Source organism: Heptranchias perlo, unplaced genomic scaffold, assembly GCF_035084215.1.
Source record: "Heptranchias perlo isolate sHepPer1 unplaced genomic scaffold, sHepPer1.hap1 HAP1_SCAFFOLD_272, whole genome shotgun sequence".
In the NCBI taxonomy this organism is placed as follows: domain Eukaryota; kingdom Metazoa; phylum Chordata; class Chondrichthyes; order Hexanchiformes; family Hexanchidae; genus Heptranchias; species Heptranchias perlo.
Window position 1 is genome coordinate 49,048 of NW_027139284.1, and position 143,712 is coordinate 192,759.

At 53.9% G+C, this 143,712-nt stretch overlaps 8 protein-coding genes, 1 long non-coding RNA gene and 1 pseudogene across 9 annotated transcripts; 1 reads left to right on the forward strand and 9 right to left on the reverse strand.

Annotated features, from left to right (window-relative positions):
- Positions 1–957: 957 nt before the first annotated feature.
- LOC137310710 (uncharacterized) lies at positions 958–17,813 on the reverse strand. The gene is made up of 3 exons (XR_010960143.1): positions 17,766–17,813; positions 15,275–15,375; positions 958–1,651 (listed from the first exon to the last, which is right to left on the reverse strand). It is a non-coding gene; the product is annotated as an uncharacterized lncRNA (long non-coding RNA).
- Positions 17,814–20,741: 2,928 nt separating this feature from the next.
- Positions 20,742–32,902, reverse strand: LOC137310700 (deleted in malignant brain tumors 1 protein-like). Its single transcript, XM_067978386.1, has 10 exons — positions 32,524–32,902; positions 31,894–32,208; positions 28,937–29,077; positions 28,187–28,492; positions 27,734–28,081; positions 27,164–27,478; positions 23,227–23,541; positions 22,482–22,796; positions 21,934–22,248; positions 20,742–20,791 (listed from the first exon to the last, which is right to left on the reverse strand). Exons 1-10 carry the CDS (start codon positions 32,900–32,902, stop codon positions 20,742–20,744), a joined length of 2,799 nt encoding a protein of 932 aa, XP_067834487.1.
- Positions 32,903–33,007: 105 nt separating this feature from the next.
- Positions 33,008–34,392, reverse strand: LOC137310701 (CD5 antigen-like). The gene is made up of 3 exons (XM_067978387.1): positions 34,014–34,392; positions 33,196–33,510; positions 33,008–33,057 (listed from the first exon to the last, which is right to left on the reverse strand). Exons 1-3 carry the CDS (start codon positions 34,390–34,392, stop codon positions 33,008–33,010), a joined length of 744 nt encoding a protein of 247 aa, XP_067834488.1.
- On the reverse strand, positions 34,389–38,286 carry LOC137310702 (deleted in malignant brain tumors 1 protein-like). The gene is made up of 5 exons (XM_067978388.1): positions 37,908–38,286; positions 37,265–37,579; positions 36,717–37,031; positions 34,540–34,876; positions 34,389–34,401 (listed from the first exon to the last, which is right to left on the reverse strand). The coding sequence occupies exons 1-5, from the start codon at positions 38,284–38,286 to the stop codon at positions 34,389–34,391; spliced, it is 1,359 nt and encodes a 452-aa protein (XP_067834489.1).
- Positions 38,287–38,318: 32 nt separating this feature from the next.
- On the reverse strand, positions 38,319–42,452 carry LOC137310703 (deleted in malignant brain tumors 1 protein-like). Its single transcript, XM_067978389.1, has 8 exons — positions 42,074–42,452; positions 41,533–41,847; positions 40,925–41,248; positions 40,298–40,612; positions 39,757–40,071; positions 39,231–39,545; positions 38,573–38,887; positions 38,319–38,368 (listed from the first exon to the last, which is right to left on the reverse strand). The coding sequence occupies exons 1-8, from the start codon at positions 42,450–42,452 to the stop codon at positions 38,319–38,321; spliced, it is 2,328 nt and encodes a 775-aa protein (XP_067834490.1).
- Positions 42,453–42,557: 105 nt separating this feature from the next.
- LOC137310705 (CD5 antigen-like) lies at positions 42,558–43,775 on the reverse strand. Its single transcript, XM_067978390.1, has 3 exons — positions 43,397–43,775; positions 42,724–43,038; positions 42,558–42,607 (listed from the first exon to the last, which is right to left on the reverse strand). The coding sequence occupies exons 1-3, from the start codon at positions 43,773–43,775 to the stop codon at positions 42,558–42,560; spliced, it is 744 nt and encodes a 247-aa protein (XP_067834491.1).
- LOC137310706 (soluble scavenger receptor cysteine-rich domain-containing protein SSC5D-like) lies at positions 43,772–45,822 on the reverse strand. Its single transcript, XM_067978391.1, has 4 exons — positions 45,444–45,822; positions 44,750–45,064; positions 43,901–44,237; positions 43,772–43,784 (listed from the first exon to the last, which is right to left on the reverse strand). Exons 1-4 carry the CDS (start codon positions 45,820–45,822, stop codon positions 43,772–43,774), a joined length of 1,044 nt encoding a protein of 347 aa, XP_067834492.1.
- A 105-nt stretch (positions 45,823–45,927) lies between these two features.
- On the reverse strand, positions 45,928–51,820 carry LOC137310707 (CD5 antigen-like). Its single transcript, XM_067978392.1, has 4 exons — positions 51,589–51,820; positions 46,892–47,206; positions 46,491–46,709; positions 45,928–45,977 (listed from the first exon to the last, which is right to left on the reverse strand). Exons 1-4 carry the CDS (start codon positions 51,818–51,820, stop codon positions 45,928–45,930), a joined length of 816 nt encoding a protein of 271 aa, XP_067834493.1.
- A 951-nt stretch (positions 51,821–52,771) lies between these two features.
- On the reverse strand, positions 52,772–85,368 carry LOC137310708 (deleted in malignant brain tumors 1 protein-like). The gene is made up of 9 exons (XM_067978393.1): positions 85,317–85,368; positions 78,526–78,840; positions 75,973–76,278; positions 71,531–71,742; positions 69,082–69,211; positions 68,678–68,992; positions 59,590–59,904; positions 55,585–55,899; positions 52,772–53,121 (listed from the first exon to the last, which is right to left on the reverse strand). Exons 1-9 carry the CDS (start codon positions 85,366–85,368, stop codon positions 52,772–52,774), a joined length of 2,310 nt encoding a protein of 769 aa, XP_067834494.1.
- Positions 85,369–85,737: 369 nt separating this feature from the next.
- LOC137310709 (PAX-interacting protein 1-like) lies at positions 85,738–95,798 on the forward strand (annotated as a pseudogene).
- The last annotated feature ends 47,914 nt before the right edge of the window (positions 95,799–143,712 follow it).

A 143,712-nucleotide genomic window follows, 5' to 3' on the forward strand; every position in this document is an offset into this window, starting at 1 on the left:
GACCCTTCATGATTTTGAACACCTCGATCAAATCTCCTCGCGACCGTCTCTGTTCCAAGGAGAACAACCCCAGCTTCTCCAGTCTGTCCTTTTTTTTTATTGCCCATCCCTAATTGCCCCTTGAGAAGGTGGTGGTGAGCCGCCTTCTTGAACCGCTGCAGTCCGTGTGGTGACGGTTCTCCCACAGTGCTGTTAGGAAGGGAGTTCCAGGATTTTGACCCAGCGACGATGAAGGAACGACGATATATTTCCAAGTCGGGATGGTGTGTGACTTGGAGGGGAACGTGCAGGTGGTCTTGTTCCCATGTGCCTGCTGCCCTTGTCCTTCTAGGTGGTAGAGGTCGCGGGTTTGGGAGGTGCTGTCGAAGAAGCCTTGGCGAGTTGCTGCAGTGCATCCTGTGGATGGTACTCACTGCAGCCACAGTGCGCCGGTGGTGAAGGGAGTGAATGTTTAGGGTGGTGGATGGGGTCCCAATCAAGCGGGCTGCTTTGTCCTGGATGGTGTCGAGCTTCTTGAGTGTTGTTGGAGCTGCACTCATCCAGGCAAGTGGAGAGTATTCCATCACACTCCTGACTTGTGCCTTGTCGATGGTGGAAAGGCTTTGGGGAGTCAGGAGGTGAGTCACTCGCCGCAGAATACCCAGCCTCTGACCTGCTCTTGCGGCCACAGTATTTATACACGTAACTGAAGTCCCTCATCCCTGGAATCATTCCGGTAAATCTTTGCACTCCCTCCCACAGAAAGCTCTCCGACTGCCTCGACTTCAAACTAAAAAAGATTTGCATTTCTACTGCCACTTGTGACCCCTCTGGACGCCCCCCCGAGTGTTTCACAGCCGATGAAGTACTTTTTGAAGTGTGGTAACTGTTGTAATGCTGGACATTAGGTTTCATGGCCTAAACTTGCTGGTCACTACATCTGTAATTAATAAAACAAAGCCAGCCTGTCTCGTGATTACACTTTTATTCCAACAGAGACTCACTTAACAGGCAAAAAGCAAAGAGTTAATATGAGGAGAACTCCATGGCAGTCCCATCCCAGCGTCCCATTGCTGACGTCCGAATTCATGGGGTCCCACGGCCCCCAGTACTCAAGCCCAGCGTGATGCAGCTTAAAGTCTCGCCTCCAGCACAGGCCCGGAGTTTGTGGGGTCCGTGTGGAGCGTCTCACGTCTGGTGCAAACCTCACGCGCGTCTCCCCGAAACCCCCCCCCCCGGTCTTTGAAAGGGCCGGCACAGGCTCTGTGGGCCGAGTGGCCTCCTCCCCGTGCTGTGCGGTTCTGTGATCCGACGTTGCGACGATGCAGAGGGCGGTGAGATCCTCTCACCTCCCGGGGACGGGGAAGGGGGAGGGGGAGGTTGGCAGATCCCAGCAGGATGGGCGGAGGGACAGAGAGAGTTACGCTAATTATTACATGCAGCCCCCCCTCCGGTGTACGGAGTCTGGTACGGAGGGGGGTGAATGAGTTCGCGCCCTGCCCCCACTCATTATCCAGTCCGTAAACGTGGCCAAGAATGGCCATGGACTGAATGAGTCTCCAGTCATTCAGTCCGCATCCTCCTCTTGTTCCAATTTCTGGCCTCTCCTTTTCCGACTCACTCCAACCTTCCTCACATGACTTCCTGGGATGGACGACAGGATTGAATTAATCTGCAGGGGAAGGAGGGGGAGAAAGAAATATTTAAATATTAATAACTGGGCTCTCGGGATAGCTCGGTCCCATTCCCCGTTCGCCTCCTCACACCGGGAGTGTGTCACGACCCAGGGATAGATTAATAACTCACCGTGTTCACCAAACACAATCCCGGGGGGGAAGAGACACCGGGAGTGTGTCACGACCCGGGGATCGATTAATAACACTCACCGTGTTCACCAAACACAATCCCGGTGGGAGAGAGAGACAGACACCAGGAGTGTGACACGACCCGGGGATAGATTAATAACACTCACCGTGTTCACCAAACACAATCCCGGGGGGAGAGACAGACACCGGGAGTGTGTCACGACCCGGGGATAGATTAATGACACTCACCGTGTTCACCAAACACAATCCCGGGGAGAGAGAGACAGACACCGGGAGTGTGTCACGACCCAGGGATAGATTAATAACTCACCGTGTTCACCAAACACAATCCCGGGGGAGAGAGAGACACCGGGAGTGTGTCACGACCCGGGGATAGATTAATGACACTCACCGTGTTCACCAAACACAATCCCGGGGAGAGAGACAGACACCGGGAGTGTGTCACGACCCGGGGATAGATTAATGACACTCACCGTGTTCACCAAACACAATCCCGGGGAGAGAGAGAGACACTGGGAGTGTGTCACGACCTGGGGATAGATTAATAACACTCACCGTGTTCACCAAACACAATCCCAGGGAGAGAGACAGACACCGGGAGTGTGTCACGACCCGGGGATAGATTAATAACACTCACCGTGTTCACCAAACACAAACCCGGGGAGAGAGAGAGACACCGGGAGTGTGTCACGACCCGGGGATAGATTAATAACACTCACCGTGTTCACCAAACACAATCCCGGGCAGAGAGACAGACACCGGGAGTGTGTCACGACCCAGGGATAGATTAATAACTCACCGTGTTCACCAAACACAATCCCGGGGAGAGAGACAGACACCGGGAGTGTGTCACGACCCGGGGATAGATTAATAACACTCACCGTGTTCACCAAACACAATCCCGGGGAGAGACAGACACCGGGAGTGTGACACGACCCAAGGATAGATTAATAACACTCACCGTGTTCACCAAACACAATCCTGGGGAGAGAGACAGACACCGGGAGTGTGTCACGACCCAGGGATAGATTAATAACACTCACCGTGTTCACCAAACACAATCCCGGGGAGAGAGAGACAGACACCGGGAGTGTGACACGACCCGGGGATAGATTAATAACACTGACCGTGTTCACCAAACACAATCCCGGGGAGAGAGACAGACACCGGGAGTGTGTCACGACCCGGGGATAGATTAATAACACTCACCGTGTTCACCAAACACAATCCCGGGGAGAGAGACAGACACCGGGAGTGTGTCACGACCCGGGGATAGATTAATAACACTCACCGTGTTCACCAAACACAATCCCCGGGGGGGAGACAGACACCGGGAGTGTGTCACGACCCGGGGATAGATTAATAACACTCACCGTGTTCACCAAACACAATCCCGGGGAGAGACAGACACCGGGAGTGTGTCACGACCCGGGGATAGATTAATAACACTCACCGTGTTCACCAAACACAATCCCGGGGAGAGAGACAGACACCGGGAGTGTGTCACGACCCGGGGATAGATTAATAACACTCACCGTGTTCACCAAACACAATCCCGGGGAGAGAGAGACAGACACCGGGAGTGTGTCACGACCTGGGGATAGATTAATAACACTCACCGTGTTCACCAAACACAATCCCGGGGAGAGAGACAGACACCGGGAGTGTGTCACGACCCAGGGATAGATTAATAACACTCACCGTGTTCACCAAACACAATCCCGGGGGGAGAGACAGACACCGGGAGTGTGTCACGACCCGGGGATAGATTAATAACACTGACCGTGTTCACCAAACACAATCCCAGGGGGAGAGAGACAGACACCGGGAGTGTGTCACGACCCGGGGATAGATTAATAACACTCACCGTGTTCACCAAACACAATCCCGGGGAGAGAGACAGACACCGGGAGTGTGTCACGACCCAGGGATAGATTAATAACACTCACCGTGTTCACCAAACACAATCCCGGGGGAGAGAGACAGACACCGGGAGTGTGTCACGACCCGGGGATAGATTAATAACACTCACCGTGTTCACCAAACACAATCCCGGGGAGAGAGAGACAGACACCGGGAGTGTGTCACGACCCGGGGATAGATTAATAACACTCACCGTGTTCACCAAACACAATCCCGGGGAGAGAGAGAGACACCGGGAGTGTGTCACGACCCAGGGATAGATTAATAACACTCACCGTGTTCACCAAACACAATCCCGGGGGGAGAGACAGACACCGGGAGTGTGTCACGACCCAGGGATAGATTAATAACACTCACCGTGTTCACCAAACACAATCCCGGGGGGGGAGAGACAGACACCGGGAGTGTGTCACGACCCGGGGATAGATTAATAACACTCACCGTGTTCACCAAACACAATCCCGGGGAGAGAGAGACAGACACCGGGAGTGTGTCACGACCCGGGGATAGATTAATAACACTCACCGTGTTCACCAAACACAATCCCCGGGGGAGAGAGAGAGACACCGGGAGTGTGACACGACCCGGGGATACATTAATAACTCACCGTGTTCACCAAACACAATCCCGGGGGGGGAGAGACACCGGGAGTGTGTCACGACCCGGGGATCGATTAATAACACTCACCGTGTTCACCAAACACAATCCCGGTGGGAGAGAGAGACAGACACCGGGAGTGTGACACGACGCGGGGATAGATTAATAACACTCACCGTGTTCACCAAACACAATCCCGGGGGGAGAGACAGACACCGGGAGTGTGTCACGACCCGGGGATAGATTAATGACACTCACCGTGTTCACCAAACACAATCCCGGGGAGAGAGAGACAGACACCGGGAGTGTGTCACGACCCAGGGATAGATTAATAACTCACCGTGTTCACCAAACACAATCCCGGGGGAGAGAGAGACACCGGGAGTGTGTCACGACCCGGGGATAGATTAATGACACTCACCGTGTTCACCAAACACAATCCCGGGGAGAGAGACAGACACCGGGAGTGTGTCACGACCCGGGGATAGATTAATGACACTCACCGTGTTCACCAAACACAATCCCGGGGAGAGAGAGAGACACTGGGAGTGTGTCACGACCTGGGGATAGATTAATAACACTCACCGTGTTCACCAAACACAATCCCAGGGAGAGAGACAGACACCGGGAGTGTGTCACGACCCGGGGATAGATTAATAACACTCACCGTGTTCACCAAACACAATCCCGGGGAGAGAGAGAGACACCGGGAGTGTGTCACGACCCGGGGATAGATTAATAACACTCACCGTGTTCACCAAACACAATCCCGGGGAGAGAGACAGACACCGGGAGTGTGTCACGACCCGGGGATAGATTAATAACACTCACCGTGTTCACCAAACACAATCCCGGGGAGAGAGACAGACACCGGGAGTGTGTCACGACCCGGGGATAGATTAATAACACTCACCGTGTTCACCAAACACAATCCCGGGGAGAGACAGACACCGGGAGTGTGACACGACCCAGGGATAGATTAATAACACTCACCGTGTTCACCAAACACAATCCCGGTGGGAGAGAGAGACACCGGGAGTGTGTCACGACCCGGGGATAGATTAATAACACTCACCGTGTTCACCAAACACAATCCCGGGGGGAGAGACAGACACCGGGAGTGTGTCACGACCCAGGGATAGATTAATAACACTCACCGTGTTCACCAAACACAATCCCGGGGAGAGAGAGACAGACACCGGGAGTGTGTCACGACCTGGGGATAGATTAATAACACTCACCGTGTTCACCAAACACAATCCCGGGGAGAGAGACAGACACCGGGAGTGTGTCACGACCCAGGGATAGATTAATAACACTCACCGTGTTCACCAAACACAATCCCGGGGGGAGAGACAGACACCGGGAGTGTGTCACGACCCGGGGATAGATTAATAACACTGACCGTGTTCACCAAACACAATCCCAGGGGGAGAGAGACAGACACCGGGAGTGTGTCACGACCCGGGGATAGATTAGTAACACTCACCGTGTTCACCAAACACAATCCCGGGGGGAGAGACACCGGGAGTGTGTCACGACCTGGGGATAGATTAATAACACTCACCGTGTTCACCAAACACAATCCCGGGGAGAGAGACAGACACCGGGAGTGTGTCACGACCCAGGGATAGATTAATAACACTCACCGTGTTCACCAAACACAATCCCGGGGGAGAGAGACAGACACCGGGAGTGTGTCACGACCCGGGGATAGATTAATAACACTCACCGTGTTCACCAAACACAATCCCGGGGAGAGAGAGACAGACACCGGGAGTGTGTCACGACCCGGGGAAAGATTAATAACACTCACCGTGTTCACCAAACACAATCCCGGGGAGAGAGAGAGACACCGGGAGTGTGTCACGACCCGGGGATAGATTAATAACACTCACCGTGTTCACCAAACACAATCCCGGGGAGAGAGACAGACACCGGGAGTGTGTCACGACCCGGGGATAGATTAATAACACTCACCGTGTTCACCAAACACAATCCCGGGGAGAGAGAGACACCGGGAGTGTGTCACGACCCGGGGATAGATTAATAACACTCACCGTGTTCACCAAACACAATCCCGTGGGGAGAGACAGACACCGGGAGTGTGTCACGACCCAGGTATAGATTAATAACACTCACCGTGTTCACCAAACACAATCCCGGGGGGGGAGAGACAGACACCGGGAGTGTGTCACGACCCGGGGATAGATTAATAACACTCACCGTGTTCACCAAACACAATCCCGGGGAGAGAGAGACAGACACCGGGAGTGTGTCACGACCCGGGGATAGATTAATAACACTCACCGTGTTCACCAAACACAATCCCCGGGGGAGAGAGAGAGACACCGGGAGTGTGACACGACCCGGGGATAGATTAATAACACTCACCGTGTTCACCAAACACAATCCCGGGGAGAGAGACAGACACCGGGAGTGTGTCACGACCCGGGGATAGATTAATAACACTCACCGTGTTCACCAAACACAATCCCGGGGAGAGAGACAGACACCGGGAGTGTGTCACGACCCGGGGATAGATTAATAACACTCACCGTGTTCACCAAACACAATCCCGGGGAGAGAGAGACACCGGGAGTGTGTCACGACCCGGGGATAGATTAATAACACTCACCGTGTTCACCAAACACAATCCCGGCGGGAGAGACAGACACCGGGAGTGTGTCACGACCCGGGGATAGATTAATAACACTCACCGTGTTCACCAAACACAATCCCGGGGAGAGAGAGACAGACACCGGGAGTGTGTCACGACCCGGGGATAGATTAATAACACTCACCGTGTTCACCAAACACAATCCCGGGGAGAGAGACAGACACCGGGAGTGTGACACGACCCGGGGATAGATTAATAACACTCACCGTGTTCACCAAACACAATCCCGGGGAGAGAGAGAGAGACACCGGGAGTGTGTCACGACCCGGGGATAGATTAATAACACTCACCGTGTTCACCAAACACAATCCCGGGGAGAGAGACAGACACCGGGAGTGTGTCACGACCCGGGGATAGATTAATAACACTCACCGTGTTCACCAAACACAATCCCGGGGAGAGAGAGACACCGGGAGTGTGTCACGACCCGGGGATAGATTAATAACACTCACCGTGTTCACCAAACACAATCCCGGGGGGAGAGACAGACACCGGGAGTGTGTCACGACCCGGGGATAGATTAATAACACTCACCGTGTTCACCAAACACAATCCCGGGGAGAGAGACAGACACCGGAAGTGTGACACGACCCGGGGATAGATTAATAACACTCACCGTGTTCACCAAACACAATCCCGGGGAGAGAGAGACAGACACCGGGAGTGTGTCACGACCCGGGGATAGATTAATAACACTCACCGTGTTCACCAAACACAATCCTGGGGAGAGAGACAGACACCGGGAGTGTGTCACGACCCGGGGATAGATTAATAACACTCACTGTGTTCACCAAACACAATCCCGGGGAGAGAGAGAGACACCGGGAGTGTGTCACGACCCGGGGATAGATTAATAACACTCACCGTGTTCACCAAACACAATCCCGGGGAGAGAGACAGACACCGGGAGTGTGTCACGACCCGGGGATAGATTAATAACACTCACCGTGTTCACCAAACACAATCCCGGGGAGAGAGACAGACACCGGGAGTGTGTCACGACCTGGGGGTAGATTAATAACACTCACCGTGTTCACCAAACACAATCCCGGGGAGAGAGACAGACACCGGGAGTGTGTCACGACCCGGGGATAGATTAATAACACTCACCGTGTTCACCAAACACAATCCCAGGGAGACAGACAGACACCGGGAGTGTGTCACGACCCGGGGATAGATTAATAACACTCACCGTGTTCACCAAATACAATCCCGGGGTGAGAGACAGACACCGGGAGTGTGTCACGACCCGGGGATATATTAATCACACTCACCGTGTTCACCAAACACAATCCCGGGGGGAGAGACAGACACCGGGAGTGTGACACGACCCGGGGATAGATTAATAACACTCACCGTGTTCACCAAACACAATCCCGGGGAGAGAGAGACAGACACCGGGAGTGTGTCACGACCCGGGGATAGATTAATAACACTCACCGTGTTCACCAAACACAATCCCGGGGGAGAGACAGACACCGGGAGTGTGTCACGACCCGGGGATAGATTAATAACACTCACCGTGTTCACCAAACACAATCCCGGGGAGAGAGACAGACACCGGGAGTGTGTCTCGACCCGGGGATAGATTAATAACACGCACCGTGTTCACCAAACACAATCCCGGGGAGAGAGAGACAGACACCCTGAGTGTGACACGACCCGGGGATAGATTAATAACACTCACCGTGTTCACCAAACACAATCCCGGGGAGAGAGACAGACACCGGGAGTGTGTCACGACCCGGGGATAGATTAATAACACTCACCGTGTTCACCAAACACAATCCCGGGGGAGAGACAGACACCGGGAGTGTGTCACGACCCGGGGATCGATTAATCACACTCACCGTGTTCACCAAACACAATCCCGGGGGAGAGACAGACACCGGGAGTGTGTCACGACCCGGGGATAGATTAATAACACTCACCGTGTTCACCAAACACAATCCCGGGGAGAGAGACAGACACCGGGAGTGTGTCACGACCCGGGGATAGATTAATAACACTCACCGTGTTCACCAAACACAATCCCGGGGAGAGAGAGACACCGGGAGTGTGTCACGACCCGGGGATAGATTAATAACACTCACCGTGTTCACCAAACACAATCCCGGGGGGAGAGACAGACACCGGGAGTGTGTCACGACCCAGGGATAGATTAATAACACTCACCGTGTTCACCAAACACAATCCCGGGGGGGGAGAGACAGACACCGGGAGTGTGTCACGACCCGGGGATAGATTAATAACACTCACCGTGTTCACCAAACACAATCCCGGGGAGAGAGAGACAGACACCGGGAGTGTGTCACGACCCGGGGATAGATTAATAACACTCACCGTGTTCACCAAACACAATCCCCGGGGGAGAGAGAGAGACACCGGGAGTGTGACACGACCCGGGGATAGATTAATAACACTCACCGTGTTCACCAAACACAATCCCGGGGAGAGAGACAGACACCGGGAGTGTGTCACGACCCGGGGATAGATTAATAACACTCACCGTGTTCACCAAACACAATCCCGGGGAGAGAGACAGACACCGGGAGTGTGTCACGACCCGGGGATAGATTAATAACACTCACCGTGTTCACCAAACACAATCCCGGGGAGAGAGAGACACCGGGAGTGTGTCACGACCCGGGGATAGATTAATAACACTCACCGTGTTCACCAAACACAATCCCGGGGGGAGAGACAGACACCGGGAGTGTGTCACGACCCGGGGATAGATTAATAACACTCACCGTGTTCACCAAACACAATCCCGGGGAGAGAGAGACAGACACCGGGAGTGTGTCACGACCCGGGGATAGATTAATAACACTCACCGTGTTCACCAAACACAATCCCGGGGAGAGAGACAGACACCGGGAGTGTGTCACGACCCGGGGATAGATTAATAACACTCACCGTGTTCACCAAACACAATCCCGGGGAGAGAGAGACAGACACCGGGAGTGTGTCACGACCCGGGGATAGATTAATAACACTCACCGTGTTCACCAAACACAATCCCGGGGAGAGAGACAGACACCGGGAGTGTGTCACGACCTGGGGGTAGATTAATAACACTCACCGTGTTCACCAAACACAATCCCGGGGAGAGAGACAGACACCGGGAGTGTGTCACGACCCGGGGATAGATTAATAACACTCACCGTGTTCACCAAACACAATCCCAGGGAGACAGACAGACACCGGGAGTGTGTCACGACCCGGGGATAGATTAATAACACTCACCGTGTTCACCAAATACAATCCCGGGGTGAGAGACAGACACCGGGAGTGTGTCACGACCCGGGGATATATTAATCACACTCACCGTGTTCACCAAACACAATCCCGGGGGGAGAGACAGACACCGGGAGTGTGACACGACCCGGGGATAGATTAATAACACTCACCGTGTTCACCAAACACAATCCCGGGGAGAGAGAGACAGACACCGGGAGTGTGTCACGACCCGGGGATAGATTAATAACACTCACCGTGTTCACCAAACACAATCCCGGGGGAGAGACAGACACCGGGAGTGTGTCACGACCCGGGGATAGATTAATAACACTCACCGTGTTCACCAAACACAATCCCGGGGAGAGAGACAGACACCGGGAGTGTGTCTCGACCCGGGGATAGATTAATAACACGCACCGTGTTCACCAAACACAATCCCGGGGAGAGAGAGACAGACACCCTGAGTGTGACACGACCCGGGGATAGATTAATAACACTCACCGTGTTCACCAAACACAATCCCGGGGAGAGAGACAGACACCGGGAGTGTGTCACGACCCGGGGATAGATTAATAACACTCACCGTGTTCACCAAACACAATCCCGGGGGAGAGACAGACACCGGGAGTGTGTCACGACCCGGGGATCGATTAATCACACTCACCGTGTTCACCAAACACAATCCCGGGGGAGAGACAGACACCGGGAGTGTGTCACGACCCGGGGATAGATTAATAACACTCACCGTGTTCACCAAACACAATCCCGGGGAGAGAGACAGACACCGGGAGTGTGTCACGACCCGGGGATAGATTAATAACACTCACCGTGTTCACCAAACACAATCCCGGGGAGAGAGACAGACACCGGGAGTGTGTCACGACCCGGGGATAGATTAATAACACTCACCGTGTTCACCAAACACAATCCCGGGGAGAGAGAGACACCGGGAGTGTGTCACGACCCGGGGATAGATTAATAACACTCACCGTGTTCACCAAACACAATCCCGGGGGGAGAGACAGACACCGGGAGTGTGTCACGACCCGGGGATAGATTAATAACACTCACCGTGTTCACCAAACACAATCCCGGGGAGAGAGAGACAGACACCGGGAGTGTGTCACGACCCGGGGATAGATTAATAACACTCACCGTGTTCACCAAACACAATCCCGGGGAGAGAGACAGACACCGGGAGTGTGTCACGACCCGGGGATAGATTAATAACACTCACCGTGTTCACCAAACACAATCCCGGGGAGAGAGAGACAGACACCGGGAGTGTGTCACGACCCGGGGATAGATTAATAACACTCACCGTGTTCACCAAACACAATCCCGGGGAGAGAGACAGACACCGGGAGTGTGTCACGACCTGGGGGTAGATTAATAACACTCACCGTGTTCACCAAACACAATCCCGGGGAGAGAGACAGACACCGGGAGTGTGTCACGACCCGGGGATAGATTAATAACACTCACCGTGTTCACCAAACACAATCCCAGGGAGACAGACAGACACCGGGAGTGTGTCACGACCCGGGGATAGATTAATAACACTCACCGTGTTCACCAAATACAATCCCGGGGTGAGAGACAGACACCGGGAGTGTGTCACGACCCGGGGATATATTAATCACACTCACCGTGTTCACCAAACACAATCCCGGGGGGAGAGACAGACACCGGGAGTGTGACACGACCCGGGGATAGATTAATAACACTCACCGTGTTCACCAAACACAATCCCGGGGAGAGAGAGACAGACACCGGGAGTGTGTCACGACCCGGGGATAGATTAATAACACTCACCGTGTTCACCAAACACAATCCCGGGGGAGAGACAGACACCGGGAGTGTGTCACGACCCGGGGATAGATTAATAACACTCACCGTGTTCACCAAACACAATCCCGGGGAGAGAGACAGACACCGGGAGTGTGTCTCGACCCGGGGATAGATTAATAACACGCACCGTGTTCACCAAACACAATCCCGGGGAGAGAGAGACAGACACCCTGAGTGTGACACGACCCGGGGATAGATTAATAACACTCACCGTGTTCACCAAACACAATCCCGGGGAGAGAGACAGACACCGGGAGTGTGTCACGACCCGGGGATAGATTAATAACACTCACCGTGTTCACCAAACACAATCCCGGGGGAGAGACAGACACCGGGAGTGTGTCACGACCCGGGGATCGATTAATCACACTCACCGTGTTCACCAAACACAATCCCGGGGGAGAGACAGACACCGGGAGTGTGTCACGACCCGGGGATAGATTAATAACACTCACCGTGTTCACCAAACACAATCCCGGGGAGAGAGACAGACACCGGGAGTGTGTCACGACCCGGGGATAGATTAATAACACTCACCGTGTTCACCAAACACAATCCCGGGGAGAGAGAGACACCGGGAGTGTGTCACGACCCGGGGATAGATTAATAACACTCACCGTGTTCACCAAACACAATCCCGGGGGGAGAGACAGACACCGGGAGTGTGTCACGACCCAGGGATAGATTAATAACACTCACCGTGTTCACCAAACACAATCCCGGGGGGGGAGAGACAGACACCGGGAGTGTGTCACGACCCGGGGATAGATTAATAACACTCACCGTGTTCACCAAACACAATCCCGGGGAGAGAGAGACAGACACCGGGAGTGTGTCACGACCCGGGGATAGATTAATAACACTCACCGTGTTCACCAAACACAATCCCCGGGGGAGAGAGAGAGACACCGGGAGTGTGACACGACCCGGGGATAGATTAATAACACTCACCGTGTTCACCAAACACAATCCCGGGGAGAGAGACAGACACCGGGAGTGTGTCACGACCCGGGGATAGATTAATAACACTCACCGTGTTCACCAAACACAATCCCGGGGAGAGAGACAGACACCGGGAGTGTGTCACGACCCGGGGATAGATTAATAACACTCACCGTGTTCACCAAACACAATCCCGGGGAGAGAGAGACACCGGGAGTGTGTCACGACCCGGGGATAGATTAATAACACTCACCGTGTTCACCAAACACAATCCCGGGGGGAGAGACAGACACCGGGAGTGTGTCACGACCCGGGGATAGATTAATAACACTCACCGTGTTCACCAAACACAATCCCGGGGAGAGAGAGACAGACACCGGGAGTGTGTCACGACCCGGGGATAGATTAATAACACTCACCGTGTTCACCAAACACAATCCCGGGGAGAGAGACAGACACCGGGAGTGTGACACGACCCGGGGATAGATTAATAACACTCACCGTGTTCACCAAACACAATCCCGGGGAGAGAGAGACAGACACCGGGAGTGTGTCACGACCCGGGGATAGATTAATAACACTCACCGTGTTCACCAAACACAATCCTGGGGAGAGAGACAGACACCGGGAGTGTGTCACGACCCGGGGATAGATTAATAACACTCACTGTGTTCACCAAACACAATCCCGGGGAGAGAGAGAGACACCGGGAGTGTGTCACGACCCGGGGATAGATTAATAACACTCACCGTGTTCACCAAACACAATCCCGGGGAGAGAGACAGACACCGGGAGTGTGTCACGACCCGGGGATAGATTAATAACACTCACCGTGTTCACCAAACACAATCCCGGGGAGAGAGAGACACCGGGAGTGTGTCACGACCCGGGGATAGATTAATAACACTCACCGTGTTCACCAAACACAATCCCGGGGGGAGAGACAGACACCGGGAGTGTGTCACGACCCGGGGATAGATTAATAACACTCACCGTGTTCACCAAACACAATCCCGGGGAGAGAGAGACAGACACCGGGAGTGTGTCACGACCCGGGGATAGATTAATAACACTCACTGTGTTCACCAAACACAATCCTGGGGAGAGAGAGAGACACCGGGAGTGTGTCACGACCCGGGGATAGATTAATAACACTCACCGTGTTCACCAAACACAATCCCGGGGAGAGAGACAGACACCGGGAGTGTGTCACGACCCGGGGATAGATTAATAACACTCACCGTGTTCACCAAACACAATCCCGGGGAGAGAGAGAGACACCGGGAGTGTGTCACGACCTGGGGGTAGATTAATAACACTCACCGTGTTCACCAAACACAATCCCGGGGAGAGAGACAGACACCGGGAGTGTGTCACGACCCGGGGATAGATTAATAACACTCACCGTGTTCACCAAACACAATCCCAGGGAGAGAGACAGACACCGGGAGTGTGTCACGACCCGGGGATAGATTAATAACACTCACCGTGTTCACCAAATACAATCCCGGGGTGAGAGACAGACACCGGGAGTGTGTCACGACCCGGGGATATATTAATCACACTCACCGTGTTCACCAAACACAATCCCGGGGGGAGAGACAGACACCGGGAGTGTGACACGACCCGGGGATAGATTAATAACACTCACCGTGTTCACCAAACACAATCCCGGGGAGAGAGAGACAGACACCGGGAGTGTGTCACGACCCGGGGATAGATTAATAACACTCACCGTGTTCACCAAACACAATCCCGGGGAGAGAGACAGACACCGGGAGTGTGTCACGACCCGGGGATCGATTAATCACACTCACCGTGTTCACCAAACACAATCCCGGGGGAGAGACAGACACCGGGAGTGTGTCACGACCCGGGGATAGATTAATAACACTCACCGTGTTCACCAAACACAATCCCGGGGAGAGAGAGAGACACCGGGAGTGTGTCACGACCCGGGGATAGATTAATAACACTCACCGTGTTCACCAAACACAATCCCGGGGGAGAGAGAGACAGACACCGGGAGTGTGACACGACCTGGGGATAGAATAATAACACTCACCGTGTTCACCAAACACAATCCCGGGGAGAGAGAGACAGACACCGGGAGTGTGTCACGACCTGGGGATAGAATAATAAAACTCACCGTGTTCACCAAACACAATCCCGGGGAGAGAGAGACAGACACCGGGAGTGTGACACGACCTGGGGATAGAATAATAACACTCACTGTTTCCTCCAGAGCCTCTGTGACCTCAGGATCGAACGGACACACTTCTTTGCCAGTCACTGAGAACTGAACGGTTCCACCAACACGTTTGTGATCGATATCTGCAGTAACGGGAAAAGATTCTTCGTGTGGACGTGACCAAGAGTTAAATAACCAGGTACAGAGCACACCAGCCTCGGGCTGGATCAAGCTGGACTGACCAGGAAGGGCTCAGCTTCCTTCCCTGATCCCAGGCGGGGCTGGCCGATGCTGGCGATCACAACTGGGCCTCAGTGCCCCGGGTTAGGGCGGAGAGGAAATCAGACGGAATTCCTGCTTCTGTTGGCCCAGATCTCCCCTCCCCTCCTCGTCTTCCAATAGTGGCCGTGGAACCTTTAACACCCACCTGTGAGGGCAGACGGGGCCTCGGTTTAACGTCTCATCCGAAAGACGGCACCTCCGACAGTGCAGCACTCCCTCAGTACTGGGACCGGGGAGTGTGGGCTTGGATTATGGGCTCGAGTCCTAGAGTATATCCATCTCCCTCCGACAGTGCAGCACTCCCTCAGTACTGGCACCGGGGAGTGTGGGCCTGGATTATGGGCTCGAGTCCTAGAGTATATCCATCTCCCTCCGACAGTGCAGCACTCCCTCAGTACTGGGACCGGGGAGTGTGGGCCTGGATTATGGGCTCAAGTCCTAGAGTATATCCATCTACCTCCGACAGTGCAGCACTCCCTCAGTACTGGGACCGGGGAGTGTGGGCCTGGATTATGGGGCTCGAGTCCTAGAGTATATCCATCTCCCTCCGACAGTGCAGCACTCCCTCAGTACTGGGACCGGGGAGTGTGGGCCTGGATTATGGACTCCACCCCACACCTCTAAACTCCATGTATGGTTTAGTCCATCATAAGAAGATGCGAAACAGGAGTAGGAGTAGGCCATTCGGCCCCTCGAGCCTGCTCCGCCATTCAATCAGATCATGGCTGATCTTTGACCTCAACTCCACTTTCCCGCCCGATCCCCATATCCCTTGATTCCCAGCCTGTTCAGTCGTTCCTGATAATCACACAGCACAGAAGGAGGCCACTCGACCCATCGTGGCCTGTGCCGGCTCTTTGAAAGATCTATCCAATTAATCCCACTCCCTCTTTCCCCCGTAACCCTGTGAATTTTTCCCCTTCGAGTATTTCTCCGATTCCCCTTTTGAAAGTTATTATTGAATCTGCTCCCACCGCCCTTTCAGGCAGTGAATTCCAGATCATCACAACTCGCTGTGTAAAATAATGTCTCCCCATCTCCCCCTCTGGCTCTTTTCCCGATAACCTTAAATCTGTGTCCTCTGGTTACTGACCCTCCTGCTACTGGAATCAGTTTCTCCTTATTTACTCTGTCAAAAACCCTTCGTGATTTTGAACCCCTCGATCAAATCTCCACTTAACCTTCTCTGGTCTAAAGGGAACAATCCCAGATTCTCCAGTCTCTCCACATAACTGAAGTCCCCCATCCCTGGTCCCACACTGGTCAATCTCCCCTTAACCTTCTCTGGTCTAAAGGAGAACAATCCCAGATTCTCCAGTCTCTCCACATAACTGAAGTTATAAGTTATAATCTCTCAGTTCTAGTAACATGCTTGTGAATGTTTTTTGCACCTTCTCCAGTGCCTCTATATCCTTTTTATAATATGGAGACCAGAACTGTGCACAGTGCTCCAAGTGTGGTCTAACCAAGGTATATGGAGACCAGAACTGTGCACAGTGCTCCAAGTGTGGTCTAACCAAGGTATATGGAGACCAGAACTGTGCACAGTGCTCCAAGTGTGGTCTAACCCAGGTATATGGGGACCAGAACTGTTCACAGTGCTCCAAGTGCGGTCTAACCAAGGTATATGGAGACCAGAACTGTGCACAGTGCTCCAAGTGCGGTCTAACCAAGGTATATGGAGACCAGAACTGTGCACAGTGCTCCAAGTGTGGTCTAACCAAGGTATATGGAGACCAGAACTGTGCACAGTGCTCCAAGTGTGGTCTAACCCAGGTATATGGAGACCAGAACTGTGCACAGTGCTCCAAGTGTGGTCTAACCAAGGTATATTGAGACCAGAACTGTGCACAGTGCTCCAAGTGTGGTCTAACCAAGGTTCTATACAAGTTTAACATAACTTCCCTGCTTTTCAATTCTATCCCTCCAGAAATGAGCCCCAGTGCTTGATTTGCCTTTTTATGGCCTTATTAACCTGCGTCGTTACTTTTAGTGATTTGTGTATCTGTACCCCCAGATCCCTCTGCTCCTCTCCCCCATTTAGACTCTTATTATCCCAGGAGGAGGTGACCTCCTTATTCCACCGATGGGAGCAGGTTCGGTGCGATGTTGGGACTCACTCCACTCCCAGCGAAAGCCAGTATTCGGAGGGAGGAGCACTGGTCTCCCGCTCGTCTCCCGGGGCTGCCCGGGGTTTGGGGGGACGCCCTGAGGGGGACGAGACGATTCATTTCACTGCTGTTCAACACACCTTCAGGGGCGAAGCACGTCTTCTGGGACCGAGACCTGATCGTTCCTGTAATAACGGGGAAAGAAAGAGGCGTTACAGAGTGTCCTTGGAGAATTGATGTTCAGTCAGCCACCGCCCCCGCCCGACACAGGGCAGGAAAGGCCCAGGATCCTTTCCCGGCCTGTGCAGAGTTTCCTGCTCTCCCACTCCTCGCCCCCAGGTTTGGTTCCGAGCCAGGGTTCCTGCTCCTAATGAGCTCTTACAAGCAGTGTGTTTATCTATGTGTGTGTGTGTCTCTCTCTCTGTACGTAACCCCCATAACCTTTGTACCCCATTGAAAATGGCCCCAATGTGAGGGACGGGGGTGTGGGGGGGAGAAGGGCTATCAGACTGTGGACCCATGATCACAGACTTGTGTCTTCTTCACAGAGAGACGGGCATGGAGTGGGGGGGGAGAGAAAGGAAAGAGGAACAGGAGGAGGCCCATTCAGCCCCTCGAGCCTGTTACTATAGGAACAGGAGGAGGCCCATTCAGCCCCTCGAGCCTGTTACTATAGGAACAGGAGGAGGCCCATTCAGCCCCTCGAGCCTGTTACTATAGGAACAGGAGGAGGCCCATTCAGCCCCTCGAGCCTGTTACTATAGGAACAGGAGGAGGCCCATTCAGCCCCCTCGAGCCTGTTACTATAGAAACAGGAGGAGGCCCATTCAGCCCCTCGAGCCTGTTACTATAGGAACAGGAGGAGGCCCATTCAGCCCCTCGAGCCTGTTACTATAGGAACAGGAGGAGGCCCATTCAGCCCCTCGAGCCTGTTACTATAGGAACAGGAGGAGGCCCATTCAGCCCCTCGAGCCTGTTACCATAGGAACAGGAGGAGGCCCATTCAGCCCCTCGAGCCTGTTACTATAGGAACAGGAGGAGGCCCATTCAGCCCCTCGAGCCTGTTACTATAGGAACAGGAGGAGGCCCATTCAGCCCCGCGAGCCTGTTACGATAGGAACAGGAGGAGGCCATTCAGCCCCTCGAGCCTGCTCCACCATTCAGTCAGATCATGGCTGATCTGTGTCCTATCTCCATTTACCCTCCTTGGTTCCATGTCCCTCGATACCCTTTACCCAACAAAAATCCATCGATCTCAGTCTTGAAAGCCCCAACTGACCCCCAGAATCCACAGCTTTTTGGGGGGAGAGAGTTCCAGATTCCCACTCCCCCTTTGTGTGAAGAAATGCTTCCTGACATCGCCCCTGAACGGGCCGAGCTCCAATTTTAAGATTCTGCCCCCTTGGTCTGGACTCCCCCCACCACCCAGAGGAAATAGTTTCTCTCTATCGACCCTGTAAAATCCTTTAATCATCTTAAACCCCTCGATTAGATCCCCCCTTAATCTTCGATACTCGAGGGAACACAAGTCTAGTCTGTGTGACCCGTCCTCGTAATTTAACCCTTTTAGAACGGGGATTAGAAGTGAGTTTTGTGGGGGCGGAGGGGGTGGGGACAGACACAGCAGGAAGGCCGATGGTTCTGTTAATGTGTCTCCTTTGTCAGCAGCTCTTTGTGACCAATGATTCACCCCCAGCCCAGGCCCGATGTCCCCAGTCTTTCTCAGGGAACCTCACAGGGCAAAACTGATACCAATTCCGGCCAGATTTGGAGGATGTGAAACACCAGCAACTCCCATTAATACAGTCCCTTTACCGCAGTGAAACATCCCCAGGGAGCTTCACAGGAGCGATTATCAAACAGAATTTAACACCGAGCCACGTGAGGAGATATTGGGACAGGTGACCAAAAGCTCGGTCAAAGAGGGAGGTTTTAAGGAGCGTCTTAAAGGAGGAGAGAGAGAGGGGGAGAGTTCTAGGGAGGGAATTCCAGAGCTTAGGGCCCAGGCAGCTGAAGGCACGGCCGCCAATGGTGGAGCGATTAAAATCGGGGGATGGACAAGAGGCCAGAATTGGAGGTGCGCAGAGATCTCGGAGGGTTGTAAGGGCTGGAGGAGATTATAGAGGTAGGGAGGGGGGCGAGGGCCATGGAGGGATTTGAACAGGAGGATGAGAATTGTCGAGGCTGGAGGAGGTTACAGAGATAGGGAGAGGGGTGAGGGCCATGGAGGGATTTGAACAGGAGGATGAGAATTGTAGGGGCTGGAGGAGGTTACAGAGATAGGGAGGGGGGCGAGGGCCATGGAGGGATTTGAACAGGAGGATGAGAATTGTCGAGGCTGGAGGAGGTTACAGAGATAGAGAGAGGGGTGAGGGCCATGGAGGGATTTGAACAGGAGGATGAGAATTGTAGGGGCTGGAGGAGGTTACAGAGATAGGGAGGGGGGCGAGGGCCATGGAGGGATTTGAACAGGAGGATGAGAATTTTAAAATCGAGGCGTTCCTGGGCTGAGAACCAGTGTAGGTCCAGTGTGTTACGACGCAGCTGCACAGCCATAGAATCGTATAATAATACAGCACAGAAAGAGGCCACTCGGCCCATCGAGACTGTGCCGATGAACTTACCATCCAATCAAAGACAGGGAGTTCCTTGCACTCCCATCAACCGAGCCACTCACCTGAGCAGGTAACTCCACTCACCTGAGCAGGTCACCCCACTCACCTGAGCAGGAAACTCCACTCACCTGAGCAGGTAACCCCACTCACCTGAGCAGGTAACTCCACTCACCTGAGCAGGTAACTCCAGCGTCCTGCCTGTGTCTGCAGTTATTCACCCCCCATGGGTTGGCAGGGCACTGATCGAGGGCAGGCTCTGTCCCGTTACACCTCACATCATCCAACCAGATGGGCCCAGTCCCCTCTCCATATTGGGCGGCTCTTGTTCCTATCCCACAGTTCAACAGTCTGCAGACGACTCTCGCTGCATTTATATCCCAGCCATCACCGCAGACGGTCCCCCAGACAGAGTTACGATAGACCTCAACTCTCCCGGAGCACATGTTCTTCCCGTTCACCAGACGCACGGGCACCGGACCTGGAATAGAGACGGGAACACGGTCAGACTGGTCTGGGATTACGGGGACTTTCACTGGGGTCATCGTCTGGACCTGGAATAGAGACGGGAACACGGTTAGACTGGTCTGGGATTACGGGGACTTTCACTGGGGTCATCGTCTGGACATTTGGGCCCAGGTGTCAGTCTCCCCCCAATATTCACACTCACCTGAGCAGGTAGCAAAGGGATGCAGACAGGTTAAGTGAGTGGGCAAGAAGGTGGCAGATGGAGTATAATGTGGGGAAATATGAGGTTATTCACTTTGGTCGGAAGAATAGAAAAACAGAATATTTTGTAAATGGTGAGAAACTATTAAATGTTGGTGTTCAGAGGGATTTGGGTGTCCTGGTACACGAAACACAGAAAGTTAACATGCAGGTACAGCAAGTAATTCGGAAAGCAAATGGTATGTTGGCCTTTATTGCAAGGAGTACAAGAGTAAGGATGTCTTACTACAATTGTACAGGGATTTGGTGAGACCTCACCTAGAGTACTGTGTACAGTTTTGCTCTCCTTATCTAAGGAAAGATATACTTGCATTCGAGGCGGTGCAACGAAGGTTCACTAGATTGATTCCTGGGATGAGAGGGTTGTCCCATGAGGAGAGATTGAGTAGAATGGGCCGATACTCTCTGGAGTTTAGAAGAATGAGAGGTGATCTCATTGAAACATATCAGATTCTGAGGGGGCTTCACAGGGTAGATGCTGAGAGGCTGTTTCCCCTGGCTGGAGAGTCTAGAACTCGGGGGCATAGTCTCAGGATAAAGGGTGGGACATTCAAGACTGAGATGAGGAGGGATTTCTTCACTCAGAGGGTTGTGAATCTTTGGAATTCTCAACCCCAGAGGGCTGTGGATGCTCAATCGTTGAGTATATTCAAGACTGAGATGGAGAGATTTTTGGACTTCAGGGAAATCGAAGGGATATGGGGATTGGGCGGGAAAGTGGAGTTGGTCGAAGATCGGCCATGATCTGATTGAATGGCGGAGCAGGCTCGAGGGGCCGAATGGCCCACTCCTGCTCCGATTTCTTATGTACACTTGAGCAGGTAACCCCACTCACCTGAGCAGGTAACTCCACTCACCTGAGCAGGTAACCCCACTCACCTGAGCAGGTAACCCCACTCACCTGAGCAGGTAACCCCACTCACCTGAGCAGGTAACTCCACTCACCTGAGCAGGTAACTCCACTCACCTGAGCAGGTAACTCCAGCGTCCTGCCTGTGTGTGCAGTTATTCACCCCCCATGGGTTGGCAGGGCACTGATCGAGGGCAGGCTCTGTCCCGTTACACCTCACATCATCCAACCAGATGGGCCCAGTCCCCTCTCCATAGTAGGCGGCTCTTGTTCCTGACAGGGCCGTCCCACAGTTCAACAGTCTGCAGACGACACTCGCTGCAATTATATTCCAGCCATTATCGCAGACGGTCCCCCAGACGGAGTTATGATTGACCTCAACTCTCCCAGAGCACATGTTGTTCCCGTTCACCAGACGCACGGGCACCGGACCTGGAATAGAGACGGGAACACGGTTAGACTGGTCTGGGATTACGGGGACTTTCACTGGGGTCATCGTCTGGACCTGGAATAGAGACAGGAACACGGTTAGACTGGTCTGGGATTACGGGGACTTTCACTGGGGTCATCGTCTGGACATTTGGGCCCAGGTGTCAGTCTCCTCCCAATATCCCCACTCACCTGAACAGGTAACTCCACTCACCTGATCAGTTAACCCCACTCACCTGAGCAGGTAACTCCAGCGTCCTGACTGTGTGTGCAGTTATTCACCCCCCATGGGTTGGCAGGGCACTGATCGAGGGCAGGCTCTGTCCCGTTACACCTCACATCATCCAACCAGATGGGCCCAGTCCCCTCTCCATATTGGGCGGCTCTTGTTGCTGACAGGACCGTCCCACAGTTCAACAGTCTGCAGACGACACTCGCTGCGTTTCTATCCCAGCCATTATCGCAGACACTCCCCCAGACGGAGTTACGATAGACCTCAACTCTCCCGGAGCACATGTTGTTCCCGTTCACCAGACGCACGGACACCGGACCTGGAATAGAGACGGGAACACGGTTAGACTGGTCTGGGATTACAGGGACTTTCACTGGGGTCATCGTCTGGACCTGGAATAGAGACGGGAACACGGTTAGACTGGTCTGGGATTACGGGGACTTTCACTGGGGTCATCGTCTGGACCTGGAATAGAGACGGGAACACGGTCAGACTGGTCTGGGATTACGGGGACTTTCACTGGGGTCATCGTCTGGACCTGGAATAGAGACGGGAACACGGTCAGACTGGTCTGGGATTACGGGGACTTTCACTGGGGTCATCGTCTGGACCTGGAATAGAGACGGGAACACGGTTAGACTGGTCTGGGATTACGGGGACTTTCACTGGGGTCATCATCTGGACATTTGGGCCCAGGTGTCAGTCTCCCCCCAATATCCCCACTCACCTGAGCAGGTAACCCCACTCACCTGAGCAGGTAACTCCAGCGTCCTGACTGTGTGTGCAGTTATTCACCCCCCATGGGTTGGCAGGGCACTGATCAAGGGCAGGCTCTGTCCCGTTACACCTCACATCATCCAACCAGATGGGCCCAGTCCCCTTTCCATAGTAGGCGGCTCTTGTTGCTGACAGGGCCGTCCCACAGTTCAACAGTCTGCAGACGACACCTGCTCCTTTAATGTCCCAGCCATTATCGCAGACGGTCCCCCAGACGGAGTTACGATAGACCTCAACTCTCCCGGAGCACATGTTGCTCCCGTTCACCAGACGCACGGGCACCGGACCTGGAATAGAGACGGGAATACGGTTAGACTGGTCTGGGATTACAGGGACTTTCACTGGGGACATCGTCTGGACATTTGGGCCCAGGTGTCAGTCTCCTCCCAATATCCCCACTCATCTGAACAGGTAACTCCACTCACCTGAGCAGGTAGCAAAGGGATATAGACAGGTTAAGTGAGTGGGCAAGAAGGTGGCAGATGGAGTATAATGTGGGGAAATGTGAGGTTATTCACTTTGGTAGGAAGAATAGAAAAACAGAATATTTTGTAAATGGTGAGAAACTATTAAATGTTGGTGTTCAGAGGGATTTGGGTGTCCTGGTACATGAAACACAGAAAGTTAACATGCAGGTACAGCAAGTGATTAGGAAAGCAAATAGTATGTTGGCCTTTATTGCAAGGAGGTTGGAGTACAAGAGTAAGAAAGTCTTACTGCAATTGTAAGGAATCTTACAACACCAGGTTATAGTCCAACAATTTTATTTTAAAATCACAAGCTATCGGAGACTATCTCCTTCGTCAGGTGAGTGAGTGAATGAGAGGTTCTCAAATCGCATATCTTATATTAGGCTGGGACACCATCACACCAATCAAAGGTGTCGTTGGTGTTCAGACAGGATAGCCACGGAAAACAGTAGGTCCCAGTATACTGAATACACATTGTGTCAAATTACACAGACAGAGAGAAAGAGACCCTAAAGGCAGAGAGAGAGAGAGAATTTCCAGTTGTATTAAAAACAGATAACTTTTTTTTCCCTGCTGGTGGGGTTACGTGTAGCGTGACATGGACCCAAGATCCCGGTTGAGGCCGTCCTCATGGGTGCGGAACATGGCTATCAATTTCTGCTCGGCAATTTTGCGTTGTCATGTGTCTCGAAGGCCGCCTTGGAGAACGCTTACCCGAAGATCGGTGGCTGAATGTCCTTGACTGCTAAAGTGTTCCCCGACTGCGAGGGAACCCTCCTGTCTGGCGATTGTTGCGCGGTGTCCGTTCATCCGTTGTCGCAGTGTCTGCATGGTCTCGCCAATGTACCATGCTCCGGGGCATCCTTTCCTGCCACGTATGAGGTAGACAACGTTGGCCGAGTCACAGGAGTATGAACCATATACCTGGTGGGTGGTGTCCTCTCGTGTGATGGTGGTATCTGTGTAGATGATCTGGCATGTCTTGCAGAGGTTACCGTGGCAGGGTTGTGTGGTGTCGTGGACGCTGTTCTCCTGAAAGCTGGGTAATTTGCTGCGAACGATGGTCTGTTTGAGGTTGGGTGGCTGTTTGAAGGCGAGTAGTGGAGGTGTGGGGATGGCCTTAGCGAGGTGTTTGTCGTCATCGATGACATGTTGAAGGCTGCGGAGAACATGGCGTAGTTTCTCCGCTCCGGGGAAGTACTGGACGACGAAGGGTACTCTGTTGGTTGCGTCCCGTGTTTGTCTTCTGAGGAGGTCTATGCGATTCTTCGCTGTGGCCCGTCGGAATTGTCGATCGACAAGTCGAGCGTCATATCCCGTTCTTACGAGGGCGTCTTTCAGCGTCTGAACACTTCTCACCACGATGGACGTCTCGGCACTATACACCAGTATCCCCCACGATGACGGCATCGCTGCAACAGCCTCAATACTCAACACCAACAGCAGCCAATCTCCAGACGCCATCCTACAACTCATCCGCTTCATCCTGGATCACAATGTCTTCACCTTCGACAACCAGTTCTTTACCCAAACACACGGAACAGCCATGGGGACAAAATTCGCACCCCAATACGCCAACATTTTCATGCACAAGTTCGAGCAGGACTTCTTCACTGCACAGGACCTCCAACCAACGCTATACACCAGATACATCGACGACATTTTCTTCCTATGGACCCATGGCGAAGAATCACTGAAGAGACTGGAGATTGGCTGCTGTTGGTGTTGAGTATTGAGGCTGTTGCAGCGATGCCGTCATCGTGGGGGATACTGGTGTATAGTGCCGAGACGTCCATCGTGGTGAGAAGTGTTCAGACGCTGAAAGACGCCCTCGTAAGAACGGGATATGAGGCTCGACAAACACCTCGCTAAGGCCATCCCCACACCTCCACTACACGCCTTCAAACAGCCACCCAACCTCAAACAGACCATCGTTCGCAGCAAATTACCCAGTTTTCAGGAGAACAGCGTCCACGACACCACACAACCCTGCCACGGCAACCTCTGCAAGACATGCCAGATCATCTACACAGATACCACCATCACACGAGAGGACACCACCCACCAGGTATATGGTTCATACTCCTGTGACTCGGCCAACGTTGTCTACCTCATACGTGGCAGGAAAGGATGCCCCGGAGCATGGTACATTGGCGAGACCATGCAGACACTGCGACAACGGATGAACGGACACCGCGCAACAATCGCCAGACAGGAGGGTTCCCTCGCAGTCGGGGAACACTTTAGCAGTCAAGGACATTCAGCCACCGATCTTCGGGTAAGCGTTCTCCAAGGCGGCCTTCGAGACACACGACAACGCAAAATCGTCGAGCAGAAATTGATAGCCAAGTTCCGCACCCATGAGGACGGCCTCAACCGGGATCTTGGGTCCATGTCACGCTACACGTAACCCCACCAGCAGGGAAAAAAAAGTTATCTGTTTTTAATACAACTGGAAATTCTCTCTCTCTCTCTCTGCCTTTCGGGTCTCTTTCTCTCTGTCTGTGTAATTTGACACAATGTGTATTCAGTATACTGGGACCTACTGTTTTCCGTGGCTAACCTGTCTGAACACCAACGACACCTTTGATTGGTGTGATGGTGTCCCAGCCTAATATAAGATATGCGATTTGAGAACCTCTCATTCACTCACTCACCTGACGAAGGAGATAATCTCCGAAAGCTTGTGATTTTAAAATAAAATTGTTGGACGAAAACCTGGTGTTGTAAGATTCCTTACAATTGTCCACCCCAGTCCATCACCGGCATCTCCACATCATGGTTACTACAATTGCACAGGGATTTGGTGAGACCTCACCTGGAGGACTGTGTGCAGTTTTGGTCTCCTTATCTAGGGAAGGATATACTTGCCTTCGAGGCGGTGCAACGAAGGTTCACCTGATTGATTCCTGGGATGAGAGGGTTGTCCTATGAGGAGAGATTGAGTAGAATGGGCCGATACTCTCTGGAGTTTAGAAGAATGAGAGGTGATCGCATTGAAACATATCAGATTCTGAGGTGGCTTCACAGGGTAGATGCTGAGAGGCTGTTTCCCCTGGCTGGAGAGTCTGGAACCAGGAGGCATAGTCTCAGGATAAGGGGTCGGCCATTCAAGACTGAGATGAGGAGGAATTTCTTCACTCAGAGGGTTGTGAATCTTTGGAATTCTCCACCCCAGGGGGCTGTGAATGCTCAGTCGTTGAGTATATTCAAGACTGAGATCGATAGATTTTTGGACTCGAGGGGAATCAAGGGATATGGGGATCGGGCGGGAAAGTGGAGTTGAGGTCGAAGATCGGCCATGATCTGATTGAATGGTGGAGCAGGCTCGAGGGGCCGAATGGCCCACTCCTGCTCCGATTTCTTATGTTCACTTGAGCAGGTATTCCACTCACCTGAGCAGGTAACCCCACTCACCTGAGCAGGTAACCCCACTCACCTGAGCAGGTAACTCCAGCGTCCTGACTGTGTGTGCAGTTATTCACCCCCCATGGGTTGGCAGGGCACTGATCGAGGGCAGGCTCTGTCCCGTTACACCTCACATCATCCAACCAGATGGGCCCAGTCCCCTCTCCATATTGGGCGGCTCTTGTTCCTGACAGGGCCGTCCCACAGTTCAACAGTCTGCAGACGACACTCGCTGCAATTATATCCCAGCCATTATCGCAGACGGTCCCCCAGACGGAGTTACGATAGACCTCAACTCTCCCGGAGCACATGTTGTTCCCGTTCACCAGACGCACGGGCACCGGACCTGGAATAGAGACGGGAACACGGTCAGACTGGTCTGGGATTACGGGGACTTTCACTGGGGTCATCGTCTGGACCTGGAATAGAGACGGGAACACGGTCAGACTGGTCTGGGATTACGGGGACTTTCACTGGGGTCATCGTCTGGACATTTGTGACCAAGTGTCAGTCTCCTCCCAATATCCCCACTCACCTCAGCTGGGAACTCCACTCACCTGAGCAGGTAACTCCACTCACCTGAGCAGGTAACTCCACTCACCTGAGCAGGTAACTCCAGCGTCCTGACTGTGTGTGCAGTTATTCACCCCCCCTGGGTTGGCAGGGCACTGATCGAGGGCAGGCTCTGTCCCGTTACACCTCACATCATCCAACCAGATGGGCCCAGTCCCCTCTCCATATTGGGCGGCTCTTGTTGCTGACAGGGCCGTCCCACAGTTCAACAGTCTGCAGACGACACTCGCTGCGTTTATATTCCAGCCATTGTCGCAGACGGTCCCCCAGACGGAGATACGATCGACCTCAACTCTCCCGGAGCACATGTTGTTCCCGTTCACCAGACGCACGGGCACCGGACCTGGAATAGAGACGGGAACACGGTTAGACTGGTCTGGGATTACGGGGACTTTCACTGGGGTCATCGTCTGGACATTTGGTCCCTGGTGTCAGTCTCCTCCCAATATCCCCACTCACCTGAGCAGGTAACTCCACTCACCTGAGCAGGTAACTCCAGCGTCCTGCCTGTGTGTGCAGTTATTCACCCCCCATGGGTTGGCAGGGCACTGATCGAGGGCAGGCTCTGTCCCGTTACACCTCACATCATCCAACCAGATGGGCCCAGTCCCCTCTCCATATTGGGCGGCTCTTGTTCCTATCCCACAGTTCAACAGTCTGCAGACGACTCTCGCTGCGTTTATATCCCAGCCATTGTCACAGACGGTCCCCCAGACAGAGTTACGATAGACCTCAACTCTCCCGGAGCACATGTTGTTCCCGTTCACCAGACGCACGGGCACCGGACCTGGAATAGAGACGGGAACACGGTCAGACTGGTCTGGGATTACGGGGACTTTCACTGGGGTCATCGTCTGGACATTTAGTCCCAGGTGTCAGTCTCCTCCCAATATACCCACTCACCTGAGCAGTTAACCCCACTCACCTGAGCAGGTAACTCCACTCACCTGAGCAGGTAACTCCACTCACCTGAGCAGGTAACTCCACTCACGTGAGCAGGTAACTCCACTCACCTGAGCAGGTAACTCCACTCACCTGAGCAGGTAACTCCACTCACCTGAGCAGGTAACTCCAGCGTCCTGACTGTGTGTGCAGTTATTCACCCCCCCTGGGTTGGCAGGGCACTGATCGAGGGCAGGCTCTGTCCCATTACACCTCACATCATCCAACCAGATGGGCCCAGTCCCCTCTCCATATTGGGCGGCTCTTGTTCCTGACAGGGCCGTCCCACAGTTCAACAGTCTGCAGACGACTCTCGCTGCGTTTATATCCCAGCCATTGTCGCAGACGGTCCCCCAGACGGAGTTACGATAGACCTCAACTCTCCCGGAGCACATGTTGTTCCCGTTCACCAGACGCACGGGCACTGGACCTGGAATAGAGACGGGAACACGGTCAGACTGGTCTGGGATTACGGGGACTTTCACTGGGGTCATCGTCTCGACATTTGGGCCCAGGTGTCAGTCTCCTCCCAATGAACCCACTCACCTGAGCAGGTAACCCCACTCACCTCGAATCATAGAACCAAAGAAAAGATACAGCAAAGGGGGCCACTCGGCCCATCGTGTCCATGCCGTCTCGAGGAACAACCAGGTGCCCATTCTAATCCCACCTTCCAGCACCCGGTCCGTAGCCCTGCAGCTTACAGCACTTTAGGTGCAGGTCCAGGTACTTTTTAAAAGAGTTGAGGGTCCCTGCCTCTACCACCAATTCGGGCAGCGAATTCTATACACCCACCACCCTCTGGGCAAAAAAGTTTTCCCTCATGTCCCCTCTAATCCTTCCATCAAACAGTGTAAATCTATGTCCTCTCGTTCTTGTCCTGTCTGCTGGGAACCTGAGCTGTTGATCCAAGTAACCCCACTCACCTTGGAACATCGGAACATTGGAACAGGAGTAGGCCATTCAGCCCCTCGTGCCTGCTCCGCCATTTGATAAGATCATGGCTGATCTGTGATCTAACTCCATATACCTGCCTTTGGCCCATATCCCTTAATAGCTTTGGTTGCCAAAAAGCTATCTATCTCAGATTTAAATTTAGCAATTGAGCTAGTATCAATTGCCGTTTGCGGAAGAGAGTTCCAAACTTCTACCACCCTTTGTGTATAGAAATGTTTTCTAATCTCGCTCCTGAAAGGTTTGGCTCTAATTTTTAGACTGTGCCCCCTACTCCTACAATCCCCAACCAGCGGAAATAGTTTCTCTCTATCCACCCTATCTGTTCCCCTTAATATCTTATAAACTTTGATCAGATCACCCCTTAACCTTCGAAACTCCAGAGAATACAACCCCAATTTGTGCAATCTCTCCTCGTAACTTAACCCTTGAAGTCCGGGTATCATTCTAGTAAACCTACGCTGCACTCCCTCCAAGGCCAGTATGTCCTTCCGAAGGTGCGGTGCCCAGAACTGCTCACAGTGCTCTAGGTGCGGTCTAACCAGGGTTTTGTATAGCTGCAGCATAACTTCTGCCCCCTTGTACTCCAGTCCTCGAGATATAAAGGCCAGGATTGCATGAGCTTTATTGATTATTTTCTGCACCTGTTCATGCCACTTCAATGATCTATGTACCTGAACCCCTAAGTCCCTTTGGACATCCACTGTTTTTAACTTTTTACCATTTAGAAAGTACCCTGTTCTATCCTTTTTTGATCCAAAGTGGATGACCTCACATTTGTCTGCATTGAATTCCATTTGCCACAGTTTTGCCCATTCACCTAATCTATCAATATCACTTTGTAATTTTATGTTTTCATCTACACTGCTTACAATGCCACCAATCTTTGTGTCATCGGCAAACTTAGATATGAGACTTTCTATGCCTTCATCTAAGTCGTTAATAAATATTGTGAATAATTGAGGCCCCAAGACAGATCCCTGCGGGACTCCACTAGTCACATCCTGCCAATGTGAGTACCTACCCATTATCCCTACTCTCTGTCGCCTTTCGCTCGTCCGACTTCCTAACCAAGTCCGTACTTTTCCCTCGATTCCATGGGCTTCTATCTTAGCTAACAGTCTCTTATGTGGGACCTTATCAAATGCCTTCTGGAAGTCCATATAAATAATACCCATTGACATTCCCCTGTCCACTACTTTAGTCACCTCTTCAAAAATTTCAATCAGGTTTGTCAGGCACGACCTACCTTTCACAAATCCATGCTGGCTCTCTCTGATTAATTCTCAAGGTGTTCAGTCACCCTATCCTTAATTATAGAGTCCAGCAATTTCCCCACAACAGATGTTAGGCTAACTGGTCTATAATTCCCTGATTTCCCTCTCTCTCCTTTCTTAAAAAGCGGAGTGCCATGTGCAATTTTCCAATCCAGAGGGACAGTTCATCAATCTAGAGAACTTTGAAAGATTATAGTTAGGGCATCTGCAATGTGCTCACCTACTTCCTTTAAAACCCTGGGATGGAAACCATCTGGTCCTGGGGATTTTTCACTCTTTAGTGCTATTATTTTCTTCATTACTGTTGCTTTACTTATGTTAATTTTATCGAGTCCCTGTTCAATATTAGTTTTCTTGGGATTTCCGGCATGCTATCCTCTTTTTCGACGGTAAATACTGTCGCAAAGTAATTGTTCAACATGTCCGCCATTTCCCCATTGTCAATGACAATATCCCCACTTCCAGTTTTTAAGGGGCCAACACTGCTCCTGACCACCTTCTTTTTCCTAATATAACTATAGAAGTTCTTCGTATTGGTTTTGGTATCCCTTGCAAGTTTCTTTTCATACTCTCTTTTTGTAGCTCTTACTATCTGTTTTGTGACCCTTTGTTGATCTTTGTATCTTTCCCATTCGCCAGGATCTGTGCCATTTTTTGCCTTTTTGTATGCCCTTTCCTTATGTCTTATACTGTCCCTTACCTCTTCAGTTGTCCATGGCTGTTTTTATTGGCAAGTAGAGTTCTTGCCCCTCAGGGGTATAAACTGATTCTGTATCACGTTAAATGTTTCTTTAAACATTTCCCACTGATCATCAGTCGTTTTACCCATTAACAGATTTGCCCAGTTTAATGTGGACAGTCTCTGTCTCATCCCATTGAAGTCGGCCTTGCACAAGTCTAGAATCTTAGCAACTGATTCACTTTTTTCCCTTTCAAACACGACATTGATCATGTTATGATCGCGATTGGATAGATGTTCGTCTACAGTTAAGCCTGAGCAGGTAACCCCACTCACCTGAGCAGGTAACTCCAGCGTCCTGACTGTGTGTGCAGTTATTCACCTCCCATGGGTTGGCAGGGCACTGATCGAGGGCAAGCTCTGTCCCGTTACACCTCACATCATCCAACCAGATGGGCCCAGTCCCCTCTCCATATTGGGCGGCTCTTGTTCCTGACAGGGCCGTCCCACAGTTCAACAGTCTGCAGATGACACTCGCTGCGTTTATATCCCAGCCATTATCGCAGACCGTCCCCCAGACGGAGTTACAATAGACCTCAACTCTCCCGGAGCACATGTTGTTCCCATTCACCAGACGCACGGGCACCGGACCTGGAATAGAGACGGGAACACGGTTAGACTGGTCTGGGATTACGGGGACTTTCACTGGGGTCATCGTCTGGATATTTGGGCCCAGGTGTCAGTCTCCCCCCAATATCCCCACTCACCTGAGCAGGTAACCCTCACTCACCTGAGCAGGTAACTCCACTCACCTGAGCAGGTAACTCCACTCACCTGAGCAGGTAACCCCACTCACCTGAGCAGGTAACTCCACTCACGTGAGCAGGTAACCCCACTCACCTGAGCAGGTAACTCCACTCACCTGAGCAGGTAACTCCACTCACCTGAGCAGGTAACTCCACTCACCTGAGCAGGTAACTCCAGCGTCCTGACTGTGTGTGCAGTTATTCACCCCCCATGGGTTGGCAGGGCACTGATCGAGGGCAGGCTCTGTCCCGTTACACCTCACATCATCCAACCAGATGGGCCCAGTCCCCTCTCCATATTGGGCGGCTCTTGTTGCTGACAGGGCCGTCCCACAGTTCAACAGTCTGCAGATGACACTCGCTGCGTTTATATCCCAGCCATTATCGCAGACGGTCCCCCAGACGGAGTGACGATAGACCTCAACTCTCCCGGAGCACATGTTGTTCCCGTTCACCAGACGCACGGGCACCGGACCTGGAATAGAGACGGGAACATGGTTAGACTGGTCTGGGATTACGGGAACTTTCACTGGAGTCATCGTCTGGACCTGGAATAGAGACGGGAACACGGTTAGACTGTTCTGGGATTACGGGGACTTTCACTGGGGTCATCGTCTGGACCCGGAATAGAGACGGAAACACGGTTAGACTGGTCTGGGATTACGGGGACTTTCACTGGGGTCATCGTCTGGTCCTGGAATAGAGACGGGAACACGGTTAGACTGGTCTGGGATTACAGGGACTTTCAATGGGGTCATCGTCTGGACATTTTGGCCAAGGTGTCAGTCTCCTCCCAATATCCCCACTCACCTGAGCAGGTAACCCCACTCACCTGAGCAGGTAACTCCAGCGTCCTGACTGTGTGTGCAGTTATTCACCCCCCATGGGTTGGCAGGGCACTGATCGAGGGCAGGCTCTGTCCCGTTACACCTCACATCATCCAACCAGATGGGCCCAGTCCCCTCTCCATATTGGGCGGCTGTTGTTGCTGACAGGGCTGTCCCACAGTTCAACAGTCTGCAGACGACACTCGCTGCGTTTAAATCCCAGCCATTATCGCAGACGGTCCCCCAGACGGAGTTACGATAGACCTCAACTCTCCCGGAGCACATGTTGTTCCCGTTCACCAGACGCACAGGCACCGGACCTGGAATAGAGACGGGAACACGGTTAGACTGGTCTGGGATTATGGGGACTTTCACTGGGGTCATCGTCTGGACCTGGAATAGAGACGGGAACACGGTTAGACTGGTCTGGGATTACGGGGACTTTCACTGGGCTCATCGTCTGGACCTGGAATAGAGACGGGAACACGGTTAGACTGGTCTGGGATTACGGGGACTTTCAATGGGGTCATCGTCTGGAACCGGAATAGAGACGGGAACACGGTTAGACTGGTCTGGGATTCGGGGGACTTTCACTGGGGTCATCGTCTGGACCTGGAATAGAGACGGGAACACGGTTAGACTGGTCTGGGATTACAGGGACTTTCACTGGGGTCATCGTCTGGACCTGGAATGGAGACGGGATCACGGTTAGACTGGTCTGGGATTACAGGGACTTTCACTGGGGTCATTGTCTGGACATTTGATCCCAAGTGTCAGTCTCCCCCCAATATCCCCACTCACCTGAGCAGGTAACCCCACTCACCTGAGCAGGTAACTCCAACGTCCTGACTGTGTGTGCAGTTATTCACCCCCCATGGGTTGGCAGGGCACTGATCGAGGGCAGGCTCTGTCCCATTACACCTCACATCATCCAACCAGATGGGCCCAGTCCCCTCTCCATATTGGGCGGCTGTTGTTGCTGACAGGGCTGTCCCACAGTTCAACAGTCTGCAGACGACACTCGCTGCGTTTAAATCCCAGCCATTATCGCAGACGGTCCCCCAGACGGAGTTACGATAGACCTCAACTCTCCCGGAGCACATGTTGTTCCCGTTCACAATACGCACGGGCACCGGACCTGGAACAGAGACGGGAACACGGTTAGACTGGTCTGGGATGACGGGGACTTTCACGGGGGTCATCGTCTGGACCTGGAATAGTGACGGGAACACGTTTAGACTGGTCTGGGATTACGGGGACTTTCACTGGAGTCATCGTCTGCAAATTTCGGCCAAGGTGTCAGTCTCCTCCCAATATCCCCACTCACCTGAGCAGGTAACTCCACTCACCTGAGCAGGTAACTCCACTCACCTGAGCAGGTAACTCCAGCGTCCTGACTGTGTGTGCAGTTATTCACCCCCCATAGGTTGGCAGGGCACTGATCGAGGGCAGGCTCTGTCCCGTTACACCTCACATCATCCAACCAGATGGGCCCAGTCCCCTCTCCATATTGGGCGGCTCTTGTTGCTGACAGGGCCGTCCCACAGTTCAACAGTCTGCAGACGACACTCGCTGCGTTTATATCCCAGCCATTATCGCAGACACTACCCCAGACGGAGTTACGATAGACCTCAACTCTCCCGGAGCACATGTTGTTCCCGTTCACCAGACGCACGGGCACCGGACCTGGAATAGAGACGGGAACACAGTTAGACTGGTCTGGGATTACGGGGACTTTCACTGGGGTCATCGTCTGGACCTGGAATAGAGACGGGAACACGGTTAGACTGGTCTGGGATTACGGGGACTTTCACTGGGCTTATCGTCTGGACCTGGAATAGAGACGGGAAGACGGTTGGACTGGTCTGGGATTTCGGGGACGTTCACTGGGGTCATCGTCTGGACATTTGGGCCCAGGTGTCAGTCTCCTCCCAATATCCCCACTCACCTGAGCAGGTAACTCCACTCACCCGAGCAGGTAACTCCACTCACCTGAGCAGGTAACTCCACTCACCTGAACAGGTAACTCCACTCACCTGAGCAGGTAACTCCAGCGTCCTGACTGTGTGTGCAGTTATTCACCCCCCATGGGTTGGCAGGGCACTGATCGAGGGCGGGCTCTGTCCCGTTACACCTCACATCATCCAACCAGATGGGCCCAGTCCCCTCTCCACATTGGGCGGCTCTTGTTCCTGACACGGCCGTCCCACAGTTCAACAGTCTGCAGACGACACTCGCTGCGTTTCTATCCCAGCCGTTGTCGCAGACGGTCCCCCAGACGGAGTTACGATAGACCTCAACTCTCCCGGAGCACATGTTGTTTCCGTTCACCAGACGCACGGGCACCGGACCTGGAATAGAGACGGGAACATGGTTAGACTGGTCTGGGATTACGGGAACTTTCACTGGAGTCATCGTCTGGACCTGGAATAGAGACGGGAACACGGTTAGACTGTTCTGGGATTACGGGGACTTTCACTGGGGTCATCGTCTGGACCCGGCATAGAGACGGAAACACGGTTAGACTGGTCTGGGATTACGGGGACTTTCACTGGGGTCATCGTCTGGTCCTGGAATAGAGACGGGAACACGGTTAGACTGGTCTGGGATTACAGGGACTTTCAATGGGGTCATCGTCTGGACATTTTGGCCAAGGTGTCAGTCTCCTCCCAATATCCCCACTCACCTGAGCAGGTAACCCCACTCACCTGAGCAGGTAACTCCAGCGTCCTGACTGTGTGTGCAGTTATTCACCCCCCATGGGTTGGCAGGGCACTGATCGAGGGCAGGCTCTGTCCCGTTACACCTCTCATCATCCAACCAGATGGGCCCAGTCCCCTCTCCATATTGGGCGGCTGTTGTTGCTGACAGGGCCGTCCCACAGTTCAACAGTCTGCAGACGACACTCGCTGCGTTTAAATCGCAGCCATTATCGCAGACGGTCCCCCAGACGGAGTTACGATAGACCTCAACTCTCCCGGAGCACATGTTGTTCCCGTTCACCAGACGCACGGGCACCGGACCTGGAATAGAGACGGGAACACGGTTAGACTGGTCTGGGATTATGGGGACTTTTACTGGGGTCATCGTCTGGACCTGGAATAGAGACGGGAACACGGTTAGACTGGTCTGGGATTACGGGGACTTTCACTGGGCTCATCGTCTGGACCTGGAATAGAGACGGGAACACGGTTAGACTGGTCTGGGATTACGGGGACTTTCAATGGGGTCATCGTCTGGAACCGGAATAGAGACGGGAACACGGTTAGACTGGTCTGGGATTCGGGGGACTTTCACTGGGGTCATCGTCTGGACCTGGAATAGAGACGGGAACACGGTTAGACTGGTCTGGGATTACAGGGACTTTCACTGGGGTCATCGTCTGGACCTGGAATGGAGACGGGATCACGGTTAGACTGGTCTGGGATTACAGGGACTTTCACTGGGGTCATTGTCTGGACATTTGATCCCAAGTGTCAGTCTCCCCCCAATATCCCCACTCACCTGAGCAGGTAACCCCACTCACCTGAGCAGGTAACTCCAACGTCCTGACTGTGTGTGCAGTTATTCACCCCCCATGGGTTGGCAGGGCACTGATCGAGGGCAGGCTCTGTCCCATTACACCTCACATCATCCAACCAGATGGGCCCAGTCCCCTCTCCATATTGGGCGGCTGTTGTTGCTGACAGGGCTGTCCCACAGTTCAACAGTCTGCAGACGACACTCGCTGCGTTTAAATCCCAGCCATTATCGCAGACGGTCCCCCAGACGGAGTTACAATAGACCTCAACTCTCCCGGAGCACATGTTGTTCCCGTTCACCAGACGCACGGGCACCGGACCTGGAACAGAGACGGGAACACGGTTAGACTGGTCTGGGATGACGGGGACTTTCACGGGGGTCATCGTCTGGACCTGGAATAGAGACGGGAACACGTTTAGACTGGTCTGGGATTACGGGGACTTTCACTGGAGTCATCGTCTGCAAATTTCGGCCAAGGTGTCAGTCTCCTCCCAATATCCCCACTCACCTGAGCAGGTAACTCCACTCACCTGAGCAGGTAACTCCACTCACCTGAGCAGGTAACTCCAGCGTCCTGACTGTGTGTGCAGTTATTCACCCCCCATAGGTTGGCAGGGCACTGATCGAGGGCAGGCTCTGTCCCGTTACACCTCACATCATCCAACCAGATGGGCCCAGTCCCCTCTCCATATTGGGCGGCTCTTGTTGCTGACAGGGCCGTCCCACAGTTCAACAGTCTGCAGACGACACTCGCTGCGTTTATATCCCAGCCATTATCGCAGACACTACCCCAGACGGAGTTACGATAGACCTCAACTCTCCCGGAGCACATGTTGTTCCCGTTCACCAGACGCACGGGCACCGGACCTGGAATAGAGACGGGAACACAGTTAGACTGGTCTGGGATTACGGGGACTTTCACTGGGGTCATCGTCTGGACCTGGAATAGAGACGGGAACACGGTTAGACTGGTCTGGGATTACGGGGACTTTCACTGGGCTTATCGTCTGGACCTGGAATAGAGACGGGAAGACGGTTGGACTGGTCTGGGATTTCGGGGACGTTCACCGGGGTCATCGTCTGGACATTTGGGCCCAGGTGTCAGTCTCCTCCCAATATCCCCACTCACCTGAGCAGGTAACTCCACTCACCCGAGCAGGTAACTCCACTCACCTGAGCAGGTAACTCCACTCACCTGAACAGGTAACTCCAATGTCCTGACTGTGTGTGCAGTTATTCACCCCCCATGGGTTGGCAGGGCACTGATCGAGGGCGGGCTCTGTCCCGTTACACCTCACATCATCCAACCAGATGGGCCCAGTCCCCTCTCCACATTGGGCGGCTCTTGTTCCTGACACGGCCGTCCCACAGTTCAACAGTCTGCAGACGACACTCGCTGCGTTTCTATCCCAGCCGTTGTCGCAGACGGTCCCCCAGACGGAGTTACGATAGACCTCAACTCTCCCGGAGCACATGTTGTTTCCGTTCACCAGACGCACGGGCACCGGACCTGGAATAGAGACGGGAACACGGTCAGACTGGTCTGGGATTACGGGGACTTTCACTGGGGTCATCGTCTGGACCTGGAATAGAGACGGGAACACGTTTAGACTGGTCTGGGATTACGGGGACTTTCACTGGGGTCATCGTCTGCACCTGGAACAGAGACGGGAACACGTTTAGACTGGTCTGGGATTACGGGGACTTTCACTGGGGTCATCGTCTGCAAATTTCGGCCAAGGTGTCAGTCTCCCCCCAATATCCCCACTCACCTGAGCAGGTAACCCCACTCATCTGAGCAGGTAACTCCACTCACCTGAGCAGGTAACTCCACTCACCTGAGCAGGTAACCCCACTCACCTGAGCAGGTAACTCCAGCGTCCTGACTGTGTGTGCAGTTATTCACCCACCCTGGGTTGGCAGGGCACTGATCGAGGGCAGGCTCTGTCCCATTGCACGTCACATCATCCAACCAGATGGGCCCAGTTCCCTCTCCATAGTAGGCGGCTCTTGTTCCTGACAGGGCCGTCCCACAGTTCAACAGTCTGCAGACGACACTCGCTGCGTTTATATCCCAGCCATTATCGCAGACGGTCCCCCAGACGGAGTTACGATAGACCTCAACTCTCCCGGAGCACATGTTGTTCCCGTTCACCAGACGCACGGGCACCGGACCTGGAATAGAGACGGGAACACGTTTAGACTGGTCTGGGATTACGGGGACTTTCACTGGGGTCATCGTCTGGTCCTGGAATAGAGACGGGAACACGGTCAGACTGGTCTGGGATTACGGGGACGTTCACTGGGGTCATCGTCTGGACATTTGGGCCCAGGTGTCAGTCTCCTCCCAATATCCCCACTCACCTGAGCAGGTATCTCCATTCGCCTGAACAGGTAATCCCACTCACCTTCGCAGGTAACCACACTCACCTGAGCAGGTAACCGCACTCACCTGAGCAGGTAACTCCACTCACCTCAACAGGGAACTCCACTCACCTGAGCGGATAACCCCACTCACCTGAGCAGGTAACTCCAGCGTCCTGACTGTGTGTGCAGTTATTCACCCCCCATGGGTTGGCAGGGCACTGATCGAGGGCAGGCTCTGTCCCGTTACACCTCACATCATCCAACCAGATGGGCCCAGTCCCCTCTCCATATTGGGCGCCTCTTGTTGCTGACAGGGCCGTCCCACAGTTCAACAGTCTGCAGACGACACTCGCTGCAATTATATCAAAGCCGTTGTCGCAGACGGTCCCCCAGACGGAGTTATGATAGACCTCAACTCTCCCGGAGCACATGTTGTTCCCGTTCACCAGACGCACGGGCACCGGACCTGGAATAGATACGGGAACACGGTTAGACTGGTCTGGGATTACGGGGACTTTCACTGGGGTCATCGTCTGGACCTGGAATAGAGACAGGAACATGGTTAGACTGGTCTGGGATTACGGGGACTTTCACTGGGGTCATCGTTTGCAAATTCCGGCCAATATGTCAGTCTCCTCCCAATATCCCCACTCACCTGAGCAGGTAACCCCACTCACCTGAGCAGGTAACTGCAGCGTCCTGACTGTGTGTGCAGTTATTCACCCCCCATGGGTTGGCAGGGCACTGATCGAGGGCAGGCTCTGTCCCGTTACACCTCACATCATCCAACCAGATGGGCCCAGTCCCCTCTCCATATTGGGCGGCTCTTGTTCCTGACAGGGCCGTGCCACAGTTCAACAGTCTGCAGACGAAACTCGCTGCGTTTATATCCCAGCCATTATCGCAGACGCTCCCCCAGATGGAGTTACGATAGACCTCAACTCTCCCAGAGCACATGTTGTTCCCGTTCACCAAACGCACGGGCACCGGACCTGGAAGAGAGACGGGAACACGGTTAGACTGGTCTGGGATTACGAGGATGTTCACTGGGGTCATTGTCTGGACATTTGGGCCCAGGTGTCAGTCTCCTCCCAATATCACCACTCACCTCAACAGGTAACTCCACTCACCTGAGCACGTAACCCCACTCACCTGAGCAGGTAACCGCACTCACCTGAGCAGGTCACTCCACTCACCTGAGCAGGTAACCCCACTCACCTGAGCAGGTAACTCCAACGTCCTGCCTGTGTGTGCAGTTATTCACCCCCCATGGGTTGGCAGGGCACTGATCAAGGGCAGGCTCTGTCCCGTTACACCTCACATCATCCAACCAGATGGGCCCAGTCCCCTCTCCATATTGGGCGGCTCTTGTTGCTGACAGGGCCGTCCCACAGTTCAACAGTCTGCAGACGACACTCGCTGCGTTTATATCCCAGCCATTATCGCAGACGGTCCCCCAGACAGAGTTATGATGGAACTCAACTCTCCCGGAGCACATGTTGTTCCCATTCACCAGACGCACGGGCACCGGACCTGGAATAGAGACGGGAACACGGTTAGACTGGTCTGGGATTAAGGCGACTTTCACTGGGGTCATCGTCTGGACCTGGAATAGAGACGGGAACACGGTCAGACTGGTCTGGGATTACGGGGACTTTCACTGGGGTATTGGTTTGCAAATTCCGGTCAAGATGTCAGGCTCCTCCCAATATCCCCACTCACCTGAGCAAGTAACTCCACTCACCTGAGCAGGTAACCCCACTCACCTGAGCAGGTAACCCCACTCACCTGAGCAGGTAACTCCACTCACCCGAGCAGGTAACTCCACTCAACTGAGCAGGTAACTCCACTCACCTGAGCAGGTAACTCCAGCGTCCTGACTGTGTGTGCAGTTATTCACCCCCCATGGGTTGGCAGGGCACTGATCGAGGGCAGGCTCTGTCCCGTTACACCTTACATCATCCAACCAGATGGGCCCAGTCCCCTCTCCATAGTCAGCGGCTCTTGTTCCTGACAGGGCCGTCCCACAGTTCAACAGTCTGCAGACGACTCTCGCTGCGTTTATATCCCAGCCGTTGTCGGAGACGGTCCCCCAGACGGAGTTACGATAGACCTCAACTCTCCCGGAGCACATGTTGTTCCCGTTCACCAGACGCACGGGCACCGGACCTGGAATAGAGACGGGAACACGGTTAGACTGGTCTGGGATTACGGGGACTTTCACTGGGGTTATCGTCTGGACCTGGAATAGAGACGGGAACACGTTTAGACTGGTCTGGGATTACGGGGACTTTCACTGGGGTCATCGTCTGGACCTGGAATAGAGACGGGAACAAGTTTTGACTGGTCTGGGATTACGGGGACTTTCACTGGGGTCATCGTCTGCAAATTTCGGCCAAGGTGTCAGTCTCCCCCCAATATCCCCACTCACCTGAGCAGGTAACCCCACTCACCTGAGCAGGTAACTCCAGCGTCCTGACTATGTGTGCAGTTATTCACCCCCCATGGGTTGGCAGGGCACTGATCAAGGGCAGGCTCTGTCCCGTTGCACGTCACATCATCCAACCAGATGGGCCCAGTTCCCTCTCCATAGTAGGCGGCTCTTGTTCCTGACAGGGCCATCCCACAGTTCAACAGTCTGCAGACGACACTCGCTGCGTTTATATCCCAGCCATTATCGCAGACAGTCCCCGAGACGGAGTTACGATAGACCTCAACTCTCCCGGAGCACATGTTGTTCCCGTTCACCAGACGCACGGGCACCGGACCTGGAATAGAGACGGGAACACGGTCAGACTGGTCTGGGATTCCGGGGACTTTCACTGGGGTCATCGTCTGGACATTTGGGCCCAGGTGTCAGTCTCCTCCCAATATCCCCACTCACCTGAACAGGTAACCCCACTCACCTGAGCACGTAACCCCACTCACCTCAACAGGTAACTCCACTCACCTTAGCAGGTAACCCCACTCACCTGAGCAGGTATCTCCACTCACCTGAGCAGGTAACTCCAGCATCCTGACTGTGTGTGCAGTTATTCACCCCCCATGGGTTGGCAGGGCACTGATCGAGGGCAGGCTCTGTCCCATTACACCTCACATCATCCAACCAGATGGGCCCAGTCCCCTCTCCATATTGGGCGGCTCTTGTTGCTGACAGGGCCGTCCCACAGTTCAACAGTCTGCAGACGACTCTCGCTGCGTTTATATCCCAGCCGTTGTCGGAGACGGTCCCCCAGACGGAGTTACGATAGACCTCAACTCTCCCGGAGCACATGTTGTTCCCGTTCACCAGACGCACGGGCACCGGACCTGGAATAGAGACGGGAACACGGTTAGATTGGTCTGGGATTACGGGTACTTTCAATGGGGTCATCGTCTGGACCGGGAATAGAGACGGGAACACGGTCAGACTGGTCTGGGATTACGGGGACTTTCACTGGGGTTATCGTCTGGACCTGGAATAGAGACGGGAACACGTTCAGACTAGTCTGGGATTACGGTGACTTTCACTGGGGTCATCGTCTGGACCTGGAATAGAGACGGGAACACGTTTAGACTGGTCTGGGATTACGGGGACTTTCACTTGGGTCATCGTCTGCAAATTTCGGCCAAGGTGTCAGTCTCCTCTCAATATCCCCACTCACCTGAGCAGGTAACTCCAGCGTCCTGACTGTGTGTGCAGTTATTCACCCCCCATGGGTTGGCAGGGCACTGATCGAGGGCAGGCTCTGTCCCGTTACACCTCACATCATCCAACCAGATGGGCCCAGTCCCCTCTCCATAGTCAGCGGCTCTTGTTCCTGACAGGGCCATCCCACAGTTCAACAGTCTGCAGACGACACTCGCTGCGTTTATGTCCCAGCCATTATCGCAGACAGTCCCCGAGACGGAGTTACGATAGACCTCAACTCTCCCGGAGCACATGTTGTTCCCGTTCACCAGACGCACGGGCACCGGACCTGGAATAGAGACGGGAACACGGTCAGACTGGTCTGGGATTACGGGGACGTTCACTCGGGTCATCGTCTGGACATTTGGGCCCAGTTGTCAGTCTCCTCCCAATATCCCCACTCACCTGAGCAGGTAACTCCATTCGCCTGAACAGGTAACCCCACTCACCTGAGCAGGTAACCACACTCACCTGAGCAGGTAACCGCACTCACCTGAGCAGGTAACTCCACTCACCTCAACAGGTAACTCCACTCACCTGAGCGGATAACCCCACTCACCCGAGCAGGTAACCCCACTCTCCTGAGCAGGTAACTCCACTCACCTAAACAGGTAACCCCACTCACCTGAGCAGGTAACCCCACTCACCTGAGCAGGTAACTCCAGCGTCCTGACTGTGTGTGCAGTTATTCACCCCCCATGGGTTGGCAGGGCACTGATCGAGGGCAGGCTCTGTCCCGTTACACCTCACATCATCCAACCAGATGGGCCCAGTCCCCTCTCCATATTGGGCGGCTCTTGTTGCTGACAGGGCCGTCCCACAGTTCAACAGTCTGCAGACGACACTCGCTGCAATTATATCAAAGCCGTTGTCGCAGACGGTCCCCCAGACGGAGTTATGATAGACCTCAACTCTCCCGGAGCACATGTTGTTCCCGTTCACCAGACGCACGGGCACCGGACCTGGAATAGAGACGGGAACACGGTTAGACTGGTCTGGGATTACGGGGACTTTCACTGGGGTCATCGTCTGGACCTGGAATAGAGACGGGAACACGGTTAGACTGGTCTGGGATTACGGGGACTTTCACTGGGGTCATCGTTTGCAAATTCCGGCCAAGATGTCAGTCTCCTCCCAATATCCCCACTCACCTGAGCAGGTAACCCCACTCACCTGAGCAGGTAACTCCAGCGTCCTGACTGTGTGTGCAGTTATTCACCCCCCATGGGTTGGCAGGGCACTGATCGAGGGCAGGCTCTGTCCCATTACACCTCACATCATCCAACCAGATGGGCCCAGTCCCCTCTCCATAGTAGGCGGCTCTTGTTCCTGACAGGGCCGTCCCACAGTTCAACAGTCTGCAGACGAAACTCGCTGCGTTTATATCCCAGCCATTATCGCAGACGGTCCCCCAGACGGAGTTACGATAGACCTCAACTCTCCCGGAGCACATGTTGTTCCCGTTCACCAGACGCACGGGCTCCGGACCTGGAATAGAGACGGGAACACGGTTAGACTGGTCTGGGATTACGGGGATGTTCACTGGGGTCATCGTCTGGACATTTGGGCCCAGGTGTCAGTCTCCTCCCAATATCACCACTCACCTGAGCAGGTAACTCCACTCACCTGAGCAGGTAACTCCACTCACCTGAGCAGGTAACCCCACTCACCTGAGCAGGTAACCCAACTCACCTGAGCAAGTAACCCAACTCACCTGAGCAGGTAACCCCACTCACCTGAACAATTAACCCCACTCACCTGAACAATTAACCCCACTCACCTGAGCACGTAACCCCACTCACCTGAGCAGGTAACTGCACTCTCCTGAGCAGGTAACCGCACTCACCTCAACTGGTAACTCCACTCACCTGAGCACGTAACCCCACTCACCTGATCAGGTAACTCCACTCACCTGAATTGGTAAACCCACTCACCTGAACAGGTAACTCCACTCACCTGAGCAGGTAACCCCACTCACCTGAGCAGGTAACTCCACTCACCTGAGCAGGTAACTCCAATGTCCTGACTGTGTGTGCAGTTATTCACCCCCCATGGGTTGGCAGGGCACTGATCGAGGGCAGGCTCTGTCCCGTTACACCTCACATCATCCAACCAGATGGGCCCAGTCCCCTCTCCATATTGGGCGGCTCTTGTTCCTGACAGGGCCGTCCCACAGTTCAACAGTCTGCAGACGAAACTCGCTGCGTTTATATCCCAGCCATTATCGCAGACGGTCCCCCAGACGGAGTTACGATAGACCTCAACTCTCCCGGAGCACATGTTGTTCCCGTTCACCAGACGCACGGGCACCGGACCTGGAATAGAGACGGGAACACGGTTAGACTGGTCTGGGATTACGGGGACTTTCACTGGAGTCATCGTCTGGACCTGGAATAGAGACGGGAACACGGTTCGACAGGTCTGGGATTACGGGGACTTTCACTGGGGTCATGGTCTGGACCTGGAATAGAGACGGGAACACGGTTAGACTGGTCTGGGATTACGGGGACTTTCACTGGGGTCATCGTCTGGACCTGGAATAGAGACGGGAACACATTTAGACTGGTCTGGGATTACGGGGACTTTCACTGGGATCATCGTCTGGACATTTGGGCCCAGGTGTCATTCTGCTCCCAATATCCCCACTCACCTGAGCAGGTAACTCCACTCACCTGAGCAGGTAACCCCACTCACCTGAGCAGGTAACTCCAGCGTCCTGACTGTGTGTGCAGTTATTCACCCCCCATGGGTTGGCAGGGCACTGATCGAGGGCAGGCTCTGTCCCGTTACACCTCACATCATCCAACCAGATGGGCCCAGTCCCCTCTCCATATTGGGCGGCTCTTGTTGCTGACAGGGCCGTCCCACAGTTCAACAGTCTGCAGACGACTCTCGCTGCGTTTATATCCCAGCCATTGTCGCAGACGGTCCCCCAGTCGGAGTTACGATAGACCTCAACTCTCCCGGAGCACATGTTGTTCCCGTTCACCAGACGCACGGGCACCGGACCTGGAACAGAGACGGGAACACGGTTAGACTGGTCTGGGATTACAGGGACTTTCACTGGGGTCATCGTCTGGACCTGGAATAGAGACGGGAACACGGTTAGACTGGTCTGGGATTACGGGGACTTTCACCGGGGCCATCGTCTGGACCTGGAATAGAGACGGGAACACGGTTAGACTGGTCTGGGATTACGGGGACTTTCACCGGGGTCATCGTCTGGACCTGGAATAGAGACGGGAACATGGTTAGACTGGTCTGGGATTACGGGGACTTTCACTGGGGTTATCGTCTGGACCTGGAATGGAGACGGGAACACGGTTCGACTGGTCTGGGATTACGGGGACTTTCACTGGGGTCATCGTCTGGACCTGGACTTGAGACGGGAACACACTTTGACTGGTCTGGGATTACGGGGTCTTTCACTGGGGTCATCGTCTGGACATTTGGACCAAGGTATCAGTCTCCACCCAATATCCCCATTCACCTGAGCAAGTAACCCCACATCCCCGAGCAGGTAACTCCACTCACCTGAGCAGGTAACCCCACTCACCTGAGCAGGTAACCCCACTCACATGAGCAGGTAACCCTCACTCACCTGAGCAGGTAACTCCACTCACCCGAGCAGGTAACTCCACTCACCTGAGCAGGTAACTCCAGTGTCCTGACTGTGTGTGCAGTTATTCACCCCCCATGGGTTGGCAGGGCACCGATCGAGGGCAGGCTCTGTCCCGTTACACCTCACATCATCCAACCAGATGGGCCCAGTCCCCTCTCCATAGTCAGCGGCTCTTGTTGCTGACAGGGCCGTCCCACAGTTCAACAGTCTGCAGACGACACTCGCTGCGTTTATATCCCAGCCATTATCGCAGACGGTCCCCCAGACGGAGTTACGATAGACCTCAACTCTCCCAGAGCACATGTTGTTCCCGTTCACCAGACGCACGGGCACCGGACCTGGAATAGAGACGGGAACACGGTCAGACTGGTCTGGGATTACGGGGATTTTCATTGGGGTCATCGTCTGGACATTTGGGCCCAGGTGTCAGTCTCCTCCCAATATCCCCACTCACCTGAGCAGGTAACCCCACTCACCTGAGCAGGTAGCCCCACTCACCTGAGCAGGTAACTCCACTCACCTGAGCAGGTAACTCCAGCGTCCTGACTGTGTGTGCAGTTATTCACCCCCCATGGGTTGGCAGGGCACTGATCGAGGGCAGGCTCTGTCCCGTTACACCTCACATCATCCAACCAGATGGGCCCAGTCCCCTCTCCATATTGGGCGGCTCTTGTTGCTGACAGGGCCGTCCCACAGTTCAACAGTCTGCAGACGACACTCGCTGCGTTTATGTCCCAGACATTGTCGCAGACGTTCCCCCAGACGGAGCTACGATAGACCTCAACTCTCCCGGAGCACATGTTGTTCCCGTTCACCAGACGCACGGGCACCGGACCTGGAACAGAGACGGGAACATGGTTAGACTGGTCTGGGATTACGGGGACTTTCACTGGGGTCATCGTCTGGACCTGGAATTGAGACGGGAACACGGTTAGACTGGTCTGGGATTACGGGGACTTTCACTGGGGTCATCGTCTGGACCTGGAATAGAGACGGGAACACGGTTAGACTGGTCTGGGATTACGGGGACTTTCACTGGGGTCATCGTCTGGACCTGGAATCGAGACGGGAACACGGATAGACTCTGAGATTAGCAACAGGAACGATATAGGAACAGGAGGAGGCCATTCAGCCCCTCTCGCCTTTTACTTTCGGAACAGGAGGAGGCCATTCAGCCCATCGAACCATTCAGTCTGATCATGGCTGATCTGTGTCCTATCTCCATTTACCCTCCTTGGTTCCCTGTCCCTCGATACCCTTTACCCAACAAAAATCCATCGATCTCAGTCTTGAAAGCTCCAACTGACCCCCAGAATCCACAGCTTTTTCGGGGGAGAGAGTTCCAGATTCCCACTCCCCCTTTGTGTGAAGAAATGCTTCCTGACATCGCCCCTGAACGGGCCGAGCTCCAATTTTAAGATTCTTCCCCCTTGTTCTGGACTCCACCCCCCAGAGGAAATAGTTTCTCTCTCTCGACCCTATCAAATCCTTTAATCATCTTAAACCCCTCGATTAGATCCCCCCTTAATCTTCTATACTCGAGGGAACACAAGTCTAGTCTGTGTGACCCGTCCTCGTAATTTAACTCTTTTATCCCCGGGTATTATTCTGGTGAATCTGTGCCCCCCTCCCCTCCAAGGCCAATCTATCCTTCCTGAGGGGTGGGGCCCAGAATGGAACCCGGTATCAGTCTGAGTCAGTCTTGCTGTCCTGGAACCCAGTATCAGTCTGAGTGAGTCTTGCTGTCCTGGAACCCAGTATCAGTCTGAGTCAGTCTTGCTGTCCTGGAACCCAGTATCAGTCTGAGTAAGTCTTGCTGTCCTGGAACCCAGTATCAGTCTGGGTAAGTCTTGCTGTCCTGGAACCCAGTATCAGTCTGAGTAAGTCTTGCTGTCCTGGAACCCAGTATCAGTCTGAGTCAGTCTTGCTGTCCTGGAACCCAGTATCAGTCTGAGTAAGTCTTGCTGTCCGAGAGTTGTGATATCGAACCCTCCGCCGACTCTCAGATCTTTCCCTTGCTTCGCCTTTGATTCCAGCCACTTTCCCTCGGACTCTCGGTTTTGTTGGGGCTGCTTGGAGTTGAGTTTCCAGATCAGCCACGATCTGATTGAATTGCACAGAACGTACAGCACAGAAACAGGCCATTCGGCCCAACAGGTCCGTGCCGGTGTTTATGCTCCACACGAGCCTCCTCCCTCCCTACTCCCATCTCACCCTATCCCCATATCCTTCTATTCCTTTCTCCCTCATATTCGCCTCAACTACTCCTTGTGGGAGCGAGTTCCACATTCTCACCACTCTCTGGGTGAAGAAGTTTCTCCTGAATTCCCGATTGGATTTATTAGTGACTCTCTTATATTTATGACCCCTCGTTCTGGTCTCCCCCACAAGTGGAAACATCTTCTCTACGTCTACCCTATCAAACCCTTTCATAATCTTAAAGACCGCTATCAGGTCACTCCTCAGTCTTCTCTTTTCTAGAGAGAAGAGTCCCAGTCTGTTCAGTCTTTCCTGATGAGGATATCCAGAATGGTGGACCAGGCTCGAGGGGCTGACTGGCCTCCTCCTGTTCCCGTCTTGCTATGTGCCAAGCTCGGCCGGAGGCTGCCTTGACGTCGAGGCCACTCCCTCTCGGCTCCTCTGTCCGCGCCTGTACCGTAGCAAGGTCTGGAGGGCAAGTAGGTTTGGTGGAAGGTGAGCAGAGCGTGGTGGAAGAGCTTGGGGGGGGTGGGGGGCAGGGGGATGGTCTCCCCAGTGTCCTGAGGCCAACGGTTCTCCCTCAGCCCACATCACCAAAAAACAAAACCTGATCATCGGGGCTCGTTCACCACATCGCTCTGTGTGGGATCTTGCTGTGCCTCCATCACAGCAGTAACTGCACTTTAGAGTAATTCGGCAGTTGTCAAGGGTTTGAGGATGTTTTGGACAGTAAATAAATGAGAGTCCCTCCTTTCGTCCTTTGAAAGAGACAGAAAGCCGCCATCACTGGTTTGGGTCCGATTCTGGGCACCGCACTTTCGGAAAGATGTGAAGGCCTCAGAGAGGGTGCAGAGGAGATTTACTAGAATGGTACCAGGGATGGGAGGCTTCAATTATGTGGAGAGACTGGAGGAGCTGGGATTGTTCTCCTTTAGACCAGAGAAGGTTAAGGGGAGATTGACCAGTGTGGGACCAGGGATGGGGGACTTCAGTTATGTGGAGAGACTGGAGGAGCTGGGATTGTTCTCCTTTAGACCAGAGAAGGTTAAGGGGAGATTGACCAGTGTGGGACCAGGGATGGGGGACTTCAGTTATGTGGAGAGACTGGAGGAGCTGGGATTGTTCTCCTTTAGACCAGAGAAGGTTAAGGGGAGATTGACCAGTGTGGGACCAGGGATGGGGGACTTCAGTTATGTGGAGAGACTGGAGGAGCTGGGATTGTTCCCTTTAGACCAGAGAAGGTTAAGGGGAGATTGACCAGTGTGGGACCAGGGATGGGGGACTTCAGTTATGTGGAGAGACTGGAGGAGCTGGGATTGTTCTCCTTTAGACCAGAGAAAGTTAAGGGGAGATTGACCAGTGTGGGACCAGGGATGGGGGACTTCAGTTATGTGGAGAGACTGGAGGAGCTGGGATTGTTCTCCTTTAGACCAGAGAAGGTTAAGGGGAGATTGACCAGTGTGGGACCAGGGATGGGGGACTTCAGTTATGTGGAGAGACTGGAGGAGCTGGGATTGTTCTCCTTTAGACCAGAGAAGGTTAAGGGGAGATTGACCAGTGTGGGACCAGGGATGGGGGACTTCAGTTATGTGGAGAGACTGGAGGAGCTGGGATTGTTCTCCTTTAGACCAGAGAAGGTTAAGGGGAGATTTGATCGAGGGGTTCAAAATCATGAAGGGTTTTGACAGAGTAAATAAGGAGAAACTGATTCCAGTGGCAGGAGGGTCGGTAACCAGAGGACACAGATTGAAGGTGATCAGGAAAAGAGCCAGAGGGGGAGATGGGGAGACATTATTTTACGCAGCGAGTTGTGATAATCTGGAATTCACTGCCTGAGAGGGCGGTGGGAGCAGATTCAATAGGAACAGGAGGCCATTCAGCCCCTCGAGCCTGTTCCGCCATTCATTTAGATCATGGCTGATCTGTATCCAAATCTTCATCTACCCGCCTTGGCTCAATATCCCTTAATACCCTCGGCTAACAAAGATCTATCGATCTCCGAATTAAAATGATGAATTGAGCTCGCATTCTAGAGTCGAATGGGCAGATACTCTCTGGAGTTTAGAAGAATGAGAGGTGATCTCATTGAAACATATCAGATTCTGAGGGGGCTTCACAGGGTAGATGCTGAGAGGCTGTTTCCTCCTGGCTGGAGAGTCTAGAACTCGGGGGCAGAGTCTCAGGATAAGGGGTCGGACATTCAGGAATGAGATGAGGAGGAATTTCTTCACTCAGAGGGTTGTGAATCTTTGGAATTCTCTACCCCAGAGGGCTGTGGATGCTCAGTCGTTGAGTATATTCAAGGCTGAGATCGATAGATTTTTGGACTCGAGGGGAATCAAGGGATATGGGGATCGGGCGGGAAAGTGGAGTTGAGGTCGAAGATCAGCCATGATCTGATTGAATGGCGGGGCAGGTTTGAGGGGCCGAATGGCCTACCCCTGCTCCTATTTCTTATCTTCTTATGATCTCTCTCCTGAACGGCCTGGCTCTGATTTTAAGGTGATGTCCCCTTGTCCGAGACTCCCTCCACCAGTGGATAAAGTCTCTCTCTATCCACCCGATAAAATCCTTCCAAAATCCTCTCAACCTCAATCAAATCACCCCTTAACCTTCCATATTCCAGGGAATACAAGTCTCGTTCATGGAATCTCTCCTCATAATCTAACCCTTGGAGCTCAGGTAACATTCTGGTGAATCTGCACCGCACTCCTTCCAAGGCCAGTATATCCTTTATATATGTGGTGCCCAGAACTGTACACAGTGCTCCAGATGTGGTCTGACCAGGGGTTTTGTACAGCTGTAGTTAAACTTCCTCCCCTCTATATTCTAGCCCTCTAGTTATAAAGGCAAACATTCCATTCGTGTTTTTAATTATTTATTGTACCTGACATTTTCGTGATCCGGGTACATGGACCCCTAAACCTCTTTGGAGCCTCCACTGTTCTGAGCTTTCCACTTTTAATAAAAACTCCAATCAATCCTTTTTTGGTCCAAAGTGGATGACCTCACACGTACCTGGGTTGAAATCCATCTCCCACAGTTTCACCCACTCACTGAATCTCTCAATGTCTCTCTGTGATGTTATGCCCTCGTCTACACTATTTACCGCACCACCAATCCTCGTATCATCGATAAACGTGGATATAAGGCTCTCCATTGTGTTATCTAAGTCCTTAATGAATATAGTGAACAGTCGAGGCCCCAGCACACATCCTTGTGAGAAACCACCGGTCGAGTACATCTCCATTCTCCCCACTCTCTGTCTAACCAATCCCCGAAGCAATGCCCTTAATTCCATGAGCTTTCATTTCAGCCAACAGCCTCTTATGTGGAACCTTAATCGAACGCCTTCTGGAAGTCCATATAAACGACATCCGTGGACATTCCCCTGTCCACGACTTTAGTTACTTCCTCAGATAATTCGATCAGGTTGGTCAGACCTGACCTCCCCTTTACAAATCCACGTCTCTGAGCCTAAAGCTTCTTTTCCCTTTCCCCCTTCTTGCAACTCTTACGATCGTTTTTTTGTCTTCCTTTGCTGCTCTTTGTACCTCTCCCAGTCCCCTGGATCGACACTATTCTTTGCCCTCTTGTCTGCTCTTTCCTTTACTCTGATGCTATCCCTCACCTCCTTTTGCCGAGCGGGGCTGCTTTATATTGGGAAGTGCAGCCCTTTCCCCTTGGGGGGTATCGACTGGCCCTCTGTTAATCTCTGAACGCCTCCCACTGTTCATCTGTGCTTTTGGCCAGTTTAAGGTTCTCGCTGTCTCTCTCTCTCGCCCCGTTAAAGTTAGTCTCACCAAAATGATGGTAATTTTAAGTTTCTCCTTTTTGCGGGCTAACCTTGAATTCGATCCTGTTCCGATCTCTGTTCGATAAATCTTTCCGTACCGTTGGATTATTAACTAAATCTAGCTTATTACTGTGTAGGAACTTTCAAAAGAGAATTGGATAAATACCTGAAGGGGAAAAGTTGGCAGGGCTACAGGGAAAGAGCAGGGGTTGGTGGGGAGAAGTGGGGCTAATTGGATAGCTCTTTCAAAGAGCCAGCACAGGCACGATGGGCCGATTGGCCTCCTCCCGTGCTGTGGGTTGTTGTGGCACTATGTCCGACCAGCTGTGGGGAGGGGGCAGAAGGAGAAACAGGCTCGAGGAGCGCCATGGACTGACTCCTGCTCCTGAATCTTCAAGGAGGCGATCAGTCAGCGAGACACTCGACGCTGAGACGAGCTTTACCTGAACAAGAGACGCCTGCATCCTGACTGTGCGAACAGTCGGCCTTCACCCAGGGGCTCACCAGGCACCTGTCCAACGAAGCTTCAGTCCCGCTACACCGCAAACCGCCCAGCCAGATCTCCCCGGTCCCTCGGCTCCGGTGGGTCCCTGTTACAGACTCGGCCTTCCCGCAGTTCAGCTGTCGGCAGACCACGTCTCCGTCGGTGAGGTCCCAGCCCTGCTCGCAGACGCTCCCCCAGACGGACTCGTAAAAGATCTCGACTCTCCCCGAGCACATGTTGTTCCCGTCTGCCAGTCTGACCGGGAAGGGCCCTGCGAACAAGGAGACTCCAGCTAAGTTTCACACACACACACACTCACACACACACACAGAGAGCAGGAAAGGCCCAGGCTCCCTCCCCGGCCTGTGATAAGTTAGGCCTGATCTCCCCCCCGGGGATGGACTGAGTGATACCACAGTCCCAGGCTCCCTCCCCGGCCTGTGAAAAGTTAGGCCTGATCTCCCCCCCCAGGGATGGACTGAGTGATACCACAGTCCCAGGCTCCCTCCCCGGCCTGTGATAAGTTAGGCCTGATCTCCCCCCCGGGGATGGACTGAGTGATACCACAGTCCCAGGCTCCCTCCCCGGCCTGTGATAAGTTAGGCCTGATCTCCCCCCCGGGGATGGACTGAGTGATACCACAGTCCCAGGCTCCCTCCCCGGCCTGTGATAAGTTAGGCCTGATCTCCCCCCCCCCCGCCCGCCCACCCGGGGATAGGACTGAGTGGTACCACAGTCCCAGGCTCCCTCCCCGGCCTGTGATAAGTTAGACCTGATCTCCCCCCCGGGGTGTGGGACCGAGTGATACCACAGTCCCAGGCTCCCTCCCCGGCCTGTGATAAGTTAGGCCTGATCTCCCCCCCGGGGATGGACTGAGTGATACCACAGTCCCAGGCTCCCTCCCCGGCCTGTGATAAGTTAGGCCTGATCTCCCCCCCCGGGGGGTGGGACTGAGTGATACCACAGTCCCAGGCTCCCTCCCCGGCCTGTGATAAGTTAGGCCTGATCTCTCCCCCGGGGGGGTGGGACTGAGTGATACCACAGTCCCAGGCTCCCTCCCCGGCCTGTGATAAGTTAGGCCTGATCTCCCCCCCGGGGTGTGGGACCGAGTGATACCACAGTCCCAGGCTCCCTCCCCGGCCTGTGATAAGTTAGGCCTGATCTCTCCCCCGGGGGGGTGGGACTGAGTGATACCACAGTCCCAGGCTCCCTCCCCGGCCTGTGATAAGTTAGGCCTGATCTCCCCCCGACCGGGGATGGGACTGAGTGATACCACAGTCCCAGGCTCCCTCCCCGGCCTGTGAAAAGTTAGGCCTGATCTCCCCCCCCGGGGATGGACTGAGTGATACCACAGTCCCAGGCTCCCTCCCCGGCCTGTGATAAGTTAGGCCTGATCTCCCCCCCGGGGATGGACTGAGTGATACCACAGTCCCAGGCTCCCTCCCCGGCCTGTGATAAGTTAGGCCTGATCTCCCCCCCGGGGATGGACTGAGTGATACCACAGTCCCAGGCTCCCTCCCCGGCCTGTGATAAGTTAGGCCTGATCTCCCCCCCCCCGCCCGCCCACCCGGGGATAGGACTGAGTGGTACCACAGTCCCAGGCTCCCTCCCCGGCCTGTGATAAGTTAGGCCTGATCTCCCCCCCGGGGTGTGGGACCGAGTGATACCACAGTCCCAGGCTCCCTCCCCGGCCTGTGATAAGTTAGGCCTGATCTCCCCCCCGGGGATGGACTGAGTGATACCACAGTCCCAGGCTCCCTCCCCGGCCTGTGATAAGTTAGGCCTGATCTCCCCCCGGGGATGGACTGAGTGATACCACAGTCCCAGGCTCCCTCCCCGGCCTGTGATAAGTTAGGCCTGATCTCCCCCCCCGGGGGGTGGGACTGAGTGATACCACAGTCCCAGGCTCCCTCCCCGGCCTGTGATAAGTTAGGCCTGATCTCTCCCCCGGGGGGGTGGGACTGAGTGATACCACAGTCCCAGGCTCCCTCCCCGGCCTGTGATAAGTTAGGCCTGATCTCCCCCCCGGGGTGTGGGACCGAGTGATACCACAGTCCCAGGCTCCCTCCCCGGCCTGTGATAAGTTAGGCCTGATCTCTCCCCCGGGGGGGTGGGACTGAGTGATACCACAGTCCCAGGCTCCCTCCCCGGCCTGTGATAAGTTAGGCCTGATCTCCCCCCGACCGGGGATGGGACTGAGTGATACCACAGTCCCAGGCTCCCTCCCCGGCCTGTGATAAGTTAGGCCTGATCTCCCCCCCGGGGATGGACTGAGTGATACCACAGTCCCAGGCTCCCTCCCCGGCCTGTGATAAGTTAGGCCTGATCTCCCCCCGGGGATGGACTGAGTGATACCACAGTCCCAGGCTCCCTCCCCGGCCTGTGATAAGTTAGGCCTGATCTCCCCCCGGGGATGGGACTGAGTGATACCACAGTCCCAGGCTCCCTCCCCGGCCTGTGATAAGTTAGGCCTGATCTCCCCCCCCGGGGATGGACTAATCCCCACACAGAGCAGGAAAAGGCATTAATTGCAACGAAGCCTAAATGATGTTTGTATTTGAATTGAGTGCCTTGGCTGTGTCTTTGAACTCCCGCCCGAGACAGAGGGGTTAATTGTTGTCGCACCTTTATCAAATTAAGTTGGAACATGACTGAGTCTCTCAGAGAAGCCAAAATCCTGGACGAAAAAAACATTTCCCTTTGCGAGATACATGAAATGCAAAGCTCGAATTACCGTAGCAGGTGACTCCAGCGTCCTGCCCGTGTGTGCAGTTATTCACCCCCCATGGGCTGGCAGGGCACTGATCGAGGGCAGGCTCCGTCCCCTTACACCTCACGTTATCCAACAAGATGGGTCCAGTCCCCCCTCCGTAAGCTGCCGCATTCGGCACCGACACGGCCGCCCCGCAGTTCAGCAGTCTGCAGACGACACTCGCTGCGTTCAGATCCCAGCCATCATCGCAGACGGTCCCCCAGACGGAGTCACGATAGACCTCAACTCTCCCGGAGCAGTCGTTGCTCCCATTCACCAGCCGTACGGGCACCGGGCCTGGAATAGAGATGGGAAGAGGTTGAATGGTGTAGCACTGCTAACACCCAGCCCTGCCAACCTGTTCGAGGGCAAGGAAGGGAAACAGACCTGCATCTCCATCACCCCTTTCACCACCTCAGGACCTCCCAAAGTGCTTGAGAGACAAAGAAGGAAGTTTTTGGAGTGCAGTCACGATTGTAATGTAGGAACTATGGCAGCCAATTTGCGCACAGCAAGATCCCACAAACAGCAATCAGATCATCGGTGGGTTGAGGGATAATTATTGGCCCCGGGACACCGGGGAGAATTCCCCATCTCTTCTTCCAGTAGTGGCTGTGGGATCTTTTACGTTCACATGCGAGGGCAGACAGGGCCCTCGGTTTAACGTCTCATCTGAAAGACGGCACCTCCGACAGTGCAGCACTCCCTCAGTACTGGGACCGGGGAGTGTGGGCCTGGATTATGGGCTCAAGTCCTAGAGTATATCCATCTCCCTCCGACAGTGCAGCACTCCCTCAGTACTGGGACCGGGGAGTGTGGGCCTGGATTATGGGGCTCAAGTCCGAGAGTATATCCATCTCCCTCCGACAGTGCAGCACTCCCTCAGTACTGGGACCGGGGAGTGTGGGCCTGGATTATGGGCTCGAGTCCTAGAGTATATCCATCTCCCTCCGACAGTGCAGCACTCCCTCAGTACTGGGACCGGGGAGTGTGGGCCTGGATTATGGACTCCACCCCACACCCTCTAAACTCCATGTATGGTTTCGTCCATCATAAGAAGATAAGAAATAGGAGCAGGAGTAGGCCATTCGGCCCCTCGAGCATGGTCCGCCATTCAATCAGATCATGGCTGATCTTTGACCTCAACTCCACTTTCCCGCCCAATCCCCATATCCCTTGATTACCCTCGAGTCCAAAAATCTATCGATCTCAGCCTTGAATATACTCAACGACTGAGCATCCACAGCCCTCTGGGGTAGAGAATTCCAAAGATTCACAACCCTCTGAGTGAAGAAATTCCTCCTCATCTCAGTCTGAAACGTCCGACCCCTTACCCTGAGACTATGCCCCCGAGTTCTAGACTCTCCAGTCAGGGGAAACAGCCTCTCAGCATCTACCCTGTGAAGCCCCCTCAGAATCTGATATGTTTCAATGAGATCACCTCTCATTCTTCTAAACTCCAGAGAGTATCGGCCCATTCTACTCAATCTCTCCTCATAGGACAACCCTCTCATCCCAGGAATCAATCAGGTGAACCTTCGTTGCACCGCCTCGAAGGCAAGTATATCCTTCCTTAGATAAGGAGAGCAAAACTGTACACAGTACTCCAGGTGAGGTCTCACCAAATCCCTGGACAATTGTAGTAAGACTTCCTTACTCTTGTACTACTCCTATCCTCAGATACTAATTTGGGTCGGGGAGTTTATTTGGAGAAAAGAAATCAATATCTTCAGGAGAGAAATGAAAAAATCCATCAGGTATTGTACAGTGAGATAGACAGGAATTATCTCCCAGATCCCCGAGGGTGAGGGGTCAGTGTCTGACCCACCCAGTCTCCATCAGAGGGAGGAGCCCCTTCACCCCCTCTGTCTGGGGGGGTGCGTGGTGAATTAACCCCAGATCCCCGAGGGTGAGGGGTCAGTGTCTGACCCACCCAGTCTCCATCAGAGGGAGGAGCCCCTTCACCCCCTCTGTCTGGGGGGGGAATTATCCCCCAGATCCCCGAGGGTGAGGGGTCAGTGTCTGACCCACCCAGTCTCCATCAGAGGGAGGAGCCCCTTCACCCCCTCTGTCTGGGGGGGGCGGGGGGGTGAATTAACCCCAGATCCCCGAGGGTGAGGGGTCAGTGTCTGACCCACCCAGTCTCCATCAGAGGGAGGAGCCCCTTCACCCCCTCTGTCTGGGGGGGGCGGGGGGGTGAATTAACCCCAGATCCCCGAGGGTGAGGGGTCAGTGTCTGACCCACCCAGTCTCCATCAGAGGGAGGAGCCCCTTCACCCCCTCTGTCTGGGGGGGGCGGGGGGGTGAATTAACCCCAGATCCCCGAGGGTGAGGGGTCAGTGTCTGACCCACCCAGTCTCCATCAGAGGGAGAAGCCCCTTCACCCCCTCTGTCTGGGGGGGGCGGGGGGGTGAATTAACCCCAGATCCCCGAGGGTGAGGGGTCAGTGTCTGACCCACCCAGTCTCCATCAGAGGGAGGAGCCCCTTCACCCCCTCTGTCTGGGGGGGGCGGGGGGGTGAATTAACCCCAGATCCCCGAGGGTGAGGGGTCAGTGTCTGACCCACCCAGTCTCCATCAGAGGGAGGAGCCCCTTCACCCCCTCTGTCCGGGGGGTGGGGGCGTGGTGAATTAACCCCAGATCCCCGAGGGTGAGGGGTCAGTGTCTGACCCACCCAGTCTCCATCAGAGGGAGGAGCCCCTTCACCCCCTCTGTCTGGGGGGGTGCGTGGTGAATTAACCCCAGATCCCCGAGGGTGAGGGGTCAGTGTCTGACCCACCCAGTCTCCATCAGAGGGAGGAGCCCCTTCACCCCCTCTGTCTGGGGGGGGAATTATCCCCCAGATCCCCGAGGGTGAGGGGTCAGTACATCGCCCACCCAGTCTCCATCAGAGGGAGGAGCCTCTTCACCCCCTCCGTCTGGGGGGCGGGGGGGTGAATTAACCCCAGATCCCCGAGGGTGAGGGGTCAGTACATCGCCCACCCAGTGACTGCACCAGCTCGGGATCAGTACAGGATCGCTCCAATGAAGACAGCGGGTGCAGATACGACAGGCCGAATGGCTTTCTGTGCTGTCGATTTCCACGGTTCCCTGATTCGAGGAAATTCCTTCTCCTGACTGTGGGCCCACTCCTGTTACAATCCGGATACACCTCAGATAGGAACCTCACTCACCCGAGCAGGTAACTCCACTCACCCGAGCAGGTAACTCCACTCACCCGAGCAGGTAACTCCACTCACCCGAACAGGTAACTCCACTCACCCGAACAGGTAACCCCACTCACCCGAGCAGGTAACCCCACTCACCTGAGCAGGTAACTCCACTCACCTGAGCAGGTAACCCCACTCACCTGAGCAGGTAACCCCACTCACCCGAGCAGGTAACTCCACTCACCCGAACAGGTAACCCCACTCACCCGAGCAGGTAACTCCACTCACCCGAACAGGTAACTCCACTCACCCGAGCAGGTAACTCCAATCACCCGAACAGGGAACTCCTCTCACCCGAACAGGTAACTCCACTCACCCGAGCAGGTAACTCCAATCACCCGAGCAGGTAACTCCACTCACCCGAACAGGTAACTCCACTCACCCGAACAGGTAACTCCACTCACCCGAACAGGTAACTCCAATCACCCGAGCAGGAAACTCCACTCACCCGAGCAGGTAACTCCACTCACCCGAGCAGGTAACTCCACTCACCCGAACAGGTAACTCCACTCACCCGAACAGGTAACTCCACTCACCCGAACAGGTAACTCCAATCACCCGAACAGGTAACTCCACTCACCCGAGCAGGTAACTCCACTCACCCGAACAGGTAACTCCACTCACCCGAACAGGTAACTCCACTCACCCGAGCAGGTAACTCCACTCACCCGAGCAGGAAACTCCACTCACCCGAGCAGGAAACTCCACTCACCCGAGCAGGAAACTCCACTCACCTGAGCAGGTAACCCCACTCACCCGATCAAGTAACTCCACTCACCTGAGCAGGTAACTTCAGCGTCCTGACTGTGTGTGCAGTTATTCACCCCCCATGGGTTGGCAGGGCACTGATCGAGGGCAGGCTCTGTCCCGTTACACCTCACATCATCCAACCAGATGGGCCCAGTCCCCTCTCCATATTGGGCGGCTCTTGTTGCTGACAGGGCCGTCCCACAGTTCAACAGTCTGCAGACGACACTCGCTGCGTTTATATCCCAGACATTATCGCAGACGGTCCCCCAGACGGAGTTACGATAGACCTCAACTCTCCCGGAGCACATGTTGCTCCCGTTCACCAGACGCACGGGCACTGGACCTGGAATTGAGACGGGAACACGGTTAGACTGGTCTGGGATTACGGGGACTTTCACTGGGGTCATCGTCTGGACCTGGAATAGAGATGGGAACACGGTTGGACTGGTCTGGGATTACAGCGACTTTCACTGGGGTCATCGTCTGGACCTGGAATAGAGACGGGAACACAGTTAGACTGGTCTGGGATTACAGGGACTTTCACTGGGGTCATCGTCTGGACCTGGAATAGAGACGAAAACATGGTTAGACTGGTCTGGGATTACTGGGACTTTCACGGGGGTCATCGTCTGGACCTGGAATAGAGACGGGAACACGGTCAGACTGGTCTGGGATTACGGGGACTTTCACGGGGGGCCATGCGTGAAGTTTATAACTGCACACAGTCCCTGGAACTTGTACCTCAGTTAGGCCACAGCTGGAGTATTGGAGACAGTTTGGGAGTGACCAGGGGTGAAGGGGATACAGTTACAGAGAGAGACTGGTTAAGATTAAGGGGGTCCTGAGAGATTACTGAATGTTACCAGGGGTGAGGGAGCAGGAGAGAGGGATTAGACTGGGTGGGATATTAAAGGGTACGGGGAGTGAGGGGGAGAGTGGGATGAGACTGGGTGGGATATTAAAGGGAACGGGGAGTGAGGGGAGAGTGGGATTAGACTGGGTGGGATATTAAAGGGTACGGGGAGTGAGGGGGAGAGTGGGATTAGACTGGGTGGGATATTAAAGGGTACGGGGAGTGAGGGGGAGAGTGGGATTAGACTGGGTGGGATATTAAAGGGAACGGGGAGTGAGGGGGAGAGTGGGATTAGACTGGGTGGGATATTAAAGGGTACGGGGAGTGAGGGGAGAGTGGGATTAGACTGGGTGGGATATTAAAGGGTACGGGGAGTGAGGGGGAGAGTGGGATTAGACTGGGTGGAATATTAAAGGGAACGGGGAGTGAGGGGGAGAGTGGGATTAGACTGGGTGGGATATTAAAGGGTACGGGGAGTGAGGGGGAGAGTGGGATTAGACTGGGTGGGATATTAAAGGGGACGGGGAGTGAGGGGGAGAGTGGGATTAGACTGGGTGGGATATTAAAGGGTACGGGGAGTGAGGGGGAGAGTGGGATTAGACTGGGTGGGATATTAAAGGGTACGGGGTGTGAGGGGGAGAGTGGGATTAGACTGGGTGGAATATTAAAGGGAACGGGGAGTGAGGGGGAGAGAGGGATTGGACTGGGTGGGATATTAAAGGGTATGGGGAGTGAGGGGGAGAGTGGGATTAGACTGAGTGGAATATTAAAGGGTATGGGGAGTGAGGGGGAGAGTGGGATGAGACTGGGTGGGCTATTAAAGGGTATGGGGAGTGAGGGGGAGAGTGGGATTAGACTGGGTGGGCTATTAAAGGGTATGGGGAGTGAGGGGGAGAGTGGGATTAGACTGGGTGGGATATTAAAGGGTACGGGGAGTGAGGGGGAGAGTGGGATGAGACTGGGTGGGATATTAAAGGGTACAGGGAGTGAGGAGAGAGTGGGATTAGACTGGGTGGGATATTAAAGGGTACGGGGAGTGAGGGGGAGAGTGGGATTAGACTGGGTGGGATATTAAAGGGTACGGGGAGTGAGGGGGAGAGTGGGATTAGACTGGGTGGGATATTAAAGGGTACGGGGTGTGAGGGGGAGAGTGGGATTAGACTGGGTGGAATATTAAAGGGAACGGGGAGTGAGGGGGAGAGAGGGATTGGACTGGGTGGGATATTAAAGGGTATGGGGAGTGAGGGGGAGAGTGGGATTAGACTGAGTGGAATATTAAAGGGTATGGGGAGTGAGGGGGAGAGTGGGATGAGACTGGGTGGGCTATTAAAGGGTATGGGGAGTGAGGGGGAGAGTGGGATTAGACTGGGTGGGCTATTAAAGGGTATGGGGAGTGAGGGGGAGAGTGGGATTAGACTGGGTGGGATATTAAAGGGTACAGGGAGTGAGGGGGAGAGTGGGATTAGACTGGGTGGGATATTAAAGGGTACGGGGAGTGAGGGGGAGAGTGGGATGAGACTGGGTGGGATATTAAAGGGTACAGGGAGTGAGGAGAGAGTGGGATTAGACTGGGTGGGATATTAAAGGGTACGGGGAGTGAGGGGGAGAGTGGGATTAGACTGGGTGGGATATTAAAGGGTACGGGGAGTGAGGGGAGAGTGGGATTCGACTGGGTGGGATATTAAAGGGTACGGGGAGTGAGGGGGAGAGTGGGATTAGACTGGGTGGGATATTAAAGGGTACGGGGAGTGAGGGAGAGAGTGGGATTAGACTGAGTGGGATATTAAAGGGTACGGGGAGTGAGGGTGAGAGTGGGATTAGACTGGGTGGGATATTAAAGGGTACGGGGAGTGAGGGGGAGAGTGGGATTAGACTGGGTGGGATATTAAAGGATATGGGGAGTGAGGGGGAGTGTGGGATTAGACTGGGTGGGATATTAAAGGGTACGGGGATTGAGGGGGAGAGTGGGATTAGACTGGGTGGGATATTAAAGGGAACGGGGAGTGAGGGAGAGAGTGGGATTAGACTGAGTGGGATATTAAAGGGTACGGGGAGTGAGGGTGAGAGTGGGATTAGACTGGGTGGGATATTAAAGGGTACGGGGAGTGAGGGGGAGAGTGGGATTAGACTGGGTGGGATATTAAAGGATATGGGGAGTGAGGGGGAGTGTGGGATTAGACTGGGTGGGATATTAAAGGGTACGGGGATTGAGGGGGAGAGTGGGATTAGACTGGGTGGGATATTAAAGGGAACGGGGAGTGAGGGGAGAGTGGGATTAGACTGGGTGGGATATTAAAGGGTACGGGGAGTGAGGGGAGAGTGGGATTAGACTGGGTGGGGTATTAAAGGGTACGGGGAGTGAGGGAGAGAGTGGGATTAGACTGGGTGGGATATTAAAGGGTACGGGGAGTGAGGGGGAGAGTGGGATTAGACTGGGTGGGATATTAAAGGGTACGGGGAGTGAGGGGGAGAGTGGGATTAGACTGGGTGGGATATTAAAGGGTACGGGGAGTGAGGGGGAGAGTGGGATTAGACTGGGTGGGATATTAAAGGGTGAGGGGAGTGAGGGGGAGAGTGGGATTAGACTGGGTGGGATATTAAAGGGTACGGGGAGTGAGGGGAGAGTGGGATTAGACTGGGTGGGATATTAAAGGGTACGGGGAGTGAGGGGGAGAGTGGGATTAGACTGGGTGGGATATTAAAGGGTACGGGGAGTGAGGGGAGAGTGGGATTAGACTGGGTGGGATATTAAAGGGTACGGGGAGTGAGGGGAGAGTGGGATTAGACTGGGTGGGATATTAAAGGGTACGGGGAGTGAGGGGGAGAGTGGGATTAGACTGGGTGGGATATTAAAGGGTACGGGGAGTGAGGGGGAGAGTGGGATTAGACTGGGTGGGATATTAAAGGGTACGGGGAGTGAGGGGGAGAGTGGGATTAGACTGGGTGGGATATTAAAGGGGACAGGGAGTGAGGGGGAGAGTGGGATTAGACTGGGTGGGATATTAAAGGGTACAGGGAGTGAGGGGGAGAGTGGGATTAGACTGGGTGGGATATTAAAGGGTACGGGGAGTGAGGGGAGAGTGGGATTAGACTGGGTGGGATATTAAAGGGTACGGGGAGTGAGGGGAGAGAGGGATTAGACTGGGTGGGATATTAAAGGGTACGGGGAGTGAGGGGGAGAGTGGGATTAGACTGGGTGGGATATTAAAGGGTACGGGGAGTGAGGGGGAGAGTGGGATTAGACTGGGTGGGATATTAAAGGGAACGGTGAGTGAGGGGGAGAGTGGGATTAGACTGGGTGGGATATTAAAGGGTACGGGGAGTGAGGGGGAGAGTGGGATTAGACTGGGTGGGATATTAAAGGGTACGGGGAGTGAGGGGGAGAGTGGGATTAGACTGAGTGGGATATTAAAGGGTACGGGGAGTGAGGGGGAGAGTGGGATTAGACTGGGTGGGATATTAAAGGGTACGGGGAGTGAGGGGGAGAGTGGGATTAGACTGGGTGGGATATTAAAGGGTACGGGGAGTGAGGTGGAGAGTGGGATTAGACTGGGTGGGATATTAAAGGGTACGGGGAGTGAGGGGGAGAGTGGGATTAGACTGGGTGGGATATTAAAGGGTACGGGGAGTGAGGGGGAGAGTGGGATTAGACTGGGTGGGATATTAAAGGGTATGGGGAGTGAGGGGAGAGTGGGATTAGACTGGGTGGGATATTAAAGGATATGGGGAGTGAGGTGGAGAGTGGATTTAGACTGGGTGGGATATTAAAGGGTACGGGGAGTGAGGGGGAGAGTGGGATGATACTGGGTGGGATATTAAAGGGTACGGGGAGTGAGGGGGAGAGTGGGATTAGACTGGGTGGGATATTAAAGGGTACGGGGAGTGAGGGGGAGAGTGGGATTAGACTGGGTGGGATATTAAAGGGTACGGGGAGTGAGGGGAGAGTGGGATTAGACTGGGTGGGATATTAAAGGGTACGGGGAGTGAGGGGGAGAGTGGGATTAGACTGGGTGGGATATTAAAGGGTACGGGGAGTGAGGGGGAGAGTGGGATTAGACTGGGTGGGATATTAAAGGGTATGGGGAGTGAGGGGGAGAGTGGGATTAGACTGGGTGGGATATTAAAGGGTACGGGGAGTGAGGGGGAGAGTGGGATTAGACTGGGTGGGATATTAAAGGGTACGGGGAGTGAGGGGAGAGTGGGATTAGACTGGGTGGGATATTAAAGGGTACGGGGAGTGAGGGGAGAGTGGGATTAGACTGGGTGGGATATTAAAGGGTATGGGGAGTGAGGGGGAGAGAGGGATTAGACTGAGTGGGATATTAAAGGGTACGGGGAGTGAGGGGGAGAGTGGGATTAGACTGGGTGGGATATTAAAGGGTACGGGGAGTGAGGGGGAGAGTGGGATTAGACTGGGTGGGATATTAAAGGGTACGGGGAGTGAGGGGAGAGTGGGATTAGACTGGGTGGGATATTAAAGGGTACGGGGAGTGAGGGGGAGAGTGGGATTAGACTGGGTGGGATATTAAAGGGTACGGGGAGTGAGGGGGAGAGTGGGATTAGACTGGGTGGGATATTAAAGGGTACAGGGAGTGAGGGGGAGAGTGGGATTAGACTGGGTGGGATATTAAAGGGTACGGGGAGTGAGGGGGAGAGTGGGATTAGACTGGGTGGGATATTAAAGGGTACGGGGAGTGAGGGGGAGAGTGGGATTTGACTGGGTGGGATATTAAAGGGTACGGGGAGTGAGGGGGAGAGTGGGATTTGACTGGGTGGGATATTAAAGGGAACGGGGAGTGAGGGGGAGAGTGGGATTAGACTGGGTGGGATATTAAAGGGTACGGGGAGTGAGGGGGAGAGTGGGATTAGACTGGGTGGGATATTAAAGGGGACGGGGAGTGAGGGGGAGAGTGGGATTAGACTGGGTGGGATATTAAAGGGTACGGGGAGTGAGGGGGAGAGTGGGATTAGACTGGGTGGGATATTAAAGGGTACGGGGAGTGAGGGGGAGAGTGGGATTAGACTGGGTGGGATATTAAAGGGTACGGGGAGTGAGGGGGAGAGTGGGATTAGACTGGGTGGGATATTAAAGGGGACGGGGAGTGAGGGGGAGAGTGGGATTAGACTGGGTGGGATATTAAAGGGTACGGGGAGTGAGGGGAGAGTGGGATTAGACTGGGTGGGATATTAAAGGGTACGGGGAGTGAGGGGAAGAGTGGGATTAGACTGGGTGGGATATTAAAGGGTACGGGGAGTGAGGGGAGAGTGGGATTAGACTGGGTGGGATATTAAAGGGTACGGTGAGTGAGGGGAGAGTGGGATTAGACTGGGTGGGATATTAAAGGGTACGGGGAGTGAGGGGGAGAGTGGGATTAGACTGGGTGGGATATTAAAGGGTACGGGGAGTGAGGGGGAGAGTGGGATTAGACTGGGTGGGATATTAAAGGGTACGGGGAGTGAGGGGAGAGTGGGATTAGACTGGGTGGGATATTAAAGGGTACGGGGAGTGAGGGGAGAGTGGGATTAGACTGGGTGGGATATTAAAGGGTATGGGGAGTGAGGGGGAGAGTGGGATTAGACTGGGTGGGATATTAAAGGGTAGGGGGAGTGAGGGGGAGAGTGGGATTAGACTGGGTGGGATATTAAAGGGGACGGGGAGTGAGGGGGAGAGTGGGATTAGACTGGGGGGGATATTAAAGGGTACGGGGAGTGAGGGGGAGAGTGGGATTAGACCGGGTGGGATATTAAAGAGTACGGGGAGTGAGGGGGAGAGTGGGATTAGACTGGGTGTGATATTAAAGGGTATGGGGAGTGAGGGGGAGAGTGGGATTAGACTGGGTGGGATATTAAAGGGTACGGGGAGTGAGGGGGAGAGTGGGATTAGACTGGGTGGGCTATTAAAGGGTACGGGGAGTGAGGGGAAGAGTGGGATTAGACTGGGTGGGATATTAAAGGGTACGGGGAGTGAGGGGGAGAGTGGGATTAGACTGGGTGGGATATTAAAGGGGACGGGGAGTGAGGGGAGAGTGGGATTGGACTGGGTGGGATATTAAAGGGTACGGGGAGTGAGGGGGAGAGTGGGATTAGACTGGGTGGGATATTAAAGGGTATGGGGAGTGAGGGGGAGAGTGGGATTAGACTGGGTGGGATATTAAAGGGTACGGGGAGTGAGGGGAAGAGTGGGATTAGACTGGGTGGGATATTAAAGGGGACGGGGAGTGAGGGGGAGAGTGGGATTAGACTGGGTGGGATATTAAAGGGTACGGGGAGTGAGGGGGAGAGTGGGATTAGACTGGGTGGGATATTAAAGGGTACGGGGAGTGAGGGGGAGAGTGGGATTAGACTGGGTGGGATATTAAAGGGTACGGAGAGTGAGGGGAGAGTGGGATTAGACTGGGTGGGATATTAAAGGGTACGGGGAGTGAGGGGGAGAGTGGGATTAGACTGGGTGGGATATTAAAGGGTACGGGGAGTGAGGGGAGAGTGGGATTAGACTGGGTGGGATATTAAAGGGTACGGGGAGTGAGGGGGAGAGTGGGATTAGACTGGGTGGGATATTAAAGGGTACGGGGAGTGAGGGGGAGAGTGGGATTAGACTGGGTGGGATATTAAAGGGTACGGGGAGTGAGGGGGAGAGTGGGATTAGACTGGGTGGGATATTAAAGGGTACGGGGAGTGAGGGGAGAGTGGGATTTGACTGAGTGGGATATTAAAGGGTACGGGGAGTGAGGGGAGAGTGGGATTAGACTGGGTGGGATATTAAAGGATATGGGGAGTGAGGGGGAGAGTGGGATTAGACCGAGTGGGATATTAAAGGGTACGGGGAGTGAGGGGGAGAGTGGGATTAGACTGGGTGGGATATTAAAGGGAACGGGGAGTGAGGGGGAGAGTGGGATTAGACTGGGTGGGATATTAAATGGTACGGGGAGTGAGGGGGAGAGTGGGATTAGACTGGGTGGGATATTAAAGGGTACGGTGAGTGAGGGGGAGAGTGGGATTAGACTGGGTGGGATATTAAAGGGTACGGGGAGTGAGGGGAGAGTGGGATTAGACTGGGTGGGATATTAAAGGGTACGGTGAGTGAGGGGAGAGTGGGATTAGACTGGGTTGGATATTAACGGGTATGGGGAGTGAGGGGGAGAGTGGGATTAGACTGGGTGGGATATTAAAGGGTACAGGGAGTGAGGGGGAGAGTGGGATTTGACTGGGTGGGATATTAAAAGGTATGGGGAGTGAGGGGGAGAGTGGGATTAGACTGGGTGGGATATTCAAGGGTATGGGGAGTGAGGAGGAGAGTGGGATTAGACTGGGTGGGATATTAAAGGGTATGGGGAGTGAGGGGGAGAGTGGGATTTGACCCCATTATCCTGAGACTATGTCCCCTAGTTCCAGACTCTCCAGCCAGGGGAAACAGCCTCTCAGCATCTACCCTGTGAAGCCCCCTCAGAATCTGATATGTTTCAATGAGATCACCTCTCATTCTTCTAAACTCCAGAGAGTATCGGCCCATTCTACTCAATCTCTCCTCATGGGACAACCCTCTCATCCCAGGAATCAATCAGGTGAACCTTCATTGCACCCCCTCTAAGGCAAGTCTATCCTTCCTTAGATAAGGAGAGCAAAACTGTACACAGTACTCCAGGTGAGGTCTCACCAAATCCCTGTACAATTGTAGTAAGACTTCCTTACTCTTGGACTCCAACCTCCTTGTAATAAAGGCCAACATACCATTTGCTTTCCGAATTACTTGCTGTACCTGCATGTTAACTTTCTGTGTTTCGTGTCCCAGGACACCCAAATCCCTCTGAACACCAACATTTAATAGTTTCTCACCATTTACAAAATATTCTGTTTTTCTCTTCTTCCTACCAAAGTGAATAACCTCACATTTCCCCACATTATACTCCATCTGCCACCTTCTTGCCCACTCACTTCACCTGTCCATATCCCTTTGCAGACTCTTTGTGTCCTCCTCACAGCTTACTTTCCCACCGAGCTTTGTATCATCAGCAAACTTGGATACATTAAACTCGGTCCCTTCATCTCAGTCATTAATATATTGCAGATTCTTAATTTTAATATCTGTAAAGTGTCTCAGATGTTGAGAAATGTTTAATGAAGTTATTACATTTATTCATGACTTCCTGACCTGCCCTAACCCTGTTTGCAGCGGGACGTGGGAGGGAGAAGAGGATGAGACCAAGAGGCCACACTCGATATGGACAGCCCAGCGATGAATTGGGGCCTGTGACGGGACTCTCACCTGAGCAGGTAACTCCAGCGTCCTGACTGTGTGTGCAGTTATTCACCCCCCATGGGTTGGCCGGGCACTGATCGAGGGCAGGCTCTGTCCCCTGACACCTCACATCATCCAACCAGATCTCCCCGCTCCCCTCTCCGAAATAGGCCGCTGTGGTTCCTGACAGGGCCGTCCCACAGTTCAACAGTCTGCAGACGACACCTGCTCCTTTAATGTCCCAGCCATTGTCGCAGACGGTCCCCCAGACGGAGTTACGATAGACCTCGACTCTCCCGGAGCACATGTTGTTCCCGTTCACCAGACGCACGGGCACCGGACCTGGAATAGAGACGGGAACAACTTTCACTGGGGTCATCGTCTGGACCTGGAATAGAGACGGGAACACGGTCAGACTGGTCTGGGATTACGGGGACTTTCACTGGGGACATCGTCTGGACCTGGATCACTGGGGACATCGTCTGGACCTGGAATAGAGACGGGAACACGGTCAGACTGGTCTGGGATTACGGGGACTTTCACTGGGGTCATCGTCTGGACCTGGAATAGAGACGGGAACACGGTCAGACTGGTCTGGGATTACGGGGACTTTCACTGGGGTCATCGTCTGGACCGGGAATAGAGACGGGAACACGGTTAATCCCACTGCCCCACTCTCGCCCCATAGCCCGGGATCAATCTCAAACTAATCCCACTGCCCCACTCTCTCCCCATTGTCCTGTATTAATCCAAAACTAATCCCACTATCCCACTCTCTCCCCATAGCCCTGTATCAATCCCAAACCAATCCCACTGCCCCACTCTCGACCCGTAGCCCTGTATTAATCCAAAACTTATCCCACTCTCTCCCCACAGTCCTGCATCAATCCCAATCTAATCCCACTGCCCCGCTCTCTTCCCATAATCCAGTATCAATCCCCAAACTGATCCCACTGCCCCACTGTCTCCCCATAGCCCTGTAGCAATCCCAAACTAATCCCACTGCCCCACTGTCTCCCCAAAGTCCTGTATCAATCCCAAACTAATCCCACTGCCCCGCTCTCTCCGCATAGCCCTGTATCAATCCCCAAACTAATCCCACTGCCCCACTCTCTCCCCATAGCCCTGTATCAATCCCAAACTAATCCCACTGCCCCACTCTCTCCCCATAGCCCTGTATCAATCCCCAAACTAATCCCACTGTCCCACACTCTCCCCATAGCCCTGTATCAATCCCAAACTAATCCCACTGCCCCACTCTCTCCCCATAGCCCTGTATCAATCCCAAACTAATCCCACTGCCCCACTCTCTCCCCATAGTCCTATATCAATCCCAAACTAATCCCACTGCCCCACTCTCTCCCCATAGCCCTGTATCAATCCCCAAACTAATCCCACTGCCCCACTCTCTCCCCATAGCCCTGTATCAATCCCCAAACTAATCCCACTGCCCCACTTTCTCACCGTAGTCCTGTATCAATCCCAAACTAATCCCACTGCCCCACTCTCTCCCCATAGTCCTATATCAATCCCAAACTAATCCCACTGCCCCGCTCTCTCCCCATCGCCCTGTATCAATCCCAAACTAATCCCACTGTCCCGCTCTCTCCCCATAGCCCTGTATCAATCCGAAACTAATCCCACTGTCCCGCTCTCTCCCCACAGCCCTGTATCAATCCCAAACTAATCCCACTGCCCCACACTCTCCCCATAGCCCTGTATCAATCCCAAACTAATCCCACTGTCCCGCTCTCTCCCCATAGCCCTGTATCAATCTGAAACTAATCCCACTGCCCCACTCTTTCCACATAGCCCGGTATCAATCCCAAACTAATCCCACTGGCCCACTCTCTCACCGTAGCCCTGTATCAATCCCAATCTAATCCCACTGCCCCGCTCTCTTCCCATAATCCTGTATCAATCCCCAAACTAATCCCACTGCCCCACTTTCTCACCGTCGTCCTGTATCAATCCCAAACGAATCCCACTGCCCCACTGTCTCCCCATAGCCCTGTATCAATCCCAAACTAATCCCACTTCCCCACTGTCTCCCCATAGTCCTGTATCAATCCCAAACTAATCCCACTGCCCCGCTCTCTCCCGAAAGTCCTGTATCAATCCCAAACTAATCCTACTGCCTCGGTCTCTCCTCATAGCCCTGTATCAATCCCAAACTAATCCCACTGCCCCGCTCTCTCCCGATAGTCCTGTATCAATCCCCAAAATAATCCCACTGCCCCGCTCTCTCCCCAAAGCCCTGTATCAATCCCATGCTAATCCCACTGCCCCACTCTCTCCCCAAAGCCCTGTATCAATCCCATGCTAATCCCACTGCCCCACTCTCTCCCCATAGCCCTGTGTCAATCGCAATCTAATCCCACTGCCCCACTCTCTCCCCATTGTCCTGGGCTTTGTTTGCAGGAATCTCTCTGATCACAGTGACACATTGTGAAAGACCCAATAGACACACGGAGCAGGTAACTCCACTCACCTGAGCAGGTAACTCCACTCACCTGAGCAGGTAACTCCACTCAGCTGAGCAGGTAACCCCACTCACCTGAGCAGGTAACTCCACTCACCTGAGCAGGTAACTCCACTCACCTGAGCAGGTAACCCCACTCACCTGAGCAGGTAACTCCACTCACCTGAGCAGGTAACCCCACTATCCTGAGCAGGTAACCCCACTCACCTGAGCAGGTAACCCCACTCACCTGAGCAGGTAACTCCACTCACCTGAGCAGGTAACCCCACTATCCTGAGCAGGTAACCCCACTCACCTGAGCAGGTAACTCCAGCGTCCTGCCTGTGTGTGCAGTTATTCACCCCCCCTGGGTTGGCAGGGCACTGATCGAGGGCAGGCTCTGTCCCGTTACACCTCACATCATCCAACCAGATGGGCCCAGTCCCCTCTCCATAGTCAGCGGCTCTTGTTGCTGACAGGGCCGTCCCACAGTTCAACAGTCTGCAGACGACACTCGCTGCGTTTATGTCCCAGCCATTGTCACAGACGGTCCCCCAGACGGAGTTACGATGGACCTCAACTCTCCCGGAGCACATGTTGTTCCCGTTCACCAGACGCACGGGCACCGGACCTGGAATAGAGACAGGAACACGGTTAGACTGTTCTGGGATTACGGGGACTTTCACTGGGCTCATCGTCTGGACCTGGAATAGAGACGGGAACACAGTTAGACTGGTCTGGGATTACGGGGACTTTCACTGGGGTCATCGTCTGGACCGGGAATAGAGACGGGAACACGGTCAGACTGGTCTGGGATTACGGGGACTTTCACTGGGGTCATCGTCTGGACCTGGAATAGAGACGGGAACACGGTTAGACTGGTCTGGGATTACGGGGACTTTCACTGGGGTCATCGTCTGGACCTGGAATAGAGACGGGAACACGGTTAGACTGGTCTGGGACTATCTGCAGAAACAGATCGTCCCATGTCGATGGCAAATCTGCTGAGGAACAGGGGGCGGGCGGCAGGAATGAGGAAGAAGTCAGTTTATGAGGCAACTCAAGGAACAGGGCTGGAACCAGTTTCAGTCCGACCCAGGAGAGAGGGGGGGAGAGGTTTAGGGAGGGAATTACAGAGCTTAGGGTCCAGGCAGCTGAAGGCACGGCCGCCAATGGTGGAGCGATTAAAATCGGGGGATGGACAAGAGGCCAGAATTGGAGGGGAGCAGAGATCTCGGAGGGTTGTCGGGCTGGAGGAGGTTACAGAGATAGGGAGGGGACGAGGGCCATGGAGGAATTTGAACAGGAGGATGAGGATTGTAGGGCTGGAAGAGGTGACAGAGATAGGGAGGGGGGGCGAGTTTGGATACGGGGGGTGAGGGGTGAACGGGACTCGGTGTGAATTAGGATACGGGGGGGTGAGGGGTGAACGGGACTCGGTGTGAATTAGCATACGGGGGGTGAGGGGTGAACGGGACTCGGTGTGAGTTAGGATACGGGGGGGTGAGGGGTGAACGGGACTCGGTGTGAGTTAGGATACGGGGGGGAGGGGGGTGAACGGGACTCGGTGTGAGTTAGGATACGGGGGGGAGGGGGGTGAACGGGACTCGGTGTGAGTTAGGATACGCGGGGGTGAGGGGTGAACGGGACTCGGTGTGAGTTAGGATATGGGAGGTTGAGGGGTGAACGGGACTCGGTGTGAGTTAGGATACGGGGGGTGAGGGGTGAACGGGACTCGGTGTGAGTTAGGATACGGGGGGGTGAGGGGTGAACGGGACTCGGTGTGAGTTAGGATACGGGGGGGTGAGGGGTGAACGGGACTCGGTGTGAGTCAGGATACGGGGGGTGAGGGGTGAACGGGACTCGGTGTGAGTTAGGATACGGGGGGGTGAGGGGTGAACGGGACTCGGTGTGAGTTAGGATACGGGGGGGGGGTGAGGGGTGAACGAGACTCGGTGTGAGTTCGGATACGGGGGGGGGTGAGGGGTGAACGGGACTCGGTGTGAGTTAGGATACGGGGGGTGAGGGGTGAACGGGACTCGGTGTGAGTTAGGATACGGGGGGGGTGAGGGGTGAACGGGACTCGGTGTGAGTTAGGATACGGGGGGGTGAGGGGTGAACGGGACTCGGTGTGAGTTAGGATACGGGGGGTGAGGGGTGAACGGGACTCGGTGTGAGTTAGGATACGGGGGGGTGAGGGGTGAACGGGACTCGGTGTGAGTTAGGATACGGGGGGGTGAGGGGTGAACGGGACTCGGTGTGAGTTAGGATACGGGGAGGGTGAGGGGTGAACGGGACTCGGTGTGAGTTAGGATACGGGGGGTGAGGGGTGAACGGGACTCGGTGTGAGTTAGGATACGGGGGGTGAGGGGTGAACGGGACTCGGTGTGAGTTAGGATACGGGGGGTGAGGGGTGAACGGGACTCGGTGTGAGTTAGGATACGGGGGGTGAGGGGTGAACGGGACTCGGTGTGAGTTAGGATACGTGGGGGTGAGGGGTGAACGGGACTCGGTGTGAGTTAGGATACGGGGGGTGAGGGGTGAACGGGACTCGGTGTGAGTGAGGATACGGGGGGGGTGAGGGGTGAACGGGACTCGGTGTGAGTTAGGATACGGGGGGGTGAGGGGTGAACGGGACTCGGTGTGAGTTAGGATACGGGGGGTGAGGGGTGAACGGGACTCGGTGTGAGTTAGGATACGGGGGGGGTGAGGGGTGAACGGGACTCGGTGTGAGTTAGGATACGGGGGGGTGAGGGGTGAACGGGACTCGGTGTGAGTTAGGATACGGGGGGTGAGGGGTGAACGGGACTCGGTGTGAGTTAGCATACGGGGGGAGGTGAGGGGTGAACGGGACTCGGTGTGAGTTAGGATACGGGGGGTGAGGGGTGAACGGGACTCGGTGTGAGTTAGGATACGGAGGGGTGAGGGGTGAACGGGACTCGGTGTGAGTTAGGATACGGGGGGGTGAGGGGTGAACGGGACTCGGTGTGAGTTAGGATACGGGGGGGTGAGGGGTGAACGGGACTCGGTGTGAGTTAGGATACGGGGGGGTGAGGGGTGAACGGGACTCGGTGTGAGTTAGGATACGGGGGGGTGAGGGGTGAACGGGACTCGGTGTGAGTTAGGATACGGGGGGGTGAGGGGTGAACGGGACTCGGTGTGAGTTAGGATACGGGGGGGTGAGGGGTGAACGGGACTCGGTGTGAGTTAGGATACGGGGGGTGAGGGGTGAACGGGACTCGGTGTGAGTTAGGATACGGGGGGGGTGAGGGGTGAACGGGACTCGGTGTGAGTTAGGATACGGGGGGGTGAGGGGTGAACGGGACTCGGTGTGAGTTAGGATACGGGGGGGGTGAGGGGTGAACGGGACTCGGTGTGAGTTCGGATACGGGGGGTGAGGGGTGAACGGGACTCGGTGTGAGTTAGGATACGGGGGGGGTGAGGGGTGAACGGGACTCGGTGTGAGTTAGGATACGGGGGGGTGAGGGGTGAACGGGACTCGGTGTGAGTTAGGATACGGGGGGGGTAAGGGGTGAACGGGACTCGGTGTGAGTTCGGATACGGGGGGGGGGGTGAGGGGTGAACGGGACTCGGTGTGAGTTAGGATACGGGGGTGAGGGGTGAACGGGACTCGGTGTGAGTTAGGATACGGGGGTGAGGGGTGAACGGGACTCGGTGTGAGTTAGGATACGGGGGGGTGAGGGGTGAACGGGACTCGGTGTGAGTTAGGATACGGGGGGCTGAGGGGTGAACGGGACTCGGTGTGAGTTAGGATACGGGGGGGGTGAGGGGTGAACGGGACTCGGTGTGAGTTAGGATACGGGGGGGTGAGGGGTGAACGGGACTCGGTGTGAGTTAGGATACGGGGGGGGTGAGGGGTGAACGGGACTCGGTGTGAGTTCGGATACGGGGGGTGAGGGGTGAACGGGACTCGGTGTGAGTTCGGATACGGGGGGTGAGGGGTGAACGGGACTCGGTGTGAGTTCGGATACGGGGGGGGGGGTGAGGGGTGAACGGGACTCGGTGTGAGTTAGGATACGGGGGTGAGGGGTGAACGGGACTCGGTGTGAGTTAGGATACGGGGGGTGAGGGGTGAACGGGACTCGGTGTGAGTTAGGATACGGGGGTGAGGGGTGAACGGGACTCGGTGTGAGTTAGGATACGGGGGGGGTGAGGGGTGAACGGGACTCGGTGTGAGTTAGGATACGGGGGTGAGGGGTGAACGGGACTCGGTGTGAGTTAGGATACGGGGGGGTGAGGGGTGAACGGGACTCGGTGTGAGTTAGGATACGGGGGGCTGAGGGGTGAACGGGACTCGGTGTGAGTTAGGATACGGGGGGGGGTGAGGGGTGAACGGGACTCGGTGTGAGTTAGGATACGGGGGGGTGAGGGGTGAACGGGACTCGGTGTGAGTTAGGATACGGGGGGGTGAGGGGTGAACGGGACTCGGTGTGAGTTAGGATACGGGGGGGTGAGGGGTGAACGGGACTCGGTGTGAGTTAGGATACGGGGGGTGAGGGGTGAACGGGACTCGGTGTGAGTTAGGATACGGGGGGTGAGGGGTGAACGGGACTCGGTGTGAGTTAGGATACGGGGGTGAGGGGTGAACGGGACTCGGTGTGAGTTAGGATACGGGGGGGGTGAGGGGTGAACGGGACTCGGTGTGAGTTAGGATACGGGGGGGTGAGGGGTGAACGGGACTCGGTGTGAGTTAGGATACGGGGGGGTGAGGGGTGAACGGGACTCGGTGTGAGTTAGGATACGGGGGGGTGAGGGGTGAACGGGACTCGGTGTGAGTTAGGATACGGGGGTGAGGGGTGAACGGGACTTATTATGAATGGACTGAAATCTCCTGACCGACCTGAACAGACGAGTCCAGCGTCCTGGTTGCAGGTGTTGTTTGACAGTGGGTTGGAGGCACACTGGTGAAGGTCAGACTCTCTTCCATCGCACTGGACGGGCCCGAGGAGTGTCTGCCTGGCCCCTGGGCCTCGCTGGGTCACGGTCACTCTCTCCGCTCTCCCACAGCTCAGCTGTCGGCAGACCACGTCTCCGTCGGTGAAGTCCCAGTCTTGCCCGCAGACCCTCCCCCAGGTGTCGTTCTGGAAGATCTCGACTATCCCCGAGCACATGTTATTCCCGCCTGCCAGTCTGACCGGGAAGGGCCCTGCGGGAGACAGCACCAGATCAGGACAATTCTCCGACTGTGGCTATTATCCCCCCCCGTCCTTCTGTCCTGAAGGTACCGACTCCTGCAGGGGGAGGCCGTTCAGCCCCTCGAGCCTGTTACTATCGGAACAAATGTAAGGAGTCTTACAACACCAGGTTATAGTACAACAGCTTTATTTGAAATCACAAGCTTTCGGAGCTTTGCTCCTTCGTCAGGTGAGTGTGGGATTCCATAAAAGCACAGCATTTATAGTCAGAGAACAATGCCTGGTGATTGCAGATAATCTTTCCAACTGCCCGTTATCACACCTTGGCAGAGAGATAATCAAAGCAATCAAAGGAGTGAATGGTGTTCAGACAGGGAAACATTACATCCAAGAATACTGAACACACAAGCGGTCAGATCACAAAGACAGAGAGAGAGAGGGGGAGAGAGAGAGAGGTCCGAAAGGCAGAGAGAGAGAGAAAATGACCAGTTGTATTAAAAACAGATAACTTTTTTTCGCTGGTGGGGTTACGTGTAGCGTGACATGAACCCAAGATCCCGGTTGAGGCCGTCCTCATGGGTGCAGACCTTGGCTGATTTCCCCTCTCTCCAACCCAGGGGTCACTGGACAGTGATCAGGAGCAGGAACCCTGGCTGATTTCCCCTCTCTCTAACCCAGGGGTCACTGGACAGTGATCAGGAGCAGGAACCCTGGCTGATTTCCCCCTCTCTCTAACCCAGGGGTCACTGGACAGTGATCGGGAGCAGGAGCCCTGGCTGATTTCGCCTCTCTCTAACCCAGGGGTCACTAGACAGTGATCGGGAGCAGGAACCCTGGCTGATTTCCCCTCTCTCTAACCCAGGGGTCACTGGACAGTGATCAGGAGCAGGAACCCTGGCTGATTTCCCCCTCTCTCTAACCCAGGGGTCACTGGACAGTGATCAGGAGCAGGAACCCTGGCTGATTTCCCCTCTCTCCAAACCCAGGGGTCACTGGACAGTGATCGGGAGCAGGAACCCTGGCTGATTTCCCCCTCTCTCTAACCCAGGGGTCACTGGACAGTGATCGGGAGCAGGAACCCTGGCTGATTTCCCCCTCTCTCTAACCCAGGGGTCACTGGACAGTGATCGGGAGCAGGAACCCTGGCTGATTTCCCCTCTCTCTAACCCAGGGGTCACTGGACAGTGATCGGGAGCAGGAGCCCTGGCTGATTTCCCCCTCTCTCCAAACCCAGGGGTCACTGGACAGTGATCGGGAGCAGGAGCCCTGGCTGATTTCCCCCTCTCTCCAAACCCAGGGGTCACTGGACAGTGATCGGGAGCAGGAGCCCTGGCTGATTTCCCCCTCTCTCCAAACCCAGGGGTCACTGGACAGTGATCGGGAGCAGGAACCCTGGCTGATTTCCCCCTCTCTCTAACCCAGGGGTCACTGGACAGTGATCAGGAGCAGGAACCCTGGCTGATTTCCCCTCTCTCTAACCCAGGGGTCACTGGACAGTGATCGGGAGCAGGAACCCTGGCTGATTTCCCCTCTCTCTAACCCAGGGGTCACTGGACAGTGATCGGGAGCAGGAGCCCTGGCTGATTTCCCCCTCTCTCTAACCCAGGGGTCACTGGACAGTGATCAGGAGCAGGAACCCTGGCTGATTTCCCCTCTCTCTAACCCAGGGGTCACTGGACAGTGATCGGGAGCAGGAACCCTGGCTGATTTCCCCTCTCTCTAACCCAGGGGTCACTGGACAGTGATCGGGAGCAGGAACCCTGGCTGATTTCCCCCTCTCTCTAACCCAGGGGTCACTGGGACAGTGATCGGGAGCAGGAACCCTGGCTGATTTCCCCCTATCTCTAACCCAGGGGTCACTGGACAGTGATCGGGAGCAGGAACCCTGGCTGATTTCCCCCTCTCTCTAACCCAGGGGTCACTGGACAGTGATCAGGAGCAGGAACCCTGGCTGATTTCCCCTCTCTCTAACCCAGGGGTCACTGGACAGTGATCAGGAGCAGGAACCCTGGCTGATTTCCCCCTCCCTCTAATCCAAGGAGTCACTGGACCCAGAGCAGCCCCTGCTACCGCCCATCCTGCTGTGACGGGATAACAGAGCACAGGCCGGGAATCGATCCAGGGGATTTCCTGCGGTGTGTGTGGGGGACTCAGTCCCACACTGGGGTGCGGTGGTCTATCTGAACACAGCCTGGAGCTCCCTCACCGACTGGGAGATCTGACAGTGCCCGATCTCACCGTGTTATTGCACCAGTTACCTGAGCATCGCACACCAGCGTCTTTCGAGTGCTGACAGTTGTGTTTGCCCGTTGTTGAGGCCAAACATCGATCGAGGGACATCTCATTTCCGTTACAGCGCAAGTCGTCTAACCAGATTGGACCGCTGCCCTGTCCGAAGAAGGCTGTGCTTGTGGCCAAGAGCGCCCTCCCACAGTCGAGCTGCCGGCACACGACATGTGCATCCTGCAGGTCCCAAGCATCGCCGCAAACACTTCCCCACACGGAGTGGGAAAGGAACTCCACCCTCCCAGAGCAGAGGTCGTCTCCATCTTCCAATCTCACCGTCCCAGCTCCTGAAACACAAAGCAGCACAAAAAGGGGCTCATCGTCTCCAACCCTCCGATTCCAACCTCCTCCCAGTCACTCGTCGTTCAGTGACCCCACTCTCTCTCGCCTCTGGGTCAGGAGGTCGTGGGTTCGAGACCCCACTCCAGAGACCCGAGCCCCACAATCCAGGCCCACACTCCCCGGTCCCAGTACTGAGGGAGTGCTGCACTGTCGGAGGGAGATGGATATACTCTAGGACTCGAGCCCCATAATCCAGGCCCACACTCCCCGGTCCCAGTACTGAGGGAGTGCTGCACTGTCGGAGGTAGATGGATATACTCTAGGACTCGAGCCCCATAATCCAGGCCCACACTCCCCGGTCCCAGTACTGAGGGAGTGCTGCACTGTCGGAGGGAGATGGATATACTCTAGGACTCGAGCCCCATAATCCAGGCCCACACTCCCCGGTGCCAGTACTGAGGGAGTGCTGCACTGTCGGAGGGAGATGGATATACTCTAGGACTCGAGCCCCATAATCCAGGCCCACACTCCCCGGTCCCAGTACTGAGGGAGTGCTGCACTGTCGGAGGTAGATGGATATACTCTCGGACTCGAGCCCCATAATCCAGGCCCACACTCCCTGGTCCCAGTACTGAGGGAGTGCTGCACTGTCGGAGGTAGATGGATATACTCTAGGACCTGAGCCCCATAATCCAGGCCCACACTCCCCGGTGCCAGTACTGAGGGAGTGCTGCACTGTCGGAGGGAGATGGATATACTCTGGGACTTGAGCCCATAATCCAGGCCCACACTCCCCAGTCCCAGTACTGAGGGAGTGCTGCACTGTCGGAGGTAGATGGATATACTCTAGGACCTGAGCCCCATAATCCAGGCCCACACTCCCCGGTGCCAGTACTGAGGGAGTGCTGCACTGTCGGAGGGAGATGGATATACTCTAGGACCTGAGCCCCATAATCCAGGCCCACACTCCCCGGTGCCAGTACTGAGGGAGTGCTGCACTGTCGGAGGGAGATGGATATACTCTAGGACTCGAGCCCCATATCCCGACATTGTGCAAGATGCGAAATAAATTCAATTTCCCACTTTTCTCACTGTCCCACTCTCACCCCACAGCCCTGTATCAATCCCAAACTAATCCCACTGCCCCACACTCTCCCCATAGCCCTGTATCAATCCCCAAACTAATCCCACTGCCCCACTCTCTCCCCATAGTCCTGTATCAATCCCAAACTAAACCCACTGCCCCACACTCTCCCCATACCCCTGTATCAATCCCAAACTAATCCCACTGCCCCACACTCTCCCCATAGTCCTGTATCAATCCCAAACTAATCCCACTGCCCCACACTCTCCCCATAGCCCTGTATTAATCCCAAACTAATCCCACTGCCCCGCTCTCTCCCCATAGCCCAGTATCAATCCCAAACTAATCTCACTGCCCCGCTCTCTCCCCATAGTCCTGTATCAATCCCCAATCTAATCCCACTGCCCCACTCTCTCCGCATTGTCCTGTATCAATCCCAAACGAATCCCACTTCCCCACTCTCTCCCCATGTCCCTGTCTCAATCCCCAATCGAATCCCACTACCCCACTCTCTCCCCATAGTCCTGTATCAATCCCCAATCTAATCCCACTGCCCCACTCTCTCCGCATTGTCCTGTATCAATCCCAAACTAATCCCACTTCCCCACTCTCTCCCCATGTCCCTGTCTCAATCCCCAATCTAATTCCACTGCCCCACTCTCTCCCCATAGTCCTGTATCAATCCCAAACTGATCCCACTGCCCCACTCTCTCCCCAAAGTCCTGTATCAATCCCAAACTAATCCCACTACCCCACTCTCTCCCCATAGTCCTGTATCAATCCCCAATCTTATCCAACTGCCCCGCTCTCTCCCCATAGCCCTGTATCAATCCCAAACTAATCCCACTGCCCCGCTCTCTTCCCACAGCCCTGTATCAATCCCCAATCAAATCCCACTGTCCCACTCTCTCCCCATAGTCCTGTATCAATCCCCAATCTAATCCCACTGTCCCACTCTCTCCCCAAAGCCCTGTATCAATCCCCAATCTAATCCAACTGCCCCGCTCTCTCCCCATTGTCGTGTATCAATCCCAAACTAATCCCACTGCCCCACTCTCTTCCCACAGCCCTGTATCAATCCCCAATCAAATCCCACTGTCCCACTCTCTCCCCATAGTCCTGTATCAATCCCCAATCTAATCCCACTGTCCCACTCTCTCCCCAAAGCCCTGTATCAATCCCCAATCTAATCCAACTGCCCCGCTCTCTCCCCATTGTCGTGTATCAATCCCAAACTAATCCCACTGCCCCACTCTCTCCCCATAGCCCTGTATCAATCCCAAACTAATCCCACTGCCCCACTCTCTCCCCATAGCCCTGTATCAATCCCAAACTAATCCCACTGCCCCACTCTCTCCCCATAGCCCTGTATCAATCCCAAACTAATCCCACTGCCCCACTCTCTCCCCAAAGCCCTGTATCAATCCCCAATCTAATCCCACTGCCCCACTCTCTCCCCATTCTCCTGTATCAATCCCCAATCGAATCCCACTGCCCCACTCTCTCCCCATAGCCCTGTATCAATCCCAAACTAATCCCACTGCCCCACTCTCTCCCCATAGCCCTGTATCAATCCCCAATCTAATCCCACTGCCCCACTCTCTCCCCATAGTCCTGTATCAATCCCAAACTAATCCCACTGCCCCACTCTCTCCCCATAGTCCTGTATCAATCCCAAACTAATACCACTGCCCCACTCTCTCCCCAAAGCCCTGTATCAATCCCCAATCTAATCCCACTGCCCCACTCTCTCCCCATAGTCCTGTATCAATCCCAAACTAATCCCACTGCCCCACTCTCTCCCCATTGTCCTGTATCAATCCCAAAATGATCCCACTTCCCCACTCTCTCCCCAAAGCCCTGTATCAATCCGCAAACTAATCCCACTGCCCCACTCTCTCCCCATAGTCCTGTATCAATCCCCAATCTAATCCCACTGCCCCACTCTCTCCCCATTGTCCTGTATCAACCCCACACTAATCCCACTGCCCCACTCTCTCCCCAAAGCCCTGTATCAATCCCCAATCTAATCCCACTGCCCCACTCTCTCCCCATAGTCCTGTATCAATCCCCAATCTAATCCCACTGCTCCACTCTCTCCCCATAACCCTGTATCAATCCCAAACTAATCCCACTGCCCCACTCTCTCCCCATAGCCCTGTATCAATCCCCAATCTAATCCCATTGCCCCACTCTCTCCCCATAGTCCTGTATCAATCCAAAACTAATCCCACTGCCCCACTCTCGCCCCAAAGTCCTGTATCATTCCCAAACTAATCCCACTGCCCCACTCTCTCCCCATAGCCCTGTATCAATCCAAAACTAATCCCACTGCCCCACTCTCTCCCCAAAGCCCTGTATCAATCCCCAATCTAATCCCACTGCCCCATTCTCGCCCCATAGTCCTGTATCAATTCCCAATCTATTCCCACTGCCCCACTCTCTCCCCATAGCCATGTATCAATCCCAAACTAATCCCACTGCCCCACTCTCTCCCCATAGCCCTGTATCAATCCCGAATCTAATCCCACTGCCGCACTCTCTCCCCAAAGCCCTGCATCAATCCAAAACTAATCCCACTGCCCCACTCTCTCCCCATAGTCCTGTATCAATCCCCAATCTAATCCCACTGCCCCACTCTCTCCCCATAGTCCTGTATCAATCCAAAACTAATCCCACTGCCCCACTCTCTCCCCATTGTCCTGTATCATTCCCAAACTAATCCCACTGCCCCACTCTCTCCCCAAAGCCCTGTATCAATCCCCAATCTAATCCCACTGCCCCACTCTCTCACCATAGCCCTGTATCAATCCCCAATCTAATCCCACTGCCCCACTCTCTCCCCAAAATCCTGTATCAATCCCCAAACTAATCCCACTGCCCCGCTCTCTCCCCATAGCCCTGTATCAATCCCCAAATTAATCCTACTGCTCCACTCTCTCCCTGTGTCTCAATCCGAAACTAATCCCTCTGGACTCGGCTGAAGCGTTTGCAACCATCTTCAGCCAGAAGTGTCGAGTGGATGATCCATCTCGGCCTCCTCTCGATATCCCCACCATCACAGAAGCCAGTCTTCGGCCAATTCGATTCACTCCACGTGATATCAAGAAACGGCTGAGTGCACTGGATACAGCAAAGGCTATGGGCCCTGACAACATCCCAGCTGTCGTGCTGAAGACTTGTACTCCAGAACCAGCTGCGCCTCTAGCCAAGCTGTTCCAGTACAGCTACAACACTGGCATCTTCCAGACAATGTGGAAAATTGCCCAGGTATGTCCTGTCCACAAAAAGCAGGACAAATCCAATCCGGCCAATTACCGCCCCATCAGTCTACTCTCAATCATCAGCAAAGTGATGGAAGGTGTCGTCGACAGTGCTATCAAGCGGCACTTACTCACCAATAACCTGCTCACCGATGCTCAGTTTGGGTTCCGCCAGGACCACTCGGCTCCAGACCTCGTTACAGCCTTGGTCCAAACAGGGACAAAAGAGCTGAATTCCAGAGGTGAGGTGAGAGTGACTGCCCTTGACATCAAGGCAGCATTTGACCGAGTGTGGCACCAAGGAGCCCTAGTCAAATTGAAGTCAATGGGATTCAGGGGGAAAACTCTCCAGTGGCTGGAGTCATACCTAGCACAAAGGAAGATGGTAGTGGTTGTTGGAGGCCAACCATCTCAGCCCCAGGACATTGCTGCAGGAGTTCCTCAGGGCAGTGTCCTCGGCCCAACCATCTTCAGCTGCTTCATCAATGACCTTCCCTCCATCATAAGGTCAGAAATGGGGATGTTCGCTGATGATTGCACAGTGTTCAGTTCCATTCGCAACCCCTCAGATAATGAAGCAGTCCGAGCCCGCATGCAGCAAGACCTGGACAACATCCAGGCTTGGGCTGATAAGTGGCGAGTAACATTCGTGCCAGATAAGTGCCAGGCAATGACCATCTCCAACAAGAGAGAGTCTAACCACCTCCCTTTTTACATTCAACAGCATTACCATCGCCGAATCCCCCGCCATCAACATTCTGGGGGTCACCATTGACCAGAAACTTAACTGGACCAGCCATATAAATACTGTGGTTACAAGAGCAAGTCAGAGGCTGGGTATTCTGCGGCGAGTGACTCACCTCCTGACTCCCCAAAGCCTTTCCACCATCTACAAGGCACAAGTCAGGAGTGTGATGGAATACTCTCCACTTGCCTGGATGAGTGCAGCTCCAACAACACTCAAGAAGCTCGACACCATCCAGGACAAAGCAGCCCGCTTGATTGGCGCCCCATCCACCACCCTAAACATTCACTCCCTTCACCACCGGCGCACAGTGGCTGCAGTGTGGACCATCCACAGGATGCACTGCAGCAACTCGCCAAGGCTTCTTCGACAGCACCTCCCAAACCCACGACCTCTACCACCGAGAAGGACAAGGGCAGCAGGCGCATGGGAACAACACCACCTGCACGTTCCCCTCCAAGTCACACACCATCCCGACTTGGAAATATATCGGCCGTTCCTTCATCATCGCTGGGTCAAAATCCTGGAACTCCCTTCCTAACAGCACTGTGGGAGAACCTTCACCACACGGACTGCAGCGGTTCAAGAAGGCGGCTCACCACCACCTTCTCAAGGGGCAATTAGGGATGGGCAATAAATGCCGGCCTCGCCAGTGATGCCCACATCCCATGAACAAATTTTTAAAAACTCTCTCCCCGTAGCCCTGTATCAATCCCCAAACTAATCCCACTGCACAGTGATCAGGAGCAGGAACCCTGGTTGATTTCCCCCTCTCTCTAACCCAAGGGTCACTGGACTGTGATCGGGAGCAGGAACCTGGCTGATTTCCCCCTCTCTCTAACCCAGGGGTCACTGGACAGTGATCAGGAGCAGGAACCCTGGCTGATTTCCCCCTCTCTCTAACTCAGGGGTCACTGGACAGTGATCGGGAGCAGGAACCCTGGCTGATTTCCCCCTCTCTCTAACCCAGGGATCACTGCACAGTGATCAGGAGCAGGAACCCTGGCTGATTTCCCCCCTCTCTAACCCGGGGGTCACTGGACAGTGATCAGGAGCAGGAACCCTGGCTAATTTCCCCCTCTCTCTAACCCGGGGGTCACTAGACAGTGATCGGGAGCAGGAACCCTGGCTGATTTCCCCTCTCTCTAACCCAGGGGTCACTGGACAGTGATCAGGAGCAGGAACCCTGGCTGATTTCCCCCTCTCTCTAACCCAGGGGTCACTGGACAGTGATCAGGAGCAGGAACCCTGGCTGATTTCCCCCTCTCTCTAACCCAGGGGTCACTGGACAGTGATCGGGAGCAGGAACCCTGGCTGATTTCTGCCTGTTTCCATCCCTCGATTCCACACGGACAAGAGGAACGGGGATATCGAGAGGTCCTGACTCACCTGTACCAGTAACACAGACACAGAGCAACAAGACGGCCAGTCTCTCCCTCATGGCGGTCGGTCGCTGCCTCACCATCTGACTCGGATTCTGGTCGGACACTCTGAGCTCTTCCCCTGTCCAACGTCGAATGGGAAATGTTGCCTTCCCACTGAGAGAGGTGACAATGCTCTTTGTGCGAATATTTGCATGTCTGCCTGCTGAAAAGGCCTCGACTTCCTCCTCCTCCCAGGTTGGGACACAGAGGGCCCATTCAACATGACCAACACTGTCTCAAATCCCCTCACACCTCAGTCTGATCGGAGCAGATCCTGAAGAGGCAAACTCAGCCTCTCCTTCCCTGGGACTTTCCTGCTCTGCTTCTATCCAGGGGTACAATTTAACAGCCCTACCGAGAGCAGGTAAGGCAGAGAGAGTCAGGCGATGGGCTCAGTTCACATGGCAGAGCAGGTTGGAGAGAAAGCAACTCCCATCTCGATCCCGCCTTTCACCACCTCAGGCCATCCCAGAGCTTCGCGGCCAATGAAGTATTTTAGAAGTGAGGTCAGTGCTGTAATGTAGGAAACGCGGCAGTTAATTTGCGCACAGCAAGATCCCACAAACAGCAATGAGAGAAATGAGCCAGTTGATCTGTCTGTTTCTCTGGTGATGAGAATCCATCTCCCTCCGACAGTGCAGCACTCCCTCAGTACTGGCACCGGGGAGTGTGGGCCTGGATTATGGGGCTCGAGTCCTAGAGTATATCCATCTACCTCCGACAGTGCAGCACTCCCTCAGTACTGGGACCGGGGAGTGTGGGCCTGGATTATGGGGCTCGAGTCCTAGAGTATATCCATCTACCTCCGACAGTGCAGCACTCCCTCAGTCCTGGCACCAGGGAGTGTGGGCCTGGATTATGGGGCTCAAGTCCTGGAGTATATCCATCTACCTCCGACAGTGCAGCACTCCCTCAGTACTGGCACCGGGGAGTGTGGGCCTGGATTATGGGGCTCAAGTCCTAGAGTATATCCATCTACCTCCGACAGTGCAGCACTCCCTTAGTACTGGGACCGGGGAGTGTGGGCCTGGATTATGGGGCTCAAGTCCTAGAGTATATCCATCTACCTCCGACAGTGCAGCACTCCCTCAGTACTGGGACCGGGGAGTGTGGGCCTGGATTATGGGGCTCGAGTCCTAGAGTATATCCATCTACCTCCGACAGTGCAGCACTCCCTCAGTACTGGGACCGGGGAGTGTGGGCCTGGATTATGGGCTCAAGTCCTAGAGTATATCCATCTACCTCCAACAGTGCGGCACTCTCTCAGTACTGGGACCGGGGAGTGTGGGCCTGGATTATGGGGCTCAAGTCCTAGATTATATACATCTAAAGGTAGGTCGTGCCTGACAAACCTGATTGAAATTTTTGAAGAGGTGACTAAAGTAGTGGACAGGGGAATGTCAATGGGTATTATTTATATGGACTTCCAGAAGGCATTTGATAAGGTCCCACATAAGAGACTGTTAGCTGAGATAGAAGCCCATGGAATCGAGGGAAAAGTACGGACTTGGTTAGGAAGTTGGACGAGCGAAAGGCGACAGAGAGTAGGGATAATGGGTAGGTACTCACATTGGCAGGATGTGACCAGTGGAGTCCCGCAGGGATCTGTCTTGGGGTCTCAATTATTCACAATATTTATTAACGACTTAGATGAAGGCATAGAAAGTCTCATATCTAAGTTTGCCGATGACACAAAGATTGCAAGCAGTGTAGATGAAAACATAAAATTACAAAGGGATATTGATAGATTAGGTGAATGGGCAAAACTGTGGCAAATGGAATTCAATGCAGACAAATGAGAGGTCATCCACTTTGGATCAAGAAAGGATAGAACAGGGTACTTTCTAAATGGTAAAAAGTTAAAAACAGTGGATGTCCAAAAGGACTTAGGGGTTCAGGTACATAGATCATTGAAGTGGCTTGAACAGGTGCAGAAAATAATCAATAAGACTAATGGAATGCTGGCCTTTATATCTCGAGGACTGGAGTACAAGGGGGCAGAAGTTATGCTGCAGCTATACAAAACCCTGGTTAGACCGCACCTGGGGTACTGTGAGCAGTTCTGGGCACCGCACCTTCGGAAGGACATATTGGCCTTGGAGGGAGTGCAGCGTAGGTTTACTAGAATGATACCCGGACTTCAAGGGTTATGTTACGAGGAGAGATTACACAAATTGGGGTTGTATTCTCTTGAGTTTCGAAGGTTAAGGGGTGATCTGATCGAAGTTTATAAGATATTAAGGGGAACGGATAGGGTGGATAGAGAGAAACTATTTCCGCTGGTTGGGGATTCTAGGAGTAGGGGGCACAGTCTAAAAATTAGAGCCAGACCTTTCAGGAGCGAGATTAGAAAACACTTCTACACACAAAGGGTGGTAGAAGTTTGGAACTCTCTTCCGCAAACGGCAATTGATACCAGCTCAATTGCTAAATTTAAATCTGAGATAGATAGCTTTTTGGCAACCAGAGGTATTAAGGGATATGGGCCAAAGGCAGGTATATGGAGATAGATCACAGATCAACCATGATCTTATCAAATGGCGGAGCAGGCTCGAGGGGCTGAATGGCCTATTCCTGTTCCTATGTTCCTACCTCCGACAGTGCAGCACTCCCTCAGTACTGGCACCGGGGAGTGTGGGCCTGGATTATGGGGCTCAAGTCCTAGAGTATATCCATCTACCTCCGACAGTGCAGCACTCCCTCAGTACTGGCACCGGGGAGTGTGGGCCTGGATTATGGGGCTCAAGTCCTAGAGTATATCCATCTACCTCCGACAGTGCAGCACTCCCTCAGTACTGGGACCGGGGAGTGTGGGCCTGGATTATGGGATTAAGTTTCTGGAGTTGGGCCCTCTAAACCACCTTCTGCCTGGGAGGGGAAGGAGTCTGGAGCCAGTTACTGGAACTGGGACTGATATTCAAATGTTTGGGTTCGTTTGGAGATTTGAATATTTGGTTTTGGGGCTGGAGTTGATTTGTTTCCCTGTGTGTGTGGAATAGGGAGCCATTTTTCTCTTGCAAATCCTCCTGACCATTTGTTTACCCGAGGGCGACATCCAGATATTGTTTCCAGGGACCGGTTCAGAGGGAAGCAACCAATTGCAATCTTGACAATCATTTCCACCCTGTGCCTCAATACTCGAGAGACCAATGGAGGTCCCACAGCCCAACACAAGCTCAATGTGGGTCCGTCGTATCCTGCTCCCCGAGGTGGGACCTCTTGACCTGGAGGCCTGCAACAGGTGCCCGTGATTTGGGCCGATGGTGGGATCTGGAGTGGGGGCCACTGGGGTGATGTGCCAACGGGTGATTGGCACTGGGTGGATCTCATCGCCCAGCACCATCGGGAGACGGCCCAATTCCCACTGCCACCCCTCGCCCCCAGGACGTGTCTGGCACCGGGCACAACTTGCGGGCACCCGTACCCCTTTGAAACCATTGGCAGTGTCGTGTCTCCGAGCCCCCACCCCCTCAGGTCCTGGTTCTGGTCCTGGACTGGTCACCCAGAGATTGTGACCTCTGATCACACTGGGACAAGTTGTGAGATTAAGGTCAGTAGATGTGTTGGGCCGCCATTACATCGAGTCTACAGGCCATTCGGCCCAACAGGTCCATGCCAGCATTAATCCTCCACACGAGGCTCCTCCCTCCCTACTTCCTCTCACCCTATCACCATATCATCGGGACACAGGAACAGGAGGAGGCCATTCAGCCCCTCGAGCCTGTTCCGCCATTCAATCAGATCCTGGCTGATCTGTATCCGAACTCCATGCACCCGCCATGGCCCCATGTCCCTTAATACTCTCGGTGAGCAAAAATCTATCGAATTAAAATGATTGATTGAGCTGGCATCAACTGCTTCTTGTGGGAGAGAGTTCCCCATTTTGAGAAGGGGTATAGTCCAGGGGTACAGTCCCAGGGGGTACAGTAGATGGGGTACAATCCCAGGGGTATAGTAGAGGGGGTACAGTCCCAGGGGGTACAGTAGAAACATAGGAACAGGAGTAGGCCATTCAGCCCCTCGAGCCTGCTCCGCCATTTGATAAGATCATGGCTGATCTGTGATCTAACTCCATATACCTGCCTTTGGCCCATATCCCTTCATACCTTTGGTTGCCAAAAAGCTATCGATCTCAGATTTAAATTTTGCAATTGAGCTAGTATCAATTGCCGTTTGCGGAAGAGAGTTCCAAACTTCTACCACCCTTTGTGTGTAGAAATGTTTTCTAATCTCGCTCCTGAAAGGTCTGGCTCTAATTTTTAGACTGTGCCCCCGACTCCTACAATCCCCAACCAGCGGAAATAGTTTCTCTCTATCCACCCTATCCGTTCCCCTTAATATCTTATAAACTTATAGAATCATAGAATCATAGAAGTTTACAACATGGAAACAGGCCCTTCGGCCCAACATGTCCATGTCGCCCAGTTTATACCACTAAGCTAGTCCCAGTTGCCTGCACTTGGCCCATATCCCTCGATACCCATCTTACCCATGTAACTGTCCAAATGCTTTTTAAAAGACAAAATTGTACCCGCCTCTACTACTGCCTCTGGCAGCTCGTTCCAGACACTCACCACCCTTTGAGTGAAAAAATTGCCCCTCTGGACCCTTTTGTATCTCTCCCCTCTCACCTTAAATCTGTGCCCCCTCGTTATAGACTCCCCTACCTTTGGGAAAAGATTTTGACTATCTACCTTATCTATGCCCCTCATTATTTTATAGACTTCTATAAGATCACCCCTAAACCTCCTACTCTCCAGGGAAAAAAGTCTCAGTCTATCCAACCTCTCCCTATAAGTCAAACCATCAAGTCCCGGTAGCATCCTAGTAAATCTTTTCTGCACTCTTTCTAGTTTAATAATATCCTTTCTATAATAGGGTGACCAGAACTGTACACAGTATTCCAAGTGTGGCCTTACTAATGTCTTGTACAACTTCAACAAGACATCCCAACTCCTGTATTCAATGTTCTGACCAATGAAACCAAGCATGCTGAATGCCTTCTTCACCACCCTATCCACCTGTGACTCCACTTTCAAGGAGCTATGAACCTGTACTCCTAGATCTCTTTGTTCTATAACTCTCCCCAATGCCCTACCATTAACGGAGTAGATCCTGGCCCGATTCGATCTACCAAAATGCATCACCTCACATTTATCTAAATTAAACTCCATCTGCCATTCATTGGCCCACTGGCCCAATTTATCAAGATCCCGTTGCAATCCTAGATAACCTTCTTCACTGTCCACAATGCCACCAATCTTGGTGTCATCTGCAAACTTACTAACCATGCCTCCTAAATTCTCATCCAAATCATTAATATAAATAACAAATAACAGCGGACCCAGCACCGATCCCTGAGGCACACCGCTGGTCACAGGCCTCCAGTTTGAAAAACAACCCTCTACAACCACCCTCTGTCTTCTGTCGTCAATCCAATTGGCTACCTCACCTTGGATCCCATGAGATTTAACCTTATGTAACAACCTACCATGCGGTACCTTGTCAAAGGCTTTGCTGAAGTCCATGTAGACCACGTCTACTGCACAGCCCTCATCTATCTTCTTGGTTACCCCTTCAAAAAACTCAATCAAATTCGTGAGACATGATTTTCCTCTCACAAAACCATGCTGACTGTTCCTAATCAGTCCCTGCCTCTCCAAATGCCTGTAGATCCTGTCTCTCAGAATACCCTCTAACAACTTACCCACTACAGATGTCAGGCTCACCGGTCTGTCGTTCCCAGGCTTTTCCCTGCCGCCCTTCTTAAACAAAGGCACAACATTTGCTACCCTCCAATCTTCAGGCACCTCACCTGTAGATGTCGATGATTCAAATATCTCTGCTAGGGGACCCGCAATTTCCTCCCTCACCTCCCATAACGTCATGGGATACATTTCATCAGGTCCCGGAGATTTATCTACCTTGATGCGCGTTAAGACTTCCAGCACCTCCCTCTCTGTAATATGTACACTCCTCAAGACATCACTATTTATTTCCCCAAGTTCCCTAACATCCATGCCTTTCTCAACCGTAAATACCGATGTGAAATATTCATTTAGGATCTCACCCATCTCTTGTGGTTCAATCAGATCACCCCTTAACCTTCGAAACTCCAGAGAATACAACCCCAATTTGTGTAATCTCTCCTCGTAGCTTAACCCTTGAAGTCCGGGTATCATTCTAGTAAACAGGAACATGGGGGGTACACTCCCAGGGGGTACATTCCCAGGGGGTACAGTAGAGGGGGTACACTCCCAGGGGGTACATTCCCAGGGGGTACAGTAGAGGGAGTACAGTCCCGGGAGTACAGCAGAGGGGGTACAGTCCCAGGGGGTACAGCCCCAGGGGGTACAGCAGAGGGGGTACAGTCCCAGGGGGTACAGCAGAGGGGGTACAGTCCCAGGGGGTACAAACTCAGGGAGTACAGTCCCAGGGAGTACAGACCCAGGGAGTACAGTCCCAGGGAGTACAGACCCAGGAAGTACAGTCCCAGGGAGTACAGACCCAGGGGGTACAGCAGAGGGGGTACAGTCCCAGGGGGTACAAACCCAGGGAGTACAGTCCCAGGGGGTACAAACCCAGGGAGTACAGTCCCAGGGAGTACAGTCCCAGGGAGTACAGACCCAGGGAGTACAGTCCCAGGGAGTACAGTCCCAGGGGGTACAGTCCCAGGGGGTACAGTCCCAGGGAGTACAGACCCAGGGAGTACAGTAGAGGGAGTACAGTCCCAGGGGTACAGTCCCAGGGGGTACAGTCCCAGGGGGTACAGTCCCAGGGAGTACAGTAGAGCGGGTACAGTCCCAGGGGGTACAAACCCAGGGAGTACAGTCCCAGGGAGTACAGACCCAGGGAGTACAGTCCCAGGGAGTACAGACCCAGGAAGTACAGTCCCAGGGAGTACAGTCCCAGGGGTACAGACCCAGGGAGTACAGACCCAGGGGTTACAGTCCCAGGGAGTACAGACCCAGGGAGTACAGACCCAGGGAGTACAGACCCAGGGGGTACAGACCCAGGGGTTACAGTCCCAGGGAGTATAGACCCAGGGGGTACAGTCCCAGGGAGTACAGTCCCAGGGAGTACAGACCCAGGGAGTACAGTCCCAGGGAGTACAGACCCAGGGAGTACAGACCCAGGGAGTACAGACCCAGGAGTTACAGTCCCAGGGAGTATAGACCCAGGGGGTACAGTCCCAGGGAGTACAGTCCCAGGGAGTACAGACCCAGGGAGTACAGTCCCAGGGAGTACAGACCCAGGGAGTACAGTCCCAGGGAGTACAGATCCAGGGAGTACAGTAGAGGGAGTACAGTCCCAGGGGGTACAGTCCCAGGGGGTACAGTCCCAGGGAGTACAGTCCCAGGGAGTACAGATCCAGGGAGTACAGTAGAGGGAGTACAGTCCCAGGGGGTACAGTCCCAGGGAGTACAGTCCCAGGGTGTACAGTCCCAGGGAGTACAGTCCCAGGGGGTACAGTCCCAGGGAGTACAGACCCAGGGAGTACAGTCCCAGGGGTACAGACCCAGGGGGTACAGTCCCAGGGGTACAGTCCCAGGGAGTACAGACCCAGGGGGTACAGTCCCAGGGGGTACAGACCCAGGGAGTACAGTCCCAGGGAGTACAGTCCCAGGGAGTACAGTCCCAGGGGGTACAGTCCCAGGGAGTTCAGTCCCAGGGAGTACAGTAGAGCGGGTACAGTCCCAGGGGGTACAGTCCCAGGGGGTACAGTCCCAGGGGGTACAGTCGCAGGGGGTACAGTAGAGGGTACAGTAGAGGGGGTACAGTCCCAGGGGGTACAGTAGAGGGGGTACAGTCCCAGGGGGTACAGTAGAGGGTACAGTAGAGGGGGTACAGTCCCAGGGGGTACAGTAGAGTGGGTAAAGTCCCAGGGGGTACAGTATAGGGGGTACAGTCCCAGGGGGTACAGTAGAGGGTACAGTAGAGGGGGTACAGTCCCAGGGGGTACAGTAGAGGGGGTAAAGTCCCAGGGGGTACAGTAGAGGGGGTACAGTCCCAGGGGGTACAGTAGAGGGGGTACAGTAGAAGGGGTACAGTCCCAGGGGGTACAGTAGAGGGGGTACAGTCCCAGGGGGTACAGTAGAGAGGGTACAGTCCCAGGAAAGAGGGAGAGCGAGAGCAAGAGAGAGAGAGATGGGGAGAGAGAGAGAGAGGGGGAGAGAGAGAGAGAGAGAGCAGGAGAGAGAGGAACAGAGGGAGAGAGAGAGAGAGGGAGAGAGACAGAGACAGAGACAGAGAGAGCAGGAAAGAGAGGAACAGAGGGAGAGAGTGAGAGGGAGAGAGAGAGAGACAGGGAGAGAGTGGGGGAGAGAAACAAAGAGGGACAGCGAGAGCAAGAAAGAGAGACAGGGAGAGAGAGAGAGAGTGGGAGAGGGAGGGAGAGAGAGTGATACAGAGAGAGAGCGGGGGAGAGAAACAGAGAGAGGGACATGGAGAGAGAGAGGGAGAGGGAGGGTGAGAGAGTGGGGGAGGGAAAGAGAGAGACAGAGAGAGGGAGAGAGAGACAGAGAGAGAGAGAAGGAGGGTGAGAGAGAGAGGGGGAGAGAGAGAGAGAGAGGGAGAGGGAGGGTCAGAGAGTGGGGGAGGGAAAGAGAGAGACAGAGAGAGGGAGAGAGAGACAGAGAGAGAGAGAAGGAGGGTGAGAGAGAGAGGGGGAGAGTGAGAGAGAGAGAGAGTGGGGAGAGAGAGGGAGAGAGAGTGAAAGAGGGAGCGAGAGAGGGAGAGAGACAGAGGGAGAGAGAGACAGAGGGAGAGAAAGGGAGAGTGAGAGATAGTGGGTGAAAGAGAGGGAGAGAGATCGAGAGAGAGAGAGAGAGAGAGAAAATGAGGGACAGAGAGAGAGTGTGAGAGAGAGACAGAGTGAGTGAGGGAGAGAGAGAGAGAGACAGAGAGAGGGAGAGAAAGGGAGAGGGAGAGAGAGAGGGGGCGAGGGAAAGAGACAGGGAGGAAGAGATAGAGAGAGAAGGAGAGAGAGGGAGGGAGACAGAGAGAGAGGGAGAGAGAGGGAGAAACAGACACAGAGAGGGAGAGAGATACAGAGAGAGGGAGAGAGACAGACAGAGAGGGAGAGAGATACAGAGAGAGGGAGAGAGACAGAGATAGAGAGGGAGAGAGACAGAGAGGGAGAGAGACAGAGAGAAAGGGAGAGAGAGGGGAGAGAGAGAATGAAACAGAGAGGGGGACAGAGAGAGAGGGAGGGAGAGAGACAGAGAGAGAGAGAGAGAGGGAGTGTGAGAGAGAGATAGTGGGTGAAAAGAGAGAGGGAGAGAGATAGAGAGAGAGTGAGAACGACGGACGGAGAGGAGCAGAGAGAGTGAGAGACAGACAGAGTGAGTGAGGGAGAGAGAGAGAGGGAGAGAGAGGCAGAAACAGAGAGAGGGTGAGGGAGAGAGACAGGGAGGGAGCGATAGAGAGAGAAGAGAGAGGGAGGGAGATGGACCGAGACAGAGAGAGGGAGAGAGAGGGAGAAACAGACAGAGAGAGAGGGAGAGAGAAAGAGACACAGAGAGAGAGGGAGAGGGACAGAGAGAGAGAGAAAGAGGGAGTGAGAGAAAGGGAGAGAGAGAGAGGGTGAGTCAGAGAGGGGGACAGAGAGAGAGAGACAGGGAGGGAGAGAGGGAGAGAGAGAGTGAGAGTGAGTGATGGATGACAACCTCGACTCTCAGGATTATAATCTAATCCAATCCAAGGACAGGTTTGTGAACTCGGGACTGGTATTCCGGGTAAAGGCAAAACAGATTTATTAAAAACATCACAATTAGTACAAATAAAGTGATAATTAACAAAGAGAGACAGTCACAGTCTGTTCCTTCAAACCTTGGAAATATCCCTCCGAGTGTCTGCGGTCTCCATCTCTCTCTCACTCCCTCTCGATCCCTCCGAGTGTCTGCGGTCTCTCTCTCTCTCTCACTCCCTCTCGATCCCTCCGAGTGTCTGCGGTCTCTCTCTCTATCCCTCCGAGTGTCTGCGGTCTCTCTCTCTCTCTCTCTCTCTCTCTCTATCCCTCCGAGTGTCTGCCGTGCGGTCTCTCTCTCAATCTCTCCCTCTCGATCCCTCCGAGTGTCTGCGGTGCGGTCTCTCTCTCTCTCTCTCTCTATCCCTCCGAGTGTCTGCGGTGCGGTCTCTCTCTCTCTCTCTCTCTATCCCTCCGAGTGTCTGCGGTGCGGTCTCTCTCTCTCTCTCTCCATCCCTCCGAGTGTCTGCGGTGCGTTCTCTCTCTCTCTCTCTCTCGCTGTGTCCTGTTGACTGAAGATTTCTTGTCTTCCTCGACAGTATCTCGTCCGCCTTCCTCACGTCTCTCACCCTTTACCAGTTACAGTCGAAGCCGCCCCTGGTGCGCTCCGTGCCTTGTTGTTGCGGACTTTACGGTACCTTATCTCAGAGCGATACTGCCGGCCCTCACAGGAGCCCGTTTGTCGGAGCAGACTTCTGATCACCGGGGCTCGAGATTGAGGGGCCTGAGCCTGGGGGATCTCCCTGATCATTGCAGCCCACCCTCCCTCAGTGCCTGTGATTTTCCCCAAGGTCTGTTAATTGTCACTTCAATGCTGTCACATTCTGCTAGATTTTAAACTGCAAACTTGACGATAAGAACCATCCTGTTCCTTTCTCGGCCCCCAGACCTTTCTTATTGAACACCTGTCACATGGTTCATACTGTATTAATGCACAGTACAGTTCACATCTGGAGACTCACAGTGCAGTTCACATCTGGAGACTCACAGTGCAGTTCACATCTGGAGACTCACCGTGCGGTTCACGTCTGGAGACTCACAGCGTGGTTCACATCTGGAGATTCACAGTGCCGTTCACAACTGGAGACTCACCGTGCGGTTCACATCTGGAGATTCACATCACGGATCACATCTGGAGATTCGCCGCGCAGTTCACATCTGGAGATTCACCGCGTGGTTCACATCTGGCGATTCACCGCGCGGTTCACATCCGGAGACTCACAGCGCAGTTCACATCCGGAGACTCACAGCGCGGTTCACATCTGGAAATTCACAGCACGGTTCACATCTGGAGACTCACCGTACGGTTCACATCTGGAGATTCACAGAGTGGTTCACATCTGGAGACTCACTGCGAGGTTCACATCTGGAGATTCACAGTGCGATTAACATCTGGAGACTCACAGTGCGGTTCACGTCTGGAGATTCACAGTGAGGTTCACATCTGAGATTCACAGCGCGGATCACATCTGGAGACTCACCACGAGGTTCACATCTGGAGATTCACAGCGCGGTTCACATCTGGAGACTCACCATGAAGTTCACATCTGGAGAGTCACGGCGCGGTTCACATCTGGAGACTCACAGCGTGATTCACATCTGGAGACTCACCGCGAGGTTCACATCTGGAGATTCACAGTGCGGTTCACATCTGGAGACTCACAGTGCGGTTCTCATCTGGAGACTCACAGTGTGGTTTACATCTGGAGACTCACAGTGCGGTTCACATCTGGAGACTCACAGCACGGTTCACATCTGGAGACTCACCACGAGGTTCACATCTGGAGACTCAGTGCGGTTCACATCTGGATACTCACCGCGAGGTTCACATCTGGAGATTCACAGCGCCGTTCACATCTGGAGACTCACAGTGTGCTTTACATCTGGAGACTCATCGCGAGGTTCACATCTGGATATTCACAATGCAGTTCACATTTGGAGACTCACCGCGAGGTTCACATCTGGATATTCACAGTGCAGTTCACATCTGGAGATTCACAGTGCGGTTCACATCTGCAGACTCACAGTGCTGTTCTCATCTGGAGACTCACAGTGTGGATAACATCTATAGACTCACAGCGCGGATCACATCTGGAGACTCACAGCACGGTTCACATCTGGAGATTCACAGCGCGGTTCACATCTGGATATTCACAGCATGGTTCACATCTGGAGACTCACCGTGAGGTTCACATTTGGAGACTCACAGCGCGGTTCACATCTGGAGATTCACAGCGCAGTTCACATCTGGACACTCACAGCGCGGTTCACATCTGGAGACTCACAGCGCGGTTCACATCTGGAGACTCACCGCGAGGTTCACATCTGGGGATTCACAGTGCGGTTCACACCTGGAGACTCGCAATGCGGTTCTCATCTGGAGACGCACAGTGCGGTTCACATCTGGAGACTCACAGCACGGCTCACATCTGCAGATTCACAGCAGGGTTCACATCTGGAGATTCACATCGCGGTTCACATCAGGAGGCTCACAGCGCGGTTCACATCTGGAGACTCACCGTGAGGTTCACATTTGGAGATTCACAGTGCGGTTCACATCTGGAGACTCACAGTGCGGTTCTCATCTGGAGACTCACAGTGCGGTTTACATCTGGAGACTCACCGTGAGGTCAACATCTGGAGACACACAGCACGGTTCACATCTGGAGACTCACAGCGCGGTTCACATCTGGAGACTCACAGCGCGGTTCACATCTGGAGATTCACAGCGCGGTTCACATCTGGAGATTCACAGCGTGGTTCACATCTGGCTACTCACAGCGCGGTTCACATCTGTAGACTCACAGCGCAGTTCACATCTGGAGACTCACAGCGCGGTTCACATCTGGAGACTCACCGCGAGGTTAACATCTGGAGATTCACAGCGCGTTTAACATCTGGAGATTCACAGCCCGGTTCACATCTGGAGACTCACCGCGCGGTTCACATCTGGAGACTCACGGCGCGGTTTTCATCTGGAGACTCACGGCGCGGTTCACATCTGGAGACTCACCGCGAGGTTCACATCTGGAGATTCACAGCGCGGTTCACATCTGGTGATTCACAGCACGGTTCACATCTGGAGACTCACCATGCGGTTCACATCTGGGGAATCACCATGCGGTTCACATCTGGAGACTCAAAGCGCGGTTCACATCTGGATACTCACAGTGCGGTTCACATTTGGAGACTCACCGTGCGGTTCACATCTGGAGACACACAGTGCGGTTCACATCTGGAGACTAACAGTGCGGTTCACATCTGGAGATTCACAGCGCGGTTCACATCTGGAGACTAAGAGTGTGGTTCACATCTGGAGAGTCACTCTGCGGTTCACATCTGGAGACTCACGGCGTGGTTCACATCTGGAGACTCACGGCGCGGTTCACATCTGGAGACGCACGGTGCTGTTCACATCTGGAGACTCACAGCACGGTTCACATCTGGAGACTCACCATGCGGTTCACATCTGGAGACTCACAGCGCGGTTCACATCTGGATACTCACAGTGCGGTTCACATTTGGAGACTCACCGTGCGGTTCACATCTGGAGACTCACAGCGCGGTTCACATCTGGAGACTCACAGTGCGGTACACATCTGGAGACTCACAGTGCGGTTCACATCTGGAGACTAACAGTGCGGTTCACATCTGGAGATTCACAGCGCGGTTCACACCTGGAGACTAAGAGTGTGGTTCACATCTGGAGTCTCACAGCGCGGTTCACATCTGGAGACTCACCGTGCGGTTCATATCTGGAGATTCAGAGCGCGGTTCACATCTGGAGACTAAGAGTGCGGTTCACATCTGGAGACTCACAGTGCGGTTCACATCTGGAGACTCACAGTGCGGTTCACATCTGGAGATACACAGCGCGGTTCACTTCTGGAGACCAAGAGTGCGGTTCACATCTGGAGACTCACAGCGCGGTTCACATCTGGAGACTCACGGCGCGGTTGACATCTGGAGACTCACGTGCGGTTCAAATCTGGAGATTCAGAGCGCGGTTCACATCTGGAGACTCACCGTGAGGTCAACATCTGGAGACACACAGCACGGTTCACATCTGGAGACTCACAGCGCGGTTCACATCTGGAGATTCACAGTGCGGTTCACATCTGGAGACTCAGTGCGGTTCACATCTGGAGACTCAGCGCGGTTCACATCCGGAGACGCACAGTGCGGTTCATATCTGGAGAGTCACAGTGCAGTTCACATCTGGAGACTCAGCGCGGTTCACATCTGGAGACTCACCGCGAGGTTCACATCTGGAGATTCACAGCGCGGTTCACGTCTGGAGACTGACAGCGCGGGTCACATCTGGAGACTCACAGTGCGGTTCACATCTGGAGACGAACAGTGCGGTTCACATCTGGAGACTCACAGCGCGGTTCACATCTGGATACTCACAGTGCGGTTCACATTTGGAGACTCACCGTGCGGTTCACATCTGGAGACTCACAGCGCGGTTCACATCTGGAGACTCACAGTGCGGTACACATCTGGAGACTCACAGTGCGGTTCACATCTGGAGACTAACAGTGTGGTTCACATCTGGAGATTCACAGCGCAGTTCCCATCTGGAGACTAAGAGTGTGGTTCACATCTGGAGTCTCACAGCGCGGTTCACATCTGGAGACTCACCGTGCGGGTCACATCATGAGATTCAGAGCGCGGTTCACATCTGGAGACTAAGAGTGCGGTTCACATCTGGAGACTCACGGTGCGGTTCACATCTGGAGACTCACAGTGCGGTTCACATCTGGAGACTCAGCGCGGTTCACATCCGGAGACGCACAGCGCGGTTCACATCCGGAGATTCACAGTGCCGTTCACATCTGGAGAGTCACAGGGCGGTTCACATCTGGAGATTCATCGCGAGGTTCACATCTGGATATTCACAGTGCAGTTCACATCTGGAGACTCACCGCGAGGTTCACATCTGGATATTCACAGTGCAGTTCACATCTGGAGATTCACAGTGCGGTTCACATCTGCAGACTCACAGTGCTGTTCTCATCTGGAGACTCACAGGGTGGATAACATCTATAGACTCACAGCGCGGATCACATCTGGAGACTCACAGCACGGTTCACATCTGGAGATTCACAGCGCGGTTCACATCTGGATATTCACAGCATGGTTCACATCTGGAGACTCACCGTGAGGTTCACATTTGGAGACTCACAGCGCGGTTCACATCTGGAGATTCACAGCGCGGTTCACATCTGGCTACTCACAGCGCGGTTCACATCTGTAGACTCAGCGCAGTTCACATCTGGAGACTCACAGCGCGGTTCACATCTGGAGACTCACCGCGAGGTTAACATCTGGAGATTCACAGCGCGTTTAACATCTGGAGATTCACAGCGCGGTTCACATCTGGAGACTCACAGCCCGGTTCACATCTGGAGACTCACAGTGCGGTTCACATCTGGAGACTCACCGCCCGGTTCACATCTGGAGACTCACGGCGCGGTTCTCATCTGGAGACTCACGGCGCGGTTCACATCTGGAGACTCAACGCGAGGTTCACATCTGGAGATTCACAGCGCGGTTCACATCTGGTGATTCACAGCACGGTTCACATCTGGAGACTCACCATGCGGTTCACTACTGGGGAATCACCATGCGGTTCACATCTGGAGACTCAAAGCGCGGTTCACATCTGGATACTCACAGTGCGGTTCACATTTGGAGACTCACCGTCCGGTTCACATCTGGAGACACACAGTGCGGTTCACATCTGGAGACTAACAGTGCGGTTCACATCTGGAGATTCACACCGCGGTTCACATCTGGAGACTAAGAGTGTGGTTCACATCTGGAGAGTCACTCTGCGGTTCACATCTGGAGACTCACGGCGTGGTTCACATCTGGAGAATCACGGCGCTGTTCACATCTGGAGACGCACAGCGCGGTTCACATCTGGATACTCACAGTGCGGTTCACATTTGGAGACTCACCGTGCGGTTCACATCTGGAGACTCACAGCGCGGTTCACATCTGGAGACTCACAGTGCGGTACACATCTGGAGACTCACAGCGCGGTTCACATCTGGAGACTAACAGTGCGGTTCACATCTGGAGACTCACAGCGCGGTTCACATCTGGATACTCACAGTGCGGTTCACATTTGGAGACTCACCGTGCGGTTCACATCTGGAGACTCACAGCGCGGTTCACATCGGGAGACTCACAGTGCGGTACACATCTGGAGACTCACAGTGCGGTTCACATCTGGAGACTAACAATGCGGTTCACATCTGGAGATTCACAGCGCGGTTCACATCTGGGGACTAAGAGTGTGGTTCACATCTGGAGTCTCACAGCGCGGTTCACATCTGGAGACTCACCGTACGGTTCACATCATTAGATTCAGAGCGCGGTTCACATCTGGAAACTAAGAGTGCGGTTCACATCTGGAGACTCACGGTGCGGTTCACATCTGGAGACTCACAGTGCGGTTCACATCCGGAGACGCACAGTGCGGTTCATATCTGGAGAGTCACAGTGCAGGTCACATCTGGAGACTCAGCGCGGTTCACATCCAGAGACGCACAGTGCGGTTCACATTTGGAGACTCACCGTGCGGTTCACATTTGGAGACACACAGTGCGGTTCACATCTGGAGACTAACAGTGCGGTTCACATCTGGAGATTCACAGCGCGGTTCACATCTGGAGACTAAGAGTGTGGTTCACATCTGGAGAGTCACTCTGCGGTTCACATCTGGAGACTAAGAGTGTGGTTCACATCTGGAGAGTCACTCTGCGGTTCACATCTGGAGACTCACGGCGTGGTTCACATCTGGAGAATCACGGCGCTGTTCACATCTGGAGACGCACAGCGCGGTTCACATCTGGATACTCACAGTGCGGTTCACATTTGGAGACTCACGTGCGGTTCACATCTGGAGACTCACAGCGCGGTTCACATCTGGAGACTCACAGTGCGGTACACATCTGGAGACTCACAGCGCGGTTCACATCTGGAGACTAACAGTGCGGTTCACATCTGGAGACTCACAGCGCGGTTCACATCTGGATACTCACAGTGCGGTTCACATTTGGAGACTCACCGTGCGGTTCACATCTGGAGACTCACAGCGCGGTTCACATCGGGAGACTCACAGTGCGGTACACATCTGGAGACTCACAGTGCGGTTCACATCTGGAGACTAACAATGCGGTTAACATCTGGAGATTCACAGCGCGGTTCACATCTGGAGACTAAGAGTGTGGTTCACATCTGGAGTCTCACAGCGCGGTTCACATCTGGAGACTCACCGTACGGTTCACATCATTAGATTCAGAGCGCGGTTCACATCTGGAAACTAAGAGTGCGGTTCACATCTGGAGACTCACGGTGCGGTTCACATCTGGAGACTCACAGTGCGGTTCACATCTGGAGACTCAGCGCGGTTCACATCCGGAGACGCACAGTGCGGTTCATATCTGGAGAGTCACAGTGCAGTTCACATCTGGAGACTCAGCGCGGTTCACATCCGGAGACGCACAGTGCGGTTCACATTTGGAGACTCACCGTGCGGTTCACATCTGGAGACACACAGTGCGGTTCACATCTGGAGACTAACAGTGCGGTTCACATCTGGAGATTCACAGCGCGGTTCACATCTGGAGACTAAGAGTGTGGTTCACATCCGGAGAGTCACTCTGCGGTTCACATCTGGAGACTCACAGCGCGGTTCACATCTGGAGACTCACCGTACGGTTCACATCATTAGATTCAGAGCGCGGTTCACATCTGGAGACTAAGAGTGCGGTTCACATCTGGAGACTCACGGTGCGGTTCACATCTGGAGACTCACAGTGCGGTTCACATCTGGAGACTCAGCGCGGTTCACATCCGGAGACGCACAGTGCGGTTCATATCTGGAGAGTCACAGTGCAGTTCACATCTGGAGACTCAGCGCGGTTCACATCCGGAGACGCACAGTGCGGTTCACATTTGGAGACTCACCGTGCGGTTCACATCTGGAGACACACAGTGCGGTTCACATCTGGAGACTAAAAGTGCGGTTCACATCTGGAGATTCACAGCGCGGTTCACATCTGGAGACTAAGAGTGTGGTTCACATCTGGAGAGTCACTCTGCGGTTCACATCTGGAGACTCACGGCGTGGTTCACATCTGGAGACTCACGGCGTGGTTCACATCTGGAGACGCACGGTGCTGTTCACATCTGGAGATTCACAGCACAGTTCACATCTGGAGACTAAGAGTGTGGTTCACATCTGGAGTCTCACAGCGCGGTTCACATCTGGATACTCACAGTGCGGTTCACATTTGGAGACTCACCGTGCGGTTCACATCTGGAGACTCACAGCGCGGTTCACATCTGGAGACTCACAGTGCGGTACACATCTGGAGACTCACAGTGCGGTTCACATCTGGAGACTAACAGTGTGGTTCACATCTGGAGATTCACAGCGCGGTTCACATCTGGAGACGAAGAGTGTGGTTCACATCTGGAGTCTCACAGCGCGGTTCACATCTGGAGACTAACAGTGCGGTTCACATCTGGAGATTCACAGCGCGGTTCACATCTGGAGACTAAGAGTGTGGTTCACATCTGGAGTCTCACAGCGCGGTTCACATCTGGAGACTCACCGTGCGGTTCATATCTGGAGATTCAGAGCGCGGTTCACATCTGGAGACTAAGAGTGCGGTTCACATCTGGAGACTCACAGTGCGGTTCACATCTGGAGACTCACAGTGCGGTTCACATCTGGAGATACACAGCGCGGTTCACTTCTGGAGACCAAGAGTGCGGTTCACATCTGGAGACTCACAGCGCGGTTCACATCTGGAGACTCACGGCGCGGTTGACATCTGGAGACTCACTGTGCGGTTCACATCTGGAGATTCAGAGCGCGGTTCACATCTGGAGACTCACCATGAGGTCAACATCTGGAGACACACAGCACGGTTCACATCTGGAGACTCACAGCGCGGTTCACATCTGGAGATTCACATTGCGGTTCACATCTGGAGACTCAGTGCGGTTCACATCTGGAGACTCAGCGCGGTTCACATCCGGAGACGCACAGTGCGGTTCATATCTGGAGAGTCACAGTGCAGTTCACATCTGGAGACTCACAGCGCGGTTCACATCTGGATACTTTCAGTGCGGTTCACATTTGGAGACTCACCGTGCGGTTCACATCTGGAGACTCACAGCGCGGTTCACATCTGGAGACTCACAGTGCGGTACACATCTGGAGACTCACAGTGCGGTTCACATCTGGAGACTAACAGTGCGGTTCACATCTGGAGATTCACAGCGCAGTTCACATCTGGAGACTAAGAGTGTGGTTCACATCTGGAGTCTCACAGCGCGGTTCACATCTGGAGACTCACCGTGCGGTTCACATCATGAGATTCAGAGCGCGGTTCACATCTGGAGACTAAGAGTGCGGTTCACATCTGGAGACTCACGGTGCGGTTCACATCTGGAGACTCACAGTGCGGTTCACATCTGGAGACTAACAGTGCGGTTCACATCTGGAGATTCACAGCGCAGTTCACATCTGGAGACTAAGAGTGTGGTTCACATCTGGAGTCTCACAGCGCGGTTCACATCTGGAGACTCACCGTGCGGTTCACATCATGAGATTCAGAGCGCGGTTCACATCTGGAGACTAAGAGTGCGGTTCACATCTGGAGACTCACGGTGCGGTTCACATCTGGAGACTCACAGTGCGGTTCACATCTGGAGACTCAGCGTGGTTCACATCCGGAGACGCACAGCGCGGTTCACATCCGGAGATTCACAGTGCCGTTCACATCTGGAGAGTCACAGGGCGGTTCACATCTGGAGATTCATCGCGAGGTTCACATCTGGATATTCACAGTGCAGTTCACATCTGGAGACTCACCGCGAGGTTCACATCTGGATATTCACAGTGCAGTTCACATCTGGAGATTCACAGTGCGGTTCACATCTGCAGACTCACAGTGCTGTTCTCATCTGGAGACTCACAGGGTGGATAACATCTATAGACTCACAGCGCGGATCACATCTGGAGACTCACAGCACGGTTCACATCTGGAGATTCACAGCGCGGTTCACATCTGGATATTCACAGCATGGTTCACATCTGGAGACTCACAGCGCGGTTCACATCTGGAGACTCACCGCGAGGTTCACATCTGGGGATTCACAGTGCGGTTCACACCTGGAGACTCGCAATGCGGTTCTCATCTGGAGACGCACAGTGCGGTTCACATCTGGAGACTCACAGCACGGCTCACATCTGCAGATTCACAGCAGGGTTCACATCTGGAGATTCACATCGCGGTTCACATCAGGAGGCTCACAGCGCGGTTCACATCTGGAGACTCACCGTGAGGTTCACATCTGGAGATTCACAGTGCGGTTCACATCTGGAGACTCACAGTGCGGTTCTCATCTGGAGACTCACAGTGCGGTTCACATCTGGAGACTCACAGTGCAGTTCACATCTGGAGACTCACAGCGCGGTTCACATCTGGATACTCACAGTGCGGTTCACATTTGGAGACTCACCGTGCGGTTCACATCTGGAGACTCACAGCGCGGTTCACATCTGGAGACTCACAGTGCGGTACACATCTGGAGACTCACAGTGCGGTTCACATCTGGAGACTAACAGTGCGGTTCACATCTGGAGATTCACAGCGCAGTTCACATCTGGAGACTAAGAGTGTGGTTCACATCTGGAGTCTCACAGCGCGGTTCACATCTGGAGACTCACCGTGCGGTTCACATCATGAGATTCAGAGCGCGGTTCACATCTGGAGACTAAGAGTGCGGTTCACATCTGGAGACTCACGGTGCGGTTCACATCTGGAGACTCACAGTGCGGTTCACATCTGGAGACTCAGCGCGGTTCACATCCGGAGACGCACAGCGCGGTTCACATCCGGAGATTCACAGTGCCGTTCACATCTGGAGAGTCACAGGGCGGTTCACATCTGGAGATTCATCGCGAGGTTCACATCTGGATTATCACAGTGCAGTTCACATCTGGAGACTCACCGCGAGGTTCACATCTGGATATTCACAGTGCAGTTAACATCTGGAGATTCACAGTGCGGTTCACATCTGCAGACTCACAGTGCTGTTCTCATCTGGAGACTCACAGGGTGGATAACATCTATAGACTCACAGCGCGGATCACATCTGGAGACTCACAGCACGGTTCACATCTGGAGATTCACAGCGCAGTTCACATCTGGATATTCACAGCATGGTTCACATCTGGAGACTCACCGTGAGGTTCACATTTGGAGACTCACAGCGCGGTTCACATCTGGAGACTCACCGCGAGGTTCACATCTGGGGATTCACAGTGCGGTTCACACCTGGAGACTCGCAATGCGGTTCTCATCTGGAGACGCACAGTGCGGTTCACATCTGGAGACTCACAGCACGGCTCACATCTGCAGATTCACAGCAGGGTTCACATCTGGAGATTCACATCGCGGTTCACATCAGGAGGCTCACAGCATGGTTCACATCTGGAGACTCACCGTGAGGTTCACATCTGGAGATTCACAGTGCGGTTCACATCTGGAGACTCACAGTGTGGTTCTCATCTGGAGACTCACAGTGCGGTTTACATCTGGAGACTCACCGTGAGGTCAACATCTGGAGACACACAGCACGGTTCACATCTGGAGACTCACAGCGCGGTTCACATCTGGAGATTCACAGCGCGGTTCACATCTGGAGATTCACAGCGCGGTTCACATCTGGCTACTCACAGCGCGGTTCACATCTGTAGACTCACAGCGCAGTTCACATCTGGAGACTCACAGCGCGGTTCACATCTGGAGACTCACCGCGAGGTTAACATCTGGAGATTCACAGCGCGTTTAACATCTGGAGATTCACAGCGCGGTTCACATCTGGAGACTCACAGCCCGGTTCACATCTGGAGACTCACAGTGCGGTTCACATCTGGAGACTCACCGCCCGGTTCACATCTGGAGACTCACGGCGCGGTTCTCATCTGGAGACTCACGGCGCGGTTCACATCTGGAGACTCAACGCGAGGTTCACATCTGGAGATTCACAGCGCGGTTCACATCTGGTGATTCACAGCACGGTTCACATCTGGAGACTCACCATGCGGTTCACTACTGGGGAATCACCATGCGGTTCACATCCGGAGACTCAAAGCGCGGTTCACATCTGGATACTCACAGTGCGGTTCACATTTGGAGACTCACCGTGCGGTTCACATCTGGAGACACACAGTGCGGTTCACATCTGGAGACTAACAGTGCGGTTCACATCTGGAGATTCACAGCGCGGTTCACATCTGGAGACTAAGAGTGTGGTTCACATCTGGAGAGTCACTCTGTGGTTCACATCTGGAGACTCACGGCGTGGTTCACATCTGGAGAATCACCGTGCGGTTCACATCTGGAGACTCACAGCGCGGTTCACATCTGGAGACTCACCATGAGGTCAACATCTGGAGACACACAGCACGGTTCACATCTGGAGACTTACAGCGCGGTTCACATCTGGAGATTCACAGTGCGGTTCACATCTGGAGACTCAGTGCGGTTCACATCTGGAGACTCAGCGCGGTTCACATCCGGAGACGCACAGTGCGGTTCATATCTGGAGAGTCACAGTGCAGTTCACATCTGGAGACTCAGCGCGGTTCACATCTGGATACTCACAGTGCGGTTCACATTTGGAGACTCACCGTGCGATTCACATCTGGAGACTCACAGCGCGGTTCACATCTGGAGACTCACAGTGCGGTACACATCTGGAGACTCACAGTGCGGTTCACATCTGGAGACTAACAGTGCGGTTCACATCTGGAGATTCACAGCGCAGTTCACATCTGGAGACTAAGAGTGTGGTTCACATCTGGAGTCTCACAGCGCGGTTCACATCTGGAGACTCACCGTGCGGTTCACATCATGAGATTCAGAGCGCGGTTCACATCTGGAGACTCACGGTGCGGTTCACATCTGGAGACTCACAGTGCGGTTCACATCTGGAGACTCAGCGCGGTTCACATCCGGAGACGCACAGCGCGGTTCACATCCGGAGATTCACAGTGCCGTTCACATCTGGAGAGTCACAGGGCGGTTCACATCTGGAGATTCATCGCGAGGTTCAAATCTGGATATTCACAGTGCAGTTCACATCTGGAGACTCACCGCGAGGTTCACATCTGGATATTCACAGTGCAGTTCACATCTGGAGATTCACAGTGCGGTTCACATCTGCAGACTCACAGTGCTGTTCTCATCTGGAGACTCACAGGGTGGATAACATCTATAGACTCACAGCGCGGATCACATCTGGAGACTCACAGCACGGTTCACATCTGGAGATTCACAGCGCGGTTCACATCTGGATATTCACAGCATGGTTCACATCTGGAGACTCACCGTGAGGTTCACATTTGGAGACTCACAGCGCGGTTCACATCTGGAGATTCACAGCGCGGTTCACATCTGGACACTCACAGCGCGGTTCACATCTGGAGACTCACAGCGCGGTTCACATCTGGAGACTCACCGCGAGGTTCACATCTGGGGATTCACAGTGCGGTTCACACCTGGAGACTCGCAATGCGGTTCTCATCTGGAGACGCACAGTGCGGTTCACATCTGGAGACTCACAGCACGGCTCACATCTGCAGATTCACAGCAGGGTTCACATCTGGAGATTCACATCGCGGTTCACATCAGGAGGCTCACAGCGCGGTTCACATCTGGAGACTCACCGTGAGGTTCACATCTGGAGATTCACAGTGCGGTTCACATCTGGAGACTCACAGTGCGGTTCTCATCTGGAGACTCACAGTGCGGTTCACATCTGGAGACTCACAGTGCAGTTCACATCTGGAGACTCACAGCGCGGTTCACATCTGGATACTCACAGTGCGGTTCACATTTGGAGACTCACCGTGCGGTTCACATCTGGAGACTCACAGCGCGGTTCACATCTGGAGACTCACAGTGCGGTACACATCTGGAGACTCACAGTGCGGTTCACATCTGGAGACTAACAGTGCGGTTCACATCTGGAGATTCACAGCGCAGTTCACATCTGGAGACTAAGAGTGTGGTTCACATCTGGAGTCTCACAGCGCGGTTCACATCTGGAGACTCACCGTGCGGTTCACATCATGAGATTCAGAGCGCGGTTCACATCTGGAGACTAAGAGTGCGGTTCACATCTGGAGACTCACGGTGCGGTTCACATCTGGAGACTCACAGTGCGGTTCACATCTGGAGACTCAGCGCGGTTCACATCCGGAGACGCACAGCGCGGTTCACATCCGGAGATTCACAGTGCCGTTCACATCTGGAGAGTCACAGGGCGGTTCACATCTGGAGATTCATCGCGAGGTTCACATCTGGATTATCACAGTGCAGTTCACATCTGGAGACTCACCGCGAGGTTCACATCTGGATATTCACAGTGCAGTTAACATCTGGAGATTCACAGTGCGGTTCACATCTGCAGACTCACAGTGCTGTTCTCATCTGGAGACTCACAGGGTGGATAACATCTATAGACTCACAGCGCGGATCACATCTGGAGACTCACAGCACGGTTCACATCTGGAGATTCACAGCGCAGTTCACATCTGGATATTCACAGCATGGTTCACATCTGGAGACTCACCGTGAGGTTCACATTTGGAGACTCACAGCGCGGTTCACATCTGGAGACTCACCGCGAGGTTCACATCTGGGGATTCACAGTGCGGTTCACACCTGGAGACTCGCAATGCGGTTCTCATCTGGAGACGCACAGTGCGGTTCACATCTGGAGACTCACAGCACGGCTCACATCTGCAGATTCACAGCAGGGTTCACATCTGGAGATTCACATCGCGGTTCACATCAGGAGGCTCACAGCATGGTTCACATCTGGAGACTCACCGTGAGGTTCACATCTGGAGATTCACAGTGCGGTTCACATCTGGAGACTCACAGTGTGGTTCTCATCTGGAGACTCACAGTGCGGTTTACATCTGGAGACTCACCGTGAGGTCAACATCTGGAGACACACAGCACGGTTCACATCTGGAGACTCACAGCGCGGTTCACATCTGGAGATTCACAGCGCGGTTCACATCTGGAGATTCACAGCGCGGTTCACATCTGGCTACTCACAGCGCGGTTCACATCTGTAGACTCACAGCGCAGTTCACATCTGGAGACTCACAGCGCGGTTCACATCTGGAGACTCACCGCGAGGTTAACATCTGGAGATTCACAGCGCGTTTAACATCTGGAGATTCACAGCGCGGTTCACATCTGGAGACTCACAGCCCGGTTCACATCTGGAGACTCACAGTGCGGTTCACATCTGGAGACTCACCGCCCGGTTCACATCTGGAGACTCACGGCGCGGTTCTCATCTGGAGACTCACGGCGCGGTTCACATCTGGAGACTCAACGCGAGGTTCACATCTGGAGATTCACAGCGCGGTTCACATCTGGTGATTCACAGCACGGTTCACATCTGGAGACTCACCATGCGGTTCACTACTGGGGAATCACCATGCGGTTCACATCCGGAGACTCAAAGCGCGGTTCACATCTGGATACTCACAGTGCGGTTCACATTTGGAGACTCACCGTGCGGTTCACATCTGGAGACACACAGTGCGGTTCACATCTGGAGACTAACAGTGCGGTTCACATCTGGAGATTCACAGCGCGGTTCACATCTGGAGACTAAGAGTGTGGTTCACATCTGGAGAGTCACTCTGTGGTTCACATCTGGAGACTCACGGCGTGGTTCACATCTGGAGAATCACCGTGCGGTTCACATCTGGAGACTCACAGCGCGGTTCACATCTGGAGACTCACCATGAGGTCAACATCTGGAGACACACAGCACGGTTCACATCTGGAGACTTACAGCGCGGTTCACATCTGGAGATTCACAGTGCGGTTCACATCTGGAGACTCAGTGCGGTTCACATCTGGAGACTCAGCGCGGTTCACATCCGGAGACGCACAGTGCGGTTCATATCTGGAGAGTCACAGTGCAGTTCACATCTGGAGACTCAGCGCGGTTCACATCTGGATACTCACAGTGCGGTTCACATTTGGAGACTCACCGTGCGATTCACATCTGGAGACTCACAGCGCGGTTCACATCTGGAGACTCACAGTGCGGTACACATCTGGAGACTCACAGTGCGGTTCACATCTGGAGACTAACAGTGCGGTTCACATCTGGAGATTCACAGCGCAGTTCACATCTGGAGACTAAGAGTGTGGTTCACATCTGGAGTCTCACAGCGCGGTTCACATCTGGAGACTCACCGTGCGGTTCACATCATGAGATTCAGAGCGCGGTTCACATCTGGAGACTCACGGTGCGGTTCACATCTGGAGACTCACAGTGCGGTTCACATCTGGAGACTCAGCGCGGTTCACATCCGGAGACGCACAGCGCGGTTCACATCCGGAGATTCACAGTGCCGTTCACATCTGGAGAGTCACAGGGCGGTTCACATCTGGAGATTCATCGCGAGGTTCAAATCTGGATATTCACAGTGCAGTTCACATCTGGAGACTCACCGCGAGGTTCACATCTGGATATTCACAGTGCAGTTCACATCTGGAGATTCACAGTGCGGTTCACATCTGCAGACTCACAGTGCTGTTCTCATCTGGAGACTCACAGGGTGGATAACATCTATAGACTCACAGCGCGGATCACATCTGGAGACTCACAGCACGGTTCACATCTGGAGATTCACAGCGCGGTTCACATCTGGATATTCACAGCATGGTTCACATCTGGAGACTCACCGTGAGGTTCACATTTGGAGACTCACAGCGCGGTTCACATCTGGAGATTCACAGCGCGGTTCACATCTGGACACTCACAGCGCGGTTCACATCTGGAGACTCACAGCGCGGTTCACATCTGGAGACTCACCGCGAGGTTCACATCTGGGGATTCACAGTGCGGTTCACACCTGGAGACTCGCAATGCGGTTCTCATCTGGAGACGCACAGTGCGGTTCACATCTGGAGACTCACAGCACGGCTCACATCTGCAGATTCACAGCAGGGTTCACATCTGGAGATTCACATCGCGGTTCACATCAGGAGGCTCACAGCGCGGTTCACATCTGGAGACTCACCGTGAGGTTCACATCTGGAGATTCACAGTGCGGTTCACATCTGGAGACTCACAGTGCGGTTCTCATCTGGAGACTCACAGTGCGGTTTACATCTGGAGACTCACCGTGAGGTCAACATCTGGAGACATAGAGCACGGTTCACATCTGGAGACTCACAGCGCGGTTCATATCTGGAGAGTCACAGTGCAGTTCACATCTGGAGACTCACAGCGCGGTTCACATCTGGATACTCACAGTGCGGTTCACATTTGGAGACTCACCGTGCGGTTCACATCTGGAGACTCACAGCGCGGTTCACATCTGGAGACTCACAGTGCGGTACACATCTGGAGACTCACAGTGCGGTACACATCTGGAGACTCACAGTGCGGTTCACATCTGGAGACTAACAGTGCGGTTCACATCTGGAGATTCACAGCGCGGTTCACATCTGGAGACTAAGAGTGTGGTTCACATCTTGAGTCTCACAGCGCGGTTCACATCTGGAGACTAACAGTGCGGTTCACATCTGGAGATTCACAGCGCGGTTCACATCTGGAGACTAAGAGTGTGGTTCACATATGGAGTCTCACAGCGCGGTTCACATCTGGAGACTCACCGTGCGGTTCATATCTGGAGATTCAGAGCGCGGTTCACATCTGGAGACTAAGAGTGCGGTTCACATCTGGAGACTCACAGTGCGGTTCACATCTGGAGACTCACAGTGCGGTTCACATCTGGAGATACACAGCGCGGTTCACTTCTGGAGACCAAGAGTGCGGTTCACATCTGGAGACTCACAGCGCGGTTCACATCTGGAGACTCACGGCGCGGTTGACATCTGGAGACTCACCGTGCGGTTCACATCTGGAGATTCAGAGCGCGGTTCACATCTGGAGACTCACCATGAGGTCAACATCTGGAGACACACAGCACGGTTCACATCTGGAGACTCACAGCGCGGTTCACATCTGGAGATTCACAGTGCGGTTCACATCTGGAGACTCAGTGCGGTTCACATCTGGAGACTCAGCGCGGTTCACATCCGGAGACGCACAGTGCGGTTCATATCTGGAGAGTCACAGTGCAGTTCACATCTGGAGACTCATCGCGGTTCACATCTGGAGACTCACCGTGAGGTTCACATCTGGAGATTCACAGCGCGGTTCACGTCTGGAGACTGACAGCGCGGGTCACATCTGGAGACTCAAAGTGCGGTTCACATCTGGAGACTAACAGTGCGGTTCACATCTGGAGACTCACAGCGCGGTTCACATCTGGAGACTCACAGTGCGGTTCACATCTGGAGACTAACAGTGCGGTTCACATCTGGAGACTCACAGCGCGGTTCACATCTGGATACTCACAGCATGGTTCACATCTGGAGACTCACCGTGAGGTTCACATTTGGAGACTCACAGCGCGGTTCACATCTGGAGATTCACAGCGCAGTTCACATCTGGACACTCACAGCGCGGTTCACATCTGGAGACTCACAGCGCGGTTCACATCTGGAGACTCACCGCGAGGTTCACATCTGGGGATTCACAGTGCGGTTCACACCTGGAGACTCGCAATGCGGTTCTCATCTGGAGACGCACAGTGCGGTTCACATCTGGAGACTCACAGCACGGCTCACATCTGCAGATTCACAGCAGGGTTCACATCTGGAGATTCACATCGCGGTTCACATCAGGAGGCTCACAGCGTGGTTCACATCTGGAGACTCACCGTGAGGTTCACATCTGGAGATTCACAGTGCGGTTCACATCTGGAGACTCACAGTGCGGTTCTCATCTGGAGACTCACAGTGCGGTTTACATCTGGAGACTCACCGTGAGGTCAACATCTGGAGACACACAGCACGGTTCACATCTGGAGACTCACAGCGCGGTTCACATCTGGAGATTCACAGCGCGGTTCACATCTGGAGATTCACAGCGCGGTTCACATCTGGCTACTCACAGCCCGGTTCACATCTGGAGACTCACAGTGCGGTTCACATCTGGAGACTCACCGCCCGGTTCACATCTGGAGACTCACGGCGCGGTTCTCATCTGGAGACTCACGGCGCGGTTCACATCTGGAGACTCAACGCGAGGTTCACATCTGGAGATTCACAGCGCGGTTCACATCTGGTGATTCACAGCACGGTTCACATCTGGAGACTCACCATGCGGTTCACTACTGGGGAATCACCATGCGGTTCACATCCGGAGACTCAAAGCGCGGTTCACATCTGGATACTCACAGTGCGGTTCACATTTGGAGACTCACCGTGCGGTTCACATCTGGAGACACACAGTGCGGTTCACATCTGGAGACTAACAGTGCGGTTCACATCTGGAGATTCACAGCGCGGTTCACATCTGGAGACTAAGAGTGTGGTTCACATCTGGAGAGTCACTCTGCGGTTCACATCTGGAGACTCACGTCGTGGTTCACATCTGGAGAATCACCGTGCGGTTCACATCTGGAGACTCACAGCGCGGTTCACATCTGGAGACTCACCATGAGGTCAACATCTGGAGACACACAGCACGGTTCACATCTGGAGACTCACAGCGCGGTTCACATCTGGAGATTCACAGTGCGGTTCACATCTGGAGACTCAGTGCGGTTCACATCTGGAGACTCAGCGCGGTTCACATCCGGAGACGCACAGTGCGGTTCATATCTGGAGAGTCACAGTGCAGTTCACATCTGGAGACTCAGCGCGGTTCACATCTGGATACTCACAGTGCGGTTCACATTTGGAGACTCACCGTGCGATTCACATCTGGAGACTCACAGCGCGGTTCACATCTGGAGACTCACAGTGCGGTACACATCTGGAGACTCACAGTGCGGTTCACATCTGGAGACTAACAGTGCGGTTCACATCTGGAGATTCACAGCGCAGTTCACATCTGGAGACTAAGAGTGTGGTTCACATCTGGAGTCTCACAGCGCGGTTCACATCTGGAGACTCACCGTGCGGTTCACATCATGAGATTCAGAGCGCGGTTCACATCTGGAGACTAAGAGTGTGGTTCACATCTGGAGAGTCACTCTGCGGTTCACATCTGGAGACTCACAGTGCGGTTCACATCTGGAGACTCAGCGCGGTTCACATCCGGAGACGCACAGCGCGGTTCACATCCGGAGATTCACAGTGCCGTTCACATCTGGAGAGTCACAGGGCGGTTCACATCTGGAGATTCATCGCGAGGTTCACATCTGGATATTCACAGTGCAGTTCACATCTGGAGACTCACCGCGAGGTTCACATCTGGATATTCACAGTGCAGTTCACATCTGCAGACTCACAGTGCTGTTCTCATCTGGAGACTCACAGAGTGGATAACATCTATAGACTCACAGCGCGGATCACATCTGGAGACTCACAGCACGGTTCACATCTGGAGATTCACAGCGCGGTTCACATCTGGATATTCACAGCATGGTTCACATCTGGAGACTCACCGTGAGGTTCACATTTGGAGACTCACAGCGCGGTTCACATCTGGAGATTCACAGCGCAGTTCACATCTGGACACTCACAGCGCGGTTCACATCTGGAGACTCACAGCGCGGTTCACATCTGGAGACTCACCGCGAGGTTCACATCTGGGGATTCACAGTGCGGTTCACACCTGGAGACTCGCAATGCGGTTCTCATCTGGAGACGCACAGTGCGGTTCACATCTGGAGACTCACAGCACGGCTCACATCTGCAGATTCACAGCAGGGTTCACATCTGGAGATTCACATCGCGGTTCACATCAGGAGGCTCACAGCGCGGTTCACATCTGGAGACTCACCGTGAGGTTCACATCTGGAGATTCACAGTGCGGTTCACATCTGGAGACTCACAGTGCGGTTCTCATCTGGAGACTCACAGTGCGGTTTACATCTGGAGACTCACCGTGAGGTCAACATCTGGAGACACACAGCACGGTTCACATCTGGAGACTCACAGCGCGGTTCATATCTGGAGAGTCACAGTGCAGTTCACATCTGGAGACTCACAGCGCGGTTCACATCTGGATACTCACAGTGCGGTTCACATTTGGAGACTCACCGTGCGGTTCACATCTGGAGACTCACAGCGCGGTTCACATCTGGAGACTCACAGTGCGGTACACATCTGGAGACTCACAGTGCGGTTCACATCTGGAGACTAACAGCGCGGTTCACATCTGGAGATTCACAGCGCAGTTCACATCTGGAGACTAAGAGTGTGGTTCACATCTGGAGTCTCACAGCGCGGTTCACATCTGGAGACTCACAGTGCGGTACACATCTGGAGACTCACAGTGCGGTTCACATCTGGAGACTAACAGTGCGGTTCACATCTGGAGATTCACAGCGCGGTTCACATCTGGAGACTAAGAGTGTGGTTCACATCTTGAGTCTCACAGCGCGGTTCACATCTGGAGACTAACAGTGCGGTTCACATCTGGAGATTCACAGCGCGGTTCACATCTGGAGACTAAGAGTGTGGTTCACATATGGAGTCTCACAGCGCGGTTCACATCTGGAGACTCACCGTGCGGTTCATATCTGGAGATTCAGAGCGCGGTTCACATCTGGAGACTAAGAGTGCGGTTCACATCTGGAGACTCACAGTGCGGTTCACATCTGGAGACTCACAGTGCGGTTCACATCTGGAGATACACAGCGCGGTTCACTTCTGGAGACCAAGAGTGCGGTTCACATCTGGAGACTCACAGCGCGGTTCACATCTGGAGACTCACGGCGCGGTTGACATCTGGAGACTCATCGTGCGGTTCACATCTGGAGATTCAGAACGCGGTTCACATCTGGAGACTCACCGTGAGGTCAACATCTGGAGACACACAGCACGGTTCACATCTGGAGACTCACAGCGCGGTTCACATCTGGAGATTCACAGTGCGGTTCACATCTGGAGACTCAGTGCGGTTCACATCTGGAGACTCAGCGCGGTTCACATCCGGAGACGCACAATGCGGTTCATATCTGGAGAGTCACAGTGCAGTTCACATCTGGAGACTCAGCGCGGTTCACATCTGGAGACTCACCGCGAGGTTCACATCTGGAGATTCACAGCACGGTTCACGTCTGGAGACTGACAGCGCGGGTCACATCTGGAGACTCACAGTGCGGTTCACATCTGGAGACTAACAATGCGGTTCACATCTGGAGACTCACAGCGCGGTTCACATCTGGAGACTCACAGTGCGGTTCACATCTGGAGACTAACAGTGCGGTTCACATCTGGAGACTCACAGCGCGGTTCACATCTGGATACTCACAGTGCGGTTCACATTTGGAGACTCACCGTGCGGTTCACATCTGGAGACTCACAGCGCGGTTCACATCTGGGGACTCACAGTGCGGTACACATCTGGAGACTCACAGCGCGGTTCACATCTGGAGACTAACAGTGCGGTTCACATCTGGAGATTCACAGCGCAGTTCACATCTGGAGACTAAGAGTGTGGTTCACATCTGGAGTCTCACAGCGCGGTTCACATCTGGAGACTCACCGTGCGGTTCACATCATGAGATTCAGAGCGCGGTTCACATCTGGAGACTAAGAGTGCGGTTCACATCTGGAGACTCACGGTGCGGTTCACATCTGGAGACTCACAGTGCGGTTCACATCTGGAGACTCAGCGCGGTTCACATCCGGAGACGCACAGCGCGGTTCACATCCGGAGATTCACAGTGCCGTTCACATCTGGAGAGTCACAGGGCGGTTCACATCTGGAGATTCATCGCGAGGTTCAAATCTGGATATTCACAGTGCAGTTCACATCTGGAGACTCACCGCGAGGTTCACATCTGGATATTCACAGTGCAGTTCACATCTGGAGATTCACAGTGCGGTTCACATCTGCAGACTCACAGTGCTGTTCTCATCTGGAGACTCACAGGGTGGATAACATCTATAGACTCACAGCGCGGATCACATCTGGAGACTCACAGCACGGTTCACATCTGGAGATTCACAGCGCGGTTCACATCTGGATATTCACAGCATGGTTCACATCTGGAGACTCACCGTGAGGTTCACATTTGGAGACTCACAGCGCGGTTCACATCTGGAGATTCACAGCGCAGTTCACATCTGGACACTCACAGCGCGGTTCACATCTGGAGACTCACAGCGCGGTTCACATCTGGAGACTCACCGCGAGGTTCACATCTGGGGATTCACAGTGCGGTTCACACCTGGAGACTCGCAATGCGGTTCTCATCTGGAGACGCACAGTGCGGTTCACATCTGGAGACTCACAGCACGGCTCACATCTGCAGATTCACAGCAGGGTTCACATCTGGAGATTCACATCGCGGTTCACATCAGGAGGCTCACAGCGCGGTTCACATCTGGAGACTCACCGTGAGGTTCACATCTGGAGATTCACAGTGCGGTTCACATCTGGAGACTCACAGTGCGGTTCTCATCTCGAGACTCACAGTGCGGTTTACATCTGGAGACTCACCGTGAGGTCAACATCTGGAGACACACAGCACGGTTCACATCTGGAGACTCACAGCGCGGTTCACATCTGGAGATTCACAGCGCGGTTCACATCTGGAGATTCACAGCGCGGTTCACATCTGTAGACTCACAGCGCAGTTCACATCTGGAGACTCACAGCGCGGTTCACATCTGGAGACTCACCGCGAGGTTAACATCTGGAGATTCACAGCGCGTTTAACATCTGGAGATTCACAGCGCGGTTCACATCTGGAGACTCACAGCCCGGTTCACATCTGGAGACTCACAGTGCGGTTCACATCTGGAGACTCACCGCCCGGTTCACATCTGGAGACTCACAGCGCGGTTCACATCTGGAGACTAAGAGTGTGGTTCACATCTGGAGAGTCACTCTGCGGTTCACATCTGGAGACTCACGGCGTGGTTCACATCTGGAGACTCACAGTGCGGTACACATCTGGAGACTCACAGTGCGGTTCACATCTGGAGACTAACAGTGCGGTTCACATCTGGAGATTCACAGCGCAGTTCACATCTGGAGACTAAGAGTGTGGTTCACATCTGGAGTCTCACCGTGCGGTTCACATCATGAGATTCAGAGCGCGGTTCACATCTGGAGACTAAGAGTGCAGTTCACATCTGGAGACTCACGGTGCGGTTCACATCTGGAGACTCACAATGCGGTTCACATCTGGAGACTCAGCGCGGTTCACATCCGGAGACGCACAGCGCGGTTCACATCCGGAGATTCACAGTGCCGTTCACATCTGGAGAGTCACAGGGCGGTTCACATCTGGAGATTCATCGCGAGGTTCAAATCTGGATATTCACAGTGCAGTTCACATCTGGAGACTCACCGCGAGGTTCACATCTGGATATTCACAGTGCAGTTCACATCTGGAGATTCACAGTGCGGTTCACATCTGCAGACTCACAGTGTTGTTCTCATCTGGAGACTCACAGGGTGGATAACATCTATAGACTCACAGCGCGGATCACATCTGGAGACTCACAGCACGGTTCACATCTGGAGATTCACAGCGCGGTTCACATCTGGATATTCACAGCATGGTTCACATCTGGAGACTCACCGTGAGGTTCACATTTGGAGACTCACAGCGCGGTTCACATCTGGAGATTCACAGCGCAGTTCACATCTGGACACTCACAGCGCGGTTCACATCTGGAGACTCACAGCGCGGTTCACATCTGGAGACTCACCGCGAGGTTCACATCTGGGGATTCACAGTGCGGTTCACACCTGGAGACTCGCAATGCGGTTCTCATCTGGAGACGCACAGTGCGGTTCACATCTGGAGACTCACAGCACGGCTCACATCTGCAGATTCACAGCAGGGTTCACATCTGGAGATTCACATCGCGGTTCACATCAGGAGGCTCACAGCGCGGTTCACATCTGGAGACTCACCGTGAGGTTCACATCTGGAGATTCACAGTGCGGTTCACATCTGGAGACTCACAGTGCGGTTCTCATCTGGAGACTCACAGTGCGGTTTACATCTGGAGACTCACCGTGAGGTCAACATCTGGAGACACACAGCACGGTTCACATCTGGAGACTCACAGCGCGGTTCACATCTGGAGATTCACAGCGCGGTTCACATCTGGAGATTCACAGCGCGGTTCACATCTGTAGACTCACAGCGCAGTTCACATCTGGAGACTCACAGCGCGGTTCACATCTGGAGACTCACCGCGAGGTTAACATCTGGAGATTCACAGCGCGTTTAACATCTGGAGATTCACAGCGCTGTTCACATCTGGAGACTCACAGCCCGGTTCACATCTGGAGACTCACAGTGCGGTTCACATCTGGAGACTCACCGCCCGGTTCACATCTGGAGACTCACAGCGCGGTTCACATCTGGAGACTAAGAGTGTGGTTCACATCTGGAGAGTCACTCTGCGGTTCACATCTGGAGACTCACGGCGTGGTTCACATCTGGAGACTCACGGCGCGGTTCACATCTGGAGACGCACGGTGCTGTTCACATCTGGAGATTCACAGCGCAGTTCACATCTGGAGACTAAGAGTGTGGTTCACATCTGGAGTCTCACAGCGCGGTTCACATCTGGATACTCACAGTGCGGTTCACATTTGGAGACTCACCGTGCGGTTCACATCTGGAGACTCACAGCGCGGTTCACATCTGGAGACTCACAGTGCGGTACACATCTGGAGACTCACAGTGCGGTTCACATATGGAGACTAACAGTGCGGTTCACATCTGGAGATTCACAGCGCGGTTCACATCTGGAGACGAAGAGTGTGGTTCACATCTGGAGTCTCACAGCGCGGTTCACATCTGGAGACTAACAGTGCGGTTCACATCTGGAGATTCACAGCGCGGTTCACATCTGGAGACTAAGAGTGTGGTTCACATCTGGAGTCTCACAGCGCGGTTCACATCTGGAGACTCACCGTGCGGTTCATATCTGGAGATTCAGAGCGCGGTTCACATCTGGAGACTAAGAGTGCGGTTCACATCTGGAGACTCACAGTGCGGTTCACATCTGGAGACTCACAGTGCGGTTCACATCTGGAGACACACAGCGCGGTTCACTTCTGGAGACCAAGAGTGCGGTTCACATCTGGAGACTCAGAGCGCGGTTCACATCTGGAGACTCACGGCGCGGTTGACATCTGGAGACTCACCGTGCGGTTCACATCTGGAGATTCAGAGCGTGGTTCACATCTGGAGACTCACCGCGAGGTTAACATCTGGAGATTCACAGCGCGTTTAACATCTGGAGATTCACAGCGCGGTTCACATCTGGAGACTCACAGCCCGGTTCACATCTGGAGACTCACAGTGCGGTTCACATCTGGAGACTCACCGCCCGGTTCACATCTGGAGACTCACGGCGCGGTTCTCATCTGGAGACTCACGGCGCGGTTCACATCTGGAGACTCAACGCGAGGTTCACATCTGGAGACTCACCATGCGGTTCACTACTGGGGAATCACCATGCGGTTCACATCTGGAGACTCAAAGCGCGGTTCACATCTGGATACTCACAGTGCGGTTCACATTTGGAGACTCACCGTGCGGTTCACATCTGGAGACACACAGTGCGGTTCACATCTGGAGACTAACAGTGCGGTTCACATCTGGAGATTCACAGCGCGGTTCACATCTGGAGACTAAGAGTGTGGTTCACATCTGGAGAGTCACTCTGCGGTTCACATCTGGAGACTCACGGCGTGGTTCACATCTGGAGACTCAACGCGCGGTTCACATCTGGAGACTCACAGCGCGGTTCACATCTGGAGACTCACCATGAGGTCAACATCTGGAGACACACAGCACGGTTCACATCTGGAGACTCACAGCGCGGTTCACATCTGGAGATTCACAGTGCGGTTCACATCTGGAGACTCAGTGCGGTTCACATCTGGAGACTCAGCGCGGTTCACATCCGGAGACGCACAGTGCGGTTCATATCTGGAGAGTCACAGTGCAGTTCACACCTGGAGACTCACAGCGCGGTTCACATCTGGATACTCACAGTGCGGTTCACATTTGGAGACTCACCGTGCGGTTCACATCTGGAGACTCACAGCGCCGTTCACATCTGGAGACTCACAGTGCGGTACACATCTGGAGACTCACAGTGCAGTTCACATCTGGAGACTAACAGTGCGGTTCACATCTGGAGATTCACAGCGCAGTTCACATCTGGAGACTAAGAGTGTGGTTCACATCTGGAGTCTCACAGCGCGGTTCACCTCTGGAGACTCACCGTGCGGTTCACATCATGAGATTCAGAGCGCGGTTCACATCTGGAGACTAAGAGTGCGGTTCACATCTGTAGACTCACGGTGCGGTTCACATCTGGAGACTCACAGTGCGGTTCACATCTGGAGACTCAGCGCGGTTCACATCCGGAGACGCACAGCGCGGTTCACATCCGGAGATTCACAGTGCCGTTCACATCTGGAGAGTCACAGGGCGGTTCACATCTGGAGATTCATCGCGAGGTTCACATCTGGATATTCACAGTGCAGTTCACATCTGGAGACTCACCGCGAGGTTCACATCTGGATATTCACAGTGCAGTTCACATCTGGAGATTCACAGTGCGGTTCACATCTGCAGACTCACAGTGCTGTTCTCATCTGGAGACTCACAGGGTGGATAACATCTATAGACTCACAGCGCGGATCACATCTGGAGACTCACAGCACGGTTCACATCTGGAGATTCACAGCGCGGTTCACATCTGGAGATTCACAGCGCAGTTCACATCTGGACACTCACAGCGCGGTTCACATCTGGAGACTCACAGCGCGGTTCACATCTGGAGACTCACCGCGAGGTTCACATCTGGGGATTCACAGTGCGGTTCACACCTGGAGACTCGCAATGCGGTTCTCATCTGGAGACGCACAGTGCGGTTCACATCTGGAGACTCACAGCACGGCTCACATCTGCAGATTCACAGCAGGGTTCACATCTGGAGATTCACATCGCGGTTCACATCAGGAGGCTCACAGCGCGGTTCACATCTGGAGACTCACCGTGAGGTTCACATCTGGAGATTCACAGTGCGGTTCACATCTGGAGACTCACAGTGCGGTTCTCATCTGGAGACTCACAGTGCGGTTTACATCTGGAGACTCACCGTGAGGTCAACATCTGGAGACACACAGCACGGTTCACATCTGGAGACTCACAGCGCGGTTCATATCTGGAGAGTCACAGTGCAGTTCACATCTGGAGACTCACAGCGCTGTTCACATCTGGATACTCACAGTGCGGTTCACATTTGGAGACTCACAGCGCGGTTCACATCTGGAGATTCACAGTGCGGTACACATCTGGAGACTCACAGTGCGGTTCACATCTGGAGACTAACAGTGCGGTTCACATCTGGAGATTCACAGCGCAGTTCACATCTGGAGACTAAGAGTGTGGTTCACATCTGGAGTCTCACAGCGCGGTTCACATCTGGAGACTCACAGTGCGGTACACATCTGGAGACTCACAGTGCGGTTCACATCTGGAGATTCACAGCGCGGTTCACATCTGGAGACTAAGAGTGTGGTTCACATCTGGAGTCTCACAGTGCGGTTCACATCTGGAGACTAACAGTGCGGTTCACATCTGGAGATTCACAGCGCGGTTCACATCTGGAGACTAAGAGTGTGGTTCACATCTGGAGTCTCACAGCGCGGTTCACATCTGGAGACTCACCGTGCGGTTCATATCTGGAGATTCAGAGCGTGGTTCACATCTGGAGACTAAGAGTGCGGTTCACATCTGGAGACTCACAGTGCGGTTCACATCTGGAGACTCACAGTGCGGTTCACATCTGGAGATACACAGCGCGGTTCACTTCTGGAGACCAAGAGTGCGGTTCACATCTGGAGACTCACAGCGCGGTTCACATCTGGAGACTCACGGCGCGGTTGACATCTGGAGACTCACCGCGCGGTTCACATCTGGAGATTCAGAGCGCGGTTCACATCTGGAGACTCACCATGAGGTCAACATCTGGAGACACACAGCACGGTTCACATCTGGAGACTCACAGCGCGGTTCACATCTGGAGATTCACAGTGCGGTTCACATCTGGAGACTCAGTGCGGTTCACATCTGGAGACTCAGCGCGGTTCACATCCGGAGACGCACAGTGCGGTTCATATCTGGAGAGTCACAGTGCAGTTCACATCTGGAGACTCAGCGCGGTTCACATCTGGAGACTCACCGCGAGGTTCACATCTGGAGATTCACAGCGCGGTTCACGTCTGGAGACTGACAGCGTGGGTCACATCTGGAGACTCACAGTGCGGTTCACATCTGGAGACTAACAGTGCGGTTCACATCTGGAGACTCACAGCGCGGTTCACATCTGGAGACTCACAGTGCGGTTCACATCTGGAGACTAACAGTGCGGTTCACATCTGGAGACTCACAGCGCGGTTCACATCTGGATACTCACAGTGCGGTTCACATTTGGAGACTCACCGTGCGGTTCACATCTGGAGACTCACAGCGCGGTTCACATCTGGAGACTCACAGTGCGGTACACATCTGGAGACTCACAGTGCGGTTCACATCTGGAGACTAACAGTGCGGTTCACATCTGGAGACTCACAGTGCGGTTCACATCTGGAGACTCAGCGCGGTTCACATCCGGAGACGCACAGCGCGGTTCACATCCGGAGATTCACAGTGCCGTTCACATCTGGAGAGTCACAGGGCGGTTCACATCTGGAGATTCATCGCGAGGTTCAAATCTGGATATTCACAGTGCAGTTCACATCTGGAGACTCACCGCGAGGTTCACATCTGGATATTCACAGTGCAGTTCACATCTGGAGATTCACAGTGCGGTTCACATCTGCAGACTCACAGTGCTGTTCTCATCTGGAGACTCACAGGGTGGATAACATCTATAGACTCACAGCGCGGATCACATCTGGAGACTCACAGCACGGTTCACATCTGGAGATTCACAGCGTGGTTCACATCTGGATATTCACAGCATGGTTCACATCTGGAGACTCACCGTGAGGTTCACATTTGGAGACTCACAGCGCGGTTCACATCTGGAGATTCACAGCGCAGTTCACATCTGGACACTCACAGCGCGGTTCACATCTGGAGACTCACAGCGCGGTTCACATCTGGAGACTCACCACGAGGTTCACATCTGGGGATTCACAGTGCGGTTCACACCTGGAGACTCGCAATGCGGTTCTCATCTGGAGACGCACAGTGCGGTTCACATCTGGAGACTCACAGCACGGCTCACATCTGCAGATTCACAGCAGGGTTCACATCTGGAGATTCACATCGCGGTTCACATCAGGAGGCTCACAGCGCAGTTCACATCTGGACACTCACAGCGCGGTTCACATCTGGAGACTCACAGCGCGGTTCACATTTGGAGACTCACCGTGCGGTTCACATCTGGAGACTCACAGCGCGGTTCACATCTGGAGACTCACAGTGCGGTACACATCTGGAGACTCACAGTGCGGTTCACATCTGGAGACTAACAGTGCGGTTCACATCTGGAGATTCACAGCGCAGTTCACATCTGGAGACTAAGAGTGTGGTTCACATCTGGAGTCTCACAGCGCGGTTCACATCTGGAGACTCACCGTGCGGTTCACATCATGAGATTCAGAGCGCGGTTCACATCTGGAGACTAAGAGTGCAGTTCACATCTGGAGACTCACGGTGCGGTTCACATCTGGAGACTCACAGTGCGGTTCACATCTGGAGACTCAGCGCGGTTCACATCCGGAGACGCACAGCGCGGTTCACATCCGGAGATTCACAGTGCCGTTCACATCTGGAGAGTCACAGGGCGGTTCACATCTGGAGATTCATCGCGAGGTTCAAATCTGGATATTCACAGTGCAGTTCACATCTGGAGACTCACCGCGAGGTTCACATCTGGATATTCACAGTGCAGTTCACATCTGGAGATTCACAGTGCGGTTCACATCTGCAGACTCACAGTGCTGTTCTCATCTGGAGACTCACAGGGTGGATAACATCTATAGACTCACAGCGCGGATCACATCTGGAGACTCACAGCACGGTTCACATCTGGAGATTCACAGCGCGGTTCACATCTGGATATTCACAGCATGGTTCACATCTGGAGACTCACCGTGAGGTTCACATTTGGAGACTCACAGCGCGGTTCACATCTGGAGATTCACAGCGCAGTTCACATCTGGACACTCACAGCGCGGTTCACATCTGGAGACTCACAGCGCGGTTCACATCTGGAGACTCACCACGAGGTTCACATCTGGGGATTCACAGTGCGGTTCACACCTGGAGACTCGCAATGCGGTTCTCATCTGGAGACGCACAGTGCGGTTCACATCTGGAGACTCACAGCACGGCTCACATCTGCAGATTCACAGCAGGGTTCACATCTGGAGATTCACATCGCGGTTCACATCAGGAGGCTCACAGCGCGGTTCACATCTGGAGACTCACCGTGAGGTTCACATCTGGAGATTCACAGTGCGGTTCACATCTGGAGACTCACAGTGCGGTTCTCATCTGGAGACTCACAGTGCGGTTTACATCTGGAGACTCACCGTGAGGTCAACATCTGGAGACACACAGCACGGTTCACATCTGGAGACTCACAGCGCGGTTCACATCTGGAGATTCACAGCGCGGTTCACATCTGGAGATTCACAGCGCGGTTCACATCTGGCTACTCACAGCGCGGTTCACATCTGTAGACTCACAGCGCAGTTCACATCTGGAGACTCACAGCGCGGTTCACATCTGGAGACTCACCGCGAGGTTAACATCTGGAGATTCACAGCGCGTTTAACATCTGGAGATTCACAGCGCGGTTCACATCTGGAGACTAACAGTGCGGTTCACATCTGGAGACTCACAGCGCGGTTCACATCTGGATACTCACAGTGTGGTTCACATTTGGAGACTCACCGTGCGGTTCACATCTGGAGACTCACAGCGTGGTTCACATCTGGAGACTCACAGTGCGGTACACATCTGGAGACTCACAGTGCGGTTCACATCTGGAGACTAACAGTGCGGTTCACATCTGGAGATTCACAGCGCAGTTCACATCTGGAGACTAAGAGTGTGGTTCACATCTGGAGTCTCACAGCGCAGTTCACATCTGGAGACTCACCGTGCGGTTCACATCATGAGATTCAGAGCGCGGTTCACATCTGGAGACTAAGAGTGCGGTTCACATCTGGAGACTCACGGTGCGGTTCACATCTGGAGACTCACAGTGCGGTTCACATCTGGAGACTCAGCGCGGTTCACATCCGGAGACGCACAGCGCGGTTCACATCCGGAGATTCACAGTGCCGTTCACATCTGGAGAGTCACAGGGCGGTTCACATCTGGAGATTCATCGCGAGGTTCAAATCTGGATATTCACAGTGCAGTTCACATCTGGAGACTCACCGCGAGGTTCACATCTGGATATTCACAGTGCAGTTCACATCTGGAGATTCACAGTGCGGTTCACATCTGCAGACTCACAGTGCTGTTCTCATCTGGAGACTCACAGGGTGGATAACATCTATAGACTCACAGCGCGGATCACATCTGGAGACTCACAGCACGGTTCACATCTGGAGATTCACAGCGCGGTTCACATCTGGATATTCACAGCATGGTTCACATCTGGTGACTCACCGTGAGGTTCACATTTGGAGACTCACAGCGCGGTTCACATCTGGAGATTCACAGCGCAGTTCACATCTGGACACTCACAGCGCGGTTCACATCTGGAGACTCACAGCGCGGTTCACATCTGGAGACTCACCGCGAGGTTCACATCTGGGGATTCACAGTGCGGTTCACACCTGGAGACTCGCAATGCGGTTCTCATCTGGAGACGCACAGTGCGGTTCACATCTGGAGACTCACAGCACGGCTCACATCTGCAGATTCACAGCAGGGTTCACATCTGGAGATTCACATCGCGGTTCACATCAGGAGGCTCACAGCGCGGTTCACATCTGGAGACTCACCGTGAGGTTCACATCTGGAGATTCACAGTGCGGTTCACATCTGGAGACTCACAGTGCGGTTCTCATCTGGAGACTCACAGTGCGGTTTACATCTGGAGACTCACCGTGAGGTCAACATCTGGAGACACACAGCACGGTTCACATCTGGAGACTCACAGCGCGGTTCACATCTGGAGATTCACAGCGCGGTTCACATCTGGAGATTCACAGCGTGGTTCACATCTGGCTACTCACAGCGCGGTTCACATCTGTAGACTCACAGCGCAGTTCACATCTGGAGACTCACAGCGCGGTTCACATCTGGAGACTCACCGCGAGGTTAACATCTGGAGATTCACAGCGCGTTTAACATCTGGAGATTCACAGCGCGGTTCACATCTGGAGACTCACAGCCCGGTTCACATCTGGAGACTCACAGTGCGGTTCACATCTGGAGACTCACCGCCCGGTTCACATCTGGAGACTCACGGCGCGGTTCTCATCTGGAGACTCATGGCGCGGTTCACATCTGGAGACTCAACGCGAGGTTCACATCTGGAGATTCACAGCGCGTTTCACATCTGGTGATTCACAGCACGGTTCACATCTGGAGACTCACCATGTGGTTCACTACTGGGGAATCACCATGCGGTTCACATCTGGAGACTCAAAGCGCGGTTCACATCTGGATACTCACAGTGCGGTTCACATTTGGAGACTCACCGTGCGGTTCACATCTGGAGACACACAGTGCGGTTCACATCTGGAGACTAACAGTGCGGTTCACATCTGGAGATTCACAGCGCGGTTCACATCTGGAGACTAAGAGTGTGGTTCACATCTGGAGAGTCACTCTGCGGTTCACATCTGGAGACTCACGGCGTGGTTCACATCTGGAGAATCACGGCGCGGTTCACATCTGGAGACGCACAGCGCGGTTCACATCTGGATACTCACAGTGCGGTTCACATTTGGAGACTCACCGTGCGGTTCACATCTGGAGACTCACAGCGCGGTTCACATCTGGAGACTCACAGTGCGGTACACATCTGGAGACTCACCGTGCGGTTCATATCTGGAGATTCAGAGCGCGGTTCACATCTGGAGACTAAGAGTGCGGTTCACATCTGGAGACTCACAGTGCGGTTCTCATCTGGAGACTCACAGTGCGGTTTACATCTGGAGACTCACCGTGAGGTCAACATCTGGAGACACACAGCACGGTTCACATCTGGAGACTCACAGCGCGGTTCACATCTGGAGATTCACAGCGCGGTTCACATCTGGAGATTCACAGCGTGGTTCACATCTGGCTACTCACAGCGCGGTTCACATCTGTAGACTCACAGCGCAGTTCACATCTGGAGACTCACAGCGCGGTTCACATCTGGAGACTCACCGCGAGGTTAACATCTGGAGATTCACAGCGCGTTTAACATCTGGAGATTCACAGCGCGGTTCACATCTGGAGACTCACAGCCCGGTTCACATCTGGAGACTCACAGTGCGGTTCACATCTGGAGACTCACCGCCCGGTTCACATCTGGAGACTCACGGCGCGGTTCTCATCTGGAGACTCATGGCGCGGTTCACATCTGGAGACTCAACGCGAGGTTCACATCTGGAGATTCACAGCGCGGTTCACATCTGGTGATTCACAGCACGGTTCACATCTGGAGACTCACCATGTGGTTCACTACTGGGGAATCACCATGCGGTTCACATCTGGAGACTCAAAGCGCGGTTCACATCTGGATACTCACAGTGCGGTTCACATTTGGAGACTCACCGTGCGGTTCACATCTGGAGACACACAGTGCGGTTCACATCTGGAGACTAACAGTGCGGTTCACATCTGGAGATTCACAGCGCGGTTCACATCTGGAGACTAAGAGTGTGGTTCACATCTGGAGAGTCACTCTGCGGTTCACATCTGGAGACTCACGGCGTGGTTCACATCTGGAGAATCACGGCGCGGTTCACATCTGGAGACGCACAGCGCGGTTCACATCTGGATACTCACAGTGCGGTTCACATTTGGAGACTCACCGTGCGGTTCACATCTGGAGACTCACAGCGCGGTTCACATCTGGAGACTCACAGTGCGGTACACATCTGGAGACTCACCGTGCGGTTCATATCTGGAGATTCAGAGCGCGGTTCACATCTGGAGACTAAGAGTGCGGTTCACATCTGGAGACTCACAGTGCGGTTCACATCTGGAGACTCACAGTGCGGTTCACATCTGGAGATACACAGCGCGGTTCACATCTGGAGACTCACAGTGCGGTTCTCATCTGGAGACTCACAGTGCGGTTTACATCTGGAGACTCACCGTGAGGTCAACATCTGGAGACACACAGCACGGTTCACATCTGGAGACTCACAGCGCGGTTCACATCTGGAGATTCACAGCGCGGTTCACATCTGGAGATTCACAGCGCAGTTCACATCTGGCTACTCACAGCGCGGTTCACATCTGTAGACTCACAGCGCAGTTCACATCTGGAGACTCACAGCGCGGTTCACATCTGGAGACTCACCGCGAGGTTAACATCTGGAGATTCACAGCGCGTTTAACATCTGGAGATTCACAGCGCGGTTCACATCTGGAGACTAACAGTGCGGTTCACATCTGGAGACTCACAGCGCGGTTCACATCTGGATACTCACAGTGTGGTTCACATTTGGAGACTCACCGTGCGGTTCACATCTGGAGACTCACAGCGCGGTTCACATCTGGAGACTCACAGTGCGGTACACATCTGGAGACTCACAGTGCGGTTCACATCTGGAGACTAACAGTGCGGTTCACATCTGGAGATTCACAGCGCAGTTCACATCTGGAGACTAAGAGTGTGGTTCACATCTGGAGTATCACAGCGCAGTTCACATCTGGAGACTCACCGTGCGGTTCACATCATGAGATTCAGAGCGCGGTTCACATCTGGAGACTAAGAGTGCGGTTCACATCTGGAGACTCACGGTGCGGTTCACATCTGGAGACTCACAGTGCGGTTCACATCTGGAGACTCAGCGCGGTTCACATCCGGAGACGCACAGCGCGGTTCACATCCGGAGATTCACAGTGCCGTTCACATCTGGAGAGTCACAGGGCGGTTCACATCTGGAGATTCATCGCGAGGTTCAAATCTGGATATTCACAGTGCAGTTCACATCTGGAGACTCACCGCGAGGTTCACATCTGGATATTCACAGTGCAGTTCACATCTGGAGATTCACAGTGCGGTTCACATCTGCAGACTCACAGTGCTGTTCTCATCTGGAGACTCACAGGGTGGATAACATCTATAGACTCACAGCGCGGATCACATCTGGAGACTCACAGCACGGTTCACATCTGGAGATTCACAGCGCGGTTCACATCTGGATATTCACAGCATGGTTCACATCTGGAGACTCACCGTGAGGTTCACATTTGGAGACTCACAGCGCGGTTCACATCTGGAGATTCACAGCGCAGTTCACATCTGGACACTCACAGCGCGGTTCACATCTGGAGACTCACAGCGCGGTTCACATCTGGAGACTCACCGCGAGGTTCACATCTGGGGATTCACAGTGCGGTTCACACCTGGAGACTCGCAATGCGGTTCTCATCTGGAGACGCACAGTGCGGTTCACATCTGGAGACTCACAGCACGGCTCACATCTGCAGATTCACAGCAGGGTTCACATCTGGAGATTCACATCGCGGTTCACATCAGGAGGCTCACAGCGCGGTTCACATCTGGAGACTCACCGTGAGGTTCACATCTGGAGATTCACAGTGCGGTTCACATCTGGAGACTCACAGTGCGGTTCTCATCTGGAGACTCACAGTGCGGTTTACATCTGGAGACTCACCGTGAGGTCAACATCTGGAGACACACAGCACGGTTCACATCTGGAGACTCACAGCGCGGTTCACATCTGGAGATTCACAGCGCGGTTCACATCTGGAGATTCACAGCGCGGTTCACATCTGGCTACTCACAGCGCGGTTCACATCTGTAGACTCACAGCGCAGTTCACATCTGGAGACTCACAGCGCGGTTCACATCTGGAGACTCACCGCGAGGTTAACATCTGGAGATTCACAGCGCGTTTAACATCTGGAGATTCACAGCGCGGTTCACATCTGGAGACTCACAGCCCGGTTCACATCTGGAGACTCACAGTGCGGTTCACATCTGGAGACTCACCGCCCGGTTCACATCTGGAGACTCACGGCGCGGTTCTCATCTGGAGACTCATGGCGCGGTTCACATCTGGAGACTCAACGCGAGGTTCACATCTGGAGATTCACAGCGCGGTTCACATCTGGTGATTCACAGCACGGTTCACATCTGGAGACTCACCATGCGGTTCACTACTGGGGAATCACCATGCGGTTCACATCTGGAGACTCAAAGCGCGGTTCACATCTGGATACTCACAGTGCGGTTCACATTTGGAGACTCACCGTGCGGTTCACATCTGGAGACACACAGTGCGGTTCACATCTGGAGACTAACAGTGCGGTTCACATCTGGAGATTCACAGCGCGGTTCACATCTGGAGACTAAGAGTGTGGTTCACATCTGGAGAGTCACTCTGCGGTTCACATCTGGAGACTCACGGCGTGGTTCACATCTGGAGAATCACGGCGCGGTTCACATCTGGAGACGCACAGCGCGGTTCACATCTGGATACTCACAGTGCGGTTCACATTTGGAGACTCACCGTGCGGTTCACATCTGGAGACTCACAGCGCGGTTCACATCTGGAGACTCACAGTGCGGTACACATCTGGAGACTCACCGTGCGGTTCATATCTGGAGATTCAGAGCGCGGTTCACATCTGGAGACTAAGAGTGCGGTTCACATCTGGAGACTCACAGTGCGGTTCACATCTGGAGACTCACAGTGCGGTTCACATCTGGAGATACACAGCGCGGTTCACTTCTGGAGACGAAGAGTGCAGTTCACATCTGGAGACTCACAGCGCGGTTCACATCTGGAGACTCACGGCGCGGTTGACATCTGGAGACTCACCGTGCGGTTCACATCTGGAGATTCAGAGCGCGGTTCACATCTGGAGACTCACCATGAGGTCAACATCTGGAGAGACACAGCACGGTTCACATCTGGAGACTCACAGCGCGGTTCACATCTGGAGATTCACAGTGCGGTTCACATCTGGAGACTCAGTGCGGTTCACATCTGGAGACTCAGCGCGGTTCACATCCGGAGACGCACAGTGCGGTTCATATCTGGAGAGTCACAGTGCAGTTCACATCTGGAGACTCAGCGCGGTTCACATCTGGAGACTCACCGCGAGGTTCACATCTGGAGATTCACAGCGCGGTTCACGTCTGGAGACTGACAGCGTGGGTCACATCTGGAGACTCACAGTGCGGTTCACATCTGGAGACTAACAGTGCGGTTCACATCTGGAGACTCACAGCGCGGTTCACATCTGGAGACTCACAGTGCGGTTCACATCTGGAGACTAACAGTGCGGTTCACATCTGGAGACTCACAGCGCGGTTCACATCTGGATACTCACAGTGCGGTTCACATTTGGAGACTCACCGTGCGGTTCACATCTGGAGACTCACAGCGCGGTTCACATCTGGAGACTCACAGTGCGGTACACATCTGGAGACTCACAGTGCGGTTCACATCTGGAGACTAACAGTGCGGTTCACATCTGGAGATTCACAGCGCAGTTCACATCTGGAGACTAAGAGTGTGGTTCACATCTGGAGTCTCACAGCGCGGTTCACATCTGGAGACTCACCGTGCGGTTCACATCATGAGATTCAGAGCGCGGTTCACATCTGGAGACTAAGAGTGCAGTTCACATCTGGAGACTCACGGTGCGGTTCACATCTGGAGACTCACAGTGCGGTTCACATCTGGAGACTCAGCGCGGTTCACATCCGGAGACGCACAGCGCGGTTCACATCCGGAGATTCACAGTGCCGTTCACATCTGGAGAGTCACAGGGCGGTTCACATCTGGAGATTCATCGCGAGGTTCAAATCTGGATATTCACAGTGCAGTTCCCATCTGGAGACTCACCGCGAGGTTCACATCTGGATATTCACAGTGCAGTTCACACCTGGAGATTCACAGTGCGGTTCACATCTGCAGACTCACAGTGCTGTTCTCATCTGGAGACTCACAGGGTGGATAACATCTATAGACTCACAGCGCGGATCACATCTGGAGACTCACAGCACGGTTCACATCTGGAGATTCACAGCGCGGTTCACATCTGGATATTCACAGCATGGTTCACATCTGGAGACTCACCGTGAGGTTCACATTTGGAGACTCACAGCGCGGTTCACATCTGGAGATTCACAGCGCAGTTCACATCTGGACACTCACAGCGCGGTTCACATCTGGAGACTCACAGCGCGGTTCACATCTGGAGACTCACCACGAGTTTCACATCTGGGGATTCACAGTGCGGTTCACACCTGGAGACTCGCAATGCGGTTCTCATCTGGAGACGCACAGTGCGGTTCACATCTGGAGACTCACAGCACGGCTCACATCTGCAGATTCACAGCAGGGTTCACATCTGGAGATTCACATCGCGGTTCACATCAGGAGGCTCACAGCGCGGTTCACATCTGGAGACTCACCGTGAGGTTCACATCTGGAGATTCACAGTGCGGTTCACATCTGGAGACTCACAGTGCGGTTCTCATCTGGAGACTCACAGTGCGGTTTACATCTGGAGACTCACCGTGAGGTCAACATCTGGAGACACACAGCACAGTTCACATCTGGAGACTCACAGCGCGGTTCACATCTGGAGATTCATAGCGCGGTTCACATCTGGAGATTCACAGCGCGGTTCACATCTGGCTACTCACAGCGCGGTTCACATCTGTAGACTCACAGCGCAGTTCACATCTGGAGACTCACAGCGCGGTTCACATCTGGAGACTCACCGCGAGGTTAACATCTGGAGATTCACAGCGCGTTTAACATCTGGAGATTCACAGCGCGGTTCACATCTGGAGACTCACAGCCCGGTTCACATCTGGAGACTCACCGCGAGGTTCACATCTGGGGATTCACAGTGCGGTTCACACCTGGAGACTCGCAATGCGGTTCTCATCTGGAGACGCACAGTGCGGTTCACATCTGGAGACTCACAGCACGGCTCACATCTGCAGATTCACAGCAGGGTTCACATCTGGAGATTCACATCGCGGTTCACATCAGGAGGCTCACAGCGCGGTTCACATCTGGAGACTCACCGTGAGGTTCACATCTGGAGATTCACAGTGCGGTTCACATCTGGAGACTCACAGTGCGGTTCTCATCTGGAGACTCACAGTGCGGTTTACATCTGGAGACTCACCGTGAGGTCAACATCTGGAGACACACAGCACGGTTCACATCTGGAGACTCACAGCGCAGTTCACATCTGGAGACTCACAGCGCGGTTCACATCTGGAGACTCACGGCGTGGTTCACATCTGGAGACTCACAGAGCGGTTCACATCTGGAGATTCACAGCGCGGTTCACATCTGGAGATTCACATCGCGGTTCACATCTGGCTACTCACAGCGCGGTTCACATCTGTAGACTCACAGCGCAGTTCACATCTGGAGACTCACAGCGCGGTTCACATCTGGAGACTCACCGCGAGGTTAACATCTGGAGATTCACAGCGCGTTTAACATCTGGTGATTCACAGCACGGTTCACATCTGGAGACTCACCATGCGGTTCACTACTGGGGAATCACCATGCGGTTCACATCTGGAGACTCAAAGCGCGGTTCACATCTGGATACTCACAGTGCGGTTCACATTTGGAGACTCACCGTGCGGTTCACATCTGGAGACACACAGTGCGGTTCACATCTGGAGACTAACAGTGCGGTTCACATCTGGAGATTCACAGCGCGGTTCACATCTGGAGACTAAGAGTGTGGTTCACATCTGGAGAGTCACTCTGCGGTTCACATCTGGAGACTCACGGCGTGGTTCACATCTGGAGAATCACGGCGCGGTTCACATCTGGAGACTCACAGTGCGGTTCACATCTGGAGATACACAGCGCGGTTCACATTTGGAGACTCACCGTGCGGTTCACATCTGGAGACTCACAGCGCGGTTCACATCTGGAGACTCACAGTGCGGTCCACATCTGGAGACTCACAGTGCGGTTCACATCTGGAGACTAACAGTGCGGTTCACATCTGGAGACTCTCAGCGCGGTTCACATCTGGATACTCACAGTGCGGTTCACATTTGGAGACTCACCGTGCGGTTCACATCTGGAGACTCACAGCGCGGTTCACATCTGGAGACTCACAGTGTGGTACACATCTGGAGTCTCACAGTGCGGTTCACATCTGGAGACTAACAGTGCGGTTCACATCTGGAGATTCACAGCGCGGTTCACATCTGGAGACTCAGCGCGGTTCACATCTGGAGACTCACCGCGAGGTTCACATCTGGAGATTCACAGCGCGGTTCACGTCTGGAGACTGACAGCGCGGTTCACATCTGGAGACTCACAGTGCGGTTCACATCTGGAGACTAACAGTGCGGTTCACATCTGGAGACTCACAGCGCGGTTCACATCTGGATATTCACAGTGCAGTTCACATCTGGAGACTCACCGCGAGGTTCACATCTGGATATTCACAGTGCAGTTCACATCTGGAGATTCACAGTGCGGTTCACATCTGCAGACTCACAGTGCTGTTCTCATCTGGAGACTCACAGGGTGGATAACATCTATAGACTCACAGCGCGGATCACATCTGGAGACTCACAGCACGGTTCACATCTGGAGATTCACAGCGCGGTTCACATCTGGATATTCACAGCATGGTTCACATCTGGAGACTCACCGTGAGGTTCACATTTGGAGACTCACAGCGCGGTTCACATCTGGAGATTCACAGCGCAGTTCACATCTGGACACTCACAGCGCGGTTCACATCTGGAGACTCACAGCGCGGTTCACATCTGGAGACTCACCGCGAGGTTCACATCTGGGGATTCACAGTGCGGTTCACACCTGGAGACTCGCAATGCGGTTCTCATCTGGAGACGCACAGTGCGGTTCACATCTGGAGACTCACAGCACGGCTCACATCTGCAGATTCACAGCAGGGTTCACATCTGGAGATTCACATCGCGGTTCACATCAGGAGGCTCACAGCGCGGTTCACATCTGGAGACTCACCGTGAGGTTCACATCTGGAGATTCACAGTGCGGTTCACATCTGGAGACTCACAGTGCGGTTCTCATCTGGAGACTCACAGTGCGGTTTACATCTGGAGACTCACCGTGAGGTCAACATCTGGAGACACACAGCACGGTTCACATCTGGAGACTCACAGCGCGGTTCACATCTGGAGATTCACAGCGCGGTTCACATCTGGAGATTCACAGCGCGGTTCACATCTGTAGACTCACAGCGTGGTTCACATCTGTAGACTCACAGCGCAGTTCACATCTGGAGACTCACAGCGCGGTTCACATCTGGAGACTCACCGCGAGGTTAACATCTGGAGATTCACAGCGCGTTTAACATCTGGAGATTCACAGCGCGGTTCACATCTGGAGACTCACAGCCCGGTTCACATCTGGAGACTCACAGTGCGGTTCACATCTGGAGACTCACCGCCCGGTTCACATCTGGAGACTCACGGCGCAGTTCTCATCTGGAGACTCATGGCGCGGTTCACATCTGGAGACTCAACGCGAGGTTCACATCTGGAGATTCACAGCGCGGTTCACATCTGGTGATTCACAGCACGGTTCACATCTGGAGACTCACCATGCGGTTCACTACTGGGGAATCACCATGCGGTTCACATCTGGAGACTCAAAGCGCGGTTCACATCTGGATACTCACAGTGCGGTTCACATTTGGAGACTCACCGTGCGGTTCACATCTGGAGACACACAGTGCGGTTCACATCTGGAGACTAACAGTGCGGTTCACATCTGGAGATTCACAGCGCGGTTCACATCTGGAGACTAAGAGTGTGGTTCACATCTGGAGAGTCACTCTGCGGTTCACATCTGGAGACTCACGGCGTGGTTCACATCTGGAGAATCACGGCGCAGTTCACATCTGGAGACGCACAGCGCGGTTCACATCTGGATACTCACAGTGCGGTTCACATTTGGAGACTCACCGTGCGGTTCACATCTGGAGACTCACAGCGCGGTTCACATCTGGAGACTCACAGTGCGGTACACATCTGGAGACTCACCGTGCGGTTCATATCTGGAGATTCAGAGCGCGGTTCACATCTGGAGACTAAGAGTGCGGTTCACATCTGGAGACTCACAGTGCGGTTCACATCTGGAGACTCACAGTGCGGTTCACATCTGGAGATACACAGCGCGGTTCACTTCTGGAGACGAAGAGTGCGGTTCACATCTGGAGACTCACAGCGCGGTTCACATCTGGAGACTCACGGCGCGGTTGACATCTGGAGACTCACCGTGCGGTTCACATCTGGAGATTCAGAGCGCGGTTCACATCTGGAGACTCACCATGAGGTCAACATCTGGAGACACACAGCACGGTTCACATCTGGAGACTCACAGCGCGGTTCACATCTGGAGATTCACAGTGCGGTTCACATCTGGAGACTCAGTGCGGTTCACATCTGGAGACGCACAGTGCGGTTCATATCTGGAGAGTCACAGTGCAGTTCACATCTGGAGACTCAGCGCGGTTCACATCTGGAGACTCACCGCGAGGTTCACATCTGGAGATTCACAGCGCGGTTCACGTCTGGAGACTGAAAGCGTGGGTCACATCTGGAGACTCACAGTGCGGTTCACATCTGGAGACTAACAGTGCGGTTCACATCTGGAGACTCACAGCGCGGTTCACATCTGGAGACTCACAGTGCGGTTCACATCTGGAGACTAACAGTGCGGTTGACATCTGGAGACTCACAGCGTGGTTCACATCTGGATACTCACAGTGCGGTTCACATTTGGAGACTCACCGTGCGGTTCACATCTGGAGACTCACAGCGCGGTTCACATCTGGAGACTCACAGTGCGGTACACATCTGGAGACTCACAGTGCGGTTCACATCTGGAGACTAACAGTGCGGTTCACATCTGGAGATTCACAGCGCAGTTCACATCTGGAGACTAAGAGTGTGGTTCACATCTGGAGTCTCACAGCGCGGTTCACATCTGGAGACTCACCGTGCGGTTCACATCATGAGATTCAGAGCGCGGTTCACATCTGGAGACTAAGAGTGCAGTTCACATCTGGAGACTCACGGTGCGGTTCACATCTGGAGACTCACAGTGCGGTTCACATCTGGAGACTCAGCGCGGTTCACATCCGGAGACGCACAGCGCGGTTCACATCCAGAGATTCACAGTGCCGTTCACATCTGGAGAGTCACAGGGCGGTTCACATCTGGAGATTCATCGCGAGGTTCAAATCTGGATATTCACAGTGCAGTTCACATCTGGAGACTCACCGCGAGGTTCACATCTGGATATTCACAGTGCAGTTCACATCTGGAGATTCACAGTGCGGTTCACATCTGCAGACTCACAGTGCTGTTCTCATCTGGAGACTCACAGGGTGGATAACATCTATAGACTCACAGCGCGGATCACATCTGGAGACTCACAGCACGGTTCACATCTGGAGATTCACAGCGCGGTTCACATCTGGATATTCACAGCATGGTTCACATCTGGAGACTCACCGTGAGGTTCACATCTGGAGACTCAGCGCGGTTCACATCTGGAGATTCACAGCGCAGTTCACATCTGGACACTCACAGCGCGGTTCACATCTGGAGACTCACAGCGCGGTTCACATCTGGAGACTCACCACGAGGTTCACATCTGGGGATTCACAGTGCGGTTCACACCTGGAGACTCGCAATGCGGTTCTCATCTGGAGACGCACAGTGCGGTTCACATCTGGAGACTCACAGCACGGCTCACATCTGCAGATTCACAGCAGGGTTCACATCTGGAGATTCACATCGCGGTTCACATCAGGAGGCTCACAGCGCGGTTCACATCTGGAGACTCACCGTGAGGTTCACATCTGGAGATTCACAGTGCGGTTCACATCTGGAGACTCACAGTGCGGTTCTCATCTGGAGACTCACAGTGCGGTTTACATCTGGAGACTCACCGTGAGGTCAACATCTGGAGACACACAGCACGGTTCACATCTGGAGACTCACAGCGCGGTTCACATCTGGAGATTCACAGCGCGGTTCACATCTGGAGATTCACAGCGCGGTTCACATCTGGCTACTCACAGCGCGGTTCACATCTGTAGACTCACAGCGCAGTTCACATCTGGAGACTCACAGCGCGGTTCACATCTGGAGATTCACATCGCGGTTCACATCAGGAGGCTCACAGCGCGGTTCACATCTGGAGACTCACCGTGAGGTTCACATCTGGAGATTCACAGTGCGGTTCACATCTGGAGACTCACAGTGCGGTTCTCATCTGGAGACTCACAGCGCGGTTCACATCTGTAGACTCACAGCGCAGTTCACATCTGGAGACTCACAGCGCGGTTCACATCTGGATACTCACAGTGCGGTTCACATTTGGAGACTCACCGTGCGGTTCACATCTGGAGACTCACAGCGCGGTTCACATCTGGAGACTCACAGTGCGGTACACATCTGGAGACTCACCGTGCGGTTCATATCTGGAGATTCAGAGCGCGGTTCACATCTGGAGACTAAGAGTGCGGTTCACATCTGGAGACTCACAGTGCGGTTCACATCTGGAGATACACAGCGCGGTTCACTTCTGGAGACCAAGAGTGCGGTTCACATCTGGAGACTCACAGCGCGGTTCACATCTGGAGACTCACGGCGCGGTTGACATCTGGAGACTCACCGTGCGGTTCACATCTGGAGATTCAGAGCGCGGTTCACATCTGGAGACTCACCATGAGGTCAACATCTGGAGACACACAGCGCGGTTCACATCTGGTGATTCACAGCACAGTTCACATCTGGAGACTCACCATGTGGTTCACTACTGGGGAATCACCATGCGGTTCACATCTGGAGACTCAAAGCGCGGTTCACATCTGGATACTCACAGTGCGGTTCACATTTGGAGACTCACCGTGCAGTTCACATCTGGAGACACACAGTGCGGTTCACATCTGGAGACTAACAGTGCGGTTCACATCTGGAGATTCACAGCGCGGTTCACATCTGGAGACTAAGAGTGTGGTTCACATCTGGAGAGTCACTCTGCGGTTCACATCTGGAGACTCACGGCGTGGTTCACATCTGGAGAATCACGGCGCGGTTCACATCTGGAGACGCACAGCGCGGTTCACATCTGGATACTCACAGTGCGGTTCACATTTGGAGACTCACCGTGCGGTTCACATCTGGAGACTCACCGTGCGGTTCACATCATGAGATTCAGAGCGCGGTTCACATCTGGAGACTCACCGTGCGGTTCACATCTGGAGATTCACAGCGCGGTTCACATCTGGAGACTAAGAGTGCGGTTCACATCTGGAGACTCACAGTGCGGTTCACATCTGGAGACTCACAGTGCGGTTCACATCTGGAGATACACAGCGCGGTTCACTTCTGGAGACCAAGAGTGCGGTTCACATCTGGAGACTCACAGCGCGGTTCACATCTGGAGACTCACGGCGCGGTTGACATCTGGAGACTCACCGTGCGGTTCACATCTGGAGATTCAGAGCGCGGTTCACATCTGGAGACTCACCATGAGGTCAACATCTGGAGACACACAGCACGGTTCACATCTGGAGACTCACAGCGCGGTTCACATCTGGAGATTCACAGTGCGGTTCACATCTGGAGACTCAGTGCGGTTCACATTTGGAGACTCACCGTGCGGTTCTCATCTGGAGACTAACAGTGCGGTTCACATCTGGAGATTCACAGCGCGGTTCACATCTGGTGATTCACAGCACGGTTCACATCTGGAGACTCACCATGCGGTTCACTACTGGGGAATCACCATGCGGTTCACATCTGGAGACTCAAAGCGCGGTTCACATCTGGATACTCACAGTGCGGTTCACATTTGGAGACTCACCGTGCGGTTCACATCTGGAGACACACAGTGCGGTTCACATCTGGAGACTAACAGTGCGGTTCACATCTGGAGATTCACAGCGCGGTTCACATCTGGAGACTAAGAGTGTGGTTCACATCTGGAGAGTCACTCTGCGGTTCACATCTGGAGACTCACGGCGTGGTTCACATCTGGAGAATCACGGCGCGGTTCACATCTGGAGACGCACAGCGCGGTTCACATCTGGATACTCACAGTGTGGTTCACATTTGGAGACTCACCGTGCGGTTCACATCTGGAGACTCACAGCGCGGTTCACATCTGGAGACTCACAGTGCGGTACACATCTGGAGACTCACCGTGCGGTTCTCATCTGGAGACTAACAGTGCGGTTCACATCTGGAGACTCACAGCGCGGTTCACATCTGGATACTCACAGTGCGGTTCACATTTGGAGACTCACCGTGCGGTTCTCATCTGGAGACTAACAGTGCGGTTCACATCTGGAGATTCACAGCGCGGTTCACATCTGGAGACTAAGAGTGTGGTTCACATCTGGAGACTCACAGTGCGGTTCACATCTGGAGACTCACCGCCCGGTTCACATCTGGAGACTCACGGCGCGGTTCTCATCTGGAGACTCACGGCGCGGTTCACATCTGGAAGACTCAACGCGAGGTTCACATCTGGAGATTCACAGCGCGGTTCACATCTGGTGATTCACAGCACGGTTCACATCTGGAGACTCACCATGCGGTTCACTACTGGGGAATCACCATGCGGTTCACATCTGGAGACTCAAAGCGCGGTTCACATCTGGATACTCACAGTGCGGTTCACATTTGGAGACTCACCGTGCGGTTCACATCTGGAGACACACAGTGCGGTTCACATCTGGAGACTAACAGTGCGGTTCACATCTGGAGACTAAGAGTGTGGTTCACATCTGGAGAGTCACTCTGCGGTTCACATCTGGAGACTCACGGCGTGGTTCACATCTGGAGAATCACGGCGCGGTTCACATCTGGAGACGCACAGCGCGGTTCACATCTGGATACTCACAGTGTGGTTCACATTTGGAGACTCACCGTGCGGTTCACATCTGGAGACTCACAGCGCGGTTCACATCTGGAGACTCACAGTGCGGTACACATCTGGAGACTCACCGTGCGGTTCTCATCTGGAGACTAACAGTGCGGTTCACATCTGGAGACTCACAGCGCGGTTCACATCTGGATACTCACAGTGCGGTTCACATTTGGAGACTCACCGTGCGGTTCTCATCTGGAGACTAACAGTGCGGTTCACATCTGGAGATTCACAGCGCGGTTCACATCTGGAGACTAAGAGTGTGGTTCACATCTGGAGTCTCACAGCGCGGTTCACATCTGGAGACTCACCGTGCGGTTCATATCTGGAGATTCAGAGC

What these genes read in the sequence shown, in the direction of transcription:
- LOC137310700 (XM_067978386.1), bottom strand. Translation starts at nt 32,902, where the DNA reads ATGACTCCAGTGAAAGTTCCCGTAATCCCAGACCAGTCTAACCATGTT. An exon ending in CGCTGGAGTTACCTGCTCAG is followed by an intron (nt 29,078 to 31,893) that starts GTGAGTGGGGTT and finishes TCTCTATTCCAG; the next exon opens with GTCCAGTGCCCGTGCGTCTG. An exon ending in CGCTGGAGTTACCTGCTCAG is followed by an intron (nt 23,542 to 27,163) that starts GTGAGTGGGGTT and finishes TCTCTATTCCAG; the next exon opens with GTCCGGTGCCCGTGCGTCTG.
- LOC137310701 (XM_067978387.1), bottom strand. Translation starts at nt 34,392, where the DNA reads ATGACCCCCGTGAAAGTCCCCGTCATCCCAGACCAGTCTAACCGTGTT. An exon ending in CGTTGGAGTTACCTGCTCAG is followed by an intron (nt 33,511 to 34,013) that starts GTGAGTGGGGTT and finishes TCTCTATTCCAG; the next exon opens with GTCCGGTGCCTGTGCGTCTG. An exon ending in CGCTGGAGTTACCTGCTCAG is followed by an intron (nt 33,058 to 33,195) that starts GTGAGTGGGGTT and finishes TCTCTATTCCAG; the next exon opens with GACCAGACGATGACCCCAGT.
- LOC137310702 (XM_067978388.1), bottom strand. Translation starts at nt 38,286, where the DNA reads ATGACCCCAGTGAAAGTCCCCGTAATCCCAGACCAGTCTGACCGTGTT. An exon ending in CGCTGGAGTTACCTGCTCAG is followed by an intron (nt 37,032 to 37,264) that starts GTGAGTGGAGTT and finishes TCTCTGTTCCAG; the next exon opens with GTCCGGTGCCCGTGCGTCTG. An exon ending in CGTTGGAGTTACCTGCTCAG is followed by an intron (nt 34,877 to 36,716) that starts GTGAGTGGGGTT and finishes TCTCTATTCCAG; the next exon opens with GTCCGGTGCCCGTGCGTCTG.
- LOC137310703 (XM_067978389.1), bottom strand. Translation starts at nt 42,452, where the DNA reads ATGACCCCATTGAAAGTACCCGTAATCCCAGACCAATCTAACCGTGTT. An exon ending in CGCTGGAGTTACCTGCTCAG is followed by an intron (nt 41,249 to 41,532) that starts GTGAGTGGGGTT and finishes TCTCTATTCCAG; the next exon opens with GTCCGGTGCCCGTGCGTCTG. An exon ending in CGCTGGAGTTACCTGCTCAG is followed by an intron (nt 38,369 to 38,572) that starts GTGAGTGGGGTT and finishes TCTCTGTTCCAG; the next exon opens with GTGCAGACGATGACCCCAGT.
- LOC137310705 (XM_067978390.1), bottom strand. Translation starts at nt 43,775, where the DNA reads ATGACCCCAGTGAAAGTCCCCGTAATCCCAGACCAGTCTAACCGTGTT. An exon ending in CGCTGGAGTTACCTGCTCAG is followed by an intron (nt 43,039 to 43,396) that starts GTGAGTGGGGTT and finishes TCTCTATTCCAG; the next exon opens with GTCCGGTGCCCGTGCGTCTG. An exon ending in CGCTGGAGTTACCTGCTCAG is followed by an intron (nt 42,608 to 42,723) that starts GTGAGTGGGGAT and finishes TCTCTATTCCAG; the next exon opens with GTCCAGACGATGACCCCAGT.
- LOC137310706 (XM_067978391.1), bottom strand. Translation starts at nt 45,822, where the DNA reads ATGACCCCAGTGAAAGTCCCTGTAATCCCAGACCAGTCTAACCGTGTT. An exon ending in CGCTGGAGTTACCTGCTCAG is followed by an intron (nt 45,065 to 45,443) that starts GTGAGTGGGGTT and finishes TCTCTATTCCAG; the next exon opens with GTCCGGTGCCCGTGCGTCTG. An exon ending in CATTGGAGTTACCTGCTCAG is followed by an intron (nt 44,238 to 44,749) that starts GTGAGTGGAGTT and finishes TCTCTATTCCAG; the next exon opens with GTCCGGAGCCCGTGCGTCTG.
- LOC137310707 (XM_067978392.1), bottom strand. Translation starts at nt 51,820, where the DNA reads ATGGAGATGTACTCGACCGGTGGTTTCTCACAAGGATGTGTGCTGGGG. An exon ending in CGCTGGAGTTACCTGCTCAG is followed by an intron (nt 46,710 to 46,891) that starts GTGAGTGGAGTT and finishes TCTCTATTCCAG; the next exon opens with GTCCGGTGCCCGTGCGTCTG. An exon ending in CTGGTTGGATGATGTGAGGT is followed by an intron (nt 45,978 to 46,490) that starts GTAACGGGACAG and finishes TCTCTATTCCAG; the next exon opens with GTCCAGACGATGACCCCGGT.
- LOC137310708 (XM_067978393.1), bottom strand. Translation starts at nt 85,368, where the DNA reads ATGAGGGAGAGACTGGCCGTCTTGTTGCTCTGTGTCTGTGTTACTGGT. An exon ending in TGTCCCCAGTGAAAGTCCCC is followed by an intron (nt 68,993 to 69,081) that starts GTAATCCCAGAC and finishes TCTCTATTCCAG; the next exon opens with GTCCGGTGCCCGTGCGTCTG. An exon ending in CGCTGGAGTTACCTGCTCAG is followed by an intron (nt 59,905 to 68,677) that starts GTGAGAGTCCCG and finishes TCTCAATTCCAG; the next exon opens with GTCCAGTGCCCGTGCGTCTG.